Below are 144179 nucleotides of genomic sequence, written 5' to 3'. Positions count from 1 at the left end.
CCAGTTTGGGATCTGCAGGTGGTTCTAGGGGGCCTATGTCGGGCTCCCTTTGAGCCGCTTGTAGGGATGCCTTTGAAACTTTTGAGTTTCAAGACGGCTCTTTTGCTGGCTTTGGCCACGGCTAAAAGAGTTGGTGACCTGCAAGCTCTCTCGGTGTCTGCGGAGTGCATGCAGTTTATGAACAATGATCTCAAGGTGTTGCTCAAGCCTCATCTTAAGTTTGTTCCTAAGAACATGGTGGTTCCTAAGGAGCCTGTTGTTCTTCTGGCTTTTCATCCTCCTCCGTTTGTCTCGGTGGAGGATGAACGGCTGAATTGCCTTTGTCCTGTCAGGGCATTGAAGGCCTACTGTGACAGGACTGCTGGTTCTAGAGCTTCTTCTCAGCTCTTCGTGGAAATGGGCAATGTTCTTGTCAGAAAGCCGGTGTCTAGACCCACTCTTTCGAGGTGGATTGTGGATGCTATTAGGCTGGCTTACTCTAGTGCGGGTGTGGAAGTGCCGGCGGCACTTAAAGCCCATAGCACTAGAGGTGTGGCTACTTCGTGGGCACTGGCAAAGGGAGTCTCCGTTCAGGAGATTTGTGTTTCGGCGAATTGGTCTTCGCCTTCTACCTTTGCAGCCTACTATCACCTGGATATCGAATCCTCTTCGCTAGCGCATTCGGTTCTGGGTGCAGTTGCCTCCTCTACGTCATAGAGGAGTCGGATCTTCCCCTCCCACAGGTGGGCATGTAGCCACCTGGGGTATTTTGGGGGGACCCTGTGTTTTCCTTATATAGTGTGTCTTACTTATAAGGCGGACTTGTCCTTTTCATTCAGTTGAATGAGGCGGACTTCGGTCTGTCAGGGTCTCTCCTTATTTTCTCATGCCTTCACACCCAGGTCCGGTGGGCCTGGGACCTTCTGGGTGATGGGTCACGCCCGTTTGGGCTGTGCTCACCCGTATGAGGGGTGTGTGGGGGTATGAGAGTAGGTTGTGGCTTAGAGGGGAGTTTAAGAATCCCAAGTGGGAGGTCATCCTGGAATATTGACAGTAAACGGTAGGTTCCGTACGGAACCATTGTTTACTTAGATATGGAAGGATGACCTCCCACTTAATGCCCCTCTGTTTCACTGAATGTGGCAGAGAGTGGTATTAAGAGGATGTTACTTCCGCCTCCGGGGGCTTATATAGCCTGGAGGCGGGTCACTCCGGTTTGAGTGACAGGCCCTTCCTACCTACGTTAGTACGGGAGCTGAAGTAGTTTCTCTGAATGATCGCCAGGGGGCGTCATTACCCAAGTGGGAGGTCATCCTTCCATATCTAAGTAAACAATGGTTCCGTACGGAACCTACCGTTCCATGGACCCCCAGAAGCTAAATTTGAGTTACAAAATAAATGTTCGCTTTGAAAATACATATATATTCAAAGATTTGCACACATTTTCACGACTTTTTCAAAAATAGCAGATCTACAAGCGCATAGCGCGGCACTCGGTGCCGCGCTATGAGCTTGTATATCTGCTATTTTTCACACTGGTTAAATCATTCAATAATTCTAGGCCTAAATGGGTTAACAAACATTTTAAAATAGTGAAATAGCTGATCTACAATCTCTCAATGCATCGCGATGCAACGCATTGAGAGCTTGTAGATCAGCTATTTTCACTTCTTTTGTGCAACACTCTTATATGACGAGGTAGGGTATTAATTTACAGAAAAGCAAAGCGTTGAAATGTGGAGATACAAGGTTTCTGCCCATCAGCAACGATATAATGTGACATTTATGAGTGCGTGTGTTTCCTGCACCTCCCCTTTAATAAACTGGATAGTCTACATTTGACAATATACAGCATTTTCAAATGACTGCATATGTTTATTGTGCATACTACTGTATGAATATTAGATAATCTTAGACACGTCATACACTGTAGTGAACAGAGATACCGTACATACATTAGGCATACTACTTTCTCTCGTGCACGCGCGCACGTTGCACATTGCACACACACACACGCATGCACACACGCACACACGTACACACACACACACACACACACACACACACACACACACACACACACACACACACACACACATTGCAAGGAAAGTTCTATGGGTTCATGCACGGACACATGACACGCGTGTGTGTGTGTGAGATCTCTCCTCTGTGGGTTGTGGAAGTGTGTATTAGAAGAACCCCAGTGGAGAAGAACTGAAAGAGAGAAAGAGAGAGGGAGAGAGAGAGAGATAGAGAGAGGGTGGGAGGCCGATCGATGAGTGTGTTTTCTTTGTAGCCCACTGAGTTGGTGTGACTGTGAGCTACTGTATAGTGTGTGTGAGTGTGAGTGAGCGTGCGTGCGTGCGTGCGTGCGTGCGTGCGTGCGTGCGTGCGTGCGTGTGCATGCGTATTGTGCGTGTAGCCAGGGGCGGACTGGGACATAAATTCAGCCCTGGCATCTTGGCCCAGACCGGCCCACCACAACCGGCACGAACCAAACATAGAAGATCTACAAGCCCACAACGTGTCGTCACGGACACGTTGTGGGCTTGTATATCAGCTGTTATATGTTGGGACTCCTGGGCCCAGTATAGCCTGTGATTGGGCTACTAGGCTGGTATTTAGATGATAGACAAGCCAGTGGGCCAATCATGTGATGTCTCTTTGCTCTGTGGGCTTGTGCTACTGAAGGATTGGCCCTGTCCACTTAGCCCCAAAATAACCTTTTTTTCTTTTGGCCCACAGGCATATGCCCGGTATGCCAAATACCCAGTATACCTGTGTAGCCTACTGTTGTGTGTTTATGTCACGGCTGTGTCCGAATTGTATTGTGTATAACTGTATGTGTGTGTGTGTGTGTGTGTGTGTGTGTGTGTGTGTGTGTGTGTGTGTGTGTGTGTGTGTGTGTGTGTGTGTGTGTGTGTGTGTGTGTGTGTGTGTGTGTGTGTGTGTGTGTGTGCGTGCGTGCGTGCGTGCGTGCGTGCGTGCGTGCTTGCGTGTGTGTGTACTGTATGTATGTATGTATGTACTGTATGTGCATATACAGTATATGTACTGCACTGTGAAACTGTTACACACATGTATGCAGTGCACCTAGGGAGCTCTCCTATTGGTGTCCAACCCCGTCTCTATAACTCAGCCACAATTACAAGGCTCTCCTTTGCTGCAGCTAATGAAACCATAAGTCAGAGAGAGAGAGAGGCACACACACACACACACACACACACACACACACACACACACACACACACACACACACACACACACACACACACACACACACACACACACACACACACACACACTACTGCAGCAGAACCAACCAAGCGCTGGGAGAAGGAGGGATGGAAATATAAGCGAGAGAGCGTGATAAATAAGAGGTAGTGTTTGAAAGTAGGAGTGTGTGTGTGTGCTGTGTGTGTGTGTGTATGTGTGTGTGTGTGTGTGTGTGTGTGTGTGTGTGTGTGTGTGTGTGTGTGTGTGTGTGTGTGTGTGTGTGTGTGTGTGTGTGCGTGCGCGTGTGCGTGTGTTTTTACACTCTTGTTTTGTTGCCATTGCTGCTACAGTATGAAGCTTTCAGTTGAATATACTGTACATTGTTTTGTCAAGCAAAGCATAAATCTGGCTTAGGTCATATTCTTATTCATACAGCGGTCGTGAAGATTGTTGCAAGTGGGCCCCCAAATAATTGGCAAAGACAGAGTTGCTGAGGTATATACCGGGAGTGTCAATCACTGAACAATAACAGTATAGAAATAATTCAAAGAAGGTATTTAGGTTACTTCAGTTTATTGCAGTTAGCATCCAAACAGTAAAGCAGTAGCAGATAGTAGCAAATAGTCCAATCATCATACACGCACACGCTGACTGTCCTTGGTGAAATAGAGGCCCTATATAGTCAAAACCTACTCGTCCCCAAAGTTGCACAATGTCAAAGTGATATAATGTCCTCCTATGAATCTATCAATTCCTTGGACACCAACACATTCTTTCCAGGTTGTGATGACCTCTCGGGAGCCCCCATTAATCTGTTTTGGCTCCACCTTACCAGATTTCTCGGCAACATTGGGCACCAAACTCTGCTCTTTCGCAATGTCCCAGTTCATTAGTTCATCTTTCGTTCATGAACCCATATATACAGTACACGGTTTTGATACTTATAGCAATACTTATTCCTGCCACTACAACAAAATGCACACGGCCCACCCATCTGACCACTAACCCAGCAGCTGCCGAGTTAACATCCAATAATAGCCAAACACTATTAGACAGGCCAAGAGAGAACATTTTGTAATGTTGATGTGTTCATCTGTCAGCCTCCGGCTACACACCCATATGAATATCACATGGATTCCAAAATACTCCATCCAATCCTCCCTGTTCGTTTACAGTAGCTGAATAAAAAGTGGCCTGCCTGCCTGCCTGCCTGCCTGCCTGCGTGTGTGCTTGAGTGGCGTGCCTGCATGTGTCCGATGTGTGCATGTATGCATGTGTGCATGTGTGCGTGCATTCGTGCGTCTCCAATCTCTCCATGCACTCTGATGTGAGTGTGGCAGGGTGCTCCTCCAGGCCAATACATTGGTTGAAAATCTTCCATTTTAGCTCCCTGCCCTGTGCTCACAGCACTGGTTTGCTGAGAGAAAAGAAAGAAAGAGAAAGAAAGAAAGAAAGAAAGAAAGAAAGAAAGAAAGAAAGAAAGAAAGAGACTGATAAAGAGAGAAACAGAGAGAGAGGGAGAGAGCGGTAGGGAGAGAGAGAGAAAGGGATTGCTTGGGGCAAAGCAGCTTCACAGAGAACTGGATGCCCGCAGTTTCCTCTCTGCTCATCTTGAGTGTGTGTGTGTGCGTGTGCGTGCGTGCGTGCGTGCGTGCGTGCGTGCGTGCGTGCTGATGTGGCAACACTGGTCCCCGGGCCCATCTCAGAGGCCCACAAATGTAAGCAACACAGCTGCAGATAATCAAATTATCAATGGGCATGTTGGAACGTATCAACTATGGTTGCAGTGCACATTGGCACACCTAAATCTAACACACCCATCATCTAGACCAGTGGTTCCCAAACATTTTAGATCTGGACGCAAAAGACAAATCTGATGTTCTTTAACCTAGATCTTCTATTTACTGTAGTACTTATATGATGTTATGAATTGAATTTCTTCTTAATGAAAACAATTGCAGCAAACAAAACACACAAGAAATATTTGTTACTGTTGACCCATATAAAAAATGTGTCCACGAACCACAAATGGTTCCCGACCCATTGTTTGGGACAGTTTGCCCCCAAGCAGCAACAAAACAAAACAAACATTCAAACTTTAGGAATGTGACATTGGCCGCCTTGGAGCGGAGCAACTGGCCAGTCAGTCTGCCAGTCAGACGCTCAGAGGGCAAATGGATGGACAACTGATGGACAGACTGATAGGACAGGGAAAGAGGACAGAGGCGGACAAAAAGAGAAGAGATGAAGCGATAAGGGAATAGAGAGAGAGAGAGAGAGAGAGAGAGAGAGAGAGAGAGAGAGAGAGAGAGAGAGAGAGAGAGAGAGAGAGAGAGAGAGAAAACAGATAGTCTAATGGAGCAGAGATGCTCAACACAGATAGAGAGCAAGCAGGATGGGAGGAAGAGCACAGAGGGGAAAAGGAGGTTTACAGAAATCTAGGCTCACCATATAGGCTACTTCTATATATATCTGCTTTCTCTCACTCTTTTACTGTAACTGCAATGTCCTTGACCCCACAAGTGTTCCCAACCTGCATAAAATTAACCGTTTAGAGTCACACCGCGTGACGTTCATTTTTAGGAAGTATGTTTTTGCGACAGAGCGACACCTCTGGCGGCGACCCGGCCATTGCAGTGCTTGTCGGTACGGAACCTATACCACCTAATGAATGCTGCCATGGGTCCTATAGGGAAGGCTTATATGGTAACTGTAAAATACATAAATAAATACATTTCTGGCACTAGTGTTGGGGGCTGACACTCGGGGGAAAGAAATAATAATAATTGTAGCACAGATCACAGGTAACGGTACAGGTGACAACAGAATGGAAGTGTTCACATATTTTACATAAATAAAATTATCAATAATGCAATATAGAAATACTCTGTTACAAGTAAAAGTCCGGAATTTAAAATGTACTTATAGTAAAAAGTATGAAAGTGTTGACATCAAAATGTACTTAAAGTACCAAAATGAAAAGTATTTCTTTTTAAATAGCAGATCTACAAGCTCTCAAGGGGTCGCATCGCGACGCGTTGTGAGCTTGTAGATGGGCTATTTTCAAATAGCCACGGTACTAAAGTGGTTTATGTATGTTTTTTTATATAGTAACTAAAGTTATAGTAACTAAAGCCCCTCCAGCCACATACTGAGGTAGCGGAATAAGTCCTTCCTATTGTTAGCTCGCTCTTCAATCTCCATGTGGAGGGGGTGAGTGGGAGTGGTTGGCCCTGATGGCCTCCAGCTTCCTTGGTACCTTCACCACATCCTCCACTCCGTCCAGTGTAGCCTCCCCCCAGAGGACACTGGCCATCACAGTGTGATAGAACACGTCTGCAGCGTCCTACACACCCCAAAAGATCTGAACTTCCTCAGCAAGAACAGCCTGCTCTTGCCCTTACTGTAGAGGGTAGCCGAGTTATCAGTCCAGTCCAGTGCATTGTTCAGGTGCACCCATATACCGTAGGAACTTGTAACCAGTGGTGTGTTCTAGCATTTTTTTAAGGGCATATGCTCCGTGGCCATGGCATACGCCAGTGCATAATGCCTATCAGATACGTTACTTTGAAAGGTTCAGGAGGGCACACGCTTCTTCCATTTTTTACCCAAGTATCAGGTAGAACACAGCACTGCTTGTAACAGTCCACAAAGAGAGAATGGAGAGAGAATATCCATGTTATTTGTTTAGCTGTGTAGCATTTTTACATTTTCAGGTGTTCAATGCCACTGTGATGTAGAATGTATGTGCTATCCTATAATGCCTGCCCAATATGATGGCATTATATACTGGCATTAACCACGGTCAACCTTGTGTCACTTGTTTTGGACATGTCATTCTAGGTAAACCTTTTTTTAAAGGTTTCAATAGCAAAAAATAGCAGATCTACAAGCTTGTACACCGGCTGTCTTTGCTATTCATCGTCTATCCATCCATAGCTATAAATTCACGAAACCACTATCTGTCTGTGGGTCTGTCTGTATGTTCCGACTTGCATCGTTCCCAAGTAGGCCTATTTACCAAACGCTTATAATAGAATTCCTTGGTCTTCAATGTATTCAGGCCAAGGACCCCTTAGTTGAGAGAGAGATGATGCAGGGACTAGGGATGTCCCGATACCACTTTTTTGCTGACCGAGTACTTCATTTTGAGTACTCGCCGATACCGAGTACTGATACGAGTACAATTAATAATACAAAATGTCTTTAAATTACGTTTTTTTTTTTTTTTTACTTTTTTTTAATCAGATGTTCCTCACTTTCTGGCTGTATACAACACATTAAATTGCATTGCTTTCCCAGAACATGGCACAACTGCCACACATTTCACTTTTGTTTTTCAGGTTTAGCCCGTGGAAATTCCTGTACTGTACATGATCTTCTAGATCTGCTATGCTCAAACATTTTGTATTTTTACTTTTGATACTTTAAGAGAGAGAGAGAAAGGCGAAGTGGCGGAACACACAGGGTACTCGGGCGCTTTGTGAGCAGTATCTGACGAGTACCGATACCGGAAAATAGGCCGGTATCGGGGCGAGTACCGATACCACGAGTACCGATACCGCATCCCTAGCAGGGACCCCCACAATCTGTTCATAGATTTCATATAGTTTCATTGTTTGACAGCACAATCATCAGTGTATTTTTGATTCATGTCAATTTGTGTTTTCATATATATTTAACCACTTGAACCATAATACCGGTAATAAACTTTCTTTTTTTCCCCTCTACACCAAACCTCTTTGCCGAAAATAGCCGATCTACAAGCGCACAACGCCTCGCAGCGCGAGAGGAGAAAAATGTTTCTATCATACAAAGATTTGGAGGACCCCCTGTAGTAACTCTGAGGGGTCCCGGACCCCCTGTTGAAGACCCTTGATATAATTGATTGTAATATCTAACGTTATTAACACCCTGGTAACAAGTACAGCACTGTGTTCTCTAACAACAGGTACAGACAGTATTCTGACAGACAGGTACAACAGGTATATTGCATAACCTAGCGGGGGCATGCATTTTACCAACTTGCATCATTGCCCACTTGCGTTGTCCTCAAGTAGGCTAAGTATGGTATGATAAAGTCTCAAAATGTGTAGTTTTGGCCACATTTTAAACTTGCAGATCTGCTTTTATGTGGCGCTGTTGTATGATCAACTAGGGCGTAAATTAGGAAAAATCATTACTCAGTTATAGGATATTTTGTATGATTTGGTTCTCCTTTGCTTTCTGTTTTCATCTGTTTTGGTTGCATTTGTTTTCTGTTTTCATTTTATATTTTGGACCCAGAAATAGTATGATGTTGTATAATGTAAGTCACAACGTTTCTCTCTCCCTCTAAAAGTCTGTGTGAATATGGGGGTATGGGTTGGGTTGATGTGCAACCATAGGGCTACAACTATACATGTATACGTCAAATGTAATGATATGCAATGCACAGTATCCTACTCTGAAAATATATAAAAAAATTGGTCACAAAAAAAAGTTGTGCGTAAATTTACAGAAAACACAAAAAGTTAAAATATGGAGTTACCGTTAGAGGTTTCTGGCCGACAGCGACGATATAGAGCTTAAGTGGTTCATATAAATAAATAATCATCACTGTGTGTGTGTGTGTGTGTGTGTGTGTGTGTGTGTGTGTGTGTGTGTGTGTGTGTGTGTGTGTGTGTGTGTGTGTGTGTGTGTGTGTGTGTGTGTGTGTGTGTGTGTGAGCAGGTGCGGTGCGAGCCTCCAGTATCTTCCCCATCCTGAGTGTGATCCTGCTCTTCATGGGGGGGCTGTGCATCGCCGCCAGCGAGTTCTACAAGTCACGGCACAACATCATCCTCAGCTCCGGCATCCTCTTTGTCTCCGCAGGTACATCAGGGACTGAGGGCTAGAGGTGGGGGAGAGATGGAGGGAGGGAATGAGACAATGTGGGGGCAAATGAGGTGACAATTTATGGTTCTTTTTGACTACAAGAACTATGTGAACGTACCGTGAAGTGTATTTCACAGGTTCAGGATTCGTTTCCACACACTCACAGCTCTGTTTCACATACATGGACATGTTGAATGCCCTTTTTTGTTTAGGTGTTATATCACACTTTACTTTTACTTTATTTATTTATGTGCGGGACGGCCAATTAACATACCAATCAATTAACATTATATAATGTTATAGACCAGGGGTTTTCAAAGTGGGTGACGACGGGGCACCCTGGGGTGCCGCGACGGCAGTCCAGGAGTGCCGCGAGATCATTTGATAATATTTGGAATTTATTTGGACACTTGAAAAAATATTTAGTATCATTTTAAACTTGAAGTACAAAGTTATTTTCAGTCAGTTATTTTCAGAGTTATTTTCTAACCAAAATGGCTATTATCTCAACGTTTTCCTCGCAACATAATCACTAAAATATCGCCACTGTCAGGCAGAAACCTGGTATCTCCAAGTTTCAAATGTGTACGTCTTTTGGTAAAGCAAAGCCCATCTTCTTCATACAAGACTGTCACACAAAACTAGTGAAAACAGACGATCTACAAGCACACAACGCCTCGCGTTGTGTGCTTGTAGATCTGCTGTTTTCACTAGTGTAGTACATTGTATAGATGATAAATACAAAACGAAGGTGCTGGGAGTGAAAATGATAATGTAGGGGTGCCTCGGATTAAAAAAATATTTATGGGGTGCCCTGAGACAAAAAAGTTTGGGAACCCCTGTTATAGACAAAGCAGAGACTTTTAAAAGCAAAGACTTTTTTCAAAGCTTAAAAAGTTACTTTCCCAAAATTCTACAGTGATGGTATGAGTTTGTATACCATGATATATCACCTCATTTAAAAAAGGCATTCAACATGTGGTGATGCTCCAGCATATCTTTCTGCTGATCATGTCCTGCTCCTGAGATGCAACGGACCTGCCGTACGCGTGGAACTTCTTTTGTTCTCAGAACATACTGTAGTCTTGGCTCTGTACTCAGGACGGGAGGAATGACTAACGTATTCTTTTACATTTCAAAAAATAGCAAAGAAAAGAAGTCTGAAGACAAAAGTCTAAATAAAATAAAGACCTAATGAAAAAAACGAAACTATAATTAACTATAATCATTAACTATATATCATGAAATCAAACTCCTGGTGGGTTGGGCGTACTGTCAATACATTCGGGATTACAGTTTGGAAAATTATAGTTTGGGATTTGTATAAACAATGCAAAAAGAAAAGAAGAAACTTATCGTTTGAGTACTATATTGTTTTTCATCTTAAGGCTTCAGTGAGGATATACTGTATGCAGATCTCTAACAGGTGTAGCAAACCTGAGTTGATTTCATTTTAAGCTTGGCCAATGTGACCCTGGCCATACAAACAGACACAAATTGAGCAATGACAGTCCGGACAGACACGGGACAAAGCCAGATGTTTGCTACTGCAAATTCTCGTGTTCATGTATCCGTTTGTAACTCAGAGAATGTTTCTTTAACTCTCCAGATAGGGCTGTCACAATTATTACATAATCGTCTAATCGTGATTATTTGACATAATCGCGATTATTTTTCATAATCGTCACAATCGTTTCCATGTTGAAATATGTTCACATATCTTTTTAAGTAAAAAATAGTGGAAATAGCCGATCTACAAGCTCACAACGCGTTGTACTATCAATGTGCTTTTTTCAGTATAAAGTTGACAAATATGTCAGTAATTTCTTTGTATATGTGTCATATCTACATAATCTACCATGTGCAACTTCAAACCCTAAAAGCCAAGTATAAATGTAATTGTCAATTTGTTAACGACAAAAACACAATTAAATTGTTAATCACAATTATTTGAGTGCCAATTAATCGTCATGTAAAATGTCATAATCGTGACAGCCCTATCTCCAGAGTTACAGTAACATTTTCCTCTGTACTTCTAGTGCAGTGGCAGTATTCTGTGTACTGTATGTGTGTACGAAGAAGACCTCCGCATTCTCTGGTTCTAGGCCATGTAGCATAAGCATATAACTAGTTTACCCTCCAACTCAGTACTGAGGGACACAATTCTCTCTCACTCTCTCTTTCTCTCACGCTATACCTCACTCTCCCTTTCTTGCTCTCCGTCGCTTGCCCTGTTGCTAGGCTGTGAGGAGGCCACTGGGATTAAACTCTATAAATAAGGTGTCCCTGATACTCTTCCGGTCTCATCTATCCCAATCATGTCTTCACACTCCTCACACCGCTGGCTTTTACTTGTCTTGTCTCTCTATAGACCAGACCAGTGGTGGAAAAAGTACTCAAGTGTGTTTTACTTAAGTAAAAGTGTCAATACTGCAATGTAGAAATACTCTCTAAGGGTGCCCTCACACCAAAATATGGTCAGCAGTGGATAAACTCTTCTGGTGCGCGGCTGGCTAAAAACACAGAGAGCATATTCCGTCCCAAAGCCAGTGACGCGCCTGTCACTCTCTTCCCGCACCGCCCTCCCTCCCTGTAGCCTGTAGACTAGCGTAGCGATCCTTTGTCTGCAGAGGTACGTTAGCCAGGTTAAGTACCATACCTTTTATTATCATCATCTTGACGTGTCAACTCTATAATGGACAGGGTAGCCTACTCGCCGTTGCTTTATTGGAAGGGGAGATGCTAAAAAGAGAAGAGTTTGGGTGCATGAGACTCTTCAAAACAAAACATCTCCCAGTCCCTTCCTGATTCTCGGAATGTTACGCCTTCGACTCACCCGATTGGACAGAGGGGGGAAACCAGAATCTGCGTGGAGATTTTTTTTGCTCCAGCATAAATGCAAGGTCTGCGCGGAGCTTCATGTGTGGTCATCGAGGGAAGAGAAGTGTTACAGTAGTGTTATGGGTTTAGGTGGAGTCTGAAGAGGTGAGTATTCAGTCCACGGCGGAAGCTATGGAGTGAGTCCGTTGGTCTAAGTGTGACAGGGAGTTAATTCCACAGTTTGGGGGCCAGGAGGCCAAATTGTCTAGGACGAGTGGATTTTTGTCCTGGGGTTTTTAGCGAGGGTTCTGTCAGCATCCCTGTGTTTGCTGATCTAAGTGAGCGGGTGGGGTTTTAGGGGTTGATCAGGTTTTGGAGGTATGGAGGAGCCGTATCTTTGGCTGCCTTAAGGTCAGCATCAGTGTTGTGCACAGACAGACAGACATACACACTCGGTCAAATGTTGGAGTGGTAAAAAGAAAAATCTGAAAACTGTCGCTTCTGGGGGGGTCCCTGATACATAATATTTCGAGATGGGGATTGACATGAAAAGGTTTGAGAACCACTGACATATAAACATGTTTTTTTTTTTTTCAAAAACCTTAGAAGTATTTAGAAGACATTTATAGAATCGAGTCAAAAATATTCAAAGATTTTCACGATTTTTCCAAAATAGCAGATCTACAAGCTTGTAGCACGGCACTATGTGCCGCCAAGTGAGGCGCAGCTAGAGCTGCCCCCCTTATCCCTTTCTTTAGTTGCTGTATCTATTACAGTTAAATTCAAATGTATTCAAATTGGATACTGTCAAAAGGATATAAGCTAATGAAGGTCAAATAGTATAGATAGGGTCACAATAGTGAGCATGCCCCCAAACATGTGTGCGGCTTTGGTAGCGACGCATTTGCCGCCGGGCTGGTCCATAGTATATCTCAGTGCATTCCTATCTATCTTCCTGTCTTTGGCTGTCTCTTGGCCTGACTGTCCACCTATCTAAAGATCGCATAGCCTTTTATACTTCACTGTCTCCCGTGACTGTCTGAATATTTGTCAGACAGCATATCTGACACACTCTCTCTCTCTCTCTTTCTCGCTCTGAGCACATAAGTAATAACCTGTCAAAGCAGATAAAAACAGAGGGAGAGTGTGAGTGGGAAGGAGATAGTCAGGTGAGAAAGTGACAAACAGAGGGGGTAACGACAATATGAATTTAAACGGGGAAGGGGGGGTCAACAGAGGGTACAGGCAGAAGGAGAGCGGAAATAATTAGTTTGAAGATATAAAACAAAAGCAATATGGTGAATATTTCATGTCTCAACTATTTCCCAGAGTGTGCGTTGCCATTGACAACATGTCACATCCAACCACAACCACTGCACATACATAACAGTACGACACCCTAAGGTCGTGCACATGTTGACCCGTATATGGGCATTGCCAAATATGGGTCAACAATGTGATGTCACAACAGGTAAACGACTATAGATAGGAATGTATACATTGAGGTCTTACTGACCCTCGGACAAGATGTGCCGGTTTTCATAGTTAACTGCGACCTACGGTCGCAATAATACATGTCATATATAGACAGATGATATAGCCCCATATATGGAGATCCCTGACATATTAGTACTCCATATGTGGAGCTACCCGACACATCCTATTGACTTAGCTGGGTCTGACCTCATGGACTCCATATTTGGACCAGAACGATCTTTCTTTAGTGCCATATGGGCCTGGCAAAGACATCTAGAGCTGGCATCAATCTAATAGAACTCCATATACGACATAGCTGACATATCGTGACATCGGTGTGATGTCACGAGCACACAGCCAAGCACATAGAGGGTGGCATTTACTCCTGAGGGATTTTAGCACAATAGCGCTCCAGTGGTTAAAACACACATTTTCAGGACCTCGTCTGTGGTACAGTGATGCCACCACCTCGTCCATGGAAGAGTTCCAAGAGCGTACCTCTCTGGAAGGTCTGCATCCTGTTGCTTGGTGGTTGCTGGTTATATCAATGACCTGGGTGCTTGGTGGTTGCTGGTTATATCAATGACCTGGGTGCTTGGTGGTTGCTGGTTATATCAATGACCTGGGTGCTTGGTGGTTGCTGGTTATATCAATGACCTGGGTGCTTGGTGGTTGCTGGTTATATCAATGACCTGGGTGCTTGGTGGTTGCTGGTTATATCAATGACCTGGGTGCTTGGTGGTTGCTGGTTATATCAATGACCTGGGTGCTTGGTGGTTGCTGGTTATATCAATGACCTGGTTGCTGACTAGGCTGCTGGCTAGGCTGCTGGTGAAGTTACTGGAGCCGGTGCTGAATATTGTGCTAACTTTATTCATAGACTTCATAGTTTGTAGCCTCTCCTAGCAGGGGGTGCAAGACAAGCTGGGTTCCTCATGCACGCATGCATGCAAAAAGCATCAGCAGCATGTCAATTAACAGTAACAGTGTCAAAGCATTTAGCAAAAACAAATAATTGAGTAGGCTACATGACAAATGTATCTGCCTTTTTATTATACAATGAATTGCAGCCTCCTGCGGATTCTTTCAGCTCGTGACAGGGATGGTGAGGTACAACGTGCGGACGTGTTTCAATGTACCAAATGAATCAGAATTATGCAATCCCTTCTCAAAAAAAATGTAATCGCCGGCCGCCAGAGGGTGCAATTGCATCCTTTGCCTCACCCTAAAGGGCGAGGTTGTGGGCGAGCACTGGCACTTTGGCAGGGGATCAACTTTGACCATAAAAAACAGACATGGTTGATTGTTTAAGTCGGCCAAAATGTGGCCAAAATGTGGCCATATTTTCCCCAAATCCCTGACGACATCAGGGATCTCCATAAATGGGCATAAAAGTGATAAGGATGGAATTAATTTGCAAGTGTGACGAGCCGGCGAGAACATCTATTGCTGACATCAGTCCGATGGTCTCTGAAGTCACAAGCACACAGCCAAGCACTGTAGTATACAAAGGGTGGCCATTACCCCTTGAGCTCAGAGGCAAGCAGAATATATTGATGACATCAGGGATCTCCATATATGGGGCTATATCTCCAAATATTCTCTTGCTGAGCTAGGATAAGCTGTTGTCAGAACAGGTCAGCTATATTGTGATGTCAGAAGAGTGACAAAGAAGAGTGACAAAGACAAATTGAGAGGCTCACAAGTGAGTGACAAGCTCACAACGCGCCGCGATGCGACGCGTTGTGAGCTTGTTGATCGGCTATTTTCAAATAGCCTAGGTATAAAATAGGGCTAAAGTGGATTAATGTATGTTTTATAATATAATCATTTATATCTGAAAAAGTAACTAGTAACTAAAGTCTTCAGATATATTTGGATTCGAGATGTAGTGGAGTAGAAGTAAAAGTACAAATACCTCAAAATTTTACTTGAGTACAGTACTCAAGTGCATCTACTTGTAGTTACTTTACACCATTGGTTACGCGTGGGGATTATAGGCTAATTGTAACGACATTTAACACGTTATCCTCATCTTGCGTCACCAGGTCTGAGCAACATCATCGGGATCATCGTGTACATATCAGCCAACGCTGGGGACCCGTCCAAGAGCGACTCCAAGAAGAACAGCTACTCCTACGGCTGGTCCTTCTACTTCGGCGCCCTGTCCTTCATCATGGCTGAGATGGTGGGCGTGCTGGCCGTGCACATGTTCATCGACCGGCACCGAGAGCTGCGCGTGGGCGCGCGCGCCGCCGACTACCTCCAGGGCGCCGCCATCACGCGCATCCCCAGCTACCGGTACCGCTACCGGCGCCGCTCGCGCTCCTCGTCCCGCTCCACGGACCCCTCGCACTCCCGCGAGGCCTCGCCCGTGGGGGGCCTCAAGGCCTTCGGGGCGCTGCCCTCCACCGAGCTCTCCATGTACACGCTGCCCAAGGGCCAGACGGGCACCCCCACGGCCACCTATAACTCCACGGAGAGGGACCACAACTTCCTGCAGGTCCACAACTGCATCCAGAAGGACCTGAAAGACGGCAACGCCGCCAACCGACGCACAACGCCCGTATGAAGGCTAAGAGCCACGCAGCACGCCATCCCAGGCCTGGGGGGGGGGGGGGGGGGGGGCAGGACATAAGGGGTGAGGGAGGAAGGTACACACAGAGGGGGACAGGCAGAGAGAGAGAGGCCAGTGAGGGGCAGAGGACAGAGGGGACATTGGTGGGAGCTCTGAGCACAGCGCAGCGCTCACGATCACCGAGTTTCCATGTCGGACGAAATACACACACAAACACGCGAGAAAAAAAAGGACACAAAAAATGGCAAAAAAAAGAAAAATGCATGATTTTCCCATCTACCGTTGTTTAACGAGTTTTGAAACATGTTTGTAAAGATTTGAAGGAAAGGATGGGGACAGAGGAGTAGGGAGATAGAGGGGGGGATGGGTGGGTGGGGCTGTGGGAGAACATGAGTGGCGGGTAAGGCCAGACTGCCAGCTTAAAAGGTGAGCTTTATATTTTTAACTCTTCCTCAGTCTGATGAAACCAGGGGGCGCTGTTTCCCCCCCTGTATCCTGCCTATGACCCCGCCCTCAAACACTTCCATCCCACAGGCCCACCCCCTCTTAAAAGCCCCTCCCCCCTCACTCCTTTTCTTTAGTTGCTGTATCTATTTCAGTTCATTCTTTTTCTCAGCATTAATACTGTGAAACCAATTGCGGTGTTGGGATTTTTTTTTTTAGCAGGGAGGAATTCAGGCCGCAAAAAAATTACATATAAGTTAATATATGTATTGGTTATATATGAATACCGTATATAAATATATATGTTAATAATAAATCATTACTACACTTCCCTGGCGCAAAAAAAAAAAGAAGAAAAAAATCTAGAAAAAAAGAACAATGTTATATACAAGTGAAATAAATCAAGTCGTCATGGAAACAAAATCGAGAAGGATTCATAATAATTAGTCGGTTTGACATGAAGTGGACTTGGTGAACTGACAGTTAGTATTTGACTGACAGTTTTTAGTATTTGACACATTATCACATTCTTTTAAGAGAACCTTTTGGCCTTTCCGCTGAGGCCCTAGCAGCCATCTTTGTTTGGGGGTCAACTTGGAGGTAAAACGGCCGAAGCTCACTTCCTGCTCTGGAAGGAAGGGGGCGACTGGGCAGAGAACTCTGGGTAATGCGGTTCTCTCCGGACTCGTAGAAGACAGCGGACAAGAGAATGACACACGTCACGACTCCCAAAGAGACAGTGTTGTGGGGAAACGTGGCTATTATCTTCTGTAGGTAAAGCGAAGTGACTCCGAAGATTTAAAAAACTTTACGTGCATGCTATCAAAATCATCCAATCTGCTTTTGCGGAACCTATGTTTTGAAAAATACTATGTAAGGAGATGGGAGACAAGCAGAAGTTACGCCCGATTTATGCTCGCTTGTACGCCATGTCTCACCGAAAACGACACCTAAATGTTCACGATGCGTTGCATTGTGAGGTTTTAGATCTGCTATGTTCGGTGCGCGACAGCGGTGCGCAACTAAGTATAAATTAGGCTTAGATGTTGCCGTACTGTGTCTATTTCTGTTTTTGGGAGTGTGGGATTTGGGCAGGGCTTCATTATGCTATCAGAGTGAAACAAAGCAAACAAACAATGAAGAACGTACAAAGCCTTTTTCTTAAAGAAAAATAAAGGAAAACCCTATTTCTTTTTTCTTTTCTTTTTTTTTACATCAAAGGAACACGTCATGTTTTTCAATCACACAGCCTTAGACACTTTTCTTTTTTCATTTTGCTTTTGATTATTTTTGTTAGTTTGTTGTTTTACTTTGTGTTGTCAATGAGAATAATAATTTAAAAAAAAAAGAAGCATAATGTCTTTTTCAAGGTGCCAAAACTGAATGATCCTGAACTTGGATGCATCAAGTCCTGATGATGAATAAAATTGGAATCCCCATAGGGAAAAAATGGAAGAGGCTGTTGTGTCAATGTTTCACAGCATTTATTACTTTTAAATATTAGTTTAGAGCAGACTGGAACACTAAAAGCATCCGCCCAACGCAATATATCTTTGCATTAGCGTATCACAAACCAGAGTTTCTCAGCGGATACTTTATTGTCGTCTTCTCTTGCCATCACTCACTTTTGTAAGTAATCTAGCAGACAAATCATTCTGTCAGCTGTGCAATTTATGTGAAATTGTTTAATGTGGGACATTGGCTTCAATGTCCCACCGTATGAGACTTTCTCTTTCATTTTCTGTCTCTCTTCCTCTCTCTCTCTCCTTGCCTCCCACCCCTAGTGCAATGATCAAAGTGTTTGGCGTGTCTCTGCAGTACTGCTGTGATCACTGAAGTGAAGCGAGAGAGAGAGAGTCAGAGAGAGAGTCAGAGAGAGAGAGAGAGAGAGAGAGAGAGAGAGAGAGAGAGAGAGATGTAAGACTGAACAGAGTGGTTGGCAGCCAGCTTCAAACAGAGCACCCTGCTGCCCCCCCCTGGAGTGGAGGTACATGACAGCTTCTCCAAAAATTAACCCAGCACATTCTGTCCCACTCTGTGACCTCGCTTACAGTACAGCTAGCTAATGCACAGGGTACATCTTACAGTACAGCTAGCTAATGCACAGGGTACATCTTACAGTACAGCTAGCTAATGCACAGGGTACATCTCCAAGTTACAAATGTGTGCATAACATTTATAAAACTAAAGCCTGCTAATGAAGAGCCATACTTTATCAAGTTTATCAAACTTAAACGTAATTTCAACTACCCATATGTATATGCATGGATATCCAGTTGTCCAGAACCACTGATCAAACGATATGCCCATATATGAGCATGCCAATATATACTGATGACATCGATCTCCATATAGGGAAGGGGTAGGCAACCTGCTGCTCTAGAGCCGCATGTAGCTCTTAGGCCCTCTTTGTATGAATTTATCATAATTTATTATCGTTGTAGGCATAAAGTTATTCTTAAATCTCCTCAAGCCTACACACCAGATAAAAATAATAACAAATTATTGAAGGAAAATAAATAATATATTAATGCTTTATTAACGCAAACGCGCTGCTGGCTTAATGGTATACTTGATCTGCTTTGAGAGATTAGCAAACAAATAAAAGGTAATATTGATTATTGGTAATAAAGAAAGACCAGAAAAGCATGAATAAATCAATGAAGCAAACATAATTTGTGGCTCCAGGCAGATTTTGAATAATCTTTGGGCCAAAAATGGCTCTTGATTATTAAGGTTAGCTACCCCTGATATAGGGGTAAGAGACACAGGCAGACAGACAGATACAGTACATTGATCTCCATATATGGGCACAAAAGGGAAACAGGCAATGGGTACTTTGACAAAAACCCTGACACTATGACATAAAATTAGCTTATTTTCCAAGATTGCCAAAGGTATAGTTTATATTGTACACTATCATTCTAAAAGCATCTATATGCATTTTGCTATTTCTTCCCTATCCAGGGGCCTCTAAACAGCACATTTCAAAATGCTGCATACTGTATGTTTTATAAGCGCTATCACCATTCGGTTAATGTTACATTTTTCGTACCATCAATGATTTTGTAAAAGCAGGTCTCACTTTTTCTTGACATCTCATTTAGGAAGTAAACTCTTGGTTTTTAACCTCTTAACCCCAGCATGCCTATTCTACGCGATGCGTTGTGAGCTTGTAGATCGGCCCTTTGTAGCGAAGAGATTTGGTGTTGACAGGAAAAAGTACAGTTGCATTTCAGATCCACAACGGCGTGATTATGAATTCCACCAACGCTATGGTCACCAGCCTTACCTGTGTGTGATTGGCTCCCTGGCAGGCATAGTATTACTGAGGTTAGGGTTAGAGTTAGGGTTAGGGTTTAGGCATAGTTTTACTGAGGTTAGGGTTACGGTTAGGTTTAGGAATAGTTTTACTGAGGGTTAGGTATAGGCATTGTTGCAAAAAACGAGAACTGTCAATCATAGCGGGTTTTACCTCGAATTGCGGTGGGATCCATAATAACGCGTCTTGTAAATCGTCTATTTTTGACAACGAGATTTGGTGTCTAAAAGAAGAAAGTATAGAGGCAACTCATGTCCACTTGACCAGAGGGTTGAAGTGGTTAATGGGTGCATTTTGGGTGAGGTGGTGTGGCTGAGTTTGTTGTGCTATGGCCCCAATAGGAGGAGAGGCAGAGCAGGGAACAGCTGCTATGTCCTCCCTCACCTGCAATTAGCAAAGCTTTTTAGGTCATGGACAGTTAGGGGCGATGGAACGAACCGTGCTTAGGCATAGGAAGAAGGGAGGGAGAGAGAGAGAGAGAGAGAGAGAGAGAGAGAGAGTGGGAACAAGGTGGACACTAATTCACTTTCAGGCCATTCAACTAAAAGTGTTATAGTGAGCCATTGAAAAAAGATGAGTGGGCAGAGGTTATACAGTATTGTATAAATTAAGGATGCCCCTGAGGGGCCGGGAGGATATCGTAAATATCCCCCCGAAACACTACGATTTTATTGATAATATAATATTGATATAAATGAATGTAAAAAGAATGTGACAGCATTTCTTTCTTTAAAACCTTGAAAAATGAGTCTACCCGGCTGCTGTGCTAAAGGACAACTTTCGTTTTTTTACAACAAGGGTTCATATTTTAGATTGTAATTAAAGAATATAAAATATGAGTTTTAAAATGATTTCATTTACTTCTTTCTATTGTTTTAGAGATTCTTATTTCAGTGGTTGGGGGCATGCGTACAAGTGGCTAAATATGTCATTTTACACAGAATAAGCCCATTCCCAAGATACAACGCAACCTTTCATGGTTGGATGTGACTTATATATTATGGGGACTAGAAGTGTTACTGTAAATAGCAATAAAGAAACTGCTGGCTTATTGTGTCAAAAAATACATATTTAGCCACTTGTACGCATGCCCCCATGCGTATGCATGCCCCACATTTTAGCACGGTAAACGTGATAAAACAATAGAATGAAGCAAATGAAAACATTTGAACCCTCACTTTTTCTTTTCTCTTATTACAATCTAAAATATGAAGCCTTGTTCAAAGTTGTCCTTTAAGTGGTCAGATATGGTGTCCCGCGAACGCTTTTCAAGGTTTTCAAGTGGGCCCTGATCCAGAAAAGGTGGAGAAACGTATAAATGATAATCTTCTGACTGCACATTTGTCATGTCCTAGTATGAGCGAATAGGGGATGGGGATAAACGTCATGTGATTCCCTTGTTTGGCCCGGAAAAACTCGGATGTGTGTCTCAAAGAATCGCGGTATTATATTTATATATAATATTTGGCGGTCCTGTTTTCACAAGATCGGTGGTTGTTGTTGCAATTAGCTCCACAACGGTAGGTTCCGTACGGAACCATTGTTTACTTAGATATGGAAGGATGACCTCCCACTTGGGTAATGACGCCCCCTGGCGATCATTCAGAGAAACTACTTCAGCTCCCGTACTAACGTAGGTAGGAAGGGCCTGTCACTCAAACCGGAGTGACCCGCCTCCAGGCTATATAAGCCCCCGGAGGCGGAAGTAACATCCTCTTAATACCACTCTCTGCCACATTCAGTGAAACAGAGGGGCATTACGTGGGAGGTCATCCTTCCATATCTAAGTAAACAATGGTTCCGTACGGAACCTACCGTTTACTGTCAATATTCCAGGATGACCTCCCACTTGGGATTCTTAAACTCCCCTCTAAGCCACAACCTACTCTCATACCCCCACACACCCCTCATACGGGTGAGCACAGCCCAAACGGGCGTGACCCATCACCCAGAAGGTCCCAGGCCCACCGGACCTGGGTGTGAAGGCATGAGAAAATAAGGAGAGACCCTGATAGACCGAAGTCCGCCTCATTCAACTAAATGAAAAGGACAAGTCCGCCTTATAAGTAAGACACACTATATAAGGAAAACACAGGGTCCCCCCCAAAATACCCCAGGTGGCTACATGCCCACCTGTGGGAGGGGAAGATCCGACTCCTCTATGACGTAGAGGAGGCAACTGCACCCAGAACCGAATGCGCTAGCGAAGAGGATTCGATATCCAGGTGATAGTAGGCTGCAAAGGTAGAAGGCGAAGACCAATTCGCCGAAACACAAATCTCCTGAACGGAGACTCCCTTTGCCAGTGCCCACGAAGTAGCCACACCTCTAGTGCTATGGGCTTTAAGTGCCGCCGGCACTTCCACACCCGCACTAGAGTAAGCCAGCCTAATAGCATCCACAATCCACCTCGAAAGAGTGGGTCTAGACACCGGCTTTCTGACAAGAACATTGCCCATTTCCACGAAGAGCTGAGAAGAAGCTCTAGAACCAGCAGTCCTGTCACAGTAGGCCTTCAATGCCCTGACAGGACAAAGGCAATTCAGCCGTTCATCCTCCACCGAGACAAACGGAGGAGGATGAAAAGCCAGAAGAACAACAGGCTCCCTAGGAACCACCATGTTCTTAGGAACAAACTTAAGATGAGGCTTGAGCAACACCTTGAGATCATTGTTCATAAACTGCATGCACTCCGCAGACACCGAGAGAGCTTGCAGGTCACCAACTCTTTTAGCCGTGGCCAAAGCCAGCAAAAGAGCCGTCTTGAAACTCAAAAGTTTCAAAGGCATCCCTACAAGCGGCTCAAAGGGAGCCCGACATAGGCCCCCTAGAACCACCTGCAGATCCCAAACTGGGAACAAAGACCTAGTCACCGGCCTCAAACGTTCAACTCCTTGCATGAACTTGATGACCTCCGGGACTTTAGAAGGTGCCTTGCCCGCCACCCCCAGGTGACAGGCATTAATAGCCGCCAAATACCCCCTAAGGGTAGAAAATGCAAGACCACTTCTCAAGCGGTCCTGCATAAATTCCAGAATTTCCTGGGCTGACGCCACATGGGCCACCACCGGTGGAACACGCGACTCACACCAGTCCTCAAAGGCATTCCACCTTCCATCATAAGACGCCCTCGTAGAAGGCGCCTTAGCACTCTGAATGGTAGCAACCACTTCAGAAGAAAAACCAGCTGCCAGCAGGTTTAACCTTTCACGTGCCAAACCCACAGGTCTAGGACCTGCAGGTCTTGGTGGAAGATCTCCCCCCTGGCCTGACTCAACAGATCCCTGCACTGAGGCAGCTGCCAACCCGGTTCGCAAAGGAGAGGGGCGATCGCCGATCTCCACGTGCCCTTGTAGGGAGCCACCAGGAGCATCTCCAGACCGAACCTCCTGACTCTCTCCAGAGTGGGTCGGATTAAGTCGAAGGGGGGAAACGCGTACAGTAGACCTCTCGGCCACGTGTGCGCTAAGGCGTCCAACCCCAAAGGGAGGACTGCCCTTCACCGCGAAGAACAACGGACACTTCGTATTCTCCGCTGACGCAAACAGGTCCGCCACTGGCTGACCGAACTTGCGAAAATCTGGCTCGCCACCCTGGGGTGGAGAGACCAATCCTCGTAGCGAGAACCTCCCCTGGACAGGAGATCTGCTCCGCTGTTGAGGAGACCTGGGACGTGTAAGGCCCTGATCGACTTGAGGCGCGACAAGCACCAAACCGTCAATTCTCGAGCCAGACGGTCCAGTGGCAACGACGACAGGCCCCCCTGTTTGTTGACATAAAACATGGCCGTCGTATTGTCTGTCCTGACCAGGACGTGACAATGCAAAATCCAAGGCTCGAAATGCTTAAGCGCCAGGAGTATAGCCATCAACTCCAAATAGCTGATGTGACGACCCCTCATCTCCAGAGGCCAAAGCCCCTGCGCTGTGCGCCCCTCGAAAGTGGCTCCCCATCCACTGAGACTGGCGTCTGTCGTGATCGACTTGTGGGAAACCACCTCGCCAATCGAGACTCCGCTGGTGAGGAACCCCTCCACCAGCCAAGGAGACAGGGCGATCGCGCAGGAAGGGGAAACCGTAACCTTCTTGTACTCCAAGGAGGGCGGGATCCCGAGGGATAACATCCATCGTTGAAAAGGTCTCATATGAAACCTGCCCAAACGCAACAGATATACTGCGGAAGCCATCATTCCCGTCAGTACCATGCAACTCCTGTAAGTGACCACCTGGCCCACTTGAAAGGAGTCGAGACATTCCCGAAACCTGTCCACCCTCTCCTCTGAGAGACGGGCCGACATGTCGGACGAGTCCAGAAGGACCCCAATGAATGTAAGACGACGTGCTGGAGTCAGCATGCTCTTGCCGTGGTTGACTATGAAACCTAAGGCCTTCAGGTGAGCCAAAACCACTTGTGTGTGACGCGCCACTTCGTGGGCGGAGCTCGCTGAAATCATCCAAACGTCGATGTACGTCGCCAACCTGACGCCCTGCTGTCTCAGCGGGGCGATGGCTGCTTCGGTCACTTTCACGAAAACCCTCGGGCTCAGTGACAGACCGAAAGGGAGTACTGTGTACTCGTACAGGCGACCCTCGAAGGCGAACCGTAGGAATTTCCTGTGTGGGGGATAAATCTGGACGTGCTGATACGCATCCTTCAGATCCACTGAACAGTGGAAATCCCCTTGCCTGACCGACCGTAACATGGTGGGTACAGTTAGCATCCTGAAAACGTATTTCTTCAGGTACACGTTTAGTGCCTTTAGGTCCAGGATGGGACGTAGCCCCCCCCCCCTTTTTGGGCACCAGGAAATAACGGCTCCAAAATCCCATGCGGGATTGGGTCCTATCCAGCTCCACTATAGCACCCTTGCTTAGCAAGGAGCTGATCTCTTCTCTCAAAAGATTTGCTTTTAAACCACGCGCCCTGGTATGAATAACCCTGCTCGAAAGCGGGGGTATGTCTGCGAACTGTAACCTGTAACCCCTGGTTATCGTTCGAAATACCCAATGGCTCGGGTTGCATAACTTCCACTGGCGCGCGCAGCGTGCTAGCGTGTTTTGAGCGAGAGAAACCCCACCACTGTGCTTCCGTGACGGCGGAGCTTTTTGGCGGCCGGACCGGAAGTGGGGAACCTGCGTATCCGTATCCGGAACACCCGGATGCGGAGCGCAGGGGTTCAATAGGCCGCAAGGCGGGAACACCTTCTGATTGTACCGCTTGACTAGCGGAGCTTTTTGCGGCCGGACCGGAAGCGGGGAGCTAGCGAATCCGTATCCGGTGAAACCGGAAGCGTTCGGTTTTCGCTCGATAGAGCAACAGGAGGAGCAAAGCGATTCGACTGATAAACAGACTCGCCCACAACTAAAGCATTCTCCCCTGACAGGAGAGGAACTTTTACGCATAACCTCCACTGGCACGCGCAGCGTGCTAGCGTGCTTTGAGAGAGAGAAACCCCACCACTGTGCTTCCATGACGGCGGAGCTATTTGGCGACTGGACCGGAAGCGGGAGACCTGCGTATCCGTATCCGGAACGACCGGATGCGGAGCGCAAGGGTTCAATAGGCCGCATGGCGGAAACACCTTCTGGTTGTACCGCTTGACTAGCGGAGCTATTTTGCGGCGGGACCGGAAGCGGGGAGCGAGCGAATCCGTATCCGGTGTCACCGGAAGCGTTCGCACTTCGCTCGATAGAGAGACAGGAAGAACCAAGCGATTAGACTGATAAACAGACTCGCCCACAACTAAAGCATTCTCCCCTGACAGGAGAGGAACTTTTACGTTTAATACCTGCTCTAAGGCCTTTATGCTTGTCCCTTGACCCGGGCTCATAGTAGGCCGACAGAATTTCTGACTCAAAGTTAAATTCATAGCATCGCTCACGCGAGGGAAAGCCCACTCGCGCGCATGAGGAACCACATAATTGTTTGACGTTAACATTACTGGTTTCTGATAAAACCTGTGATTGATTAAGGAGTCCTGACGGGACTCCATCATTCTTACAGGAGGCATGCATAAAGGAGTCATATTGTCGACGCGAGGGATATTCCACTCGCGCGCATGAGGAACCACATAATTGTTTGACATTAACATTACTGGTTGCTGATAAAACTTGTGATTGATTAACGAGTCCTGACAGGACTTCATCAATACTACAGGAGGCATGCATTTATCTTAGCCCCTGTCCTAAGGCCTTTATGTTTGACCCTTGACGAGGGCTCATTAGTAGGCCAGCAGAATTTTGTGACTCATTGTTAATTCATTGCATTAACCACGCGAGGGATATTCTCCTCGCGTGTAAGGGGAACCATCTAAATGTTTGACATAACATTACTGGTTGCTGACAAAAACCTGTGATTGACAAAGGAGTCCTGACAGGACTACATCAATTTTACAGGAGGCATGCAAGATGGAGTCGTCTGCGCAATAGAGTTGGACAGAAACAGACTTTGTTCTTTCAACAGATTTATCTGGGACACAAGAGGCATATTCATTGACATTCACATTTTTATTTCCCCGACGCGGGGAAAATAAACGTCCTCGTTTGGGGGGAGGGGAACCGGGTGACACCACGGACCCCTGCCCCAACACAAACCCCTCTACAATGTCCGCAACTAAAGCATTCTCCCCTGACGGGGGAGGAACTTTTATGTTTAATACCTGCGCTATGGCCTTCATGCTTGTCCCGTGACGAGGGCTCATAGTAGGCCGACAGAATTAGTGACTCATCGTTAAATTCATTGCATTGTTCACGCGAGGGAAATTCCCCTCGCGTGTAAGAGGAACCATATAATGTTTGACATTAACAATACTGGTTGCTGATAAAAACCTGTGATTGATTAAAAAATCCTGACAGGACTTTCAACACTTTTACAGGAGTCATGCAAGATGGAGTCATCTGTGCTAGTGCAATAGAGTTGGACAGAAACAGACTTTGTTCTTTCAACAGATCTATCTGGGACACAGGAGGCATATACATCGACATTCTCATTTTCATTTCCCCGACGCGGGGTACAGAAAATAAACGTCGTGCCCACCACTCTATACTGGGGTCTGACAGAACCCAGAAAAGATTGTGCTTGTGTAACTTCCATGAGGATTGTAGCGCTTTAGTGAATCCAACATCTCCGTTGCAGAAAACCAACGTCCTCTGCCATCGCTCCACCCGCTCCACCCGCCTGACTGGCGGGTGGAGGGGCAGTTGAAGTGCTGGCGCCGCAGGGGCCTTACCTTTCACTGTAAAGACAGGGCGTGAGCCATCCTCCTCCGCCATGTCCTCCTCCTTCTCGTCCTCAGAGTATCCTGAGTACGAACCCTAGCTCTGACTGGAGCTCAGGTCCGATTCGCGCCTGAAGGATCGGACTGCTTTGTTAAAGTTCACGTCGAAGGGGACGTCCCCGACGGTCACATCACAAAGCTACTCTTTAGGCACCGCGCCCGTAGGAGAAATGGTCACCGGAGGGATATTGTTAGACTTCTTAGTCACCTTCCTCGCGGTAACTCCGCCAGACCCGCCAGCTCCAGTGACAGTGGAGCTAGCTGCGGTCGGCTGCACGGCAGGCGGTGTCTCACGTCGCTTGGCGCCATCTTGACCAAGGCGCGCTGCTGAACAAGCGGTGCCCCGGACGGCAGCGCCGCACCTTGACTATCGGTGCGGGCCGCCTGGGGCGGACAGCCTGGGCTGTAGGATCCAGAGCGTTGAGCCCTCCTGGTGGAGCGCAGGCTCCGAGGCCTGCCCTAGCCAGGTGGAACCGATGTACCATAGCGAAGCAGTGTAGTTAACGTTAACAAGGAAGCTGTCGAGCAACGAGCTAACGGCTAATGCTAGGCCAAACTTGGTTCAGGCAGAACATACATTCCCTCGGCAGAAAGGCAAGAGGGACCATAGCGAAACATGTAGCTAACGTTAACAAGGAAGCTGTCGAGCAACGAGCTAACGGCTAATGCTAGGCCACGCTTGGTTCAGGCAGAGGCCTTAACAAGCTAACAGCAGAACAAACATACATTCCCTCGGCAGAAAACAAGAGGGTTCATAGCGAAGCATTGTAGCTAACGTTAACAAAGGAAGCTGACGAGCTAACAAGCTAACGGCTAAAGCTAGGCCACGCTTGGTTCGGGCAGGGCCTGAACAAGCGGAAAGCAGTGTAGCTAACGTTAACAATAGCAGACGAGCTAACAAGCTAACGGCTAATGCTATGCCACGCTTGCTTCGGCGAAGGCCTGAACAAGCAGTAATAATCCTTTGTTATAAAAGGAAATAACCGTCGATTTAGGACGGAACAAGAATAAGTATTCTTAAGTACGGGTTAATTCAACACTCGCCAGTGGGCGACTCCAATGCCACCGCTTTAGGCTAATGCGCGAAGAATAATAATACAAAGGCTGAGTTTCAACTTATCTGAATGTGATATCGCAGAGAGTGAAAAGAGGATGTTACTTCCGCCTCCGGGGGCTTATATAGCCTGGAGGCGGGTCACTCCGGTTTGAGTGACAGGCCCTTCCTACCTACGTTAGTACGGGAGCTGAAGTAGTTTCTCTGAATGATCGCCAGGGGGCGTCATTACCCAAGTGGGAGGTCATCCTGGAATATTGACAGTAAACAATACTTCACTATCTGTTATCTGTAAATAAACCCATAGAATGTAACAACGTGTACGTTCCGTAATGCAATTCCAATGGAGAAAGCTGTGTGTGTACACCCAGAGAAGCAATGGCGGATTCGGCAAAGCCCCGAAATACTCGTATGTGTGTCTCAAAGAATAAGCCCTTTCTTCTCATGCTCTTTTTTTTTTTTTGTTATACCATGACACAAAGTACCAAAGAGGTCGGCTACAAGTCAGACTATACTACTGTAGGAGACAAAAGACAGAGGACAAAACAAGCGAGAAACGGTCAGACAGAAAGCAACAAAGTGAAGGAGAAAAGCAACGGAGGAGGGGAGATAAAGAATGGGACAGCGAGTTCAGGTGTACAACATGAGCAGGACCTTTGCAGCTCTGAGCTCAGGCCGTCGTCCCATGAATACAAAGCATCTGATGTTCCAGCACTGCAGCGAGACGTCCCTTAAAGCAATGCAGCAACACAGGCTCCAGCCTGGCTCATGAAGCCTGATACAAGCCTGACCTGGCTATACGTAGGCCTACGGCGGTGTCACATGGAGAACACAGACCAGAGGTCTTCAACGTTTTCAGGCCAAGGACCCCTTAGTTGAGAGAGAGATGAAGCAGGGACCCCCACGACCTTATAATAGATTCCATATGGTTTCATTGTTTGACAGCACGATCGTCGGTGTATTTTGGATTCATGTTAATGTGGGTTTTCAGAAATGTAACCACTTGAACCGGCCGGCAATACTTAATAAACTTGACCTTTCACTCTGTACCCTCTACAGTCTACACCAAACCTCTTTGCTGAAAATAGCCGATCTACAAGCCCCTTGTAGATCTGCTATTTTTGGCTAAAGTTCTCCGAATATGGACGCTAGTGGTTAATACAAAAAAGAAGAAAAAAAAGTATCTATGACATAAAGATTTGGAGGACCCCCTGTAGTAACTCTGAGGACCCCCTAGGGGTCCCGGACCCCTTGTTGAAGACTCCTGCCATAGACCAAAGAGTTCCAAAGGTTTACCCCCTTTACTGAGAAGGCAGACTGTCCAAATGAGTTACTGCACGTGGGAACAGTACAGTCACCATTTGTTGAGGCTCTAGTTGCGCTACCAGAGCTCTGGCGTCTCGTCTTAACTGTGAGGTGTCCTTGAGTGCTTTGAAAGGTGCCCATTAATATTTTCATCATAGGCATTATACTATTTTCATCATCATTATCATTATGACATCAAAACACGTTTCCCCATTGTCTGTGTATCTAGCACTTGGCCACATCTCGATTCATTGTGTCCATACATGACATAAGCAAATGTCCGGCCAGAGTCCCAATAACCCCAAGCGTTCTTTGGTGGCGATCAAAGCGTGACCAGGCAAGCTGCTGAAGCTCTGCTTGTCACCACACTGCAACATGGCCAACGCTGTAAACCCATTATCGTCGTGGTGTGAAAACAGAATGAGAAGCGGAGAGGATGCAGCTTTGGCTTAGATGCACCAACCATAAGGGACATAACATTTCCACACATACTTTCATTCAAACTTTCTCGTTTTTACATTTTAAACAGAGGCTGGCAGAATGTTATTGCCCGAATATGTTAAGCTTGGCCTACAATATCAGTGTTGAGTAAGCCGTCCAAACAGGGACACTGTTAGAAGTGCCATCCAATCAGATTCCCTGTTGGTATGTGTCCAATCATGTATTGTATCACCATTAATTACAAAGCTTCCCTATAAGAATCACTGTTAACTAGAAAAGTGTGCACGTTTCCAAGTCCAAGTTTGGTGGGCAGCCATAGCCAATTGGACAAATGTGACTCAAATACATCTTGAATAGAAAATAATCCGGGGCGATTCCCGTTCGATTCCCGATCTAGACGACCTTTGCCGCGTGTCACTCCCCATCTCTCCCCCATTTCCTATCAATAAAGGTATAAAAGCCCAAAAAACGAATCTTTATAAAAAGAATAGAAAAAAATCTATTCTATAGGGGCACTGTGGAATAGCTAAAGTTTTCGGTGAAATATTTTCTTTTCTGGACAAAAAGTCTATTTTAGATGTGAGGTGGGGGGCTCTGAGTTTTACCACTAAGAAAAGTAGGCTTTCAACTCCCAAAAGCCGTCTTTGTTTTGTTGAGTAGCGAAAGTGTATTTTTATACACCTGATAATTACTGACATAGCGTTAAGGAGAACTCCTGGTAATGCTATGGACCAGAGCTAATCATAGTCATACACATCAGCACCCATGGTTAAAGATGCAGTGAAATGAAAATATGTTTTTAACACTATTAGAGCATATCTGATGCCAAAAAAAGTGAAGAATTCCTGTGTTTTTGTGTATTATAATTACATTTTGTTTATTTATTTTCTGTATTATATTACAATTACAGCCCCTAAACAAAAATGTCATGCGTGATGTTTACTCTACTTAATAATTCATGAGGTCAGAATGATTGACAGGTGCCTGTGTCAATCAACTTCAACTACTTCAACTACTTCAACTTCAACTACTCCCCGCCAGCCACTGTTCACTGCGCTGGTTCGCGTGAACAGCCTCCCTGTTCGTCCTCGCCACACAGCGGAGCCAGTGTGTGTGTGGCGCTGGCCTACCTCCGGTTCAGCCAATCACAAGCCGCGGCCGGCGTGTCATCTCCTATGAATCACAAATTGTTTCCGTAACCGCTGTCTTGTTGCAGTCTATGGGAGCGCTGCTACCGAAAAGCTGTGACACTCAGCGTCGATCGCCAGCCTGCCTACTTTGCATATTAATATCTTCAGGGAGTTATGGCCCGCCTACTTTTTGACCATCAAATCACATTCCTCCCAGCGCTATGTCCCGCCTTCCTGGCCCGTTTCACTGGGAAATGCATCACTATGGAGCAAGTGGAGCACTTCCGTTGCAGTGCGACTTTATCTGTCCAAAAGAGCAGACATTCCTCAAACATAACCATAAACAGAGCAAACGCCCAACAAGTGGGTCCATCACTATCATCTCCATTAACTGAGTGATAGAAGCGGGTCTCCACTTTCACACGAGAGCGTTAAGATCTGTCCGGTAGCCTAAGCCTTTAACAGATCTTCAAGCACATACAAATGTGTCCTTGGCAAAGACTTGGTCTTGTCCGAGGCAAATATTAGATTTTCTTTTTAACAAACCATTATAATGTTCTTATTTAAAAAAAATATATGGTTTTTGTCTGAATATGTGTCACTTTTTACTACGGCACATTATGAGTCCATATAATGTAAATGTTTTATAATGACCCCTTAACTCAGAGTGTACAAATGGAACCACATTTTGTACACTCTCAGAATTACAGACCTGTTATGGTCATTCAGGGCTAGCTCTTTTATGTGTTTCCGGGAATAGTATTTTCCTCCCACTTTGTATGTCCGTAGCAAAAATGAGACATATCTACTTGCACCAAGAACTATAATTCAGTTTTTTAAAACTGATTTTCTGGAGCAAATAAAGCAGGAGAATATCATGGGGATAAGATAAAGGTCAACGACAGAAGAAACCTACTGCAGCTAATAGCGCCTTCTCTGGCCAAGAGGAGTACAGCCGGTATTGTCGCTGTGCTGGTGGCTGGCATTGAAGTACAAGACGGGTTGTGAATACTAATGTGTGTGAGTAGCATGGCAACCTACTGTAGCACACTGCCTCTGCAGTGTTCCAGCGGCTTCATGCAGCCACCCAGAAAAGCCCCTGCCTACATACTACTTCTATTACCCTGAACAATTGAGGTCAAGATTTGTGAACCCAAATGCAGGGGTGTCACACCAAATTCTGGTCCCTGGGGGTACAAGGATTCACTGCGGCCCCCCCATGAATGTTCTTCATAGGGGGAGGGGGTTTAACCCATTCAGACTGGGAACGCATTATTATTATTTTGTGCTTTAACTATTGAAAAATAGCAGATATACAAGCTCACAGCGCGGCACTTTTGGATTTTTTTAAAAATTCTTTCAATATTTCAAATCATTCTAATTTTCGTTACTTTTCAAAAATAGCCGATCTACAAGCTTGCAACGCAGCACTCGGTGCTTGTATATATGCTATTTTTTCAATAGCTAAATAATTAAGGCCCCTCCACCTAGGGCCCTCAGTCCCACTTTGTGACGCTTCTGCCCAAATGTAATAAATTGGAGCCAACGCAGCTCTTTGAAGCTGCATCTGTTTAAAGTGAACAGGATACACTCTTGTGATTCTACAGTAACCATTGTGGCTGTATAAGAGGTACTCTTGGTGGTTGAAAGTAACAAAGTACATTTACTCATAAGTACTGTACTTATTCTTTAGTTTTTCAATACTTTATACTTCTACTCCACAACATCAGAGAGGCACATATTGAAGTTTATAGTTACTTTACACCACTGCCTGAGGGACTCCGGTGAACGTGGTCGAGTGAAACACTAGTCCCACCCCTGCCTTCTCGTGTGCTCTTGCAGGAGCTTGAAACCAGTTCAAGAGGTGGACATGGTCTTCTAGGCCAGTCACAGTGACGTGGTTGTTCTCAAACTTCTCTTGTGTCAGGGCAGCCCTGGAAATAACTTTGAGTCATCCACGGCACCCCTTGAATTTTACATTGTTACTTTAAAGCACCTTACAGTTATGTCATATTACGGTACATATACTGTATATGCAAAATCTTCCACCTAAGATACAGTACGCGTCACGAGGGTAACAGAATCTATAAGCTCACAAAAGCTTGCAGCAAGAGATTCAGTGTAGATGGAAAAGAACGCACCAAGTACAGTGAAAATCAGATCCATTTTACAAAGTGCACTCAATATGAGTACTAAGTGGTTAAAGCGCTATGTAATTATCTTTTATGGATGCATTTAATTGTATCCAATCTGCATGGTAGAGTATGTTAATATAACATATACAGTTTTATTTTGTCTCCCTGCTTTCTACTGAGACATTTAGATTGTATCAAAGCCAAAGGTCATGTCTCACCTAGACACAGGATCCAACGTGACCTGATGGTCAAGATTAAATGTATCCCCTGAGCAAGCAGGCAGGCTCTATTAGCTCAATGGTAAATAATTAAAAAAAAAAAGAAGATACGAAGCACTTGCGCAGGAAACAGGTTTCAAATCCGGCTGGGGTAAAAGAGGAAAGCGGAAGGAAACTTACTCCATAAAGTGATATTGATAAATTGCAAAAATTGTTAATGTATAGGCTAGGCGATAGGCATGCCTATATTCTACATACTGAGAATACAGGCTATTTGGATCATTAGATTAGTGTTGCAACAGTCAATTAAACTGATCAATTTAATACATTATAAAAATGATCTATAATTTAATAAAATAATCGATTAATAATCAAATAGGTGAAAAGCGTCATAAAGTCTCACAACCGTGAGCTCGGAGTTTGGCTATTTTTGAACGACACTACTAAGTATAAAATATCACTTAAGGAGAATGCCGGCCTGGAAGTTTTTCTTACCTTTAGTTGATGTTATTCTGTCCCCAAAAGAGTGATCCAGATGTTTTTTTGTCCATTCGCCCGACCACCCCGACCCCACCACAGCTCCAGACTGGAGCAGTTGATTACAATGCGAATCCACTTATTTCTATCGGTACATACCGGGTATTTGTCGGATATAATGACTCGATCCACAGTCTCATTTCCCACAGGGAGCCGCTATTACTGTTTACAAGAGCAGATCTTTGAACTCACGTTTGAAATCTCGTCTCGCCAGACATCTGAATCATAAGAGTCAATGTGCACCCATATCTGTGCAGCTGCTCTTGTAAACAGTAATGATGGCAACCTGTGGGAAATGAGACTTTGAATTTAATTGAATTTCGAGCGACAGAAATAAGCGGATTCGCTTTGTAATAAACATTACATTTTTACAAGTGGATCACAATTTGGGGGACAGAATAACACCAACTAAAGGTAAGAAAGTTTCCTAGGCCGATATTCTCCTTTAAGTGGTTGATCGATTAGTTGATAATAAATAAAGAATGACGAAATATTCAAACAAATATGCGCTTCTCGATGATTCGATTCATCTAAAAAGTAATCACTGGAATAATGGCTAAAGAAAATAGTTTCTAGTTGCAGCCCTACAGGACCTAAGGAAATGACACACGTAACAGAGAAGTACAGACGTAGAAGAGAGAAAGAGAGAGACGTGGAAGGAATTACTGTCATTATGATCACCCACTCCAGAAGTACAAAAACATTACACTGGAGCACTGACAATTACAAGCCGTTTAATACAGTTGCATTAAAATTAAGTAACTTCAAAAAACACAAATGGATGCGACTTCCAAATGGGCTATAATTATACAGAGAAAGAAAGTATATCACACACCAAAATCAGTGACCTACTTTGTAATGTATTTTCCCCTCCCCTGTAGAGAATATAAAATATTATAATTCATCTCCGTTCTGGGGCACGGTCAATTTGAACATTAGCAAATTGAGATGAGAAGACACAATTGTGTGTGTGGTGTAGCATTATCCGGCGTGGCCTATTTGAAAGGGGAGAGACGGAGAATACAAGGACGCCGTTTTGACCCCGTTTTGAATGGGAGGCAGCTAATTAGAACGGTGATTACTGGTTGTTATAGCGCCGCATCTGGGAAATGGCTGAAATGATGTGAGGGGGCTGCAGCTGGGGAGGTGAGAGAGAGTGGGAGAGAGACGGAGAGAGAGAGATGAGAGAAAGACGAAGAGAAAGAGATGGAGATAGAGAGGGAGGGAGAGTGGGAAAAGAGCAGGGAAGCCAAGAAACAAACAGAGAGAGATGCAGAGTCCTAGATGCTTGGTGTAACCGTGTGAACCCCATCCTGCAGTGTGTGTGTGGTGGGGAGAGAGAAAGAGAGAGAGAGAGAGAGAGAGAGAGAGAGTGAGAGAGAGAGAGAGAGAGAGAGAGTGAGAGAGATTATACTGGGTGACTGGAAACCCAGTATAACCTCAGAAAATAAAAGGAGGCAAGGAGGAGTAGAGTGAGACAGTACAGTATACAGTATATCGTCGTTGTCGGGTGGAAACCTTGTATGTCCAAAACCGTCTGTTTTGTATTCATCATTTCAAAAATGATTTAAACTAGTGAAAACAGCAGATCTACAAGCACACAACGCCTCGCACCGCGAGGCGTTGTGTGCTTGTAGATCTGCTGTTTTCACTACTTTTGTGCGATGGCCTTGTGTGATGAAGCAGGGCTTTACTTTGCGAAAAGATGTACATATCTGAAAACTTGGGAGATACGAGGTTTCTGCCCGACAGTGACGGTATAGTATATACTCTACTCCTTCCTCTGCAGTTGGAGTGTCTTTGTTCCGCAACAAGACGCAGTGATGATGATGACACAACAATTACCCCCGCACGCACAGAATGGGAAGCGGCAGATAAGGGACGCAGTAAGCCGGTGATTACCGCAGGGAAGGAAGAACCAGAATGTGGAGTATAAAAATAAATAAAACACACGTATGACCTGTATTTGAGCGTGTCCAAACTATTCCTCAGTTCCCCCAAATGGCCAGCCAGCTGTCCAGCCTCTGGGTCGTTGTTATTTCGGGCGCTTCGTGTACTTTTTCAGCTAACAGAAGAAAAAAAAAACTGATGACTGGAGGTCATTTGGAATGTGTTGTGCGCTCGTTCAGAATGCTAACGTGTCGCCTTGCTTTTCAGACTGGGTTCCTTAACCGCTTTCGCCACACATAGCAAAAATACCAGATCTACAAGCTCACAATGCATCGGACGACAACACGTTGTTGGCTATCTGCACTGTCCGTCGTGTGACAAAGTATGTTGTCTCTGTCGGGTGTGGAAAAAAATGTGCACGTCCAAAGATCTTTACATACAGTAGGGCTTAACCATTTAGACCTGGAATTATTTTATACATTAGCTATTGAAAAATAGCAGATCTACAGGCTCATAGCGCGGCACCGAGTGCTGCGCTATGAGCTTGTAGATCTGCATTTTGTTTTTAAATGTGTGCAAATCTTTGAATATATCATTTTCAAAGCAAACATTTGTAACTCAAATCTTTGCTACTGGGGGTCCCTGGAACAACATGTTTTAGGATGGGGGGTCCACGGCTAAATAAATACCTATAATTTTGGGGGTCCTTGTCATGAAAAAGTTTGAGAACCACTGATGCTAGAAACATGAGTTTTTATAGAATCGGGTAGAAAAATATTCAAAGACTTGCACAAAGTTTCGGTGCCGCGCTGTGAGCTTGTAAATCTGCTATTTTTGAATAGTTAAAGCATAAAATAACGTGTAGTAATGCGTTCCAGGTCTTAGGTTAAGTCAGGGGTCTTCAACAGGGGGTCCGGGACCCCTAGGGGGTCCTTAGAGTTACTACAGGGGGGCCACCAAATCCTTGTGTGATAATTATTTTAAATGAACAACTTGAACCCTCGCATGCCTATTCCGAGGGGAACTTTAGCCAGAAATAGCAGATCTACAAGCTGCAGCTTGTAGATCAGCTATTTTCGGCAAATAGGTTTGGTGTAGAGGTAAAAAGGAGCAGACCAAGTATATAGTGAAAGGTCAAGTTTACAAAATATAGACGATTTAAGTCTATGAATCTATGAAATCGATGAAAATCTCCATCGCACACATATGTAGTCGGGGGTCCCTGCTTCAGCTCTCTCTCAACCAAGGGGTCCTTGGCCTGAAAACGTTGAAGACCCCTGGGTTAAGTGGTTGAAGTGCCCTGGATCCTCTTTGGAGTCAACTTTTCAGAGAGCGACATGGAGATTCTGCATGGTCTCTGTGTGTTCCTGGTCTAGACAGTGAGATTCTGCATGGTCTCTCTTCGTTCCTGGTACAGACAGTGGAAGGCCCGGGCTACGGTGAGGAATGGGGCTTCACAGCTCTCCATCTCCTTCTGCAAACGAGCACAAACACACAGGAGATGGAGCATGGTCAGGGGCGTCACAAGGGGGGGAAAGTTAGGGGGGAGTTACTAGGACCCAAAGGTGGAGGGGCCTTAATAATTGTATACTTTAGCTATTGAAAAATAGCAGATATAGAAGCTCACAGCGCGCTGTGAGCTTGTATGTTTGAAAAGTCGTGAAAATATGTGCAAATCTTTGAATATATTTATTTTTTAAGCGAACATTTGTAACTCAAATTTTGCTTCTGGGGGGGGGGGGGGGGGGGGGGGGGGGTACCTGGAACTAAATATTTTGAGATGGGGGTCCATAGCCAAATACATATCATTTTGGGGGTCCTTCACATGAAAAAGTGTGAGCACCACTGACATAGAAACAAAGGTTTTTCAAAAAATATAGACTATTGAAATGTAAAAAAATAGCAAATCTACAAGCTCGCAGTGAGCTTGTTTATCTTCTATTTTTCAATAGTTAAAGCACAAATACAGTTTTGGTCATCCACCCGACAGAAACGATTCATGTAATACTGTCATTTTACTCGAAACCAAGGAGTACGGTATTTCATAAATTAATAACCTACCTTTTGGTTAAGCATTAATCTGTGGGTTTTATAAATAAAATACTGAACCAATGAAAAAAATATTAACAAGAGCTTGTATAAATAAATAATTGGATCCCAATGGATTCATTGGAACACATTTTTTTCTTTCTTTTTTTTTCTTTCTTGAAAAGTAACGGTTTTGGACGTACAATACAGTACAAGGGGGTTACTTTCAGTTTCCACCCGACTGCGACAATATGTAATACTGTCCTTTCACAAACCAAGGAAAACAATGTGCTATCATATGAATGATGGAAGTGCACTCACAGCTATTGTCTCATGGTACTCCAGTCCCTGGCTTTGAGCCCACTCCTCTGCTACTGATGTCTGCACCTCTCTCCTCGCAGACAGGTCCGACTTGTTTCCCACCAGGACACCTGATCCACACACACACACACACACACACACACACACACACACACACACACAAACACACACACACACACACACACACACACACGTGAATGCACGCACGGACAGTTGGCACTCTGTCGAGGTGCCAACTTGGAATACAGGAAAGGTCGACCTAAAACAAAGTCGACCCAAACTCGTTTCCCCAAACGGGTCTGTGGCCTTAAGCTAGATGCAGAATAGACCTAAATCTAATCTTTGCTTCTGAGGGTCCCTGGAACAAAACTATGACATTAATAACCTTAGAGGAGTTCTGTGTTGCCTAGAACTGGAAGATTGATTTTGGGGTTTGAATTGTAAAGTACAACAGTGTGATGTCATCACATTGTGATTTGCAATACAAACCCCAAAATCAATCCTCCAGTTCTAGGCAACAAAGAAGAGGGGGAACTTTTTTTGAAATATTGAAAATGGGTTGGCCACAGACCCGTTGGGAAACGAGTTTGGGTCGACTTTGTTTTAGGTCGACCTTTCCTGCTACAGCCAGCTTGTTGCGACCGTCAGGGAGCAGTTTACTATGAAAACCTCCACCGGCCGTCCGTCGGTCACACGTGCGGTCGACCGCACGTCACACGTGCGGTCGACGTGTGAGTCTGACATCACTCCGCATCAGTCTGACATCACTCTGACATCACAGAGTCCACAGCTGATGATGTGGCGTGATGTCATACAATACACAAACAAGCCCTATATAAAGGGGCAATTCTCACCAGGGAAGAGAGCATTCCTCGACTCAGACCTTATCGCCAGGATCAACTAAGCTTATAGCTTATCATCACATCCAACCATCTTAAGATACTCAGCTAGTGGGGAATGCTCTCTTCCCTGGTGAGAATTGCCCCTTTATATAGGGCTTGTTTGTGTATTGTATGACATCACGCCACATCATCAGCTGTGGACTCTGTGATGTCATCGTATCTCCATATATGGCCATCTCCGTATATGGAGATATAAGTTGTCCATGCCCAAGTATGGGCTGGTGAGGTCAGACTTGTCTGTCGTACATTTCGGTCAATTCCAGTGGGGATGCCATTGAAAAGTTAATCTAGTTGTACAAAGTAATCAAAGAATGGGTTGACTGGTAGGCTGGTTGACTGCTTTATCTGTGGAGAGTGTATGTCACTGAGAGTCCTTTTATAGCGATTGAAATCATGATGAGGTCACGATGAGTCATCTATGCCCAAATATAGATTTCTAGGTCAGATGGCCCATGGAGTTTGTGATGTCAAACCTAGCAACCCAATATAAACAAACCTGATGTCAGACCTGAAGTATCCTTTTATACCCATATATGGAGATACAGAGATCTCCATATATGGGCATATTAGAAAGCCCATATATGGGCATATACGGATGACATCAGGGATATCCATATATGGGCATAAAAGGGACAAGGGCTTACAGTTAAGAGATCTCCATATATGGGCATATCAGAAAGCCCATATATGTTCATATACTGATGACATCAGGAATATCCATATATGGGCATAAAAGGGACAAGGACTTACAGTTAAGAGATCTCCATATATGGGCATAAAGGGACAAGGACTGTTACAGTAGATATAGAGATGTCCATATATGGGCATAAATGAACAAGGACTGACAAACACTGAGATCTCCATATAACCTATGGGAATATAAGGGATGAGGACAATGCGTAGCATTGTGAGCTTGTAGACCTATTTTCTAAATATTGTTGTACATTAAAAACTTGAAATGGGTCGTTCTGCATAGTACTTGGGATTTGTTGATGTAAATGTTCACATAGAGTGTAATAATTGGTAAAACAAACTTTTGGCCTATTTGTGGAGATAAGCGACCAACGGTCGCTTCTACCACTTTTTCGAGTCACGTGTTCAAATACTGGATTCTGATTGGCTAAATTCCGGAGGTTATGAGAGGACAACTGCCGCAAAGTTGTGTGAGGAGATCAATGCGCCTCAGTGTACATCCGGGGACTTCAGGAGGTAGTCGGAACACCTTTCCCCCAACCAACAAATGAAGGTCGCAGCGGTCCTATGTTTACTAACGTGCGTACTATCGTCGCCGATTTATTTGGATCCAATGCAATCCGCCAACTTTAAAGCCCCTTTTCTCTGAACCTATGCCTTTCTGGAAGCGAACAGCCTCTATTTACGGCCGGAACGGTGCTTTTAACTGACGTTAGCTTAGCTGTAAGCTAGACGCATGGATTAGTATGGAGTTGGCGCCATCTGTTGGTGAGTAGAAGATGTTGTTGGTGGAACTATCTGCTGTCTCGCGGAAGTTTTATAGGCAATAATGATTGTAACTTAAGATCCTTGCAAGTTACAACTATGTGTTTTCTTTCATGTATAAGGGAAAAAGTGGTAGAAAAGCTATTTACCACTCGGGGTCGGACATTATGCTCTGATAATGTCCTGTGTTAGGGTGTTATCGGACTCGGCTTCGCCTCGTCCGATAACACCCTAACACAGGACATTATCAGAGCATAATGTCCTCTCACTCGGGGTAAATTGCTTACTTATCTCCCGATTAGGGAGTCTTACTGGTACCTTGTTATTGCGACCGTAAGGTCGCAGTTTAGTATGAAAACCTCCACCGGCCGTCCGTCGGTCACACGTGCGGTCGACCGCACGTCACACGTGCGGTCGACGTGTGATGAGGTCACGATGAGTCATCTATGCCCAAATATAGATTTCTAGGTCAGATGGCCCATAGAGTTTGTGATGTCAAACCTAGCAACCCAATATAAACAAACCTGATGTCAGACCTGAAGTATCCTTTTATACCCATATATGGAGATACAGAGATCTCCATATATGGGCATATTAGAAAGCCCATATATGGGCATATACGGATGACATCAGGGATATCCATATATGGGCATAAAAGGGACAAGGGCTTACAGTTAAGAGATCTCCATATATGGGCATATCAGAAAGCCCATATATGTTCATATACTGATGACATCAGGAATATCCATATATGGGCATAAAAGGGACAAGGACTTACAGTTAAGAGATCTCCATATATGGGCATAAAGGGACAAGGACTGTTACAGTAGATATAGAGATGTCCATATATGGGCATAAATGAACAAGGACTGACAAACACTGAGATCTCCATATAACCTATGGGAATATAAGGGACGAGGACTGTCAGCTTGTAGACCTATTTTCTAAATATTGTTGTACATTAAAAACTTGAAATGGGTCGTTCTGCATAGTACTTGGGATTTGTTGATGTAAATGTTCACATAGAGTGTAATAATTGGTAAAACAAACTTTTGGCCTATTTGTGGAGATAAGCGACCAACGGTCGCTTATCTCCCGATTAGGGAGTCTTACTGGTTTATATCAGGTCCACTTGTTGGTGGTGACGTCACCAAGAACGGTGCTCCCTCACTGGCTAAAGGCCCTGCCTTTGCACTGTCGGGGCCAAGCCAGATATCTGACGACTGCAGCGACGTAGCTTTGTTTCCTGCAACGGCGCTCCCCCCCCCCCCCCCCCCTTTTCTTTTCTTCTTTTTTTATCCTTCACACGTGTGAGTGTCAACAAATTGACATTCTTCCTGTATTTAGGTCTGTCCCATTGGTTTGTGAGTGTCTCTACCGGGTGAGAGTACAGCAGTGCTGAACCATGAACCTGTGAGCTCGTGACCCCACAGAGCCTGTGGGCTCTTCCATCACAGAGCTAAGACCTCTTCCGGGTTATTATTTTAACATGGGAGTGGATGGGGGATGGGGGTCGATGCGTCCGTCGAGAGATGTGTGGCTTCGCCCTCGACCAGAAACAGACGGCACCGGAAGCAGTTACTTGCGCGCTACGCTGGCGCAAGTAACTAGAAAGGTGCAATTCTGTGAAATTGCAAGTGTGGTTGCAATTTCACAGATTTATATTGTGATGTCATGTTTGACATGACAACAGTGACAACAGTGTTTGAAGCATGACCAAAACACAACATTTCTGTTGTGCAAAGGTTAACAAAAAGCAGGTTCACTTTGCTGGCAAAAAAATCCCAGACCGAGAACAATAATGTGTTGCCTATAGCAATGTCACAGTCCCCTCATAACAAGCAACCACACAAATAATAATGAAAAACCAAAGTCATGGATTCTTTTTATTTTCTTCAAAACCTTAGTTTTCATTTGTGATATATTGTTAAATATGAAATTGGAACGTTAGTGCCATTGATCCAAGCCGGAACACAATCCATTGAGTGATTATTAAAATAAACTGGGGGGTGGACCCTGATCTAGAAACGGTATGGAACCACTGAAATAAAGGAAGGGATTGGGTGGGCTTCTGGGCTGTGGATACACACCTGGTACGTGGAGGCCTCGGCAGTGGCTGCGGACTCTCTCCATCCAGCTGCTGCAGTTGCTGAAGGACTGCTGGCTGCTCAGGTCAAAGACCAAGCACAGCACGGAGGGCTGGCCCCACTGACATCACCACGGTGACCACACACAGGTGAGGAGGCATGATGGATGAGGGAGAGACACAGGGAGGGATTCAGAGAGAGAGAGAGAGAGAGAGAGAGAGAGAGAGAGACGAGATGTGTGTGTGTGTGTGTGTGTGTGTGTGTGTGTGTGTGTGTGTGTGTGTGTGTGTGTGTGTGTGTGTGTGTGTGTGTGTGCAAATATAGTATAGTAGAAGTTGCTAAGCAGACATTGTGAGGGTTCTTCACAAAAGAAATGGTTGTTTTATGGTGTAAAAAAAAAAGTTAAAAGAAAAGAAAAGAAAAGAAAAACGAAACGAAAAAAGAAAGAAATATATAGTTTGGCTTGGTGAAAATATTCAGGTTGGGGTTAGAGTTCAAAATTGCAAAAAGAATCTGTCCTAAAATTGTAACGTCCTCACAAGTATAGTAATACAAACGTAGGTGCAGTGGTGGATAAAGTACTCACATTTTCTACTTAAGAAATAGTATCAATACTGCATTGTAGAAGTACTCTGTTACAAGTAGAAGTCCAGAATTCAAAATTTACTTGAATAAAAGTACAAAAGTACTGGCAAAAAAAATTACTAAAAGTAAAAGTACAACATATTTGAAAATAGCGGATCTACAAGCTCACAACGCGTCGCATCGCAACGTGTTGTTAGCCAAGGTATAAAATAGGGCTAAAGTGGTTTATGTATGTTTTAACACATTATAATTTATAATAGCAAAGTAACTAGTAACTAAACTTTTCAAATAAATGTAGTAGAGTAAAAGTACAACATTTGGATCCCAGATCCAAATGGAGTAGAAGTAAAAGTATTGGAATTTGGAAATACTCAAGTAAAGTACAAATACCTCAAAACTGTATTTAAGTACAGTACTTAAGTAAAAATACTTAGTTACTTTACACCACTGTGTGTAAGTGTGTGCGTGAGTGCGAGCGAGCGAGCGCGCGCGCGCGTGTGTGTGTAAATAAGTTGTGTTAAAGGGAGTGTAAGTGATAATCTTTTGTTAAAGTAAGAGTTAAATAGCTCCATAATATGATGGTAATCACTGCTATGGAGTGTTTGCTCGGTTCCAGCAGTCTCTCGTCTCTGCAGCTCTTTGGTAAACAGAAAATACATTTTCAGGTCGTGATGCCAATTAGATACAATCAGGAGAGAGAGAACGCATGCAGGATACAGGATTAAATTGGAAGTGATGTAACCAAAGAATTAGCAGAGGAGATTGGAACTGGAACACCATAAAATTGAAACCGATCAAATAATCTCTGTGCAGTTTGCACTCCTGATTGCATGAAATTGCTATCCTGACCCTTCATACTAAAGAACTGGAGAGATGGAGAGACCCCCTTTATTATGATTACTAACTGAACACAGAGCTTAAATATTTTAAGAATATCGTCACTGTCGGGCAGAAACCTTGTATCTCCAAGTTTCAAATGTGTATGTTTTTTCGCAAAGTACAGCCCTGCTTCATCAGACAAGGCTGTCGCACAAAAGTAGTGAAAACAGCCGATCTACAAGCACACAACGCCTCGCGGTGTGAGGCGTTGTGTGCTTGTAGATCAGCTGTTTTCACAAGTTTAGTAAAAAAAAACTTTAAATTATAAAAACGAACGGTTTTGGACATACAAGGTTTCTACCCAACAACGATATGTTATAATTTTTATAGCATTTTTCTCAAGTACTCAAAGCGCTTTACAATGGTTCATTCAGTCATACATTGGGAGGTGAAGCGGCGAACAGTCGGCGCCAGCTTCCTCACTTCCCACATTCACACACCAATGGTGGCCAGCTAACACCGACCGACTCATTGGAGGCAATGTGGGGTTCAGTGTCTTGCCCAAGGGCACTTCGACATGTGGACAGGATTCAATCCGCCGACCCACGGATCACTGGACGACCTGCTCTACCTCCCCATTATATACTTTTATAAAACACTTTTACACTACCTTTAACTCTGAGAGCATACAAGTGTAACCTTAAGTTACCTTTGTACGCTCTCCGAGTTTCAAACGGATGAACGAACAGCCAAAGTTAGTTGAAGGTTGTTCACTCGCAGTACATCATCATGTGGGCTGAATCCTTACCATTCTCTCACAGGATTCTACAAATGTCTCCCTGCCAGCAGAGTCTATTATGTAAAGCTCCTAGAGAGAGAGAGAGAGAGAGAGAGAGAGGGAGAGAGAGAGAGAGAGAGAGAGAGAGAGCAGTGGCGTCAGTTCAGAAACAGCTAAGGTATGGCAACATGACGTGCCTTCGCGCGCGGTGCAAGACACCAGTCATGTTGCCATACCATACAGGCATGATACAGTACATTTATTTTAAGAAGTACATTTTATTTTCCCCCCGTTTCTACGGTTTCTTGGGCTGGATATGGCAGCCTGGAATGGTTGTTCAAGTGCAGCTAAACTTGGCATGTTAGTAAACGTGCCACAATTAACAATAATGCATTGCACCTGTGCAGCTGACCTGCGGAATATACCCATTTTGTCAAGTGACCATTTTGCATTTGTAGTTATTTTACTGTAATTTAACAACACAATAACCAGAACAGATAGACAAAGAGACATTCATGGATTTATATTTAAAAGTAACTTTTTCCCCCCTGGACCCAGGGTATGGCAGCTGCATAGCCCTGCCATACCCAATTGACGCCCCTGAGAGAGAGAGAGAGAGAGAGAGAGAGAGAGAGAGAGAGAGAGAGAGAGAGAGAGAGAGAGATGGGGAGACAAAACGAGAATGACAAAACGCAGCGAAATTACAGCTGTGATTTTGCTGCAGTGGTATATAGGGGATAATTCCTGGGTTTCACATCCATTCTTGTTTGGGTTCTAGTAATGGATTTAGTACAGCGGTGATGAAATATCATATCTTACATGCACAGAGGGGACATTAGGCTAAATCACACTGCTATTTTCATTTCCAATTTCCGCCACCACCAGCGGTTGGCAATTTTCTCGCTGTGATGCCACAAACCTGATAAATGAATACTGAGGAAAGTGTGACAATGGGCAATCTCACACACACACACACACACACACACACACACACACACACACACACACACACACACACACACACACACACACACACACACACACACACACACACACACACACACACACACACACACACACACACACACAGTGATGATGGCTTGGCTCATGACATTTTTGTTGACGATTAATTGTCGTACAAAGAATTGTGATTAACGACTTAATTGTGTTTTTGACCTTGAACGTTGGAACATACTGTAAGGTAAACATCAGGTACATTACATTGGAACATACTGTAGGTAAATACATTGGAACATACTGTAAGGTAAATATCAGGTATATTACATTGGAACATACTGTAAGCTAAACATCAGGTACATTACATTGGAACATACTGTAGGTAAATACATTGGAACATACTGTAAGGTAAATATCAGGTACATTACATTGGAACATACTGTAAGGTAAACATCAGGTACATTAAATTGGAACATACTGTAGGTAAATACATTGGAACATACTGTAAGGTAAATATCAGGTACATTACATTGGAACATACTGTAGGTAAATACATTGGAACATACTGTAAGGTAAACATCAGGTACATTACATTGGAACATACTGTAGGTAAATACATTGGAACATACTGTAAGGTAAATATCAGGTACATTACATTGGAACATACTGTAAGGTAAACATCAGGTACATTACATTGGAACATACTGTAGGTAAATACATTGGAACATACTGTAAGGTAAATATCAGGTACATTACATTGGAACATACTGTAAGGTAAACATCAGGTACATTACATTGGAACATACTGTAGGTAAATACATTGGAACATACTGTAAGGTAAATATCAGGTACATTACATTGGAACATACTGTAGGTAAATACATTGGAACATACTGTAAGGTAAACATCAGGTACATTACATTGGAACATACTGTAGGTAAATACATTGGAACATACTGTAAGGTAAATATCAGGTACATTACATTGGAACATACTGTAAGGTAAACATCAGGTACATTACATTGGAACATACTGTAGGTAAATACATTGGAACATACTGTAAGGTAAATATCAGGTACATTACATTGGAACATACTGTAGGTAAATACCAGTAAGGCTCCCTAATCGGGAGATAAGCGACCGTAGGTCACTTATCTCCACAAATAGGGCAAAAATGTGTTTTGCCAAAATCTTCCTGATCCATGTTGATGACATGAGTGTAGACATACTGTGTAGTGATTTTCGTGATTTTAGGGCAAAATCTGTAGGAGCAGTGTCCAAAAATGTGTTTTTAAAAATCGGCCTGGAGGTGGCGCTATATGGGACAGATTCATGTTGATGGGATGAGTGTAGACATACTGTGTACCGATTTGCGTGATTTTAGGGCGAAAATTGTAGGAGCAGTGTCCAAAAATGTGTTTTGCAAGAATCGGCCTCATGGTGGCGCTAGAAGAGGGCCATGTGAGAAATGAGGGGTGGGGTCTCCGCGCCGGCAAGGCGGACGAATAGGTACCGGCCCCGGCTGTCCCGGTCGCTCCTAGCCGGAGTTACGGCATTTTATGTGAGCTGCAGTGTAGGGGGTCCTCCACTGGGGGCGCCACCACTTTTGCATCCGTTCTGGAGCACCAGGAGTCGGTGGTCCCCGGGAATTCCCCGTGAGCAGCCCCGTTGGGGTGGTCATTTGGTCATGTTTGCGCATTTGGTCATTTTTTACATCTGGGGGTCCCCCAGGGACCTGGGGGTCCCTGGAGCTCCGGGGGTCCTTGGAGGTTGTAGTTTGGCAGCCAAGGAACGTGTGTGCAAAATTTGGCATGGATCGGGGCAACGGTTGCGGAGATATAAGCAGGGAAAAAGTGTGACGTGTGAGGTGTGACAGACAGACTGACTGACGGACTCACTCACACTTTTTGCAGGTTTTGATAGTAAATGCGACCTACGGTCGCAATCAGGTACATTACATTGGAACATACTGTAAGGTAAATATCAGGTACATTACATTGGAACATACTGTAAGGTAAATATCAGGTACATTACATTGGAACATACTGTAAGGTAAATATCAGGTACATTACATTGGAACATACTGTAAGGTAAATATCAGGTACATTACATTGGAACATACTGTAGGTAAATATCAGGTACATTACATTGGAACATACTGTAAGGTAATATCAGGTACATTACATTGGAACATACTGTAAGGTAATATCAGGTACATTACATTGGAACATACTGTAGGTAAATATCAGGTACATTACATTGGAACATACTGTAGGTAAATATCAGGTACATTACATTGGAACATACTGTAAGGTAAATATCAGGTACATTACATTGCCTTTTAGGCTTGGTAAGCAAAACTTGCATAAGGCAGAAATTGATCATTGACAATTAACTTAAAGCAGGGGTCTTCAACGTTTTCAGGCCAAGGACACCTTAGTTGAGAGAGAGATGAAGCAACAACCTTTTCAGAGATTCCATATAGTTGAACAATTTGTGTTTTCAGATATTTAACCCTTTCCAAGCCACGGGGAGCCCCTTAATATTAAAACCGGAATATACCGGACATTTCCTTCTTCATACTTCCTTGGCTGCCGTCCGTTTACTGTTTGGAGGATAACATTAGCATAGCTGGAGTGCTAAGGGCTAAGCTAGCCAAAATGGTCACATCGACTGTTCAGTCATTCTTGGATTATATGCTTGGATTATTATGCGCACGGATCGCGCACGCGAAACGCACAGGGAGATCGATGCTCGGCCAAAACTACCACTCTATCCCAACGGAGATCCAGCTAATGACCTGGGGGGGGGGGGGGGGGGAAAGAAAAAACAACGGTGCGGTCCAAGAAGGAGTGGTGGCGGGCTCATGTTTATAAACATAATATTATGTCTCAGATCACAATACAATAATAGAAATGTCACGGCTAATCTACCAACAACCATTCTATTTCGGTTGGCAAACTGTTAACCACTTGAACCGTCAATACTTAATAAACTTGACCTTTCATTATGTACTTAGTCTGCTCTTTTTCTTTGCCGAAATTAGCCGAACTACAAGCTTGTAGATCTGCTATTTTTGGGCAAAGGTAGTGGAGACAAGTGGTGTAAAGTAACTAAGTACATTTACTCAAGTTTTAGGCACTTTTACTTTACTGGAGTATCTCCAATTTTATTGGCAATGTTTTAAAGGCAAATGTTGTACTTTTACTCCCCTACAATTATCTGAAAACATTAGTTACTAGTTACTTTGAAGATTTTGATTATTATTACAAAACATGCATTAACCACTTTCAGCTCTATACATTTCGGCCTTTTGAAAATAGTCGATCTATAAGATCGGCTATTTTGTTTGTAGATCTGCAATTTTCTAAAGATTTTTAATATACATTTGAAAACTTGAAACCAGACATTCTGCATAATGAGTACGTTTTGACGCCAATACTTATATTTCTACAATGCTGGATAGTCACCTAGGTCTGTCCAAATTATTACATAATTGCAATCATCATTTCCAATAGTCATTTCCATGTTGAAAAATGTTCATATAGCCTATTTTCAAATATTTTCAAAAATAGCGGAAACAGCAGATCTGCAAGCTTAAAAGCTCATATCTGATGTGAGTGTTTTTTTACGTATAAAGTTACAAAATAAGTCATTTACCATATCTGCCCAATGCTATGCACCTTTTGTTTCCGAAGCCCAAGAGAAATGAAATGTTTATTCATAATGTTCTGATGTTCAGCGACAGAAACACAATAATCTAATGGCAATTATTTGAGGGTCGTTAATCCATTTAGGCCTAGAATTATTTAATGCTTTAACTATTCTACAAGCTCACGCTGTGAGCTTGTAGATCTGCTATTTTTTAACAGTTAAAGCATAAAATATTAATACGCAACAAGGCGTAGCCGGTCTAAATGGTCAAGTAAAATGTCATAATGGTGACAGTCCTACTCACCACACTGTCGCTGGTCTCTGGGATGTTCACACACTTCATCAGCAGCTCCACCCCAGTTGTCTGTCAAAACCACAACACCATCACAATGCCGTTACACACTTAACCCATTCAGAACGGGTACACATTTTGTGTATCATTATTTTATGCTTTAACTATTGAAAAATAGCAGATATACGCGGCACTGAGTGCCGCGCTGTGAGCTTGTAGATCTGCTATTTTGGAAAAAATTTGAAAATTAGAATTTTGACCCGATTCTATAAGTGTCTTTTGAATCCTTCTAAGGTTTTTTGAAAACCCTATGTTTCTATGTCAGCAATCTGGCCAGCCATCGTCAAAGAAAAGGTCCTTTTCACTTAAATGGAGCTCAGTTAGTCTGTTCTTAAGAGACTACTATGTCAGTGGTTCTCAAACCTTTTCATGTGAAGGACCCCCAAAATTATATTTATTTGGCCACAGACCCCCATCTCAAAATATTTACTTTCAGGGACCACCCAGAAGCAAAATTTGAGTTACAAACGTTCGCTTTGAAAATACACATATTCAAAGATTTGCACACATTTTCACAACTTTTTCCAAAAATAGCAGATCTACAAGCTCGCAGCGCGGTACTCAGTGCCGCGCTGTGAGCTTGTAGATCTGCTATTTTTCAATAGTTAAAGCATTCAATAATCCCAGGCCTACACATTAAGACATGAAAAATACCTAAACATGTCTACTAAAGACTTTATCTGCGGTGCTCAAAGTTGTTATTGTCAAGGGCCCCTAGAATTATACTGTATGTACTTGACCACAGACCCCCATCTCAAATCACAATTTTCACTATTCAGTGTATGAAGAAGATACTGTATAGATACATCATCTTAAAGCTGCAATCAGTAACTTTCATTAAATACTCGATATTGGAACCTGTGTCCCCCATGGGAACACTGCATTTTCTATTGCTATAACACAGAGCTGGTTAGGGACATTTCACTTTGAATAACATGCAACACCTCTTTTCAACCAGTAGAGGTTCTACCCGACCACAAGATGTACAGAGCAGATACTGTAAATCAACTACAACCACTACAGTTGTGTTAGTTTTTATTACCATACTGTACCATGATGGATGGGTTAGAATAATGTGTTATTCACTATACTAAAGAGTTTAGAGGTAAAATATTACTTTTTCAATAAGTCTAATAATCAAAATTATAGATTTTTCAAAATTAAGGATCGATTATTAATCAATTATCTATTACTTAAAAACATATTATCAATTAAATCCATTCGTTTGAATAACTACCCCTAGAGCCCACCAACTGGTGAGGCAGTGGCTCATGAATAGACGGTTCCCAGTTAGATCCCGGGCTTCCCCAGAGTTAATGTTGATGTGTCCTTGAGCAATTTGCACCTCATTCTAAACCCCTAATTGCTCCCGATGTGCATGTTGGTGTCTCTTGCATGGGGAGAGTATTTTTTGCAGGTCTTTAAGTCTGAGTAAAAAAAAAAAGAGTAAAAAAAAGGCAACTGGGTTAAGCACTGTTGGTCTGACCAGTTTAACATTCACCAGGTTAGCATTCACCAGCATCGGCAGGTTAGCATTTCACCAGGTTAGCATTCACCAGCGTCGGTAGGTTAGTATTCACCAGGTTAGCATTCACCAGAGTTAGTTTTATTGAGGTTAGGGTTAAGGTTAAGGTTAGGTTTAGGTGTATCTACGTCCCCCTGACTTTCGTCACCTCAGCGCAGCCAATCACATGCCGCCGCTGCCTTAATAGGGCTGCGAATCTTTGGGTATCCCACGATTCGATTCAGAATCGATTCTTGGGGTCACAATTCACGATTCTTTTCGATTCTTTCAAATCCAAACGATTCAAGTTCAGAAACGATTAATTTTCGATTTAAAAACGATTCTCGATTCAAAACGATTCTATATTCAATTAATAGGATATCAGGATCTACTCCTGTCTGCTGGCATGAAAGCAGAGTACATTTACGTGGCTTTTATAATTGTAAAGGTTTTATCAACTTATTGCAATAATGTAAACACACTACACTAAGGTAAATCCAAGAAAACATGTCTGATTTATTCATGCTTGCACACATTCTTTTAACTTGTACAAACAAAACATAATATCTAATAAAAGTAATATAATAATCGATTTTTGGAAAATGAGAATCGATTCTGAATCTTACCATGTTAGAAACCCAATTCGAATTCAAATCGATTTTTTCCTGCACCCCTATGCCTTAACCCAGTTGCTTTTTTGATACACTCGGACTGAACGACCTGCGAAAAACACTCTCCCGTCTTGCATGGTTTTTCTCTACCATCGGTGTATGAATGTGTGAGTGAATGGATGAATGTAATGCACAATCTACAGTATGTAAAGCGCTTTGGGTAAAAACACTATATAAATGCACCATTACCCATCAACACATTCCTTCGATTCTAGAATGACGGAGACAACATGCCCTCCAGTACAGACTGCATTAGAGACTGCTGGATCCTTTACAGTCCAGGAGCAGATTGCTGTCGGGCAGAAACCTATTTTTTCCATGTTCGAACTTATTGTGTTTTTTTTCGTAAATGAATGCTCTACTTGATGATCATACTACACAGCATTAAAAAAAAAAGCGGTACAAAAGTATTAAAAGTAGCAAATTCACAAGCTTGAAACGTGGCACAAAGCGAGGTGTTTTGAGCTTGTAGATTGGCCACTTTTGAATTTGAATCCTGAACAGTATACAGTTTACATCAGTGGTTCCCAAACTTTTCAGGTCGAAATCCAAAGAAAGATTTGACGTTTACCTGGGACCTAAACTAGTGCATTTAAACGCCCCAAATCACTTCTAGGCTCATTGTCCTACTCATATTGATCCCATGACTGTCCAATGTATCCATGGGGTCTATTAGGCAGAAATGCCACTGTTGTCCAGTCCAGTTTCTCCAGCAGAAACCAGCAGCTGTCATAGCATAGAGTGGAGCCTATACGCCTATCACTTTTACACTATTTGTTGAGGTCAAAAGTGATATTCGTGATAAGTGATATCTGCAACCCCCAAAACTAAACCCAGGGGTAGTCAACCTTTATAATCAAAAAGAGCAATTTTTGGCCCAAAGAATTATTTAAAAAGAATCAGTCTGGAGCCACAAAATATTACTTTATTTATTTATCTGTGCCTTTTCTGGTCTTTCAATATAACTTTTTTTTTATTGTTTGCTAATTTCTCAAAGCAGATCAGTAAGTATACCAGTAAGTATACCAGTAAACCAGCAGCATTGGCGGTGAAAGCAAACAATAGCCTTAATAATTGTATTTTCCTTCAATGATTTCTTTCTTATTTTTATCTGGTGTGAGACACTTTTTTGGAATGTACGACTAACTTAATGCCTACTACAATAATACATTATGAATAAAATGTAAAAACTAAAAAGAAAATAAAACCTCTTAATTATTCCTTTACACTTCTTTGCCCAAGCAACTGGGAGCCACATGAGAGGGCCTAGCAGGTTGCCTACCCCTGACCTAACCTCTAAATGCCTAAACCTATCCTGAACCCTAACCAGAATATTTTTTAAAATGTAAGTATGACTTTTATGTGTCACCTTTAACCATAAAGCAACCACATTTTGCCTGGGAAAAATGGTCATCACAAATTCTATTTATCAAATTCTGCTATACTTGGGACTCACAAGTACACGCACGCACACAGACTGACATTTACCTGAACTAATGCACCGTCCATAACACTTTCCACACAGCTCTCAAGCTCTCTCACACACACACACACACACACACACACACACACACACACACAGTGACACACACAGTGACACACACACACACACACACACACACACACACACACACACACACACACACACACACACACACACACACACACACACACACACACACACACACACACACACACACACACACACACACACACACACACACACACACACACACGTGCTTGCACACACAAAGCCCTACCTTACGTGTCACTTGGAAATAACCCATTTTCAAGCTGAAAGTAAGCTTGAAAAAAAATCAGTTAATTTCTATTCTGTATCTGGCGTGTAAATTAGGTGTAACACTGCGGCCTCACTCTGGAGCCAGCTAATGAGCTGACGTGATGCATTGGCAGGGTGACCTGCTGGAATGCCAATGAGAGCCTATTAGCAGCAAATAAGCAGGAATATTGCTAACGGCCCGTCTGACATTTCAAAGGAGGACGTGACCGGAATGGGGGACACCCACTCTCTCTACACCCTTCACAATTACACGTTTGAGAATGTGAGGTTCGGCTATGTGTTCGCCTGGGGAACCACTCTTCGTACAGCTGGACTGCATAAGCTCGTTCTGATAGGACAGTAAGGACACGCCATTGATTTTTTTTTTTCCTAACCCAAAGGTATCTGGCAAATTAACGTGTTTGTTGGTTGGTTGCAATTGGCACGCCAATACCCACAAGCTAAGGATTATTTCAAACAGCAACAGAACCGTGACCAGCACTTGTCATGAGCACTTACAGTACTGTATGTGCTGCTGGATGTCCATTAAAAAGAGCTGCAAGTGAGATGACTTTCGTAGACTACCTTTTCTCATTGACAAAAACTAAATAAAAGCTAAATATATTGACAGTTCATTTTACGCTTGGTTGCGCTGAGCTGTTGCGCTCTGAAAATAGCAATCTACATGCTCACAACGTAGATCTGCTATTTTCAGCATGCATCCGAGTATAAAATCTGCCGTTATGAGGCCCGCCAAAATACATTTTTGGTAAAAAAAACAACTGCAGATTTAGTCGACTAAAATCTTGACATTTTGTCGACTAAAACTAGAAATTAACACTGCAATGGGTATCGGTATAGTAGTGGTGGGGAAAAGGTAATACGTTTTTTTACGCAGGTAAATATCAATACTGCAATGTAGATATACTCTGCTACAAGTAAAAGCTCTGTGTTCAAAATGAATTACATATTATTAGTATTGGCATCAGAATATACTTAAAGTACCAAAAGTAAAAGTAGGCCTACTCATTATGCAAAATGTCCCGTTTCACAAGGTAATGGTATTATATAAAATGTATTAGAAATCATTTGAAAACAGATGATCTTCAAGCTCACAACGCATCCGACGCGTTGTGAGCTTGTCACATCTTCAGGTATTTTCTTTTAAATACCTGAAGTTTAAATAGGGCTGAAGTGGTTAATGTTTTGTAATAATGATTCAAATCTACAAAGTAACTAGTAACTAACATCTTTAAATAATTGGAGTGGAGTAAAAGTACAATATGTGTTGCTAGTTCTTGGGTAAATGCACTTAGTTACTTTCCACCACTACGGTATAGTCGAGAGTAATTTAAACTCCCTTCAGAGTCTTGTGTTTGGCAAAGGATAACGGGTAGTTTTCTCTTCTGAACAGAGAGGTTTGTGCGTCTATAAATGGATGTGTTTAGGCTTAGGGTAGGTGTACTGATGTTCAAGATTAGAGCTGCTTTTGTCAACAAACAGATATACTAGGCTTGTGAAGATGATCAATACTGAAATCGCTATGGTACTTTGTTCAAACTTTAGGCCAACACAAACAAACACACACATCACAAACGACTGGATTTAACCTATTGGGGTATACAGAAGTTTTACTTTTGTTGACACACAGTGTGTGTGTGTGTGTGTGTGTGTGAGTGTGAGTGTGAGTGTGAGTGTGAGTGTGAGTGTGAGTGTGAGTGTGTGTGTGTGTGTGTGTGTGTGTGTGTGTGAGAAACACCTGTGCTACCGGCTTTCCAGAAATCCTGCTGTATTAATTATCGACGTTCCCTTCACCTCAGAGCCCGCAATACTGCTGACACGCCAGGATTTGTACACACACACACACACACACACACACACACACACACACACACACACACACACACACACACACACACACACACACACACACACACACACACACACACACACACACACACACCCTTGGATCCAATTTAATTTGTACTCTTCAACCTGTCCTGTGCCCTTAGCAAAACTGCACAACTTAAAAGGGTTCCACTCTGCCTTGTCCAGATGTTTAAAGAAATTCTGTGTGTGTGTGTGTGTGTGTGTGTGTGTGTGTGTGTGTGTGTGTGTGTGTGTGTGTGTGTGTGTGTGTGTGTGTGTGTGTGTGTGTGTGTGTGTGCGCGCGCGCGCGCGCGTGCGTGTGTGTGGAGAGAGCGAGGAGAGAGAGAATGTACATAAATTATGCAGTGTTTGTACACATGCAATTAATGTGAACATGCATTTTACTGTACATGCATAGACATGAGCTACATTCAATCAATAGCAACATTGACAGAAACGATCATTGAGGAGCCATGACTCTGTATCATGTGTGAGTGTGTGCGTGCGTGTGTGCGACCGTGCGTGCGCGTCAGGTTAATGTCATGACTCTTGGATGCATAGTGAAGAAGATTTAACACTCTGCATCAGCAGATTGGTATCAGTATGCTCTGCTGTAGTAGAGATGTGTTCCCTTGAGAAATGGTCAGAGATCTACATGTATGTATATATAATTTCACACGTGAGATGTCTCTCTATTGTTATCAACCAAACTACAGTACTGACAGGTATTAGTGTAAGATAGCCAATGTGTGAAGTGTATTTATTCATGTATGGGTTCTTGGCAGGACAACACATAACAGAAAAGTTGTAACCTGGGCTGGAATTCATATACAGTATACACATATCTGAAGATTAAGGTGCACTCCAGACTAGGCGCGGTTGCCATCGGGGCTGCCGCTAGGATCAGCGGTGGACGCACCGCAGTGAGACACAAACACACTCGCTCAGTGAGTAAACGCAGCGCGGTATTTCACAAAGATGAACACAATCCATCTCTCACCACCCGCGTACGCATGCACAAACGAGCACGCTCGCGGGGGATTTCACGGGACCGCGCCCGTCTCCTCGCCGCCCCAAAACGTTGCTGCGCGGCTGAAAAAGCCGCCCGCCTCCCATTGAAAATGAATTGCTAGGAGGCGGTGACCGCGGCTAGTGTGGAACCCCCTTAATCCATCTGTTCCCAGACGTTTCTGGATCAGATAGGGCCAACCAAGATTACCACTTGGCAGCTGTGGTCAGATGGGTGGGCCATGTGCGTCTTCATTATTTTAATGATCGATTGTGTTGGATCAGTGAAATTAACATACTTTAAGTTCCTATTTATTTGACAGGGTTCACACATTCCCCCAAAAAACACAGTAATTTAATGAATAAATAAATGAAAAATCTAAGAAATTCCATAAATTAGAAAACAAATGTTTAAGTCAGACGTAGTGAAAATAGCCGATCTGCAAGCTCACAACGCAGCGCAAAGCGACATGTTGTAAGCTTGTAGATCTGCTATTTTCACTAGTTTGTGTCGAGCAAATGTCTGATTTATCTTTTGGGTCACAGGCTAAAAGGTTTGGGAACCACACTGACACTGGTCTAATGTATACATACAAGGTGAATCCAGATTACAGGGTTGCCTAGTGTTTACATTCTCACCATGCTGTAGTTCTTCTGGAAGTGTGCACCATCACTGCAGAACATCTGAGCCAGAGCACTTTTACCCACTGCAGCATCCCCTGCACACGCATGCATGCACACATGCACACGCGCACGCGCACACACACACACACACACACACACACACACACACACACACACACACACACACAGATTTCATGAAGTGCCATGTTTTCATTTTCTTGATAGTCATGGGCCATATAAATTAAATATTTCAAACTGATTATTTTGTCCATAGTAACAACCTTTAATATTGTTTTCTTCTACAATAGAAATATTTTCTCCCGCCATAGTCAGAGTTATAGGAGTTTGAATGGATGTACAATTATGCACAGGATGTAATTTGTATACAGATGTGAGGGGGACTTAATTTAACTGACTAAACCTTTTTTTGAATATTTAATTTTAAAACCTCTCTCTCACAGTGTGCCAGTGAGTGAGGAGAGGACCATCCCATATGACAATGTTGCCATCTGTGCTTAAGGTTGCCTATACCCTTACTAGCAGGATTTGTCTAATAATTGTTTGATGAACATACTATGTGATGATTAGTCTACATTTTTACATAAAAACCCAAGAGATTGACTACAAGCCCTTCCTTGTGGATTTTTGTGTTATCCTTTTAGCATCATTGTATAATCGTAGTTGATAGTGATAGCAACTGCATGTGAACACAAGAAAAACAACAACTGCATTCATTCGTGTGGGATGCAGCTATGAATCATAGCCTACCGACAAGCAGACACCTGGCTCTCAACTTCACCATGTCAGAGGAGTAGGTTATGTAAATCTGGAACAATCCTTGGTGTGGGAAAAAATGTCTTGTCGTTTGTTTATAAGTTGTTCACAGCTTTCTTCCGCACGCCTCGGCAACAATGGACACCGACGCGTTTCCTAGCAACCGGCCAAGGAGCTGCCCCACTGGTCCAATGAGCGGGCGCGTACAAAGAGTCACGTGGACTATGATTGGCGGGCTTCAACCAATAGCTGTGGCTGTAACGACGCAGAGAAGTGACGCATATATGAGGCAATGTCCAAAAGTCACCGCTGGAGGGCGCAGATAGTCGATAATATGCAAACTTGCACAGCCCTTCTCTGATTAATCTCTATGAAATGAGTTAGTTGCTCATGAAAGTCATGTTGCATTGCCTGAAATGTGCCCGACATAATTTGACCATCTTTTGTTTTTAGTTTATTGTTCTCCTTGAACATTTAACCATTCGTGATTGACTGTGGTGGCCGGGCGGCCCCCTCATTCATTACAGTAGTTGACAATTAGATTGGACCGCTTTAGATTAATTACGCATTAGGTAATTGTGCCTTGCATTCATTCGTCTTTTAGTCAGTCAGACTATTTGTTTCCTGTGTTATATATATATTTCCCCTATTTCCCTAATGCCCCTGGCAAAAGGAGCAGCGCGTGACTTGGAGGTCCTGTGTGCGTCCTGTGCGCAAAAGCGCGCAACCGTCCCTCGTGATGTTTTATGAGGGGGGTTAAGACTAGAGGCCGATTCACGAGAATAGCAGCAGACCTACAAGCTCACAAGGCGTTGCGGACGCGACGCCTCGTGAGCTTGTAGGTCTGCTATTCTCGGCTGCGACGGAGCATAAATAAACGAGGCTTATTTACGCGCACGGGCACAATTTCTACCGAGGGGAGACTGGACAGCGAAAGCGCGCTCATGCGATCACCACGCTCTGCCCCTCCTCTCTCTCCTTTTCTCTCTCTCTCTAGTGTTCTTCATCCTTCAGAGAGAGAGAGAGAGAGATAGTGGGGGAGAGAGGGAAGGGGAGAGTAGAGAGAGAGAGAGAGAGAGAGAGAGAGAGAGAGAGAGAGAGAGAGAGAGAGAGAGAGAGAGAGAGAGAAAACAGGGGACGTTTGCCATATACATTGATTTGAAATAACGTGGGAGAGAGAGAGAGGACGAGAGACATTTAAAGGTTTAAAAGGACAGCCAATAGCCTATCGGCAGTGCGAGAGAGGAGAGAGGCGCGCATAGCGGCAGCTTATCGGGGATTGTCCGCGTCTCGTGCCTCCCCCCCACACACACGCACGCACCCACGCAAGCACACACACACACACACACACACACACACACACACACACACACACACACACAAACACACACGCCGCGGTGTCGCCTTTGAAGCGGTGAGTGAGCTCTGGGGGACAGAACGGGGAGAGGAGGAGGAGAGAGAGAGAGAGAGAGAGAGAGAGAGAGAGAGAGAGAGAGAGACAGACAGACAGAGAGAGAGAGGAGCTAGTGCCGTAGAAGCATGGAGGGGATGCAGGCATACGGAGCTGGGAAGGCCGGAGGGGCGTTCGACCCCGTCACGTTTTTCCAGCAGCCCCACACCATTCTCCGCATAGTGTCTTGGGTGAGTAGTAGCTTTGATTTCATAACCAACCAGAGACCGAGCCCCCCACCCGCCGCCCCCAACGACGTGGACGAGCATCTGTCACGACGTTCGCCCCCCACCCCATGCGTCGCAGGCTGTATTCCTTGTTGTGGTGGTGTGTGGTGTGTTTGACATTGAGAGACAATTCCCTGTTGTCTACACACCTCCAAAGCTATAGCCTATATAGGCTATAGCCATATGTGTGTGTTGTTTATTATTAGGCTAAGTTGTTGTGGGCCTACCCCAAGCGTTTTGGGGTAGGCTATTGTTTTTCTTATTATTGTTCCCATAAGTGCCATGCTGCTGCTCCAACAGGCTATGTATGTTGGGAGAATTAAGATGTTATTATAGGCCCTTAAGGCACAAATACTAAGTGTTTGTGGTGTGGAGTTGGGCTCTCTGGGTTCATATTGTTCAAGACCCGCGATTCCACCTGTTTCTCATTTGTGTACATAGGCTATACAGTGTGTGTGTGTGTGTGTGTGTGTGTGTGTGTGTGTGTGTGTGTGTGTGTGTGTGTGTGTGTGTGTGTGTGTGTGTGTGTGTGTGTGTGTGTGTGCATTTTCAAGGATGGTCAAGACTCTTGACTCAAGAGACTATAGGCCTATATAGGCTGATGATTCAAGTGATGCAAGGATAGACTAGGAAAGGAGACAAGACTCAGGATGTGAGTGAATGAGAAGTGTGCATGGTCTAGGTAAGGAGATAAGAAACAACCTCTGAGTGAATGAGAAGTGTGCATGGTCTAGGAAAGCAATGGGTGACAAGACAGGAGTTCATTATTGATGGATTATCATATTGAGTATGACACCTGAAACACCTGAAACATTTTGATGCTTCATGTGATGCCTCCTTTGAGCTGCGTGGCTGAAGAATGCTTACTGTATATGTAAAAAAGGAAACTATACTTTCCATCTCTCCCCACTCACAAACACGTTGTGAAAAGTGGCTAAAAGCATTTACTCAGCTACTGTACTTAAGTAGTCTACAATTGTGAGGTATTTTTACTTTACTTGAAGTTCAATGTTTGATACTTTTGATACTTCTGCTAAATCACAGAGGCAAATATTGTACCTTTTAATCCACTGCAGTAGTTACTTAGTAGATTTAGTTTATCGTTTACAAAACATACATTAACAAATTAAGCCTTATTTTATATTTAAGTTATAAAAAATAGTCCATCTACAATATCTACAACATTGCTTGCTTGCTCAGAGGATACATTTAATCTTTGTCCTGTGTCTAGGTGAGACATGACCTTTGACACAATCTAATTCTCTCATTAAGAGAGCAGGGGGACAAAATACAACCACCCCAATTGTATAAGTTATATTGTACTAACATAGTCCTCCATACAGATTGGACACATTTAAATCTATTGATTAAGTAAAAGATCAGAGTAGGCTACTGCCACACACACACATACACACCCACAGGTAAACACAGAAAAAGGTACTGTCACGTCCTGTTGTGACGGCCAACAAACTGGCCACAGACTGTGAGAGATGTGATTCAAGGAATACATTGGAGGTGAGATCACAATCATGATCATATCGCTCTCTCTTATCTGTCTTTCTATTAAATTGAAAACAAGCGCCCGCTCATTTATAGAGTTGACATTACGTATCCGAATGTCGTGTCCAATCTATGCATTGTTGTGATGTACTACAGACAGTACTGAGGTGAAAGTGTCGGCTCCAATACAGGACCCCGACTGCACCTTCCCGCGACCCCACTTTGGGCTAGCCAATGAGCGGCGAGGCCTACCGTTGACCGTCTACCGTCTACTACCACCATGACTGTGGCTCGTTCTGCCTCTGCTGCTGTGGCATTTGGCCGTGGCATTTGGCCCTTTGTAAGAGAAGATGTGTGTGTTTTAACATTGCAAATTGGCTCTTAACCCATTAAAACCAGGAATGCATCTGTGTCATTTTAGATTTGAGCTATATGTATTTAGCAACAACAAATGTTTTTTTTTCTTTTTTCTTTTTTTCAGAAAACACGGATTTCGGATTTAGAACAGTGGTTTAGAAAAGTGGTCCAAATAGCAGATAGGCTTACTGTATACAAGCTCACTTGGTGCCACGCTGCAAGCTTGTACAAGCGACACCGTGGCGGTACAGCAGAGTATAACGGAGGCTTTAATGGCCACAGGGAGCCCGGCTGGTGTGTTTTGTGATGATGCATGCATGGCAGGGTGTGATAGAGAGGTGACAGACACATAGCACACACATTAACAGATCAGTTAGCTATAGCTAGATCAGTGGTTCCCAACCTTTTCAGGCCTTGACCCCCCAAAATAATCACATACAGTAACTGGTGACCCCCCATTTAGTTTGACTCGGTTCCATAGATAAATATTGTGAAAATAGCAGATCCACAATGCTTTGCCTCTTTCTTGTATTATTTGGCAACTTGGCCAGTATTTTATAGTATAGTTTGTTGGTTTTGATGCAGTAATAACTCTTTTTGAAGCGCTTCCAAGGAGTGGCTTTGTGTGTCCTGTGCGTTCAGGATTGAGGATTGGTCAAGCTTCACATGACAATTTGGCCCTCCAGATAAAATCATTCATTCATTCAGAATTCATAAAAACATAGAACTAAAGCACATAGAAAGTATAGATCTAGAACACAGAATGTATAGATCTAGAACACAGATTTCATAGCTCTAGAACACATAGAATAAAAATTCACCGCTTCACTTCGAACCGAGGTTTTATTTTTATTTTTATTTGAGGTATGAAAAAGGTCTTAACGGTCCTTTAATTGTCACCTGCCCCCTGTCTTCATGCCTGACCCACAGGTTGAGAACCACTGAGCTGGATAAACAGAGAGGAAGAGCGTTACATAGTAACAACTAGAAAGATCCAATTCTGGGAAATTGCGAGTGTGCATGTTTGCCTATATTGTCACTGTCGGACAGAAACCTCGTATCTCCAGGTTTCAAATGGGTAAATTTTTTCGCAAAGCAAAGCCCTGCTTCATCATACAACGCCGTCATACAAAAGTAGTGAAAACAGCAGATCTACAAGCACACAACGCCTCGCGGTGCGAGGCGTTGTGTGCTTGTAGATCGGCTGTTTTCACTAGTTTAACTCATTTTTAAAATGATAAATACAAAATGAACGGTTTTGGACATACAAGGTTTCCACCCGACAACGACGATATATTGTAGCCAAAGTGTCATGTGAAGCTCGACCAATCCTCGAGCTAGCACCACTCCCCCATTGAACTTAATGGACTTACTATTTATAGTCTGGATTGTTTATCCAGGAAAATAATAATAAAGCTACTCTAGAACTATAATGTGTTGCCCTCTAGGCAACCACACTAACTAGGAACCAGAGAAGCAGCAGTGGGGAAATAACGTTTCTACTACAGTACATGAGATTCAGCTTTTTGCAGTTGTGGCGCGGTGGACATGAAAGCTCTTTTGGAGGTGATGTGCTCTATCTCAACGAACATGCGATTCCAATTTGGGGTTAATTGGATTGGAGGTTTCGTCATGGCTGGTACAGTATATTGCAAAACAAAAACAAAAATAGCCCCCCTACCCACTACTTTTGGAAGCCAAAGTGTATGGAATTATGTAGAATCAAAAAACGTTTTGACTCTCATTGTCACACGACTCCCAAGATCATGTGTATCTAATTTGGTGAAGATTGGTCAAATAAATAAATAATAATGATAATATTTCTGGAACAAATATTAACATTTGTGTCATGTGTGGGGCTCGACAAGTTCAATTTAAATCAGGTTAATTTCTGATCTCATTTAGCTAAACTAGATTTTCAGGCTACTTTGTGGCCTAAAAATCTAGTTGAGCACTACTGTATGTCTCATGAAGCTTAGCCAATCAAATACGAATGTCAAGATTGTGACCTCCTCTTGGCCAGTCAAATCAAGATGACATGTTTGTGACGCCCACACATACGTGGCATCCGATTTGTCACAATCACATGGCAATTTTAATATAGGATAGGCTTTGACATCAGTGAACTATAGCTTATATGGAAAATCAAGAGTATGTAATATGTATGATACATATTCATCACTTGACTAGATAAATAATCTGAAGATAATGAAAAATTGCCATAAATCCATGGATAAAAATGAGCATGGCCTATATGGGAAACTGTGTCATGGTCTAATAAATCCAGGGTACATATACAGTATATATTTTTGTATGACCTACGGTTCAGGCTGGTACAGCACCACCCAAGAGGCAGATTTAAAAATATTGGGGTGGAGTGCCTGCCTTGGCCTGCTGAAAAATAGCAGATATACAAGCTCACAGCGCGGCACCGAGTGCCACGCTGCGAGCTTGTAGATCCGCTAAGTCGTGAAAATGTGTGCACATTTTTTAATATATGTATTTTTTAAAGCAATGCTGTAACTCAAACTTTGCTTCTGGGTAACCTGACTCCGCCAGATAGTGGCAGTAGTGCGTACCGCCCTACTTTACCATCTGAACCTGCTCAGGGAGAGTTGATATCACTCGTAAAGTCCCGGGCCGGACCAATCAGCGGCAGCTACGGACGGGCTCTGAGCGGCTCTGAGCAGTCATGCAGACAGGCCAATATGAGTGGTTGGAGTTGGCTCTCCCAGACTGTGATAGACAGACGACCCCATCCAATCACCTGCTAAAGAACTTGAAAAAATGGCCCGCCCCTTACATCGGGTCTGCCCGAGCAAGTCCAGATGGTAAAAGTAGTGCGGTATATGCAGTATAAGAGAGTCAGGTTAGCTTCTGGGGGGGGTCCCTGGAACTAAATATTTTGAGATGGGGGTCCGTGGCCAAATACATTTTGGAGGTCCTTCACATGAAAAGGTTTGAGCACCACTGACATAGAAACATAGGTTTTTCAAAAAAACTTTTTTTTTTTGAATATTCAAAAATAGCAGATCTACAAGCTCGCAGCGCGGCACTCAGTGCCACACTGTTAGCTTGTATATTTATTATTTTTCAATAGTTAAAGTACTCAGGGCCCAGAATTTGGTGCGACACCCCTGTCCCCGGATGCCAATTCAGAACCTCTGCCCCACATTTTTCACATGGGCCTGTTTTAGCGCCACCGATGTTTACAAAACTCATTTTTGGATAGTCATGTGATCTGTCCGATAATTCATAGTCCATCCTAATTGGCTAACATTGGCTTCCAAAGTTAGCAGGATTGGTCCATTTTTAACAAAATGCGTAAAATCATGAACGCAGCTTGTGATTTCCGACAAATTCTGCACTCACATTCCCACTTGACTAGGTCAAGGAACAAATGCCACGCTTTTCCCATTGACCTGTTATAGCGCCACCAGCAGGTCGACTTTTGTAAAACTCATTTTGGGAACAAAATGCCTCAAATCATGCATGCAGCGTAAGATCGCCGTGAAAGGCAGAAGAAGACATGGCACCCCTTCACATTGGCTTATTATAGCACCACCAGGAGGCCACAATAACCTACCTGACCTGGCTTCTAGTCTTTACTTGAATTTACTGTAGCCTAAGATACATTTTTGAGTTACTTGTACGGTACTGTACTTGAGTATGTCCAGTTTTTCAATACTTTATAATTCTATTAACATCTCAGAGGCAAATATTGTACTTTTTACTCCACCATTATTTGACAGCTTTAGTTAATAGTTACTTTGCCGCATTACACACACATACTGCACAGCATTCTTTCATCCTCTTGCCAAACAAATACTGACATGCATTCGCACACACACGCACGCACGCACGCACGCACGCACGCACGCACGCACGCACACACACACACACACACACACACACACACACACACACACACACACACACACACACACACACACACTTCACTTAGCACCCACTTGCCAGAATTCTGACACAGAGTTTGGTAATTATTTCAAGGTTGGCAGTAGGACTAGGATGGAGTCAGCATGGATGTGTTTGTTTGCTTGGATTTAGGCATGTTTCAAAAAACTACTATTTATGGACTCATTCATTACTATACTGTCACAGAATAGTAGATGAGACTATTACTCATACTCATCACACCTGTTAAAGAGGTGGTGCCATAGTTTTGTACTTTTTCTGTTTTTCATGTGTCTAGGAGGTTGAAAGTACTTCAGTAGACCCCCTGATGTGTTTTTTTTTTGAGAAATGATGTATTCTCTTAGTATTTGTTTGTTTTCTCTTGGAGGCTGCCCCTTGTGGTCAAAAGTGTCAGTTAAAAAACACAGATACTAAGTGTGTCACAGTATCAACTCCTCCCCAATTGCCATTCACCCAACACTGTGGGGTGTGGCTATATCAGCTGGGTCACCACCCACCATGCCATCCATGCATACTTAATGAACTGGGGGTGTGGCCACATAAAAACCCAATTTTAACTCTTTCTGTATACTTTTTTGGAAAAAATCTTCCTCCTAGTATAATCACCAGTAAGACTCCCTAATCGGGAGATAAGCGACCGTTGGTCGCTTATCTCCTGTCACACTGCTGACATCAGTATGACATCACACCGTACACAAATGACCCTTATATAAGACCGGCATTATCTACCGACAGATTAGTAACAAGATGTCAAAATCATTGAAGGTTTACCCTACTAACCAACTGTTTACCATAGCAACCATGTTTTTTACCTTAGCAACCAACTGTTTACCCTAGCAACCAACTTTTTACCACAGCAACCATGTTTTTTTTACCCTAGCAACCAACTGTTTACCCTAGCAACCAATTGTTTACCATAGCAACCATGTTTTCTTACCCTAGCAACCAACTGTTTACCCTAGCAACCAACTGTTTACCATATTAACCATGTTTTTTACAGGGCCTGGGATTGATGACATCAGAAATCTCCATATATGGGCATGAAAGGGATTTTGTTTCTGGAAATATGTCTGTGGGGTGCCACATTTGGAATAAAACACTTACATCACACATCTGGATATCCATACAGCCCATCTAGTTTGCCTGTGTCCATTTATGCCCATATATCTGATGACATTGGGACAATGATCTCCATATATGGGCATAAAACTTATGTTAATTAGTAAAGCCTGGGGATCTCCATATATGGGCATGAGGGGTACCCTAAAAGGGCATCATCTGGGAATAGCAAATATAGTTATCCTAGAAAGTGAAAATCTTACATCAAAGGCCATAACTACCTACCTACCACCATTCTGCATTCCTCATTAAACTACCTACCAGTAAGATGCCTAAGGGAGAAAAGCAAAGGGCGAGGTTGCACCATTTCTTGGTCTTCTGGCCAGTGATGTATATCGGACCATTTAACCATATATGGAGACATCTGGTACCCAAAGATATTCACAGATATGGGCTTAATATTGATGACATAAGGGATCTCCATATATGGGCGTAAAAGGGATTTGGTTCCCCTGGCATCACAGGGATCTCCATATATGGGCATAAAATGGATTTGGTTACCCTGGCAACACGGGGATCTCCATATCTCCATATATGGGCATAAAAGGGATTTGGTTCCCCTGGCATCACAGGGATCTCCATATATGGGCATAAAAGGGATTTGGTTCCCCTGACATTACAGTGATGTCAGTGGCTGGTTCTACAGAGGGGATCTCCATTTATGGGCATAAAAGGGAATGTATGTATGATGATGTCAGATATCATAGACGTCATAGGACTTTCACATAACGAATAACTGAGTAAGCATGTAAACCCGTAAAATCTATATTTGGGCATGGCTGATTTATGACCTCATCATGATGACACGAGCAAACACAGCTGAATTGTATAAATGATCAGTGCAGAAACCAACAGAAGTATTTGACCAAGACTCTTCGATTTAAACATCAACAAAGGTGTGACGTTTGTTGATGGTCACAAAACGTGACGGACGGACGGACGGACGGACGGACGGACGGACGGCCGGTGGAGGTTTTCATAGTAAACTGCTCCCTAACGGTCGCAATAATACCTGATAATCATGTTTTAGAGGGGGGGGGGGGGAATCATGGCACCACCTCTTTAAGTTTTTGTTATGATTTGCAACTTGGAAGTGCTGGGTGTTACAGTAAAGCGGCTCTAACCTTTTTTAATTAATAAAATATCTTTTCTTCCAAATTGTATGGTACAGTATGTTAATACAATTTAACTTATACAATTGGGGTGGTTGTATTTTGTCTCCCTACTCTTTCATTGAGACATTTAGATAGTGTCAAAGGTCCCGTCTCACCTAGACACAGGATCTGACAAAGTTTCAGCACTTGCGCTGGAGAAAGCCGGAGAAGAGGAAAGTTACATAGTGCATCTTTAACTGCAACAGTTACAGTACAGTACAGTACAGTACAGTACAGTACAGTACAGTACAGTTAATTCACCTCGTAGGGAGGGATATGGTGAGTTGGGAGCAGGGCCGTAGCGCGTCTAATCGGCGCTCTAGGCGAGCTCTCTCGAATGCGCCCCCCCACTCCCAAGCGCGCGATTTTTGCTGGTTTTGGGCTGGTTTGGGTCCACTCCCTCCATTTCGGCGCCCCCTCGGGCGCACACACACACACATCATGGAATTATATGAGCTACTGCTACCATGGTGACGGCAGCAATCAGATATCCCCACAGTCCAGACCATCACAACACACTGCTGCAGACAGTCAGTAAGTGCACGCACACGCGCGCACACGCGCGCGCGCGCACACACACACACACACACACACACACACACACACACACACACACACACACACACACACACACACACACACAGCACGCACACACACACACACACACACACACACACACGCTCACACGAAAAATGCACACGGCTGTATCTGGATTATTCTATAGTTCAGCCACCTTGTTGTGAATGAGTGTGCAGAAGCCCGAGACCAATTCCATTTAAATGAATGCAGCCATAGTGCTTAATAGTGTTACATACTATTACTGCACGGTCGTCCTTTCTTTCAGTTTGTTGAGGTGTAGAGTACATGCTGAGGACACTCAGTACAACATTGTCATACGGGGCGGCCGTGGCTCAGGAGGTTCGATTCCCGGCTTCTCCTGCATGGGTACGTGTCGAAGTGTCCTTGAGCAAGACACTGAACCCCTAACTGCTCCCAATGAGCAGGTTGGTGCATTGCATGGTTTCCTCCGCCATCGGTGTATATCAGGGTTCCCCAATAGGTGGCCCGCGGGGGGCTACTGTCTGGCCCACACCAACCCCAGTAATAATGGTGGTATAAGAGCAGCAACAACACTAGTATATCGTCGTTGTCGGGTGGAAATCTTGTATCTCCAAATGTGTACGTTCTTTCGCAAATCATACAAGGCCGTCGCACAAAAGTAGTGAAAACAGCAGATCTACAAGCACACAACGCCTCGCGGTGCGAGGCGTTGTGTGCTTGTAGATCGGCTGTTTTCACTAGTTTAAATCATTTTTAAAATGATAAATGCAAAACGAATGGTTTTGGACATACAAGATTTTCACCCGACAACGACGATATCTGAACTGTCGCTGTCGCTGGAGTAGCGGGAACGCCACCATCGCCCCTTGCAATATTGTGGCCTTCGGCTTGGTACCCTAGACATAATTCGGCCCTTGGGGAAAACTAATTGGGGAACCCTGGTGTATATGAATGGGTGAATGTGAAGTACATTGTAAAGCGCTTTGTAGAAGAGCGCTACTGTATGTAAATGCAGTACATTTACCATTTACCATACAGTATAGGGCCCAGTCTGAATACCTGGTCCAGCAGTCAGGTGACCTATAACTCGGTGGTTCTCAAAGTGGGGTCCGGGGACGGTCGGGGACTGTTCCAGGGTGTCCTTGGGACCTTGGCAAAGTGTGTTATTGTAGAATCAAATCAGTTTAAACACCTTAACCCTATTTACGTCGGCTGTTTTCAAATAGCCGATGTATTTAGGGTTAAAGTGGTTAAACTGATCAGTTAACCACTTTAACCCTATAGCTATTTGAAGTTTGAACATATAGCCGACCTGAAAGCTTTCACTGCATCGCGATAACCATTTCATCCATTGACCATGCACGAGCGCTTGACATGCAATGAATGATTATCGTATGCCTTCCAAAAAAATACAAAAGGAACCCATTAAGACCTGGAACGCATTATTACTCACTTGCGAACTTGTAGATCTGCTATTTTTGAAAAATCATGACAATTTGTAACCTGACTCCGCCAGATGGTGTCAGCAAGTGGAACTCAAGAGTCAGGTTAGTCAATTTGAGCAAGTCTTTGAATATATTTTGACCCCATTCTATAAATGTCTCCTAAATTCTAACAGGTTTATGAAAAACTCATGTTTCTATGTCATGGTGCTCAAACCTTTTCATGCCAAGGACCCCCAAAATGATATGTATTTGGCCACGGACCCCCATCTCAAAATATTGACTCCAGAAGCAAATACAGAAGCAAATTTGCTTTAACTAGTTCACAGCCAAATCGCCAAAAATCGCCATTTTGGGGGGGGGCTGAGGCAGCCAGATCGCCAAACGTCGCCTTGCTGATGATTTTCGGATTTCTTTGGTATTTTTTTGACATTTTTAGAGCAAAAACTGACCTTTCTAGCTTCATTTCAGTCTAAAGAATGATTTTGCGATGGAAATTACATCATCGATGACGTAACCCGGAAATCGTTTGCCCATAACATAGCATAGGCCTTTTTTAGCATGGAAAGCTAACGTTTCTTTATCAAACTTTACCTATTTTTGGCGGATTTTCATTCGGAAAAAAGTGGCTGGGCTGACAGAGTGGTCACCCAGGAGCAAAAACGATTGTGCACGGCGTGCGCACGACGTGCACGGCGTCCAGGATCGCTCCTGTTCGCCCGGACCGGCCCATAATGGCGGCGCCCATAGGCGGCCATTATGGTGCAGGCTGGTCCAGCCCATGGTCCAGCCTGGAAGACCTAATCGTTGGGCACTCTCTAGTGGTATAGTCAAGCCCCCAGAACCCTGGGGGCAGGGCTCCAGGGTGCGAGCTATTAAGTCGCATATGCGACTTAATTTCATAAAGTGCGAGTTAAATTTTAACCAGGTCGCGCACGTGCGACTAAAAAAAAAGAAAGAAAAAAAGACAATCCTCAATCGAGGATCGCCTGACGCCTCTTCTCTCTCTCTCTCTCGCTCCGTCTCTCTCTCTCCCTGACTGCCTGCCTGCTCCGCCCCTCCCCTTCACACACACACACACACTCACACAATACACACACTAGCGTCGGTCAGTCCGGTGGTCGAGTCACACACACAGACAGATTCTCTCTCTCTCTCGCTCACCTTGGAATGGATAGATATCACATAATACTAACCTTTCTTTGTATAACCATGCTTTTTCTGTTGTCATCTCGATAATAACCACAGGGCCGTGGGTTGTTTTTTTGCCATTAGATTAGCTATTGATTGATTAGAAATCGCTCGTGGATGTTTCCACCGTTGGTTACATTAACCTATACTACTGTTACGTGCGAAAACAGCTGTGGGTCGTTAAGTTCCTCAGTGCCCAAAATGTGCTTTTCACTTCATAGACAGACAATTAGCTCAAATTAACGGCACCTGTTAACTTTTCTGTCTTTGTTGTAGCGTGTGTTCTGTGTTAGTGTGTGTGTGTGTGTGTGTGTGTGTGTGTGTGTGTGTGTGTGTGTGTGTGTGTGTGTGTGTGTGTGTCCAAGTGAACGTTTTCTGTTGATCAAGCAGCTTACTTCCCAGTTCTCACTCCAAAACCATAAGGACAATTTTATTTTTCCATCCTGCATGAAAGCAGGCCTATTGCATTTAGTCTACGTTGTGCAAGTTTAAAGTCATAGTTCTATATTGCCTTTGTTAGCCTAGATATTCGTAAATCTTTCTTGAATTAATGTCTTTAGTTTGCAAATATTAACTTGAAGCAAAAATACATAAAAACTAGGCTACAGCTTTTTTTTACTGAGACATATTGTTATCAGGGTATTCAACAACATTATATCGACAACAACTGTCATCAGCATAATAAAGCTATGTATTAATACCACACTAATACGCTATACAAAGAAAAAGATGGTGCTACCTAATTTCTGGTGGTGCTACCTAATGAAAATGTAGGTGGCACCAGTGCTACCTGTGAAAAAGTTAGTCTGGAGCCCTGCCTGGGGGCGCCCTGAAACCAAATGGACATGGTGGCCGTTTTGAGGTACTGCAGTTGGGTCTACTCACATGAACGCGCGTCTAGGCTTCTTTGTATTGACGCGCGTTCATACCGGAAGAGCTCGTTCATGAAGCGCGTCCATGATCACAAATTATGACGCAAAACGCGTCACAGTGGCCCCACTACGTCACGGTTTTACTAGCCGGAAGGAGGGGTGAAAACGCCTCATGCGCTGGGTGAGCAACTCAATGCAAGTGGACGGGCGGGGATATCTGGTGTCCTCTCTATTCTTATTATAACTCTATGGGTATAGTACGTGTACTACAGTCTGCAATCATAATTATGCCTGCTGGGTTTCTGTACTCATAACTTGGAAATTAATAATATTCCTGGCAGTATAGGCGCACAAGCATATTGTAAATGGCTGTGTTAAAGATTTACACAAATTGTCACGACTTTTCAAAGATAGCAGATCTACAAGTGCCGCTAGCTTGTAGATCTGTTATTTTTCAATAGCTAAAATATAAAATAATTCCAGGTCTTAATGGGTTCAAATCCATGGCTGCATATTATGAGTGTGTGTGTGTGTGTGTGTGTGTGTGTGTGTGTGTGTGTGTGTGTGTGTGTGTGTGTGTGTGTGTGTGTGTGTGTGTGTGTGTGTGTGTGTGTGTGTGTGTGAGAATGCCAGTGTTCCATGTGGCCACAGTCAGTTGTCTGCTCTTTCTATTGGAGCCGAAATGCTTTTCAATCAATACAGCAGCTGTTTTAAATCACTCACTATCATACCCTGATATATGGAAAACCTGTTGAGTGGCAGTTGTGTGCAGTGTGCTACTGTACATGCATCTCTGTGCAGAGTCAACTTTACATTCTGTCTGCGCACACAGCCTGCTGCCATATTCTTATGTTTATTTGATTGGGAGATATTGGATGTACTGTAGCATGCATGCACATACATTTGCACAGGCATGCGCAATTGCGCATGCATGCACATGAACACAGCAGCACAGACAGACAGTGGTGGAAACTAATTTACAGGGTTCCCACGGTCATTCAATTCCTGGAAATATTTTGAAATTTGAAAGATATTTTTCCAGTACTGATCAAGGGCCCTGGAAGGTCCTGGAAAAAATGGCTATGCATGCATTGTTTTTGGTTATTGTTAATTCATTTACTGCCACCATAAATCGACTTTTGAGGGATCCCTGCCACGGTTTTCGTAATTTTGACGTGGGCGAGTGCGTGTCCATCATGCACGATCCGCATGCATGCCGCGGTCCGTTCGCTGCGTGCACGCTTTATTTTTGCTACACTGCCTGTCTTTGGGCATTGCACATAGGAGTAAGAGACTCGTTATTGCGCTGAATGATTGCTACCGTATATAGTCCTGGAAATTGGGTTAAATTGTCTGGAAAGGTTTTGGAAATGAATTGGTAAAAATGTTTGGGAACCCTCAATTTACTCAAGTACTGTACTTAAGTAAAATTTTGAGGTTTTCATTTTATACTTATACTCCATCTCAGAGGCATATATGTGTGTGTGTGTGTGTGTGTGTGTGTGTGTGTGTGTGTGTGTGTGTGTGTGTGTGTGTGTGTGTGTGTGTGTGTGTTTTTAGATCTTTTTGGGGCTTTTTCTGCCTTTATTGATAGGTGTACAGTAGGATGACAGGAAACGGGGAGAGAGATGGGGTTACACACAGCAAAGGTCGTCAGGAAAGGTCTTTAGTTTTTCTTTTAGAAATAAGACACAAAAACACACACACACACACATACACACACACACTTTTGGCTCTACCGTCCGGCGGCCTCTAATTTGCCGTGCGTAAGTGACCTTCTGATGATCACAAGACCAAGCAGGACCCCACGTGGTGTCCTCTACAATGCCTGCTTTCTTCAGCAGCAGGAACCTTGTGATCTAGCGGTCTAAGGGCTCAGAGAGGCTGAGACACACACCCCCGCATGCAGGCACACGCACGCACGCACCAGGGACGTGCTGGGCCCCTGATTCAGCCCGGGAAAAAGAGTTGGAGAGGCCCTCATTTTTTTTTATATATATATATTTCGTCGTTGTCGGGTGGAAACCTTGTATGTCCAAAACCGTTTGTTTTGTATTTATCATTTTAAAAATGATTTAAACTAGTGAAAACAGCCGATCTACAAGCACACAACGCCTCACGGTGCGAGGCGTTGTGTGCTTGTAGATCGGCTGTAGATCGGCTGTGCAACGGCCTTGAATGATGAAGCAGGGCTTTGCTTTGCGAAGAAATGTATACATTTGAAACTTGGAGATACAAGGTTTCTGCCCGACAGCGACGATTTACTTGGAACGAAGGCCGACATTTTATCTTAATTTTTTTCCCAATGGCCAGCACGTCCCTGGCACGCACGCACACAGACACACACACACACACACACACACACACACGCTCCAGGCAGAAGAAAGGGGGATGGTGTGGAGGGGATTCACATAAGTCTCCGCATTAGTGTCACATGGCTCATCTCCTTACTGTGTCTCTACGGGCGAGGGAAGCAGGTGGTGCAGAGAACTGAGCAGCCGGTGATTCCACCAGCAACCTGGCAGAGACCAGTCAGGAAGGGGACTCCTTTTATCCCACCCTGAGAGCCTGATAAACTGAAAGAAATGTGTTTTTACATGTTGTAATAGTGCTGCAACTAGCGATTATTTTCTTTATAGTGATTATTTTATCGATTACCGATTCATTGAATAATCGAGACGGTGCCTAGCAATTATGTATAATAATAGTTGACTTTATAAGTCGACTATTATAAGTCCATATAACTACAAGTATACAGTGTTATAAGCATAATGATCATAATATGTTTATACCAGTAATGCATTATACATGGGATACAGTAGATGTCTGTGAATTGATTAACCAAGTACAGAACGCTCTATTTTCTCCTGTGCTGCGCACCGGTGTCGCGCAGAAATAGTGAAAATATATAGCAGATCTACACTTTTTCAGAAAGCTAGTTAATTTAGTTTTATTAACTGTTGCACCCCTGTTTTGTAATTGCATTGCATGCCAACTTCAGAAAACCACATACTTGTATTTGTCTGCTGTCTCCTCTGTTTCATCTACACTGTACCATTTTAGACCTGGCATCCTTACTTCGGGCACGTTTGGGCATCCCTACATTGGGCATGAAAAGGAGGGGTATTATCCTATTATAAAATGAAGGAACCTCTGTCTGTCTGATCTGCATTTTTTCCCCTCAATGGGTTGAGCAATTAATCTGAACTTGCACATGGACATTGATCATCATATGCAGACAGTGGAAGCTTCCCCCAAATTTAAGCTGTTTATAGTAAACAACGGACATTCAGAGTCCACGGTATATGGCCTCTGTTGTTATGGTTACGGTTCCCGCATGCGCAGCCTATGGGATCAGTAGCCTTTTGGTGGACTTAGCTTCGGGGCTAACGGTGTCATACACACACACAACTCCACATAGAGAACGGCATGAGCGGTACAGTTTGATCCAGCGCCTGTGTCCTCAGACATCCTTTTATGGGATTTGGATATCATGTCCATAGCTGCACGCACATTGACATGCTTTGACGCCATGTTGTAAATTATAGTGTTGTCAGTCACACCACACAGGATGACATGAGCAGCTTCCTCTCCAAAAGTGTAACTATGCGAGCACATAACCCAAAAGCCTGCATATAGTTTGGGTGTGCACAATCAGGTACCGGGTATGGACTACTAATAGACAGTCACATGGAGGCGGTAGTCACTACAGTGTAGTCAGTGTATTATCAGCATTCTATTCAGCAAGAGCACTGCGGTCACTGTACTGTAATACTGCTGACCCACTTGATACTGGGGTTCAAGTGGTTAAATACCAAGCATGAAGTTATTTTCAATCTGTCCTAATGGACACGGATATTCAATCAGGGTTTCCTTGTGACATATTATTTCTTAGGGGTAAAGATTTACAAATGTACGTACCATAATATGACAAAAATGTTAGGTGCTATAATAAAGTAACAGTGTAAATGAGTAATTCAGGGGTGCTGTGGATGAAAACGTTATTTACAGGGGTTCCCTGAACCACTGGGCTTAACAGGTTCTTTGTATGGCTGTGTTGCTATAGCCTATACCACTTAATAGCTGAGACAAGTTGGAATTTCCGTATTGATATTTGAAAAAGAAATAAAGATGGCTATTATTGTGCTTGGGAAGATTATGTTCCATTGTGGTCCAAAAGGTGACTGAACAACAGGTCGCCATGTCATAAACATTAGTCCTTGGGCCTGGGCTACAGTATTAACTGTGTGTATATTGAAGGGTTAGTGCTGTTGGAGAGAGTGAGTACTCCCATTTTTTACTTAAAGGGGCACTCCACCACTTTTCAACCTATGTTCATATAATTGGTCCTCACTCAAAAATAGCTTTTTTCTTTTTTTTTTTTTTTTTGGGCCAGGAGGGCTGTGGGCAGGTCAGAAACCCATCGTCTTGTGACATCATCGATTGCCAATCCAGCTTATAGAAACTGCAGGCTTTCTATTCCTGAAAAGTTGCAATTTTAAAGTTGAAGCCATTGTTCTCGCGATAATAAAAATCCAAATATTTTTTTCAAAAATATTGATTACATTTTATTTTTTTGGAAAATGATGATGTCACAAGACGATGGATTCTGAACTTCCCACAGCTCTCCTAGGAGACTTGGACTGAGTAGAAAAAAATTGTGATATTTTATCATGAACATTAGTGAGGACCTATTATATGAAGACAGGTTGAAAAGTGGTGAACTACTCCTTTAAGTAAATTTACCAATTCCACAACGTAGAAATACTCTGTTACAGGTAAAAGTCCTGTATTCATATGTAATTATACCTGTGTAAAAGTACAAAAGTATTGGCATCAAAATGTACTTAAAGTACCAAAAGTACTCATTATGCAGATTACAGAATGTCCCTTTTCACACGTTCAATCATAATAATTGTTGTACAAGTACAATATTTGCCTTTTAAGATGTAGCGGAGTACTGTAGAAGTATAAAGTATTGAAAATTGTAAATGCTGAAGAACGTAAAAGTACCTGTACACGTACTCAGTTACTTTACACCAGGGGTTCCCAAACAATTTTGTCTCAGGGCACCCCATAAATATTATTTTAAACTGAGGCATATTTATAGCATCATCGTTGTCGGGTGGAAACCTTGTATGTCCAAAACCGTTCGTTTTGTATTTATCGTCTATAAAATGTACTAAACTAGTGAAAACAGCCGATCTACAAGCACACAAGCGTTGTGTGCTTGTAGATCGTCTGTTTTCACTAGTTTTGTGCGACAGAGGTTTCTGCCTGACAGTAATGATATTTTAGTTATTATGTTGCGAGGAAAACGTTGAGATAATAGCCATTTTGGTTAGAACTGACTGAAAATAACTTTGTACTTCAAGTTTAAAATGATACTAAATATTTTTTCAAGTGTCCAAATAAATCCCAAATATTATCAAATTATCTCGCGGCACCCCTGGACTGCCGTCACGGCACCCCAGGGTGCCCCGTCACCCACTTTGAAAACCCCTGCTTTACACCACTGAGCGTTGGTTCTGTGAACACAGGGACACTGAGCTGTGCTGCTGAAGGGCGACACAGCGAGGCAGCAAGTCAGCCAAGGCAACCAGAGAAACAGCCCAGTCATTCACAACCAGGCCCTCTGGACTGCCATGTGACAGCGAATGTAACTGTGATCATGTAGAGGGCGTCGTCACGAAAACCCTATCAATTTAGCAATGCGGGACATAATTCCTTATCTCATATGTGTTTCTGTGCATCTCACTGTCTGTTTTCTGTGATTGTGCATGAGCGAGAGGGAGCGGGGAAGAGAGAGAGGCAGAAAATGAGAATGGGAGAGACAGGGAGAGCCCCGGGATGAGGTTATTTTATTTCCCTCCAGGCCATCAGGGGCGTCACAAGGGGGGGAAAAGTGGGACTGAGTTACTAGAGCCCAAGGTGGAGGGGCCTTAATTTATACTTTAGCTATTGAAAAATAGCATACAAGCTCACAAGAACTGCTATTTTTGAAATGTCGTGAAAATGTGTGCAAATCTTTGAATATCCTGTATTTTTTAAGCGAACATTTGTAACTCATATTTTTGCTTCTGGGGGGTCCCTGGACCTAAATATTTTGAGATGGGGTACCGTGGCCGAATACATATCATTTTGGGGGTCCTTCACATGAAAAGGTTTGAGCACCACTGACATAGAAACATAGGTTTTTCAACCTTGAAAGGATATGAAATATTCAAAGACTTGCGCTGTGAGCTTGTATATCTGCTATTTTTCAATAGTTAAAGCACAGAATAATGCGTAATAAGGCGTTCCCAGTCTAAATGGTTTATACCCCCTCCCCCTATGAAGAACATTCATGGGGGGCCCACAGTGAATCTTGTACCCAGGGCCCAGAATTTGGTGCAACACCCCTGCAGGCCATCACAGGGGATTATGGAATCTATTTGCGCTTCACCATAATAACCTGCAGGACTACAGGTGTCATTGTCAAACACATTCACATGATCTCTTCTGCAGCCAAATCAAAACGTGAAGCAGCATGGCTTTTTTTTCTCTCCAGCGATCATGCTAGGGTCACGTAAATATTGTATTACATCTATTTTCAGGACTCTTGATCCTTGCACTTTTGGATTATGGTTGATTTTGATCCTACTTTCCTACTATAAAATTCTGAAAACTCTTGTTTTGGTCCATCTGTCTGTCCTCAGTCAATGTGTTTGTTTCAAAATTGGTCTGAAATTGTACATGGGCATTAAAGGGATATTCCACTTAAAAACAAAAAAAGGTTGGTCATTTTATCGTCTACTCGGACAATGTGTTTTGTATGGGAATGGGCCCTGGATGGGGAGTGTCTAATAAAAAGAATATCAAATATCTAAATATTGAATCAAGCAAATTAAAATCTGTCCAGGGTGTTCACAAAAGCCTGAGTAGACGATAAAATGACCAAAAGTTTTTTTGAAAGTGGAATATCCCTTTAACCACCTGCAATATGCAGGGAGAGACAGGGATTTTCGCCAATATGTGATCGCCAATATGTGATCACGGTCAGCAGTTATGTTTTCATACTTTGTATAGATGAGTAATCGATGAACTCCATTCTGTCACGATGAACAACAAACCTCAGACTTGTGTTACCAACTGTGTTATGTATATTCTTGAAATATACATGTCTGTATTCTTGATTGTCAGTGTCTTTAAAAACCAACATGAGACATCTCTCTCTCTCTCTTTCTCTCTCTCCCTCCACATCATTTCAGTGGAGCGTGTTTGTTTGTGTGTCTCAGTGTGTGTGTGTGTGTGTGTGTGTGTGTGTGTGTGTGTGTGTGTGTGTGTGTGTGTGTGTGTGTGTGTGTGTGCGTGCGTGCGTGCGTGCGTGCGTGCGTGCGTGCGTGCGTGCGTGCGTGCGTGCGTGCGTGCGTGCGTGTGTTCTCTCCAGAGCCCCCCGTGGGCAGAAGCATATAACCAATAATGAGCACAGAGAGGGAAGCGGGAGAAGACGCGGTGGCAGTTATGATGCAGCCTGTCTAAAAATAGCGCCCCCTCTGGCCCCATCACTCTCCTCCTCTCTTCCCCTGCATCCTGCCATCTGTCCATCTCACCATCCCTCCTCCTCTCTTCTTAATGACATGAGTTGTGGATGGATAGGTGGTGTGAGCAGGGGTGTCGCACCAAACTCTAGGCCCTGGGTACAGGATTCACATATATTTAAAGATTTGCACACATTTTCACGACGTAAAAAAAAAAGTAGATCTACAAGCTCGTAGCGCGGCACTCGGTGCCGTGCTCTGAGCTTGTATATCTGCTATTTTTTGAGCGGTGGTAAGCCGCTCCTAAGAGTGGCTGTGCGTGTGTCTGTAGCCACTTTTCCTCAGCGTTTTGCCATACCAATGTGTTTTCCTCAGCGTTGTGCCATAGCAATATGTGTGTGTGCGTAGCCATATTACATCACATTACATCACCAATATCTGTAGCCATTATCTGTAGCCACCTTTCCTCAGCGTTTTGCCATAGCAATGTGTTTTCCTCAGCGTTTTGCCATAGCAATATGTGTGTGTGTGTGTGTGTGTGTGTGTGTGTGTGTGTGTGTGTGTGTGTGTGTGTGTGTGTGTGTGTGTGTGTGTGTGTGTGTGTGTGTGTTTGTGTAGCCTTATTACATCACATTACATCACCAATTATCTGTAGCCACTATCTGTAGCCACTTTTCCTCAGTGTTTTGCCATAGCAATGTGTTTTCCTCAGTGTTTTGCCATAGCAATATATGTGTGTGTAGCCATATTACATCACCAATTACATCCTAGACCTATATCCTAGTCTTTTTCCTCCGCGTTTTGCCATAACAATGTGTGTGTGTGTAGCCTGTATTACATCACAAATTACCAATTGAAGACGTTATGCAAGCACGACCACGGCTCACTTCACATTGGGTGTGATTTTGATGATGATTAAATGATCAAATAATTAAGGCCCCTCCACCTTGGTCCCTAGTAACTCAGTCTCACTTCCCCCACTTGTGACACCCCTGGGTGTGAGGCATCACAATCCCCATCCATCCATCTACCTAAGTGTAACTACCGGGATTCAAACCCTATCCAAAGGGATATCCTTACGGACCGAGGGAGATACCAGACTTTTGAGGCCATAAGGCTGAGGCAGTGAGTCACTCTGCTACACTTACATGCCACTTAACCCATTAAAACCAGGAAAGCATCTCCGTCATTTTAGATTATTGTGTTGACTTATCAAAAAACATCACATGTGCGTCACTTAGTGCCGCGCTGCGAGCTTGTACGTCTGCTATTTTTGACACAGGCCCACTCAGTATGTTTTGGGGGGGCTGGAGCAGTTGGATCTCCCTCACAACATCAGGTGGAACCTGGAAGCCACAAGCATCAGAAACATGATACTTTAGCTGCTGTTAGCAATGGTCAGGGGCCAGGCACTTTGAAAAGGAAAAGGAAGGAGGAACAAGAGAAAGTTGGAAAAGTACAGAAGACGAATGATGAGAAATACAACAGGTTCATGAAAAATGTAAGTCTTTTCGTATCTCTAATTCAGTGGTTCTCAACCTTTTCAGGCTGTGACCCCCCAAATAATCATATTTTAACAGGGGACCCCCCCTGCACTAAGAGTAGAGTCATTACATTTTGTATAACACGGTTCTGTTGCGCAACGCGAGGCGTTGTGAGCATGCAGATCAGCTATAGACCATATTCACACCCCGGCCATCTTGGATCACATGACTTCCTGGGATAGCAGCCTGCATTAGCGATGGTCCCAAAATATGAGTTCTATTGAACCAATTTCTTTTTACCAAATTGACAAATGGGCAGATGACAACATCAACATCCCCAAAAGGATTAAATAGAAAGGTACATCCACAATATTCATGGTAGTTTGGTTGCAACCTTACTGTGTACAATCTGGAGACACTCCCAAATAATTTCACAGGTTGAGAACCGCTGCTAATTCATGCCCGTCTGTCTGTGGAGGGAACTGCTATTCTTCCAGCCTTGGCTTGCACACAAATGAGTACCGGTATATCCTCACTGTCCCCCATGGCTTCAGGGCAACTGTTTATAGTTACATCCCCATCTAAATATTCATATGATGCTGCATGGGCATCATTTTACAAAGTGAATAGCTGGACAGGAGAAGAGCTAATAATGTCTTTTTTGTCTTCTCAGGGAAACAAAACAACCACGTCGTCAAACTCAAAATAGGCTACAGCATGCTGCTCGGAAGTGACAGACAGACAGTGGTGAAAAAGTACTGAAATGTGTAATTAAGTAAAAGTATCAACTACTAGTAAGACACCTGAGGGTGGAATGCGACCTCAGGGTGACATGCAACCTCGCCCTAAAGGGCGAGGTCGCGCCAATTCTTGACCATCTGGCCAACCACAGCGTTTCTCTGACGATTCTAGTTGTTGTCATTCTGGGGGGAGTTTGTTCATGTTTTTGTGAGGGTATCAACCCTAGGAGACACAGGGAGAACATGCAAACTCCACACAGAAAGGCCCTATCGCTCACACCCTAGGTTGGGTTGGCGATAGGGCCTTTCTGTGTGGAGTTTGCCTAAACATGGAGATGTGGTACAGAAGGACTCATATATGGGCATAAAAAGTATGTCATGTGACATCACTTCCTGTACAGACAGTCAGACAGACAGCCATTGACTCCGACCTAACAATGGCTACTGTCTATGACTGTAGTTCCATAATGACATATTGGACTAGACTATCTCCATATTGTTATCCACATCTCCATGTTAGGACTCTTATATGGGCATAAAAAGTATGTCATGTGACATCACTTCCTGTACAGACAGTCAGCCATTGACTCCGGATTAACAATGGCTACTGTCTATGACGGTAGTCCCATAAGACATATTGGACTAGACTATCTCCATATATAGTGTTATCCACATCTCCATGTTTAGACAGCCATTGACTCCGGCCTAACAATGGCTACTTTCTTTGACGGTTGTCCCATATGACATGATGGACTGGACTATCTCCATATATAGTGTTATCCACATTTCGTGTAGCCGCCCTGTACAGGAAGTGGTGTCACAACTCGATGACATCACACTGACATCACAGAGGATACGGAAGGAAGGTCACGAGGATACGGAAGGAAGGTCACTCAAGCGACACGGTTCTTCAGAGTATATGCGACCTTCGGTCGCAATCAATACTGCAATTTAATCAAAATAATCAAAATGTACTTGAGTAAAAGTACAAAAGTGTGGGTACTGAAAGTACAAAAAGACTTGTGCTGAGAGCCATGAGTCGGCCCCCGACAGACATTCCTCCTCCAAAAACAACGGCAACTATGGGATGGTCTGGTTGGGAACGTTATCTGTTATCAGTAACGCCAAGACTGTACAGTTCAATTCATTTACCATCAAAATAAATAAAAGCACATATCATGTTTACTTGCTGCGTAGTAATGAATGTATACTTCATCGTAAGGTTCCGTCCACATAGAAAATAGCCGATTTACAAGCTCACAATGTGTCGCGTTTTGTTTTGGGAGTGTGTGGGTGTGTAATGTATGTGTCTGTGTGGGAGAGAGAGAGGGCGAGCGTGGGTGGGTGTGTCTGGGACTCTGGGTGTGTGTGCTTGTGTGGGGGAGAAGTTAGATTCTGAGTCTGACGGGAGTGAGAAAATGACACCGGCCGTCTACTCCCAGCGCTCCACTCCCGGTCAGGCACGTGCATGCATAGACTTGACATCAAAGGGGGCTTGAGCCCCTGCCCTTGTACAGTATCCTTCTGTAAAAAAAGGTGCCCTCTCCAGACCATGAATGAAGTTTTTACTATGGTGAAAGAAATGCAAATGTTCCATGCCATAGCTGAAGGCAGCATTCAAGAGAATGGCCTTGTCCAAACTCTCCTGAACTTGAATGCAACATCTTGTGTTGAAAGAATTGTCCTCTCTGCGTAGAAACCAAACATCAAAAATAGCCGACCTCCAAGCTCACAACGCGTCACAGCACGACGCGTTGTGAGCTTGGAGGTCGATATTTTCACCAAAAGGGCCCTTTTAGAAATGTTTCTCTAACATTCTCTGTACGTCCCTGCTCCCAGTATTTCGAGGGGATGCCCGGGGAAAGTGGTCATAGCACGGCAGGAAAATAATTAGACGCTGGATGCTAATAAATGACGGCTTGTGTGTAAAGGACCTTTTTGCGGTAAATATGCCACGAAGTTGCGAAATCTTTATGATTTTTACACCTATCTTTTTCTTACTTCTCTGTAACTTTGTAAATAACCTTATACTGCTGTGCTGCCTCTGGGCAACTAATTCTACCCCTTGGGATGATAAAGGTATCTATCTATCTATCTATCTATCTATCTATCTATCAGTAGTCACACATGCACATGCGTACATGCAAGCACACACATGCACGCATGCAACTATACAGCTGGGCAAACCAAACCATCCGCCCCAGGCGTATTATTCTCTTTACCTGCTGACACACACTCACACACACACACACACACACACACACACACACACACACACACACGCGCGCGCACACACATGCACAGTTATTTGCAAACAATCACTCAACAACACTAAACTAATATCACTATTTGACGAGAGTAAATGTTGGGTGCATTGTTCACACACGCACGCACAAGCACACACACACACTCGCACATGCTCACTCTGTGAATGTGTGTGTGTGTGTGTGTGTGTGTGTGTGTGTGTGTGTGTGTGTGTGTGTGTGTGTGTGTCTGTGTGTGTGTGTGTGTGTGTGTGTGTGTCTGTGTCTGTGTGTGTGTGTGTGTGTGTGTGTGTGTGTGTGTGTGTGTGTGTGTGTGTGTGTGTGCTGTGTGGTATCGCATATTAAAAATCTAAATTCGTCCCACGGAGAGGAGAGGAGAGGAGAGGAGAGGAGAGGAATCCATTGGTTGCATAGTAACTGCTCCATCGATTGACTCCATTTTGTTGACTTGTTCTTTCATGAATATCCATGGACAGAAACACATACGTATCTGATATGTATTACTCACTGTAATAATATGTTGTATTCAACATTGCAATTGCATCACCAATGATTATTGTTTTGTAAGCAACATTGGAGTTAACTAGTTTCTATGTTCAATAATATTAGAGTGCTCCTCCTCATTATTGGTAAACAGTAAAATCCTCAATGTTCATTTATTTTATATGTAACCAAATGGACCAATAAGGGTCTATTTGATTACATTTGAACACTCTCAAATTGTAGTGTGTACAGATGTGATTTAAAGGGATATTTGACTTGCAAAAAATATTTTGGTTATTTTATCATCCACTCAGGCTATTGTGAACACCCCAGACAGTTTTTAAGTTGCTTTATTCAGTATTTAAATATTTGATATGAATGTGATCAGACACGCCCCCTTCCTATACAGACCCATTGTAACTTCAAATTATATTTTAACATAAAAAAAACATCAGGTCGACGGGTGTTTCGGGTCTACCAACATCATACACCCTGCCCAGGTGACCCAGCCGGGGTGATCAAGTCCCGACTTACCGGTATGTCCTAGTAGCTATCCATGATCAGTCCTATTAGGGGATGATAGGGTCACTCAATCCGCTGCACCGGAACTACTCTGCCCGGGACTGGGGGATGAACCACTCTGGCGCGTGGAAGAACCAGGCTCTATGGCACAGAGTTTCTCAACCTTTTTTCTGCATGGGCACACTTTTTATGTCCCAAGAATCCATGGGCACACCAACATAATACGGGGGTGTAAATATCGTCACTGTCGGGAAGAAACCTTGTATCTCCAAGTTTCAAATTTGTACGTTTCTTCGCAAAGAAAAGCCCTGCTTCATCATACAAGACTGTCGCACAACAGTAGTGAAAACAGCAGATCTACAAGCACACAACGCCTCGCGGTGTGCTTGTAGATCGGCTGTTTTCACTAGTTTAAATCATTTTTTAAATGATAAATACAATACTGGCTTTCAAGCAGTTTCAAGGGGCACACTTGACCCTTCTCAGGGGCACACCAAAGGTCCCCAGGCACAGTGGTTGAGAAACACTGCTCTATGGGTTGACTCCTGGCCGGGCTCCTCCTACGTCTCACCAGGTCCTCTCCTGCTCTCACCAGGTCCAGAACCTGCGTGTTGCACCAGACTCCCGATCCAAACATTCCAATTCAGCTGCTGCAGGTGGTTGGGCCTGCAAGGGTTGGCCCGTGGTAGAACTGCAAGCTCCACTTGGGGAAAGGTGGTGCTGCAGGCTCCGCTTGCAGCTTGAAAGGCCCTCCTAAAGGCCCCACCGTGGATTTGTTGGGCTCCTTCCTCACGGAAGACACAGGCTGGGGCGCTAACCCATAATGCTCCCTGGTGATGATAGATACATCGAAAACACCCGTCCTTTCTGGTGACTCATACTGCCCCAACAGGGACGTGCTGGGCCCCTGATTCAGCCCGGGAAAAAGAGTTGGAGAGGCCCTCATTGCGTGCTATAGAGAGAGATCTCTCTCTATAGCGCTGCTGCTACTCAAAGATTTGCCATTTCAGATCATGACAAGTGACAGGCCAGTGGGCCAATTACTGTACATGAGTTATATTTCGTCGTTGTCGGGTGGCAACCTTGTATGTCCAAAACCGTTTGTTTTGTATTTATCATTTTAAAAATGATTTAAACTAGTGAAAACAGCAGATCTACAAGCACACAACGCCTCGCACTGCTGTTTGTACAATGGCCTTGTACAATGAAGCAGGGCTTTGCTTTGTGAAAAAACGTACAAATTTGAAACTTGGAGATACAAGGTTTCTGCCCGACAGTGAAGATTTACTTTGTTGGCCGCCCAGCCCCCAAAATGGAATGAAGGCCGACATTTTATTTTATTTTTTTTCCCAATGGCCAGCACGTCCCTGAGCCCCAATACCAGAACCAAGGATGGGTGTTTTCAATTAATAACATGGTTAAAATGGAGTTTGTAGTTACAATGGGTTTGTATAGGAAGGGGGCGTGTCTGATAAAATGAATATCAAATATCCAAATACTGAACCAAGGAAATTAAAAACTGTCCCGGATGTTCTCAAAAGCCTGAGTCAGCAATAAAATGACCTAAAGTTTGTTTTAAAGTGAAATATCCCTTTAAGATGTTGAGTAACATTGCCCACTGTTTATCACGGGGAGTGTGTCTGTCTATGTTCCCTCAGCCCTATGTTAAGCCCAACACTTACATATACTGTAGGGCAGAGGTCTTCAACAGGGGGTCCGGGATCCGGGATCCTTATGTCCTCCAAATCTTTGTGTGATAGAAGCTTTTTCTCTTTTTTTATATTAACCACTTGAACCCTATCCACCTGTTTCCACGAGAATTTACTGTAGCATTATCTGTGGGACACTTCCGGTTAACAGCAGACATACAAGCTTACGTCGCGTCGCAGATGCAACCGGTGTGATCATTCTCGGCTGCGACGCCGGAAACTGCCGCACACCTTCTGCGCAATGCATGACGGGACGTGGGAAAGTTGTGGATAGTGTAAAAATTCTGAGAACTTTAGCTAAAGATAGCAGATCTACAAGCTCACAATGTTGTGAGCTTGTAGATCTGCTATTTTCGGCAAAGAGGTTTGGTGTAGAGGGGGAAAAGAGCAGACTAAGTACGGAGTGAAAGGTCAAGTTTATTAAGTATTGCCGGTTCAAGTGTTTAAATATCTGAAAACACAAATTGACATGAATCCAAAATACACTGATGATTGTGCTGTCAAACAATGAAACTATATGGAATGTGTGAAAAGGTTGTAGGGGTCCCTGCTTCATTTCTCTCTCAACTAAGGGATCCTTGGACTGAAAACGTTGTAGACCCCTGCTGTAGGGCCCTGGGAGCATAGGATCCTGAGAACATCTTGTGTTCTCCATAGGCCATTGGTGACTGAACCTTTTCAGTAGTAGCCCCCAAATGATGGAATGAGCTCCCCTCCCAATGTATCAAACTGGTCCCTGACTCCCCACCATTGAGACTTTTAAATCTCGCCTTAAATTCCACCTTCATACCTTGGCTTTTGATCCCGTTTGAAAGCATGTGTTGTTGTTTCACACTGTCTGCTGACCGCTGCTGCTGTCTTGTATTCTATATGCGTCCCCTTTTGTTGTTGTTTAGTTTTGTTTCTTGTGCTATATAAATGAAGTGGATTGGACTGGAAAACAAAGGCCTTCAGAACTTAGGAGCCTGTGTGACTCATAGGACCCTGTAAACACAGAACCATGTAAACATAGTAGCCTACACCAGTGGTTCTCAACCTGTGGGTTGAGAATTATTTCTTTTAACTAATTATTTTGGGGGGTCCCCAGATTATAAACTTAATGTGCAACATTGTTTTCTCACTCAACAGTAAGCAAACCAACATAAAGCTTAAGTGTATAGAGGGTACATGCACATTTATAAAGTGACCATTTAAATACTTTTTAATACCTCTAAAATGACAAATTAAACATTTGGCCAAATTGTCAAATAGTAGAGGCAGAAATTGTGAAAATAGCAGATCTATATTCTCACAACGCCTCGCAACCAATAGAACCGTATTGTAATTGTAATGCTTCAACTCTAGTGCTCGTCAGGGTGGGAGCCCAGTTAAAATATGATTATTTTGGGCCTGAAAAGGTTGAGAACCACTGGTGGGCAATATGGAAAAATACAATATCACAATATTTTCCCAAGCTGTATCACGATACACGATTTGACCATGATTCTTTGTCACATTGGTTTTTATGGTTATTTTTCAAGTTACTTGACAAAAACTAGACTCTCTGGGTTCCTTTTGGGAGGTCTAATTTGAACTTTACAAGTATGTAACTCTGACAGTATACAAATGAACCTTACGGGTCCATTTGGTTCCATTTGTATACTGTCAGAGTTAGTGGAGATCTTGACATTAGTTGAGAACTACTGATTCAGACCAAAATGCAGGTTTAAATTGAATTCTGCAACAAATCTCTGTATTAACGATTAAACAGGATTTCTTACAAGGCTCCCTCAATTGTATCACGATATATACGATACCTCTGAAAAGGCATATCGTGGAGACATTGTATCGTCTCAACGATAATTATCACCATATCGCCCACCCCTACTGGCCTACCCTGTAAACATATGGGAACAGAACAGTGATGGTGCCTCCTCCTTCCTCTCTCCGTAGCTCTTCTCCATTGTGATCTTCGGCTGCATCGCCAACGAGGGCTACACCAACCGGCCCGACGAGGTGGAGGAGTTCTGCATCTTCAACCGCAACCAGAATGCCTGTAACTACGGCGTCTTCATGGGCGTCATGGCCTTCCTGTGCTGCATGGCCTTCCTGGCCCTGGACGTCTACTTCCCCCAGATCAGCAGCGTCAAGGACCGCAAGAAAGCCGTGCTGGCCGACGTCGGCGCATCAGGTATACCAGTAAGACTCCCTAATCGGGAGATAAGCGACTGTCAGGTCACAGCGTGATTTTAGGGCAAAATGTGTAGGAGCAGTGTCCAAAAATGTGTTTGAAAAAATCGGCCTGCTGGTGGCGCTATATGGGACAGAACCATGTTGATGAGATGAGTGTAGACATACTGTGTACCGATTTGCATGATTTTAGGGGAAAATCTGTAGCAGTAGTGTCCAAAAATGTGTTTTAAAAAAACAGCCTGAAGGTGGCGCTAAATGGGACAGATAGATGTTGATGACATGAGTGTAGAGCAAGTGTGTACCAATTTGCGTGATTTTAGGGCAAAATTTGTAGGAGCAGTGTCCAAAAATGTGTTTTGCAAGAATCGGCCTCATGGTGGCGCTAGAAGAGGGCCATGTGAGAATTGATGGGTGGAGGTTGTGCTTTGGCATGGATCGGGGCAACGGTTGCGGAGATATGAGCAGGGCAAAAGTGTGACGTGTGACAGACAGATTGACTGACGGACTGACTGACGGACAGCTGGTCGAGGTTTTGATAGTAACTGCGACCTGACGGTTGCAATAACTACTTTGTTGGAGACAGGTTTCAGTTTTTTGTTTTGTTTCACTTCGTTGTAATCTTTCGTTTCTATAATATCAAACTTTGTCATGTCAATGTTGTTAGCCCCTTTGCAGTTCCTTGTTTAGAATTTTTCCCTTTCAGGCTAAAAGCTTCCTTGCCATACTAATCATGAACAGTTTTGCCTACAAGACTGTGTGTGTGTGTGTGTGTGTGTGTGTGTGTGTGTGTGTGTGTGTGTGTGTGTGTGTGTGTGTGTGTGTGTGTGTGTGTGTGTGTGTGTGTGTGTGTGTGTGTGTGTGTGTGTGTGTGTGTGTGTGTGTGTGGGTGCAAGCATCAGAGACTATGTGGTATGCGCCTGGACCGCTAGGCCAACCGGCACCCCTTATTAGTAAAATTGTCCAGAGTTGTGTGAGAAGGGTTTAGTGAGTGACTTGTATTGCAAACCCAACTGTAATCCATTAAGATAAGGAGACATTGATGCCTGAAATACACCCCTCTACATATAAATGCTGTAATGCATTGGAGAATTAAGAGATATTGGCCACACACGAAAGAATGATCAGTAAATTAGTGATGGGTGGATAAACAGAACAGAAAAAGCATGTCCATTTAGTACCGGAATCAGTGCAACTGATCTCGATAAGCTACTATATCCTATCAATTGTGTATGAAAATCCCCTACAATTTGTCTCCATTTGGAGATTATATTACTTCAGCGCGGTCACACTGAACCCATTGCCAAAACAATCAGGGCCTCCTTGGTGGGAGGCTGAAACATGATGACCTACAGTGTATAGCCTGAGATAGACAGACACACAGAGAGAGGGAGAGAGAGATGGAGGGAGAGAAAGATGAGTCATATTTGAAGAGTCTTCAATAAAGGGGCACAAAATATTGTCTAACTTCTTTTCTTAGTTATGTGCTGAGTGAGTGAGTCATCCCTGAAGCTCCAACAATCTCTGAGACATGGTACTTCATTGTGGCATCAGCATACTTTACTATCTAGTGAACTCACTGAGACAGTGACAAGATAAGATAGCAGCATTGAGTCGCTTAATGATGAGTTTCTTTCTTGTCTTCTGTATCTGATGCTTAATTTACTCTGTCGTATGATGATGTCGTGTGCCACAAATAGCAGATCTCAAAGTTCACAAATCACAATGCATCGCTTATACAGCTTATATAAATTGGGCTTGTCTCTCTCTTTCCATCTCTCTCTCTCTCTCTCTCTCTCTCTCTCTCTCTCTCTCCCCACTACAGTATGTAACATGAGGTGATCTGTGCTGTGGTCGATCAAAGGAACAGTTAGTATCAGTTTCAGAGGAATGTTGAATACAGTGCTTAACCTTATCAACAAGTTTGGAAACAATACTTTTGAAATTTCACTCTTTTACATTTTCTATGCAATTAAATAAATGTGTTACTTTTTACTTCAGGAGAACGTCAGTACAAATGATGATACAGTTAGCGCATACTCAGTCTCATGTAGCAAGATGATCAGAGATCTCTGCCAGTGCCAACTAAAGTGTCTGCTGACGTCAAAATTCAATGTAGGGGTTAAAACTGGGTTAAAACTATTTGTTCAGTGAAAATAATTATATTTAGAGACTTTAGGATACAGTTAACCGACCATCTAGCTATGCAAGACTATGTATGTATGATGGATGTTTTTAATACCAAAATAAATTGTATAGAGAATGTATATAGGGTGTGCCAAATGTAGTTCTAAGAGCGGCCATTTCTTGGGTCAACACAGCCTTACACAGGTGTTCTGATTGGAGTAAAGCATTAGTTCTATGCAATCAAACAATTGAAACACCTGTGTTTTTACCCAAAAGATGGCCGCTAAGGACTACAATTGTGTCACCGTTGGCACACACTATACAATTAATCTGTTAAAATGATCAAACTCAGAAAATCTTGAGAGTGTATTTACAATAATGAATACACTCATACAATTTCACACTCATACAATTTCAACGTACCAAAGAGTAGAATATGTTTTAAACATTCTTGAGAGCAATGTTTAGTTGTAAATGACACTGTGTCTGTTTACATTCTGTCATGATGAATACGGCATAACATTCACACAGTGCACCTTGGTACTCTGAGCATAGCAGTCTGTTATCAAGAAATAACACACCGCTGATTTCAGAGATTGACCAATCACAATCAAGCAATCAACCGAGCCGTGTAAAGGGCTGTCCACACTGTCTCCGACCGCCGAACCTTTCGTCGGAGAGTTGAGACTTTCTGACGTGAAGCTTTCCGAACTCAAATTTGGGTTAATGCTTTTCAGAAGATGCGAGTGACGTCATTTTGTAGTTGAACCGGACCTTTCCGACGAAAGGTTTGGTGGTCGGAGAGACTATGGACAGCCCTTAATAAATGTTAATAACTGTTACTGTTAGTCAACCCTGTGGTATCTATAGTATCTACTTCCTTTGTTGTACACTCTGTTATGGCAGTGGTTCTCAACCTTTTCAGGCCGCGACCCCCAAAAGAATCATATTTTAACTGGGGACGCCCCCACCCTGACGAGCACTAAGAGTTGAGGCATTACATTTTGTATGACACGGTTCTATTGTGAAAATAGCAGATCTACATGCTCACAACGCCTCGCAACGCGAGGCGTTGTGAGCATGTAGATCGGCTATTTTCACATTCTGCCTCTAATAGGCCTATTTGACAATTTGGACACTGTTACATGTTACAAAGGTATTAAAAGTCCTTTAATTGTCACTTTATAAATGTGCAGATATCTATACAGTCATACTGCATGTTCTTTTTTTTTTTTTTTTACTGTTGAGTGAAAAAACAGTGTTTCAAATTAATCAAATCATCTGAGGACCCCCCAAAATAATTTGGGGACCCACAGGTTGAGAACCACTGTGTTATGGAACAGATGCAGGGACGTGCAGAGAATGTTAGAGAGACAGGGGCTGAAATTCCAAGCTCGCACGTTGTGAGCTTGGAGATCGTCTATTTTTGGTACTTGATACCACACTGAACTAAGCATCATCAAGTCAATACTGGAGATATGGCATACTACAGCATGGATTTCTACACAGAGAGGGCAATAGTAAAAACAGCATTCATGGTCTGAAGAGGGCACTTTTTACAGGCGGATAAAATGTCAGGGGATCAAGCCCCATTTGATGTCTATGTGTGCACGTGCCTGGTATCTATCTACTTCCTTTGTTGTACACTCTGTTATGGAACAGATGTGAAACAATGAGGGAATCAAATGACGCATGTAGCCCTTTTTAAATGCCGTGCTCTCCACCTTTCTTTCCCTCCCACTCTCTCTCTCTCTCTGTCCCTCTCCACCTCTCTGTGCCGTCTCTCTCTCTCTCTCTCTCGCTCTCTCTCTCTCTCTCTCTCTCTCTCTCTCTCTCTCTCTCTCTCTCTCTCTCCCCCTCTAGCGTTCTGGTCCTTCATGTGGTTTGTGGGGTTCTGCTTCCTGGCCAATCAGTGGCAGGTGTCCAAGCCTGAGGACAACCCCCTGAGAGAGGGAGGGGACGCTGCCAGGGCCGCTATCACGTTCTCCTTCTTCTCCATCTTTACCTGGGTAAGAGCTCTGTGTCTGCAGTGGTGTAAAACACTGGTCCTCAACCTTTTCAGGCCGCAACCCCCAAAAGTCCTTAAATTGACACTTTAGAAATGTGCAGACCCCCTATACTTTATGTTGGTTTGTTTACTGTTGAGTGAGAAAACAATGTTTTACATTAAGTTAATCATCTGGGGACCCCCCATCAAAATTATAATAAGAGTATTTCTACATTGCAGAATTTATACTTTTACTTAAGTGACATATGTGAGTACTTTTTCCACCACTGTGTGTGTGTGTGTGTGTGTGTGTGTGTGTGTGTGTGTGTGTGTGTGTGTGTGTGTGTGTGTGTGTGTGCGCGCGACTCTTATTAATTGTATTTAATTCGATTCAGTTAACAAAAATGTTTTCCCCCCTCACATCTAGTTTTCATTATTTGATTATAGTTAACTGTAGTAACTATGCTGCATGCTTGTGTGTGTTTATGTGTGCGTGGCAGTAGTAGTAGGAGGTCGTATCCTATACTGCCTGTGTCACATACCTACAGTATGTGAGTGTCTGACTGCTCGCAGTGTTGATTTCGTCGACTAAGACTATAACAAAAAATGTTTGTCGACTGCGTTTTTTTCACTGACGAAAACTAAATAAAAACAAAATAAAAACTAAGCTGTGATGACTAAAACTAAGACTAAATATATTGACAATTTCGTCAACAAAATAAAAACTAGAGTAAAACGCTAGGGAGGGACTAGTGGAGGAGAACGTATTTTTATGTTTCGTTGCTCTCAGGTCTTGCGTGCTGAAAATAGCAGATGTGAGCTTGTAGATCGGCTATTTTCAGTACGCAACCAAGTGTAAAATCAGTCATTACGATGCCATCAAGGGCTGCCAAAATACATTTTTAGTTGACTAAATCAACTGTAGATTTAGTCAACTAAACATCTTATGATATTTAGTCGACTAAAATTAGACTAAAGCTAAAACTTTTCAGTTGACTAAATTATTACTAAAACTAAATTACATTTTATTCAAAAGACTATGACTAAAACTAAATAAAAATTTGCTGTCAAAAACAACACTGACTGCTCGTGGACGTGTGCATCTGCATTCATACTGTTTGTGTGTGTATGTGTATATTCCACCCGCAGGGAGCACAGACCCTCTACTCGCTGGATAAGTTAAAGACTGTATCATTTGAAGAGGAGTACAACAAACTGTTCCCCTCCCAGCCTCATCTTCCTCTAGTGTGATGACTGTGCTGTCATAACGCTGTCTTCCTCTGCTGCTGTAGCTCTCTTTACCTACACACACACACACACACGCACGCACGCACGCACGCACGCACGCGCACACACACACACACACACACACACACACAGCCCTGTGACTGACAATAGTATCAGCAAGGCAGGGCTCTCATTACCCCGTTACACTATTTTACAGAGCCTGGAGGAAATATTTGATGTTATGTGCTGTCTCCTCATGATTGGGGAGCTCTTAATCTTGTATTTTATTTGACCTTCATAATGACTTTTACAGATTTTGTCTTGATTTTTGGTAAATAAAAAGTGCCTATATACAGTAGCAACCTTGTAAAAAAGTTTTTCTTTTTAACCACAGAAGCTAACTTGTAAAAAATGTTTTTCTTTTTAACCACATTAACCCTAGTCTCCCTATTTTGGGCATGCCATTATAGGCCGGTGTCACGTGGAGGCAATAGCAGTTCTACAAGCTCATAATGCATTGTTGTGATGCACTGTGCGACACTGTCATATGACAAAGTATAAATCTGGTTAATGATTAGGACAACAAAGGCCGAAGGTATAGCCGGCCAGCCATGTTGAGTTCAATCTCCTGTCTGTCAACCCTGTTGCTTATCCAGGTCTGTAGGTCACTGCTTCTCAAAGTGGGCTCCAGTGTTAGCCCCTATCATAGTAGGCACCGCGGTGATAAGCTATCCACCGCGGTGTAGTCTTTTCTTTTTAAGTCATAAAACTACAACATTGCGTCATTACTCGCGGTGAAGAGCTATCCACCGCGAACCCTGACACAACTCTGTTTTTACTTTCAGACCGATCGACCCATCACCCCGTTCACTGATTGGTCGATCTAGACCAGTCAGTCACAGTGATAGGACTTCACCGTGACTGACTATGATGGCCTCCACTTATTTTCTCACTTTAGGTGGATAGCTTTACACCTAAAATTTGCGGTGATAGGCTCTTCACCCTGGACTCTGATAGAGGCTTTAGGGTTCCGTGAGGGGGTTACAAATAGACCTGTACAGGTCTGTGACTCTGAGAGGCATGTGGGTCCTTGAAATTAAAAGGCTCCCCTCTGTGATTAGAGAATCATGGCCCCTCTGTCCTCCATTTTATGATATTGCTAAATTGTTGATGTGGTGGTTTTTTGTTTTGTCAGTTGTGCTATTAGTGCTATTAGGTTGAGAGTGTAGGTCCGTCATTCTCAAGCATTGCAACTCTTTGTGAGCTTGTAGATCAGTTTTTTTTTAAATGCAATCAACGTGCCCAAAATAGCACCAGTGGTTCTCAACCTGTGGGTCAGGGCCCGCTGGTGGGCAATGGGACCATCAGGTGGGCCATCAGATGGGCCCTGTTCCAGAAAAGGTTGAAAAGCACTGCTTTAGACACAGCAGTACTTCTGAAGAGCAGTGGAGCAGCATCCTGGTACTAATGGACACTTTGGCCTTAAATCAACAGGATTGTTGTCTGAAAACCTCTCTCTGTCTCTCCGTCTGTCTCTGTCTCTCTCTCTCTCTCTCTCTCTCTCTCTCTCTCTCTTTTATGTTGAAAGACGTCTAATTATCTCTACACAGTGAGATGTGTGGTGTTTAATTGCAGCTTAATTGCACTGTCCCTTTATCCGGTGTTCAAAGTGGTGCTTCTTAATATAGAGCCGCAAAGAACAGATAAATATGTGTTTTTTTATACTGTCCCCTGAGAACTAACATGCATCTTAATGACTGGAGCTATCTAATAAGCTTTGCCAACTTTCTTGCCAACTAATCAACTTCTGCTTCTCTCTCTTTGTTCTCTCTCGCTCTCTCTCTCTCTCTCTCTCTTTCCACTTTTATCGTTAAACTCCCAACATCTCTGCCATAATACCTTATCAAACCTGCTCACACACCCTGTTTCCAATCTATCCTTTTATCCATATCTGTTCCACCCATCCATCCATCCATCCATCCTCTTGCACTTTGCTTCTGTCTTCATATCTGCTTCCGGTACCTTATCTTCATCCCTCCATCCACCCCTCCATCCATCCCTCCATCTATCCCTCCACCCATGCCTCCATCCGTCCCCCAAGGCTGTCCAGTCCTTCCTGGGCTTTCAGAGGTACAAGCTGGGGGCCGACTCGGCCCTGTTCTCAGGGGAGTACACGGACCCCAGCCAGGACCCCGCAGCAGCAGCAGCAGGAGGAGGAGGAGGAGCCCCCTACGACATGGAGAGCCCAGGAGGAGTGCAGGCCAACAGCGAAGGGGCCTTTGATGGCAACGCTGGCTACCAGAGCCAGGACTACTGAGGGGGGGCCTTAGAGGGTGGGTTGGGGTGCGGGAGGTAGGGTTATAAGAGAGGGGAAGGAGCTTACGGGTGAAGTAGCCCATAGACACTGAGTTAGGATTTCGTCGTTGTCGGGTGGAAACCTTGTAAAATAATTTACTAAATTGTGAAAACAGCCGATCTACAAGCACACAACGCCTCGCAGTGCGAAGCGTTGTGTGCTTGTGGATTTGATGTTTTCACTACTTTTGTGCGACGGCCTTGTCTGATGAAGCAGGGCTTTACTTTGCGAAAAAACATACAAATTTGAAACTAGGTTTCTGCCCGACAGTGAGGATTTGCTCATTTGTTAGCAATTTTTCCACTGGTTGCTATAGTAGAGTGGTTCTCAAGCTATTTAATTTCAAGGACCCCCATAACTCTGGGAATACGGGTCCTTTTGGTTCCATCTGTACACTCTCAGAGTTATATAGACCTGTAAGGGTCCATTTGGATCCCCCTCAAGGAACCCTGAGGGTCCCTGGGCCCTGCTTTGAGAACCACTGCTATAGTACTAAAACAATGGATCCCTAGTCAGTGGGCGACTTCACCCCGTAATATATAAAGGTTTGAAGGTTCTCTTCAGGAGTCAGTCAGTCGGTAGCCATAAGAAGTTGATTTTCATCTGTACTGGAGATAGAATACAGGGATGTCAAATCCATGCTTAGGATTCGGGTTCGAGTTAAGTGCCAGTGAGAGTTCTGTTGGGGAGGGGTTGGTGTAATGCCCAATTTATCCTCTGTCGTACGGTGGTGTGTGGCACACTGAATATAGCCGATCTATAAGCTCACAACGTGTTGCATCCGTGACGTGTTATGAGCCTATAGATTGGCTATTTTCGGCGCTCCACAGCGTCGTACAACAAGGTATACAGTAAATGGGGGTTGGGAAGACGGGTCACCGTGTTGCAAATCGTTGCTTGTGACCACATTGCCTTCATCCTATGAGGTCAACTCTATTGCCATGCTATCTGACCAGGATCAGCATTGAAATACAGACAAACACAAACGTATAAGCCAGAACGCACTCATGCTAGGGCTGTCACGATTATGACATTTTCACTCAAATAATTGCGATTAATGATTTAATTGTGTTTTTGTCATTGACAATTACATTTCTGTTTGGCTTTTAGGCTTTGAAGTTGCACATGTTAGATATGACACATAACCTACAAAGAAATTACTGACATATTTGACAACTTTATACTTAAAAAAGAACATTGATAGTGGAAATAGCCGATCTACAAGCTCACAACGCGTCGCGACGCGTTGTGAGCTTGTAGATCTGCTATTTCCACTATTTTTGACTTTAAATATATGAACATTTTTCAACATGGAAACGATTATGACGATTATGAAAAATAATCACGATTATGTCAAATAATCACGATTAGACGATTATGTAATAATTGTGACAGCCCTAACTCATGCGTTTAGAAACACAGGCACACATGAAAGCAAACACACACAGCACACTAGTTTCAGACAGTTGACAGAATTCCTATAGTGAATGGTGCATTATAGTTCATCTGCCCAGGCAAGGCAACTGCTGTCGCTTATCAGGCGATAATCCCCAGACATTTTGGCTATAGTAGCTTTGTTTTGAAATATTTGAACCTATAAACACATGTAAGGACAATTAAACCTGATTTACACTTCTTTATGGTGGAGTATAAATCCGCCCTTCAATGTCTAACCTTTTCTTTCTTTGGGTGTGAGAGAGTATGGGCAGCTGTGAGACTAATGTGTTTCTTGTTTGTCAGACGAACACACTTTTCTTTCCTTGACTGTTGCCTTAGTGTTGACTGCCAAGCAAAATTTTACTAACACAGGGCAACACATATTGTACCCAACGCATAGTATCACAGTTACTTTCTCTAGCCTTACAGCAGAAATATATAGCGAAATTATTTCATCTTCTTTTTGTGTTCAAGCACGTAAAAAAACACGAACAAAACTTGTGCGTTTGTCGAAGGTAATATCTTAATGCTGTCGTGCGGTGGGTTATTCCCCACTGAAACCCAAGTACTATCTCATATATTTCAGGCCAGTAGGCCTATGAAAGAATATCAATAAGCTGCAGGTATTTTATCTATTCATTTATGTTTGATTTTTGTTTGTTTTTTGTGTGACAAATCTATAGAGGAATTCATGCAGGATGGACCTAGGCTGACACCACTGAATATTATGATCAAATATCCAGACATTGCATCACTCTAATTTCTGAAATCTCTCTCTCTATAAATACTGTATATGTAAATCTGTAATTCAATATATAGGGGTGTGTGGAAAAGGAGAACATGGCTTTATTTTAGGGCATTATGCTAGTTATGTAAAAGAAAAAAGAAGAAAAAAGAGAAGTATATGGCCTATTGTATTAATTTAGTGTTATTGTGAACAGATAAATGGTAAGGTCGTAAGGCCTTGCCTCATGTCCATGTTGCTTTCAGAGTACCGAGATGTTTTTATTTTGGAATAATAATAATTATGAAATGAAAAAAACACTGAAACAAAAATTTGACCAAACTATCAAAGAACATAGTATATATAAATATATCCATGTAGACGTAGGATTGTGTGATGTTTCTCTGTGAGTTCCAGTAAAAAGCAAAATGTAAAAAAATAAATAATAACAATAATAATAACAAAAATAAATAGATAAAAGGAAGAAAAAAAGATGGTGTACAAATGTATGTTTTTGATGTGTTGAATTTTAACCAATAAAACTAAAAGAAATACTGACAAAAAGTATCCTGGTCCTTGTTTGGATGTACACATTTGTTTTATTTCTTTTTTTACTATAAAGGGCAAAGGTGGCAACTATGTGTTTTGATTGACGTGCGGGAGAACCAATGACATTAATAAGTCAGGGGATATCTTCAGAAATAGTGTCAAATCCTGGAATCAATTCCTTACCAAAACATTTCTTCACCAATGTGTTTGTAAAGGTGTCTAGTAATACATCTCACAAAGACTGAAATTCAGTTTCCCTAGGAGAATCCGTTAAAGCTGATGAAAGTTGGAGTCCCATTAAATTAACTATACAGGATAAAACACACCAAAATAAATATGCTTATATTTAATAGTAGCATGTGAGGGGTCAAACTAGGGTTTTTTAATGATTCTGAATCCATTGCAAGCATTTGTTTTGTACAAAAACCTTCCTTGGGCTAAAATAACATGGTACTTAAACATATTTATTTTGGTGTGTTTTATCCTGTACAGTTAATCCAACTTTCATCAGCTGTAACGGATTCTCCTCGGGAAACTGAATTTCAGTCTTTGTGAGATCTCTTACTAGACACCTTTACAAACACATTGGTGAAGAAATGTTTGGGTAATTTATTCCAGGACTTTTTAAGATATGCTCAGAGTGCATTCCAATGAATATAAGTCACATCTGCTCTACCGGTAGATCATGTTGGGCCTTTAAAGTGGATCAAGGGATCATTTGATAAACCCAGTCAAAGACATCCATATCCATTCATGTCTTAAGACTTTCCTCTGCAACTAATCAGGCTTTATAATTGATGTTATTATTCTGATTAGTAAAAGACTAAAGACTTAGTTATTTTCACTGTCTACTTGGCTGGTGATGGCAGTATACATATCTCACCAGCCTTGGAAAATTCAAAGTCGGTTGAAGACCACATACCCGAAAGGACTACCCACCCCTGGGGATAGTGCAAGAACATTTTCAAAAATCCTTTAGTAGGCCTATAATAACTGTATCAAGTTGAATTAACCTGAACCCCAAATAGCTCCCATAACTTTGGTAATCTAACATTCGTTATGGAACCATGCAGGGGTCTTCAGTGCTTTTCCAGGCCAAGGACCCCTTAGCTATAAGAGAAAGGGACAAAGCAAGGACCGCCATACATCTATTTTGCTTATTAACACTTTTCTTTATTTTTTGTGAAAGCCTTCCATGCAAGCCAAAAAATAAATAAAGCTTGCACACCATAATTAGCTGATTGTCTCATCAATGTCTGTTGACCGAGATTTGAGACTGGCTCGGAAGTGTTCCACAAACAGGTGGGCCTATTTTCTTAAGTGACTGTGGGTCTCCAGCTAAGTGATCCTGCAGCTTTGATGACATCCTGGATTTGTTTGACAGCACTATCATTAAAGTTGTCTAAATTATTGATTGGTTGATTGATTGATTGATTGGTTGATTGATTGTTTAGTTAATTGATTGAACACCTTATTAGCAGTTTGGAGGGGGGGGGGGGGGGGGGGGGGACAGGAAAGTACAGTTCAATACAAGGTCTGCTAAGAGGATTTTAAACCCAAGAAAGCCTATATAGGGCTTGTTTCCATTGGGGACAAACATTTAGCTGGTTTGTTTGTTTGTTGTGATAAAGAATAAATCTTATATCACACAGATTTGGTGGCCGCTCTCTAGCCTAACACTGAGTCTGAGGACCACCAGCTAGGGGTCCCGAATCCTGTTGAAGACCCATCAAATTATTAGTGTTACAATGTTTCCCTCTACTGGCTGGGTTTCACCCTGCAGTTGCTGAGGAATTTCTATTACAGTATAGTAGGCTATGGATGTTTGGGCACATGTCATAATTAACATCAACATTTCCATCAAAGTACTGTAATGGTATTGTGAGCACTTGATGACACTGATTTCTGTGCATGTAGACATCAATTAAGTAACACAATACGTGCAATTCTATTCATTACTCATTTTGAGTCAAGTTCAAATCTATTTAAAGAACATTCATCTGATCTGATTAATATCCACAACGCTCAGATCTTCAACAAGCCTGAATTAAATAAATGCTAAACACAGGCCAGGGAATTTTAACAATAGACTATAGAAGCTATTGTGGTATACATTCTATACCTTTAGATGTGACAGTTTACGTTACATTTTAGTGTAAATGTTATATTGCTTTGTTATTTTCCTTTGTGTGGTTGGAGAGAGCGTACATGTGTCACGATTTAGGCATTTGGCAGCCACTAGAAATGTTCTACAGATATGTAAGGTCAATCATCAAAGTTGGGTACCTGGAGGGCCTGGGCAAACAACTGGTAAATTTCAAATTGGACAATATGAACGTGCAGCGTTGTAGGATGTCTGGGTTATCGGGGGTGCTGAATCCATTCCAAGTTTCCAACCATTAGTTTTTAGTAGAACATTGCTCCAGGCCAAAAAGTTCGGCCTCACCGATACTTTTCATAGGGCCGCCTATCCATTATTGTGGTGGCCGTAAAATTGACAATTATTTATCTTTGTTCAGTAGTAGAACTATATTTTGATTCTTGGTGTTCTTAGAAAGTCAAATAAAATAGGTACCAATGATAGAAGACAAATTAATGGATTATCACAATAAAGGTCACAGAAAAGCCATTGCAGCTGGATTTTAAAGGGATATTCCACTTTCAGAAAAACTCTGCCTTGCATGGGCCTGCCTCCCCAGGCTCAGGGCCTCTCCACATACACACCCTTTGTAACTTCAAACTCCATTTTAACCATGATAGATTCATTAAAAACACCCATTACACTCATACTACCCTCCTAATACGTGAGCAGGCCGTGTTTTTTTATAACATTTTTCATTTATTTTTAATAATTTTGTTTTGTATTTAATTTTTCTCATTTTCCCAAAGAATTATTAAAAATAAATGAAAAAGGTTATTGGGAAAACACAAGCCTGCTCATGTATTAGGAGGGTAGTATGAGTCACCACATAATGGGTGTTTTTAATGAATCTATCATGGTTAAAATCAAGTTTAAAGTTACAATGGGTGTGTACGTGGAGAGGCCCTGAGCCTGGCTGGGGGGGCAGATAACATTTACATCAAATATCTAAATATTGAATGAAGTAAATTAAAAACTGTTCAGGGTGTTCATAAAAGCCTGATTAGATGATAAAGTGACCAAAAGTTTTTTTGAAAGTGGATATATCCCTTTAAGACAAGCAAAAAGGCAAGACAAGAGTCATTTGGTTTGCCAGAACTAATGATGGCACTACACGGAATCAACAAGCACATGACTTGAGAGTGATTACGCAACACACAATCATCCTCACTCACTGCACTGGCACTGCCCTTATGGGACGGAGTGGCATGACACGAAATTAGGCTTCTCACCAGTAAGACGCCTAAGCAGGGGTGTCGCACCAAATTCTGGGCCCTGGGTACAAGGGCCCCCCATGAATGTTAGTGGGAGGGGGTTTAACCCATAGCAGATATCTGCTATTTTTCAATAGCTAAAGTATAAAATAATTAAGGCCCCTCCACCTTGGGCCCTATATAGTAACTCAGTCCCACATTTCCCCCCCTTGTGACGCCCCTGCGCCTAAGGGGGCGAAAAATGCCATCTGACTCTTGGCCATAATGGATTCTGTTAGTGTGGTTCTCCTAACAGGGCATCATCTGGGATACAATCCATTCCATGCCCATATATGGAGATCCCTAACAGACTGCCTTTTATGCCCATATATGGAGATCCAGCTCTGAGTATCTGACTGATTCCCTTGTATGCCCATATATGGAGAATGGAGATCCCTAACAGAATCCCTTTTATGCCCATATATGGAAGATCCCATATTATGGAGATCCCTGCTCTGAGTATCTGACTGAATCCCTTTTATGCCCATATATGGAGATCCCTAGCAGAATCCTTTTATGCCCATATGCAGATCCCTGCTCTGAGTATCTGACATCACTGTGATGTCACCTGTTTATGCCTATATATGGAAATCCCTGCTCTGAGTATCTGACATCACTGCGATGTCACCTGTGATGTCACAGTGACACATCACCACAGTATCTATATATATACATAGGCCTATATACTGTAGCCGCTGTGCCGGTTCTGACAGTAAACTGAAAAACATTTTTTTCTTAATTTTCTTAAAACCAGTAAGACTCCCTAATCGGGAGATAAGCGACCGTTGGTCGCTTATCTCCACAAATAGGCCAAAAAATTTGTTTTACCAATTATCAAGACATACGGGCAGTTGACAGTTTGCCATGGTTACTCATTGAAGTTGAATCTCCATATATGGAGATAACCTACGCATCACACTAAGTCTGACCTCACCAGCCCATATTTGGGCATGAGCAACTTATGTCTCCATATATGGAGATATGATGACATCACACAGTCCTCAGCCGATGATGTGGCGTGATGTCATACAATACACAAACGAGCCCTACAGTATAAAGGGGCAATTCTTGCCAGGAAAGAAGCATTTCTTCGACTCAGACCTTATCGCCAGGGTTGGCTTATAGCAGCTGTCGGTAGGACCATATATGGATTCTGTTAGTGTGGATCTCCTAACAAGGCATCATCTGGGATACAATCCCTTTTATGCCCATATATGGAGATCCCTAACAGAATCCCTTTCATGCCCATATATGGAGATCCCTAACAGAATCCCTTTTATGCCCATATATGGAGATCCCTAACAGCATCCCTTTTATGCCCATATATGGAGATCACTAACAGCTAACAGAATCCCTTTTATGCCCATATATGGAGATCCCTAACAGAATCCCTTTTATGCCCATATATGGAGATCCCTAACAGAATCCCTTTTATGCCCATATATGGAGATCCCTAACAGAATCCCTTTTATGCCCATATATGGAGACCCCTAACAGAATCCCTTGTATGCCCATATATGGAGATCCCTAACAGAATCCCTTTTATGCCCATATATGGAGATCCCTAACAGAATCCCTTTTATGCCCATATATTATGGAGAAATCCCTGCTCTGAGTATCTGACATCAGTGTGATGTCACCTGTTTATGCCCATATATGGAGATCCCTGCTCTGCGTATCTGGTTGCGACCGTCAGGGAGCAGTTTACTATGAAAACCTCCACCGGCCGTCCGTCGGTCACACGTCACACCTTTGCCCTGCTCACCACATGTGTACACAAACCTTTGTGTACGTTGCTGTGGCAACAGTCTGTTTGTTGTTACTTCTGTTGGTTTCTGCACTGATCATTTATACAATTCAGCTGTGTTTGCTCGTGTCATCATGATGAGGTCATAAATCAGCCATGCCCAAATATAGATTTTACGGGTTTACATGCTTACTCAGTTATTCGTTATGTGAAAGTCCTATGACGTCTATGATATCTGACATCATCATACATACATTCCCTTTTATGCCCATAAATGGAGATCCCCTCTGTAGAACCAGCCACTGACATCACTGTAATGTCAGGGGAACCAAATCCCTTTTATGACCATATATGGAGATCCCTGTGACCTGTGATGCCAGGGGAACCAAATCCCTTTTATGCCCATATATGGAGATATGGAGATCCCCGTGTTGCCATGGTAACCAAATCCATTTTATGCCCATATATGGAGATCCCTGTTAAAGGGCCTACACCATGCTTTTAAAACTATATTTTTTGTATAAATATATGCTCAAAATTGAGTCTTAGACAGGTTTAACCCTCAACAAACACTCTGACCATTCTTTTTGTTTGTTCTAGCTCTACTATAATGAGGCTCTCCAGCTGCAATACCAAAACGGCCTCTGTTTGCTCAGGGGCGCATCTAGTGGGGTTTTTCCACCCCTCCCCCCTCCCCTCCTCTTCACTCCTCCCCGGACCCCACGTTGACAACAAATAATGTTAATATTGGGCCAATACAAAAATAGGATAATGTTGCAGCTCTGATTATAGCCTACTGTAGGCCTATGTTAAATGACACAGGGCGACCGTTGCTAGACCAGACATTACTGAAAGTTAATCTACATTAGACAATCAACCCCACCTGCATTGTATTTATGTATAAAAAAAGAGTAAAAAAAAAAAAGAAAAGTTTTTTAAAAAAGAAAAGTTTTTTGAAAAAGAAAAGTTTTTTGAAAAAAAAAAGTTTTTTGAAAAAAAAAAAGTTTTTGAAAAAAAAAATATTTTGAAAAAAAAGTTTTTGAAAAAAAAAAGTTTTTTGAAAAAAAAAAGTTTTTGAAAAAAAAAGTTTTTTGAAAAAAAGTTTTATAAAAGGGATTCTGTTAGGGATCTCCATATATGGGCATAAAAGGGATTCTGTTAGGGATCTCCATATATGGGCATAAAAGGGATTCTGTTAGGGATCTCCATATATGGGCATAAAAGGGATTCTGTTAGCTGTTAGTGATCTCCATATATGGGCATAAAAGGGATGCTGTTAGGGATCTCCATATATGGGCATAAAAGGGATTCTGTTAGGGATCTCCATATATGGGCATGAAAGGGATTCTGTTAGGGATCTCCATATATGGGCATAAAAGGGATTGTATCCCAGATGATGCCCTGTTAGGAGATCCACACTAACAGAATCCATATATGGTCCTACCGACAGCTGCTATAAGCCAACCCTGGCGATAAGGTCTGAGTCGAAGAAATGCTTCTTTCCTGGCAAGAATTGCCCCTTTATACTGTAGGGCTCGTTTGTGTATTGTATGACATCACGCCACATCATCGGCTGAGGACTGTGTGATGTCATCATATCTCCATATATGGAGACATAAGTTGCTCATGCCCAAATATGGGCTGGTGAGGTCAGACTTAGTGTGATGCGTAGGTTATCTCCATATATGGAGATTCAACTTCAATGAGTAACCATGGCAAACTGTCAACTGCCCGTATGTCTTGATAATTGGTAAAACAAATTTTTTGGCCTATTTGTGGAGATAAGCGACCGTTGGTCGCTTATCTCCCGATTAGGGAGTCTTACTGGTTGCTATGGTAAACAGTTGGTTGCTAGGGTAAAAAAACATGGTTGCTATGGTAAACAGTTGGTTGCTAGGGTAAACAGTTGGTTGCTAGGGTAAAACCATGGTTGCTAAGGTGGTTGCTAACGTACACTAACAAACCAGCAACAACAGACTGTTGCCACAGCAACGTACACAAAGGTTTGTGTACACATGTGGTGTGATGTCATACTGATGCGGAGATATGAGCAGGGCAAAGGTGTGACGTGTGACCGACCGACCGACCGACGGACGGCCGGTGGAGGTTTTCATAGTAAACTGCTCCCTGACGGTCGCAATAAAAATATATATAGACTTAAGTCTATATATATTTTTATTTTAAGAAAATTAGTAATTACTGTATTACTTTTTTTTTTTTCTCCAACATTTTCGGGGACCCCCTGCAGTATCCCCGCGGACGCCCTAGGGGTCGCGGCCGGACCCCCCCTGTTGAAGACCCCTGAGGGTATCTGCACATTTCTAAAGTCACAATTTGAGGACTTTTCATAGGCCTACCTCTAAAATGACAAATTGGCCAAATTGTCAAATACCAGTAAGACTCCCTAATCGGGAGATAAGCGACCGTTGGTCGCTTATCTCCACAAATAGGCCAAAAGTTTGTTTTACCAATTATCAAGACATACGGGCAGTTGACAGTTTGCCATGGTTACTCATTGAAGTTGAATCTCCATATATGGAGATAACCTACGCATCACACTAAGTCTGACCTCACCAGCCCATATTTGGGCATGAGCAACTTATGTCTCCATATATGGAGATATGATGACATCACACAGTCCTCAGCCGATGATGTGGCATGATGTCATACAATACACAAACGAGCCCTACAGTATAAAGGGGCAATTCTTGCCAGGAAAGAAGCATTTCTTCGACTCAGACCTTATCGCCAGGGTTGGCTTATAGCAGCTGTCGGTAGGACCATATGGATTCTGTTAGTGTGGATCTCCTAACAGGGCATCATCTGGGATACAATCCCTTTTATGCCCATATATGGAGATCCCTAACAGAATCCCTTTCATGCCCATATATGGAGATCCCTAACAGAATCCCTTTTATGCCCATATGGAGATCCCTAACAGCATCCATTTTATGCCCATATATGGAGATCACTAACAGCTAACAGAATCCCTTTTATGCCCATATATGGAGATCCCTAACAGAATCCCTTTTATGCCCATATATGGAGATCCCTAACAGAATCCCTTTTATGCCCATATATGGAGATCCCTAACAGAATCCCTTTTATGCCCATATATGGAGATCCCTTCAGTAAGAAGGGGCAGCCTGAAATGCACATTCATGTCTCTGAAATAGACAGACTCTAGTTGTCTATTTTAGAGACATGAATATGCATTATTTTTATAGGCTATATTATATATAAAAAAAATCCTAATAATGACTGTAGGAGTGTAGGCTATCCTATCCAGTTGCTATAGCCTAATATTTACACGGTATCAATTTTACTGCAAATGGACCATCCATCCCTCGAGGAAATAAAAAATGACCCACATAAATTCACGTCTCCACCTCACCTAGCTTGCCTCAAGGACATAGGATAGCTCCAGGCTCCTCCAGTCAGGATGGGAAGTAGGTCTGTTCTGCTGCACAACCTGATAGTAAAGCCTAAATGACGGACTATAGCTAGCTAGTTGCTAGCTACTTGCTATCATAGAGTTATAATAAGTTGCTATTGATCTTTTTAGCACAGTTTGTTTAGATTACATCGGCACCTGTTCCTGTTCGGCAAGCGGCACTGCGCAATGTGCGCATGCTGCGCCGCAGTTGCACCGTCTCAGCCAATCAGAAGCCGAGTTCTTTCGGCCAATCCAGAGCCGTCTACCACAAGTAGACTTCTTTGTTTTTGTTTATAATGTGGAGTAGGCGGAGCCAACGCGTCGTCGCTCTGTCCGGCCGCCGCAGTTCGTTACCATGGCAACGCCGACCAGCGCGCTCTCGCAGTCAGCGCGTTGGCTGCGCGAGACATTTTAAACAAACACCAAAACGGTTTGTTGACGTGAAACCCTGTGCTGTGATTGGCCAGCGCAGAAGCTATAAAGCGGCGGGCGTCAAGTTCAACACGTCAGTTGCACTTTGACTTTGTCCAGGACAGTTCAAAGGGAGACACTGACAGAGAAAGGAACAGCGACATCTTTAGTCAGAGGAGCTCACTAACAACAGGTAGCTTTGAAACATCAGTGCAAGATGCTTGTTTCTCCAATGCAACGTCTTCCTCTTCATCCCACAGCAGTGGTGAAGGAGACAGAGACAGCTGAGCAACAACCACATCAGACATATCATGTCCTTGCAACAGGACCATCCATCTTTTCACCTGCATCTCCTACCTATTCCACCCTGGATGAGATGCAGGTGTGGGATGTTGCACCCTGCCAGTATAACGACCTGCAGTCCAGCAGTGACATGACCCTGCAGGCTGGCACGGGAGATGATTTAGACCTGTCTTTCTCTGCCATTTACAACATGCTGCTTCAGCCCGACTCAACTCAGGGAACAACGATGGACGCCACCACCGCCACGCCGCCCCTTCCTCACACGTCCACCGCACACAGCCATGGCCCAGCCGTTCCCCAGATGACCACCAGTAGCTGTGACACCACAACGCTGCCATCAACTTACACAGGAGGAGAGTTAGGGCTAGGGTTAATGGCTGCAGTGAAGGCATTGCTTTTCCCCGGCTCAAGCCCTTCTCAGGACACGCAGATGGTGGACCTGGACACCACCACTACTGCGCACCGTCAGATGGCCACCATCACCACCACCACACAAAGCCCTGGCTCCTCAGGCTTTCCTCAGGGGACTAAAATGGCCACTACCACCACCACCACCACCACGACCAGCCCTTGCTTCTCAAGCCTCCCTCCGATGGCCACTGCCAACAGTCCTAGCTTCACTTTCCCACAGGGTATGGTGATGGTCACCATGCCCAGCAGCCCTAGCAGATCAGGACTTCTTCAGCAGGTGACAATGGCGCCGCACACAAGCGCCCAGCTTCCTCAGGTAGCGCCGTACACTAGCGCCCGTCTTCCTCAGGTAGCGCCGTACACTAGCACCCGTCTTCCTCAGGTAGCTCCATACACTAGCACCCAGCTTACTAAGGTAGCTCCATACACTAGCACCCAGCTTACTAAGGTAGCTCCATACACTAGCGCCCAGCTTCCTAATGTAGCGCCGTACACTAGCGCCCAGCTTCCTCAGATGGTCACCTTGTACGACCCCGTCTCGGGTCTCCCTCAGGGGACAGTGATGATCGACCCCGTCACGGGTCTCCCTCATGGACAAGTGACGATGATGGACACGGTGCAAAGCCTTCCCCGCAGCAGCATAGGTGTCCCTCAGGGAACAATGACGATGACGACGACCACGGTGCAAAGCCCTCCCCGCAGCAAGAGGGGGCGCCCGCGGCGGGGCCAGCAGATCGTCGTGGATGCCGAGCTCCAGAGAGAGCTGCGTCTACAGAAAATCAAGGAATGTGCCAAGAGAAACAGACAGAGGAAAGAGGCCTATGTGGCCTCTCTGGAGAGCGGTGTCAAGGCGTTGATGGCGGACAACAAGCTGCTGTGCGAGAGGGTGCAATACTTGGAGATTTTCTGCCACATGCGCGGCATTTCTCCTCAGCAATGATTTACGATTCAATTCAATTCAGTGCAATGAATTATAGACTACTTCAGTTACATATTGTATATATATATTGTAAAGATTTTACATTCATATTGTTTTGTAATATTGTTTATTATTGCATAATGTTCTTTGCTTCTGGTCAATAAAATAACCCCAAAGAAAACAAATTATCTGCATTTTCACTTTTCAACCACAGCAGTTATCTCAAACCTATATGTCACTGTTCTGGGCGTGTAACAGGTGAGCGTTGACGTTGAGGGAAAATAACAGATCTACAAGCTCACAGAGCATTACCACACGGTTTGAGCTTGTAGATTCGCCATTTTCAATCAATGGGGGTAATTTTAGGGTCAAGGGTCAAGTAAATTGACTCCCATTGATTCTGACCCACACCATGCATTTGGGTCCCCATTCTGAATCAAAGGGGGTAAATTTACTATAATCATTTTTTTGTCTATAGGGATTATTTGTCGCCATTGTGGAACTCAAGTCTCCATGGCGTGACTTATCAATAGAAAAAAGTTCATTTTGGGGGTGAACTACGCCTTTAAGGCTTGCTCATCATGGACTCAGGCACAGGGTCAGCCATGGGTGCTCTCTTCAAGGTGGCAAACGGAATAGGAAACACCAGTGGAAGAAAAAGCACTCAGATTTCAGAAAAGCAGCAATACCAAAGTGTAACAATACATTACAAGTAAAAAAGTCCTGCATTAAAACTTAAGTCAAATATGTATTGCCAATTAGTTTTGCCAATTATTCCAATTATGTGGAATGTCCTACCGACTACCTTAAAAGAGTGTAAATTGCTACGCTCTTTTATATTAAAGGCTTCAATCAAATCAATCAAAACACCTCTTGGTGTAAAGTATTCACATCATCACTATAAGACATGGAACCCAGCTCACCAACGGGTTCTTCTCCACATGAGGCACCTTTGAGCTCCAACCCTCCCCAGGGCCAGCCATATTGTCAGTGGGTTGCTGGAGTCAGGGTTCAGCCTGGAGCTCCAGGGTCCATTTTTTCTCATGTTCAATGACAAGCACATAGAGTTTTAGTTCATTTCAGGATGGGTGTTTCACTGTCTCCATCTTGGCCAAAGGGTTAGACCAAAAGTAACACTGGCGCAGATCTAGTTCAGTGGTTCTCAACCTGCTGTGTCCCCAAATTATTTTGAGGGGGTCCCCAGATGATTAACTTAATGTGCATCATTGTTTTCTCTCTCAACAAACATAACGTTTAAGTACTTTGACGTTATAACCACAAGAGGGCAGCATTGCATTTATTTCCAATATCCTTGGCTAATAAGAGCCTCAGGTGATACAGGGCCCTCAGTGTTAGAAACATGATGACAGAATGTGCGCAAACACTGCGCACAGTTGATCCCCTCGAAACGTTAGTAGTGTTGTTCCATCCAAGATGGCTGCCCAGCGAAGGAGCCTAATGCAGAGCGTAAGAGAAACATAAACCATTCATTAATTTCCCTTCGCCGCATCATTATCGTATTTGATTATTGGTGGTGAATGTCTTCACTACACCCGTTGACCCGTTTCGTACACGAGCAACACCGCGGTACGGCTGTTGACCCGGTTTGTTTTGTAGAGTACGCTGATGCTACCCAAGCTAATGCTAACGTGGTTTAGTTTAATCAGCTGTCACTTTCTACAAGTGTCAGTGATCATCTGTCTCTTAAGCCTGTTTCAATGTAAATATAACTATGTAACCAAGATCAACACTGACTCTATGCAACCAACAGGGAAATTACATTATTGTGTTTTTTTTAGATAGACAGTGACATTAACTAACTGGATATCAAACCAGGAACTAATGTAGCTACTGGTGATCTTTAAGTTACCGTGTGATTTTGTAAACAAATGCATATATTGGTAACTGGCTAAATCTAATTATAGAAAGTGTTATAATCCAAAACATTACTACTACGGGCTTTTTGAATGACTAGATTGATGCAGTCTCTTACAATAGGAAACCACTTTGATCTTCAGTAAGACTTTTCACCAGCAGTGTTTGTATATGCTATAAATGGCTAAGCTACTTGTTTATTTACACTTCCCTGTATCTTGTGAGTAGCTTCAGTACTTTCAGAATGATGTAGATTTCTTTCACCATGTTCACCTTGCCAAACGCAAAGCTACATCACTACACTGTCAGGGGCACATAAACATTACATTAGTTTTAGTACAGTTAATTGACCATTACATAAAATAAATACAAAATTGAAAGACAAATGTTTTGTTTTTTTTAAAGAAGAAAAAAAAAGTTTGTTGCCTTTGCCACTTAATTGTTGTCAGTTTTAGAAAAAAATATTAAAATAGTTTCAGGATAATTTAATTTACTTAATTTTCCTTCACTGCATCATTATTATATTTGATTATTGGTGGTGAATGTCTTTACTATATCCGAGTCAACAGACACATATTGATTCTTAATGTGTCTGTGATTGGCAAATTATATATATCCCATGATTTTGTTACCCATTTTCCACCCCGTGCCAATTGCTAAGTGTAATCCTGGGCGCTACAGTCCCTCTGCCAACCTGGGGAGACAACAGACTGAGTTCATGCTTTCTTCTATGCATGAGGAGTCCAAGGAGTCTGCTTCTTTTCACCTGACAGGGGAGAGATTCCCTGGCTGTACGTAGCGTGTGGAAGGAACACGTTATTCCAACCAGTTCCTTTACCCTCCATCAGGCGCCCCGTGCCCCCTTATATTACACATCTTAATTGTGTACTCCCTGTGGGTTTAAACAGACCAAATCATAATTTGCAAATAGTCAAGTATGATTGTCAACACAGTGTCATAATGGCACTGTCGATGTACTGTTGTCAACCTGTTAATAGCCTGTAGTCTTGCCAGTCGCTAACAGTTGGACAAAAAGATGCATATACCAAACACAAATTTCAAAAGCAAAACTACTCCGCATCAAGGAGTTTATTAGGTAGGCCCTAAAAGTATGTCCTTGAGCGCAGGGGAATTATTTTGGGTTAAAACTGAATCCGGTTTGATAGTTCCGGTAAATTGTAGTCCTTTGAGTACTACAACATGACGTGAAGTGGTTTCCTCTCCCGACCGGATCAAACCTCGAAAAGTGAACTGATCCCAGGCTAACCTGTTAATAAAGTATTCTGTCAGTCAATCAACTGATAATCACACTTCACAAGTAAAACAGCAGCGCCTTAATCATATCGAACTATTCTTTCTTGCAAGAGAAACAAGCCTTGTTTGTGTTGTGGTTGCAGCATCAGAGCTGGACAGATGACCTCCCACTGTGTCAGATGTGTGGAGTCGGCACAGCACCCAACTGTGTGTACGCGTCAGATGGAAAAGGCAGCCAGAGCCACCCCAATGAAGATGGCCACTTCAGGTTTAGGTGAGATACTTCAGCCTAGGGATGTCAAAAATGGACCTTTATCAAAATCGATTATTCTATAGCAATATTCGAATATTATTCGAAAATCGATAATTAATTATTATTATTATTTTTTTATAAAAAAAAAAAAAAACGTTTTTTTTTTTTCTTCTGTTTTTCTTTTTTTTTTTTTTTTTCTTTTTACTGGATTTCAATGCACATTTACATAATGTACAACATGGCTCTTCAGGTAATTGGTAGCCTAACTACTACTCTTCATCTTTCTTTTTAGTGTGCCAGTGTACTGTTCACCTAATCTCTCAAGAACAGATTCTGTGATGCTTTACAATACAGAGGACGCTGTTTTCCCTTTTCTTTGATGATGGTCACCAAGTACCAAACAATCAAGCCTGAATCAATCACACCTGTGTCTGAGACAGGGGGGGAGGGGAGTGTGTAGCAGGCAGCCACTCTGCTGTGCTCCTTCACTCTACACAGTTTACAGTTGGTGCTGGTGTGAATAATAAATCAATGGCCATTTACTATTATCATTAATACTATTGTTAGCCTATATTCTATATTTTGGTTGAAACTAACTAACTAAGCCAAAAAATAGTATAAAAAAAAAAAAAAAAAAACTTTTTTTTCGATTTTCGATTATGAAATATTAAAATCGAATATTGATTAATCTAACGAATATTCGAAAATCGATTATTCGGTGACATCCCTACTTCAGCCTGTACCAACACCTACGGCAGGGTTCCCCAATTAGTTTTCCCCAAGGTCCGAATTATGTCCAGGGTACCAAGCCGAGGGCCACAACATTGCAGGGGACGACAGTGGCGTTTCCACTACTCCAGCGACAGTTCAGATATCGTCGTTGTCGGGTGAAAATCTTTTATGTCCCAAACAGTTCGTTTTGCATTTATCATTTTAAAAATTATTTTAACTAGTGAAAACAGCCGATCTACAAGCACACAACGCCTCGCACCGCGAGGCGTTGTGTGCTTGTAGATCTGCTGTTTTCACTACTTTTGTGCGACGGCCTTGTAGGATTTGCGAAGAACGTACACATTTGGAGATACGAGATTTCCACCCGACTACGACGATATATTAGTGTTGTTGCTGCGCTTATACCACCATTATTACTGGGGTTGGTGTGGGCCAGACAGTAGCCCCCCGCGGGCCGCCTATTGGGGAACCCTGACCTACGGCATGGACCATGTCACAGTGCTATTATGTTATGATACAGAAACACTGCAAAAGTTGTTTACACTACAGTAGCATTTGAATAAAAATAATAACAAAATAGTAAAATAATTGAGACCATGTGTAAAACAATTTAAGAAATGTCACAGGTTTCGTTGTCCAGCACCCATCTTTTGAGATGTGCTTAAAGATGATAAGATGATAAACAAAGAAAGTGAGTTCTGCTGTTTGGTTGATTTTTGACTCCTCCTGTAAGGATAATTATTGTTCCAATATATATATCATATGCAACAAAATTGTAAAAGTCATATGTAAAATACAATATGTAATAAAACATTACATAATATAATATAACATACACTCAGTGATGCTACTAGCCCTGCATCCTGCGTCCCTGATGCATACTTTTAAATAAAGGACGCATTAAACTAAGCATCACTGCATCCCCAGGATGCATACAACCCTATCCTTCCTACTATCAGTCATTTCACTGCACCAGCTGAGCTGCATGTGGTGGAGTCTCCACAGCTGTGCGTTCTGGCATTATTGATGAGATGATTGAGATTGTCTTGTAAATCCATGCTTCTGTCCTTTATTAACTACATACAAGTAGCTATTTGCCACTATTTGTTAAAATTAAAGTCCTTTTTGATGTTTCCACCGTTGATACATAATGCGTGTGTCGTCGTGGGACCCATACAATAATTTGTTACCATGGTGGCGACACTGTTTAGTATCAGTGATGTCAGCATGCAGACAGACGGTCAGACAGCGGACGGACATTCAGACATTCGGTAGATTAATAGTTATAGTGTGGTTGCCCGAATGGGAAACTTTATTCTGGATAAACTTCTCCGCTGCCATTGGAAATGAATGGAAAGTGATGTCACTGATTCTGATTGTAGTTCAATAGTTCAACAGGGGAGTGGTGCTAGTGAGGATTGGTTGAGCTTCACATGACGTCTCCGGCTATCTAGGCAATAAATAGGCCACCACACTTGCAATTTCCAATTGCATCTCTCTAATTATTATTAATATTATTACTTTCTAGAACTAGAAACATATTACTCTTGTTGAGTAACTTGCCCAATGCTGATATAGAATTTGCAGTACTGCTGAGTTGTTAGTATTTATTTTGTCCATGTTGTGTCCTCTCCACCAATCAGAGGCGAGGATGGCTGCTTCCTGTACGGGGTGTTTAATGGTTACGATGGCAGCAGAGTGGCCAACTTTGTTTCCCAGTGTCTGACGGCTGAGCTCCTACTGGGGCAGCTCAACTCCACTCACACAGACAACGATGTCCGCCGCATTCTTACACAGGTAGGTAGCTCTGTGTGTGTGTGTGTGTGTGTGTGTGTGCAAAGAATATGTATGCACATCTACACGAGTTGCAAGTTACCACTATGGTACTGTACAGTGTGGAATATAAACTGTCGTAATGTAGACAAGGTATTAGAACCAATCTCTTATTTGCTACCCACAAACGGAGCCAGGATTGCTATATAATGTACAAAAATCTATCTTGGTAACCTGTTTAGAATCATAATCGTGATACTGGCGTTGACATAGCACTGAAAGGATTTGTATGACATCTTTATTATACACATCGTACTCTTTGATATTCTCAGTTCGTTTAAGGTTGTGTGCCAATTAGAATTTGTCAAATTCATTGAGATTTTCGGGCCAGGGTTTTGAGACGTACGCACAAAAGGTCACATATACGACTATACGTTGCAACTGTTTCCTTTTTGCAGGCCTTTGACGTGGTGGAGAAGAGCTACTTTGAGACAATAGATGACGCTCTGGCTGAGAAAGCAGACCTGCTATCTAACTACCTCCTGCCACACAATGAGGTACACACACACACGCACGCGCGCGCGCACACGCACGCACGCACACGCAGACAAAGCTAGAGCCGACTGATGCCAGATTTTGTGGATCTTGTCATGATTTTGGAGAGCCCTAGACCACAGATTACATACTGTATGTTTTAAGTGCAAAATCTTACAAATTCTATTCGATAAACTTTTTCATTAAAGTTTCTATTTGAAAACATCATACTTGTTATAGGGGAAACAAATGAGTAAAAAATAAACACAAGTAAGCGTCAATGTTCAAAACCTTTAAAAAATAGAGCACTCTACCAGCTCACAACAACGTGTCATGACTCATGTTGCAAGTTTGTGGATAAGCAATTTTTCAAATGTATTGAAATGTTGTTTGCCCATGATCATCATGTTCAAAATAGGGACCCCAGGTCGAACGTGGTTAATAATCAGAACACATTGTCTGCATGTCAACAAAAAATAAAAGAATGGCTGATACACTGTATACGGGCCAAACCCATATATCGGTCGGGCTTTTGTAGACAAAGCATATTTGCACATTGACCTGATAAATGGGAACGGTCTGGGTTCTTTTCAATTTTGGTGCAAACTAATGCCCAGCCGTTGGACATGGGATTTCATTACGTGCTAATTGGGTCTCATCAGTTGTTTCATTAGATAAGCCAGCAGCTACATTCTCTCCTCTTGTCTGGAATCTCTTCTTGTCTGCTCTGTGCCGCGTCTCTCTCTCTCTCTCTCTCTCTCTCTCTCTCTCTCTCTCTCTCTCTCTCTTACATCCTTTCTTTCCTCTTCGTTGGCTTTTCTATCCCTGTCTTTTTCCACATACATACTTTTTTCTCTCTCACTCATTCCCTCCCTTTGTCTCACACACACACACACACACACTCTAAGTTTGTCCTTCAACCCACGTCGTAACCCTAAAGGCCCATTCCCACTGGGCCAGATAACAGATAAAAAAAATCTCTTTCTCCAGATATTTTTCCATTGAAGTGGATGATTTGATTGATTTGAAATTTTTATTGGAGGATTAAACACTTGAGATGCAGCATCTCGTCTTCCAGAGTGTCCTAAAAATATATATCTGTGACAGATATTTTTTTGTATCTGTATCTACCATCCACTTCAATGGAAAAATATCTGGAGAAAGAGATTTTTGTATCTGTTATGTGGCCCAGTGGGAATGGGCCTTAAAACATAAATAATCGTCATAATCGTTTCCATTTTGAAAAATACGAAAAATAGCAGAAATAGCTGATCTACAATCTTACGACGCGTCATGTAAGCTTGTAGATCTGCTATTTCCGCTATTCTCAAAGAAAATGTTAAGAATGAAATAATTAAATATGTAATCTGCCCTGTGCAGTTTGTGATTATGAAGCCTAAATGGCAAACAGAAATTAAGTTTGTATTCATATGTTCCGTCTCGCCTCGCCTCTCCTGCTGAACCTCCTTCCCCCTCTCCCCCATTTCCTTAAATATTTTCTTCATCCTGTTGTCTCTCCGTCTCTTGCAGAACGTGCCGTTCCACCAGCTTCCCCCTCAGAGTCAGAAGGTGCAGGAGCGTCTGAAGGACCTGGAGCAGGAGGTGTCTGGAGGGGCCACGGCCGTGGTGGCGCTCATCCTCAACCACAAGCTCTACGTTGCCAACGTGGGTACGGATGAAGCCAGAGGCACACACACACACACACACACACACACACACACACACACACACACACTCAAACACTCAAATACTCACATATTGTCACTGTCGGGCAGAAACCAAGATCTCCAAGTTTTAAATGTGTACATTTTTTAAAAGTAAAGCACTGCTTCATCACACAAGGCCGTCGCACAAAAGTAGTGAAAACAGCTGATCTACAAGCACACAACGCCTCGCGCCGCGAGGCGTTGTGTGCTTGTAGATTGGCTGTTTTAAAAATGATAAATACAAAACAAATGGTTTTGGACATGTTTTGTTAACATTTTTACATATATTTTTTTAAGATACAAAAGACAAAAACAAAACAATGACATGACAGAATACAAAACCACAAAAAGAAAAACAACAACAACAGCACTACCCCCATTCTGACATCAAGTGCCCCAAGTTAGTCTTTGATGTATTGAATAAAACGTCCCCAAATCTCCTGAAACATCTCTTGTTTGTCCTTCAAAATATTTTCCAGAGGTAAAAACAGATAGACAATTCTCTAAACCATTGAGAAATACTTGGTTTGCCCAGACTTTTCCAAGATAATGCGATTATTCTTTTAGCTTGTAGAAGGCAGATATCAATAAACTTAATTTCACTCATTTTCAGTTTGTGTGCATCTGCATCAAGCAGAAAGAATTTTTTTCCCCACATGGAAACGATTATGACAATTATGCAAAATCATTGCGATTAGACGATTATGTAATAATTGTGACAGGCCTATGACTTGTGTCCAATTCTATACAGATGTAGTCTTCTAAATACACGAGCGCACAAACTGAGACATTATACTTGCACAACACAAATCAGGTCTTTGTACTGTATGAAGAAACACACACGCACAAGCTGTTAGAGCTACACATATTTACACTCACAAAGCCTATTTATGATATGTGATCACTCCCTTTCTTATTTGATTTCACGCAGTGTTCGGACTCCAGACTGTTCCATTATCCCTAATAATAGAAATCTACTCTGCCTATTTTCGGCAGCTATGTAAGATAATTCTGAAACCCAGCTATTGAAAGGTTGATTGCGGTAGGTCAGTGTCAGCCATGGGAGCATGCCTCTTCGTACATGGTGGGTGTTTTACCATGAATGCAACAGTGAAATAAGCTTAAGCTCTTGGTTTGGTGACATTAATAAGGAGGCAAAAGTGAAGAGAGACAACATATGTGACATATTATGTGTCTTCTGAAGTCTTCCTGTGTTCTCTGTGACATAGCTTCTCAAAGTGGGGTCCAGGGACCCTCCGGGTTCCTTGAGGGGGTCCCAAATGGACCCTTAACATAACTATGATGTGGAACCAAATGTTACAGGTCCATTTCGTCGTCGTCGGTTGGAAACCTTGTATGTCCAAAACCGTTCGTTTTGTATTTATCATTTTAAAAACGATCTAAACTAGTAGAAATAGCCGAACTACAAGCACACAACTCCTTGCGGTACGAGGCGTTGCGTGCTTGTAGATCTGCTATTTTCACTTGTCTTGTATGATGAAGCAGGGCTTTACTTCACGAAAAACAAAAAACTTGGAGAAATTTAAAACTTGGAGATACGAGGTTTCTGCCCGACAGTGACGATTTGTTTCCATGTGTACACTCTCAGAGTTATCAGGTTCCTTAAAAATGTTAACATTTGGGACACACACGTTGGTTGCACACCTGACCACTGGCACGTACATAGAGCTCTAACGTTGCATTCTAACCAAGCAGTGGTTCGGGCTCAACCGACTTGGAGAAACCAGAGAGTATTTTCCCTTGCTGATATAGCCAGTCTGTCAGGCCTTCAGACAGATTGGGGAATGAAATTGGCTCTTTTTATCCAAAACATCTGTCCAGAAAGACACCCACTGTTATTTCAGCCTCCGAAGGGCTCCCTCACACGGCAGCTGTGGGGCAGTAGCTTGACAGCTTGTGTGTGTGTGTGTGTGTGTGTGTGTGTGTGTGTGTGTGTGTGTGTGTGTGTGTGTGTGTGTGTGTGTGTAACCCTGTTCCACCCTGACGCGTCTACCGTCCCTAAGGGACAGAAAATCTTAATTCCATAACGCGTCACTACAGTATACCACACGTACCCCAAACCATTTGGGGTCTTTAAGTCCAAAGAATTGAATTGAAGGGCAGACAAAGAGAAGAATAGATTGAAACATAGCCCCACACACACGCACGCACGCACGCACGCACACACACACACACACACACACACACACACACACACACACACACACACACACACACACACACACACACACACACACACACACACACCCCAACCCCAGGGGAGTTCCTTGCAGTTCGATGAAAACCAAAAAAAAAAAAAAAAAAAAACAGACGCCAGCTTGATTTCATCTATATTGCCTGACCACTGCGGCTGCATGCGACCAGTTGCGAGCGCAAAACAGCACTGTGGCTGGCTTGGTATGCTCGACAGACTAAAAGGAACTGAAGATTTTGCCTTGGCTTCAACGTCTCAAATGTAATGTTTCAAGGGTAAAGCTGTCGCTGCCTTTGTCTCTTGAGTTTGAGGCTAATTAAAGGAAATAACTTGGACCCCTCCCCTCTTTATTTCCCCCTCCCCCACCTCTTTGTCTCCTCAAGGACAGGCAGGGAGCAGAAAATGGGGATCATTAATTAGTAGAATAGGGCAGAGGGGGACATTAGCTCCGCCTACCCGCTGTGTGTGCGTGCGTGCGTGCGTGCGTGCGTGCGTGCGTGCGTGCGTGCGTGCGTGTGTGTGCGCGCGTGTGTGTGTGTGATGGGGTCAGACCTGACAGTACATGAATCCCAGGGAGGTTGCAGCGTGCATGGGGGGGCTGAGTAAAGCACTTCCAGCTGTGGCTTGACGTGAAATATATTTGACAGTTAAGGTCGCTTGACCCATAATTCGATATGTTGAGGGGGCGGCCAGTCAAGGGTACGCCGTGAACTTCTAATGGGCTCGGAGGAGGGCTTGTACTGCATGCATGTTCGTCTGCCATTAAAAAGTGACGCCGCCCGGACTCCACACAGTGTCCTCGTGGTCAGAGAGTCCATCCCGTAAATGGGAGAGGTCACAGGTGTGAACCCGACAGCGGTTAATTTGTTTCTAGCAGCACACGTCGGTCACGCGTCCCGGCAGTCTGAAGAGGCGAACATTGTGAAAATAGCAGATCTACATGCTCACAACGCCTCGCAAGCATGTAGATCTGCTATTTTCACAATATATCAGTGGAACCAAGTCACATTAAATGTAATGCCTACAATTCCGAGTGTTTGTCAGGATTGGGGTCCCCAGTTCATATGTTTATTTTGGGGGTCACGGCCTAAAAAGGTTTGAGAACCCTTGATTCTATGGTGTAGTGCTACTACATCTTCAATCATCAGATCTTCTGTGTGTGTGTGTGTGTGTGCATGTATGGTACCAGGCACCAACAGGGCTCTGCTGTGCAAGTCGAGCAGCGACGGACAGAACCAGGTGCTCCAGATCGGTCGTCCCCACTCCACCGACAACGAGGATGAGCTGCAGAGACTGGCTGCCCTGGGTAAGACAGACACACAGCGGCGTCACAAGGGGGGGACACGTGGGACTGAGTTACAAGGGCCCAAGGTGGAGGGGGCCTTAATTACTTAACTATTGAAAAATAGCAGATATACAAGCTCACAGCGCGGCACCGAGTGCCGCGCTGCGAGCTTGTAGATCTGCTATTTTTGAAAAGTCGTGAAAATGTGTGCAAATCTTTGAATATATGTATTTAAGCGATTATTTCTAAGTCAAATTCTGCTTCTGGGGGGTCCCCTGGAACTAAATATTTTGAGATGGGGTCTGTGGGCCAAATACATATAATTTTGGGGGGGTCCTTCACATGAAAAGTTTTGAGCACCACTGACATAGAAACATGGGTTTTTCAAAAAACCTTAGAAGGATTTGAAATATTCAAAGATTTTCACGATTTTTCAAAAATGACAGATCTACAAGCTCACAGCACGTCACTTGGTGCCGCGCTGTGATCTTGTAGATCTGCTATTTTTCAATAGTTAAAGCACAAAACAATGCGTTCCCAGTCTACATGGGTTAAACCCCCTCCCCCTATGAAGAACATTCATGGGGGGGGGGGGGGGGGCGCAGTGAATCCTTCTACCCAGGGCCCAGAATTTGGTGCGACACCCCTGGAGATGGACAGACCTTCAAAGAACCCACTGACAAAAGGCTATTCACTCAAAGACTAGAAGACAAGACAGCAGACAGGCACACAGAGACACAACTGTTCAGACTGGCCGGCTGGCAGGCATTGAGATGGCGTTCTCAGACAAGGCCAGCAGTGAGATAAAAGCAGACTAGACCGTCTCGTCTGCCCCTCTAGTGGGGTAGTGTAGTGTTTGGAATCGGAAACAGTCGAGTCATCATTACGTGATCTGCGGATCGATTAGCGGGCAGAACAACACGGATAATAAACATGACAGGGAATCTATTCTTACATCACATAATCATTAACCGCTTTAAGCGCGGCATCCGTATTTTTGGCCTCTTGTAATTGAACATTTTAAAAGAATTTAAAAAGATGTTTTGAAAATATCAGATCTATATTACCAGCGTGTCACAATGTGACTTTTTTTTATTTATTTATGGGCCATACGTGGTTAAATAAGGTAGAGGTTCTCAAAGTGGGCCCACTGATTCTAAACTGACCCTTACGTCTCTAACTCTGAGAGTGACCAAATGGATCCTCACAGGTGCATTTGGTTCCATTTGAACGGTCAGAGTTATGGGGGTCCTTGAAATTAAGAGGTTTGAGAACCACTGAAATAAGGGAAGAAAGAGTGACCTCTCCCTCCCTGCCTCCCCGTCTCCCCCTTAATGTTTAGTTAGACAATGGTTCCTGTAGGTGAGGCCGTTCTTGGAATGATTTAAGATGTAACAGTGAGACAACCCAGGAGTTCGGCAGACTGAAGGTGACCTTTCTCCCTCAGTCTTGAGCCTGATTTACTGTATACTTCGTCATATGGTGCTGGCACGGACCAAATATAGCCGATCTATAAGCTCACAACGTGCCATGATGTTGCACGTTGTGAACTTATGGAGCTAATGTTTTCGGTCTACGATGCTGTGGTACGACGTAACTTAAATTAGGCATTATATTATACCTCATACCTCTCTTCTCTCGCTCTTCCCATGTCTCTGGGTAAAGTATGAACTGTCCTCTCGCTCCATATGTTTCCCTCCACATCCCATCCTCTCCATCTCTCATCGCCTTATGTCGGACGTCACGCTTTCCTCCTGTCCTCTTTTCTGTATTAGTTTTTTTCATCAAGGCCACGTGACTCCGCTCCTACCCCTCCCATTCCACCACCCTGCACATCTCCTCACCACCATCTCTTCAGCCTAATTCAGACCACAGATTTCTGACCAGAACCCTTTTTCTTTGTTTCTCTTGATTGCCTCGCCAAAAAAAAGCAGTTCTACACACTCACAACATGAGCTATGAGTAGATCCGCTGTTTCCCTCACGAGACACCGACGTGCGATGGCACAGAAATTAAGCATTATAAATCTTTTGCAAAAGATCACCGCCATCTGAATCACCCTCTTCATCCCTCTCTCTGCTGTGAGAGGCAGTGGTTCTCAAGCACGACTACGGGGACCTCCAGGGTCACAATGCGTTATGAGCTTGTAGATTGCCTAGCCTCGCGTAGCCAGGCTTACTCATCTGCGAGGAGAAAAGCCTGGTTACGACCATAGGCTGATACGGCATAGAACGGTGCTACTTCCGCCGGGAGAATTTCACGAGAAGTTGTCTTTTTTTCCCCCGACCAATCACAGTGCGGTGTTGCTGAAAATCTATTCCCCGCAGAAACATTTTCTGTTCTCCCTCACGCCTTCATTTGTTCTGCTCAGAGTGCTCACACAGTCAAGCAGCAAACATGGATTCTACAATTTGTTACACGTTTCTACTACCGGTAATCGTTTTCGTTTCTACTAAATAGCGAGTTAACTTACGAGCTGGTCAACGGAGCTATGTTTTGTTTCACCGGGGAAGATAAACAGACTGCAATGCATGACGTAACTTCCGTTAACCGCAGCACTTCCGCCACTTCCGGTGTCTACACAGGTTCATGCCATTCAAAGCGCATATTGTGGCCAGGGTGTAGATTGCCTATTTAAAAAATATATATGTTACAGTCAGTTTGGGGTAAGAGCGCCCGTTTTGTCGTTCACCACCACGTTTGTGACACCTCTTTCGTTGTTTATCTACTAGCCTAGCTCGGCTGTGTTTAGCCATTAGCTTACTATGCCTAACCCTAACCCTAACCTTAACCTCTGTAAAACTATGCCTAACCCTAACCCCCGTGGGGTGAGGCGCTATCATTCCTGCCGACGCTACGTTGTCGTTGTCGTTGCTGTGGATCAAAGCGTCCGATTGTTTCCGCCCCGCGCCGCACGACGAGCGTTCCTGTTCTCAATTTCACTGAAACTAAAAAAAAAACAGTGACATATACACATACTGTATATATTTTTAAACATTTTAACAACACAAATCTTGTAATGGGGTTCCACTCCTCTCTCGTCTAACCTCGTATCTTTGCATTGCTGCCCGTCCGTCCAGGTGTGGATGCGGCTCGCGTGCGGCAGGCCGGTCAGATAGCAGGTCAGAGCAGCACCAGGAGGATCGGAGACTACAGGGTCAAGTTCAACTACACGGACATCGACCTGCTCAGGTGAGGAGAGGACAGAGTTGGCAGACACACATGCTCACACTCAAGCGCACACGCCTGCAGCATTCGCTCACACACACACACACACACACACACACACACACACACACACACACACACACAATGTGTAGTACCTTGTTTGTCTGTGTTAATGCCTGCAAAGTGGAACAACTTTCTCAGTCGCTTTCTCTCTCTCTTTCTTCTGGCCTGTCCGTATTATAGCGCTCTGTGTTTTTTGAGTGGGGTCCAACTCCTCTATTACCGTCGCTGAGTCCCTTGAAATTCTATTATCCGGCCACACCCCCTCCAGTCTCATTTCCTGTTCCTGTGTATAGCCCAAGACAAGCACACGAGGCCCAAATCTTGAACCATCGTGATCCTCAATAAAATGCACTTAATAGAATTTCCCCCCCAGCGCCTTGAAAGCAAAGCACAGGAAATTGGAGGTTGGAAATAGGCGGTGAGATGGTTTTCGATCCGTCAGATGAAATAAAGGTTTGTCATGTTTGGGTTGTTGGCACTTATCTTGTATTTCTCTCTCTCTCTCTCTCTCTCTCTCTCTCTCTCTCTCTCTCTCTCTCTCTCTCTCTCTCTCTCTCCCTCCCTCCCTCTTCTGGTCGGTCTAATCATGTCCTCTCTTTGTGTCACACTCCCATACTGTATCTGTCACTCATCTTCTCTCATGTCTCTTTATTTGGAGTTGTTGTTAATGTTGGGACAGATTTGTGACCAAACAGCTTTTCTTTTCTTTTTTAAGTGGAGGACCAGCATTAGATTGACCAAACCATTTTGGGAATAGTACAGCCTATTGAAAATTGTGAAAGTTGTGTTTAACTCATTGATTGCCCTTTTCAAGATGGTCGCCAAGTACCAGGATGCCACTTTCCTAAATTTCTAGTGCACGGATCAATTTTTAGTGCACGGATCGTGCATGCCCATGCCTAGATAATGCACCTTATGTGTAGCTTTCAAACAAAAAAAATCTGCTTGGAAATCCGTTCAGGCATTCATGAGATAGAAGCCTGACAAAGAAGTCAGACCAAACAAACATTTTGCCATTTTGAAAGATGTGTTTGTTATGGGGCTAAACATGCAATTTCGCGATTGCGATCATGCCTAATACATTTTAGGCATTTTTGGATTTATTTTTTTATAAAAATATTTTTTTTCAAAATGGCTGCCAACTCGGGAAACTCGGGCTGTGGCAGCCTGGGACTACTGTAATAACTCGGGAAACTCGGGCCTTGGCAATCAATGAGTTAATTGATATGAGTAAATATCTTTCATTCATATAATAACTAACCCATTTAGACCTGGAACCCCTATATATTCGTAACTACCGGTATACCTTTCAATCTGGGAACCTCTTTTTAGGTTGTTGCTTGCTTGGTAATCTTTGAATAAATAAGAAAAAAATGGTCAGGATTTCTTTTTTTTTTTTTCATTCATCCTGTGAACTCTCCATTATGTGGTGTTGGTTTTAACGTTGTATTTTACGTCAACACATGAACAACAACCATCCTTCAGTGTTCCTTAATTAGCCTAAAATGTTAAACCATGAACAGCTGCTCTCGCTGCTATTTTAGTACAAGAATGATCATCAGAAATGTAACAACATGCTTTATTCTACAAGCTTTTTTCTGTGAAGATATTTAGTTTAGTGGGGAAAAAGGAGACGATATAGAGCTCTGAGGGACTCCGGCCAACTAAGTATTTAGGTTTTAAGTGGTCAGGTTTTTTTTGTCTACATGCTTTTGAAAAAATGCCCGGAAATGGAACATAATTCTCTCAAAACAACTCCCACGAGTCCTTACTTAACACCTAACAACCTAACATCTAACAATACAGAACACACAAATGCACATGTCCTTGTATGACCAGGTGAAATGCTTGTTGGAGGAACACACATCATTTCCTATTTGCAAGATAATGCTCCATTAAAGCTATTAAGACCAGCAGCAATCACAGAGAAGATTTGCAACTTTAACAAACATCTTTATAGGCAGGCAGACTGCGTCAGGCAAAACAGCAGAGACAAGGTGGGGATGCGTGGGAAATGTTGGAAGTTATTTGAGTCAAGCAGTCATGGAGGAAAATTAGGAATTGCGTTTATTAAATTACAAACAGGCAGCAGGGAGGAATGCGACTGGCAAAAGTCACTTTTGGAGGGAGAACAAAAAGACATGGCTATTAGGAAACGTCTGGACCTCAAAAAGGTCTCCGCCGGCAATGTTCAGTTCATTAACAGGCTAGAAAGTCTGCGTTCGTTAGAAAACAGAAGTCTGCTTTTCTCAGAGCATGACAATGAAAACACCGACCGTTTCAGAGCTATCAGCTTATCTAAACTATGCTGTCGTTAACCAAATTAAAGCTGAATTTCCGTGACTTACTTTGACCACTTAAGCCCTGTATAAATGTATTCTAGTGTTTTAGGTAATATTTGGTCCTTGAATCAAGTATGATATTAATTTCACTGAATGTGTACTAAAACAAAATGCCCCGCAAACCGTATGCACTAAGTAGGTCGGAGTGGCTTATTGTCGGTATCAGCCGGTAACACGCGGGAGTCTGTCCCCGTTACAATGCGCTAGACCCCTGGGAGATGGACTGCTGAAGTGGAGCGCCACACCTACCATCAGCTCTCAGTACTTGCCGCACGACTTGCCAAGCCATGCTACTCATACGCTGAGTTGGCGGTGCCCGGAATCGAACCCATGACCTTGCGGTTCAAAGGCGAGAGCTCTACCGACTGAGCTACCATTTATTATTTAAGCAAAATTGAATGTGTACTAAAAGGACCATGCATTTTTGCATATTCAGTTCATTGTCAACAGGGGGTCCGGGACCCCTGGTCTTCAGAGTTACTACAGGGGGTCCTCCAAATCTTTTTGTGATAGAAGCTTTTTTCCCCTCCTTTTTTATATTAACCACTTGAACCCTAGCGTCCATATTCTGAGAACTTTAGACAAAAATAGCAGATTTACAAGCTCACAACGCCTCACGCTGCAAGGCGTTGCGAGCTTGTAGATCGGCTATTTTCGGCAAAGAGGTTTGGTGTCGAGGAGAAAAAGAACAGACTAAGTACAGAGTGAAAGGTCAAGTTTATTAAGTATTGACAGTTCAAGTGATAAAATATCTGAAAACACAAATTGACACGAATCCAAAGTACACTGATGATTCTTGTGCCGTCAAACGATGAAACTATTATGGTATCTATGGGTTGTGGTTGTGGGGGTCCCTGCTTCATCTCTCTCTCAACTAAGGGGTCCTTGGCCTGAAAACGTTGAAGACCCCTGGTCTAGAAGTCATAGATACTGTATACCTGATAGGGCTGTCACAATTATTACATAATCGTCTAATCGTGATTATTTTTCATAATCGTTTCCATGTTGAAAAATGTTCATATATTTTTAAGAAAGTCAAAAATAGTGGAAATAGCAGATCTACAAGCTCACAACGCGTCGCATCGCGACGCGTTGTGAGCTTGTAGATCGGCTATTTCCACTATCAATGTTCTTTTTTAAGTGTAAAGTTGTCAAATTTCATTTTATATTTAAGGTTATGTGTCATATCTGCCATGTGCAACTTCAAAGCCTACAAGCCAAACAGAAATGTAATTGTCAACGACAAAAACACAATTAAATTGTTAATCGCAATTATTTGAGAGAAAATTAATCTTCATGTAAAATGTCATAATCGTGACAGCCCTAATACCTGATATTACTGCAGAGAATATTCCATTGTCTGGACCTTCCCAAAAGAAACCACTCATTTCCATTCATTTTCAGTATGGTATGCAAATCAATTTGCAGAGACTTGAAAATAGACTTGAGATGGATCAAAAGCAACACAGTGAACTTTGCGTGGCCTTTGTTTTAATGAAATTCAGATATCCATGACTTAATCATGGTGACATGAATATTAGCTGTGGAAGCAGATTATTTTAACGTAGGCTTATCATCTGGAAGTTTTAGTTACAATATTAAACTTTGTATTACTTTAGAAAGGTTTCAGTAATGTAAAGTATGCATGGCTTGTAGTCAGTGGGCTAAAAATATCAATTAACATTCATTTTGGTTAAGACTTAAGGCATATATTGGATATCGGAAGTCCTTGAAGATTCTAAATCCACAATGGCCGCTGTTTCTTTTGCTAGATCACATATTTCCTATCATCCTCTGACTCCCACTGACCTAGCTGTGTGACACTGAAATCACCTTGTAATTCAGGGGTTCCCAAACTTTTTTGTCTCGGGGCACCCCATAAATATTTTTTTTTTATCCGAGGCACCCCTACATTATAATTTTCACTCCCAGCACCTTAGCATAGAATATCGTCGTTGTCGGGTGGAAACCTTGTATGTCCAAAACCTTTCGTTTTGTATTTATCATCTATAAAATGTATTAAACTAGTGAAAACAGCGATCAAGCACACAACGCCTCGCACCCGCGAGGCGTTGTGTGCTTGTAGATCGGCTGTTTTCACTAGTGCCGTCGGCACCCCAGGGTGCTCTGTCACCCACTTTGAAAACCCCTGTTGTAATTGATCTCCTATTTACTGGTATATCTGTTTTTTCTGTTATCATCTCCCCTCCAATCTTTCTGTCTTCATTTCCGACCCGGGCTCATACGTGGTCATCCTCCTATCCTGCCATTGGTCCACTGTCTGTCATGCACGTGGGGCATCATCAGCATGGCCAAAGGTAAACCAATCGTGGCAGAGCCAGAGATCCACGGCAGCCAATCACTGGAGGGTGTGACAGGCTTCCTGTTGCTGATGTCAGAAGGTCTCACCACCGCCCTGGAAGCCGCCCACGGCCCAGAACAAGCCAATCAGGTAAAGCTGCCTCACACAGTAATAGCAAGCCCCCAGAACCGAGGGCTAGATTTGAAGCAACCCCGATGGTGGCCAAAGTTGGAACTGCAGCCTAAACGCGCATTTTGGCCCCGCCCCCTCCACTCCAGACAATCCTTCCTCTGAGCGGAGAGCAGCGTGACGTCATTTTGGAACCAGAGCTGGTTCCAATTTCCCCCAGAATGCACCTGGATTAGCTACATGCTAGCACGTAGCCGTTGCTTCAAAACGCCACTGAGCACTTGCATTGAAATGATAGTGGGGGCGGGGCTCGTCCGCTCTCTATTTTATATATACTCTATGAGTAATAGGGATGGGACGATACGTGATATTATTGTTTATCGTGATAAAAACCACTCAGGATAATCGGATCGTGGACATTTAATTTATCGTGATATCGTCCTCCGTCATGCACTGGTGTCAATTCACCTTTTATTTGCCGAGCTGCATATCCGGTACCACTCTTTTTTTTCACTCTCTATCAGATGTCTTTGCCAAAAGAAATAGCCGATCTACAAGCTCCCGAGTTGGCCATTTTCCTGCTTCCGGTTTCGGCATGATTGCGATCGTGAAATCCATGTTTGACTGACTCCCAGAACAGCCCTATCTTTCAAACATGGCAGCCATGTTTGATGAAAACACTATAGTCTCTATCTTTTGAATGCCTGAACGGATTTCCAAGCTGATTTTTTTTGTTTGAAAGCTGTGAATGGCATGCACACGTGTTGTGCATGATCTGTGCATTAAGGTAAAATGGTGGCAATTGAAGACATTAGTCGATTTTAATCAACAAGTAGCCGGGGACCCACAAGCCCAAAAGCTCAAGGAATAGGGTAGGACCTGTGTAGTCACAGTGTAGTGGAGTCAATGGGACACTGATTATACAAATGGCCATAACTTTTTTTCGCGATGTTTCTGGCAGAGCAGGCCTCTCATTCTGTGGACCTTAAAGCTATACTGTGTAAGTTGCTCAACTAGTGGTCGTTTTTCGCCGCGGACCGGGCCTCACACCCCCGCGTCACCCCCGCGTCTGCCTCTACCTCGCCGAGATCTATCTTTAGAGGGGTCCCTGGTTCCTGTGCGTCCAGGCATTCCGGAGAAACGGAGTGTTTCACCCGAGTATAGATAGAGACACACAGGCGCCTACAAATATGGCCGCCCTATTGTGATAGCTAGCGACCCCACTTCAAGATGCGCTGTGATTGGCCGGCAGTGTATAACCCTCGCTGTGATTGGCCGGTAGTGTATGATGACGTAATTTTTGCGCGAAAACCGGACCCCGGTCAGGATCATAGAAAACATATAAAGAGAAGGCTTCAGAAGCTAAAAATAACGGAGTGGGTGTTCTAAAACTTTAGCGATTTAAGAGTTAGGACAATTTTAAGATTTGTTTTATAAAAAAAGTTACATGGTACAACTTTAATGACCAAACGAATGGATAAAACTGAAATAAAAAGTACGGCAGAAAATCACAGGTCATCTCACATCCTGTAGGGGTGGGTCCCTGACTAAAGGCAGCAAGTGTGTTAAATATGTCTTGTTTGGCCACACCTTTTCACACCCTCTGTCCCTCCTGTCCCTCCTCTCAGGAGCTGGTAGCCATGGTGGCAGCAGAGCTGGCCCAGCAGAGCAGCCTGGAGGCGGTGGCCCAGTCCGTGGTGGAGCGCGTCAAGCGGCTGCACCATGACGTGTACTCGTCTGGCCGCCAGAGGGCGCCCTACTGCTCCCGCCACGAGGACATGACCCTGCTCATCCGCACGCTCAACTACACGCTGGCCGACGGCGCGCTCACACCCACACAGGGTAGGACAGGGCGGTGGTCCTCAACCTGTTCAGACCGCGACCCCCAAAATAATCATGTTTTAACTGGGGACCCCCCAGCCCACCCTGACGAGCACTAAGAGTTGAGGCATATGATTACATTTTGTATAACACGGTTCTATTGTGAAAATAGCAGAGCATGTAGATCTGCTATTTTCACAATTTCTGCCTTTAATATTTGACAATATGGCCACTGTTTATAGTTTTATTTTAGAGGTATTAAAAGGGTCTTAAATGTCCTTAAATTGTTAAATTGTTTACTGTTGAGTGAGAAAACAATGTTTCTCATTAAGCTAATTAAATCTGGGCGTCTGTCAAGAAACCATATATCTCCATATTTCAACTTTTGGATTTTCTTTCGTAAATGAATACCCTACTTTGTTAGAGAGTGTCGTGGACAGGTTCCAAAGGTAGCCTACACACTTGCTGTTAAGCTTGCTGTTTTTGAACATTTTGAAATTTCCCACTGTAGGTTTTATTAATATTTAAGCAATGAAAATAATTAATTTGTTTGTGACTAAGGAATGCTAATGACTAACTAATAACCACATTGGACCCATTAGAGCACAGGCTATACCTGAAAAATGGTTTTGGAGGTTGTAATAAAAGTATTTGATGTTACTATAAGTAAGTTAAACAGATCAGGACTGCAATGCCAGGATTCCAACTTCATACTTTATTGTAGATATCATCACAGAAGAGAGAGACTTACGTCTCCCTCCATTGCTTCGCGCATCCGCCCCAAACACCCATGTCCCACACACATTTATACATAGCAAGGAGATGTACAGAAAGGTAACGACAGATGGTCACTCCTTACATGGTCTCTATTCTATAGTTACACACACACACACACACACACACACACACACACACACACACACACACAGTCGGCATATTTGAATTAGGATGTGTGTGAGTTGGCTGTTTGTAAGGCGTTTGTCAGGGAGGAACAGGTGATGATGTCAACCCTGCAGAGGGTTAAGTTGCATCTACTAATACATTTAATAAATCAACACCACAATGATTGTTATATGAATTTTGCCACCACAAGGTTTCCACCTGACAGCGACGACTTGAGAGTTCACTATCAAACTAAACTGAGCATTTTACTGTGTAGATTGGTGTCCGAGAGATGAATAAAAGTTCTCAAATGGGGGTTTGGTGAACTAATGGTTTAGACTGGGGGGTGGCGGCCTTGTAATGATAAGGTATTGAGGAACACTGCTCTATGTCGTGCAGGTGGTCGCATCTACCCGGTGTCCGTCCCCTACTCCAACAGCCAGAGCACCAGTAAGACCAGTGTCACCCTCTCTCTAGTCATGCCCTCCCAGGGGACCCTCACCAACGGAACCAACACCGCCTCCACCCTGGAGGAGGGAACCCCCACACCCGGGTAAGCTTGTTCTATTCACACCTCTGTTCTTCCAGGACATTATTTTATAGCAGTTGTGCCCTCGAGGGCTTATGGATAAGAACTATTTTGGCTTTATGGTCAGTGTCAGTACTGTAACAAAGGTGTACTGCATGTAAATTATGCTCTCAAACCTGGAATTATGTTATACTTTAGCTCTTGAAAAATAGCAGATGTACAAGCTCACTGCTAGCTTGTAGATCTGCTAAATGTGTGAACATATCATTTTCAAAGCAAACCTTTGTAACTCAAATCTTTGCTACTTGGGGTCCCTGGAACAAGATATTTTGAGATGGGGGGTCCGCAGCCAAATACCTAAAATTTTGGGGGTCCTTGAAATGAAAATGTTTGAGAACCACTGATTTAGAAGAAGGATTAGAAGACATTCATAGAATCGGGTCAATCAATATATTCAAAGACTTTCACAAATGTTGAAAGTCCTTACAGATCTATTATTTTTATATAGTTAAAGCAGTACTGTGTGGGATTATCACTGTCAATTAGAATACTAATTCCATATTTATTGAGAATTCTCAGCATGGTTGGATTGTCTATGTATGTGCTCTTCCACTGAGGAAGAGCTTTAAATGAACCTTTGGTTGTAATATAATACATTAACTATGGGAGCATGATCCAGTTTGCAGACTCTATTTTTCTGTTTTAACATGTTCTTCTGCACAGCACCTGTGATTTAATCATTTCGGTGTGCAGGGCTTTTTGTACAACATTTAAGCTAGCGGCCACATTGATCTGTTGTAAAGGGCAAAAGATTCGCCTGTCTCCACCAGATTTATATCCGTTTGGAGTCTTGACAAACAAAATCTCAGAGAGGCTCAACCTTTTGGAATTGGATATGTTTCAGAGTTGCTGTGTTCCGAATAGGCCACGCATGAACAGATTTAGAGGGACAGCAATACTCTGTCAAATTTATGTCCGTTGAGTGATGGACCGTTGATGTCGCAGCCCAACACAGAACCAAGAGTCCTGTGCAGCTAGAACATTTGACTCAAGCCAACCATCTGGTGTCCACCAATGTTTGTCCTGAATCAATGTTTGGTTTTGAAGCATGCGCATACTTCTTTGACCTAGGGCTGTCACAATTATTACATAATCATCTAATCGCGATTATGTCAAATAATATTTTTCATAATTGTCATAATCGTTTCCATGTTGAAATTGATATTTTTTTATGTAAAAAATAGTGGAAATAGCAGATCTACAAGCTCACAATGCGTCGCATCGCGACGCGTTGTGAGCTTGTAGATCGGCTATTTCCACTATCAATGTTCTTTTTTAAGTATAAAGTTGTCAAATATGTCAGTGATTTCTTTGTATATTTAGGTTATGTGTCATATCTACCATGTGCAACTTCAAAGCCTAAAAGCCATACATAAATGTCATTGTCAACGACAAAGACACAATTAAATCGTTAATCGCAATTATTTGAGTGACAAATAATCGCCATGTAAAATGTCATAATCGTGACAGCCCTACTTTGACCTCTTTTGTCTTTTCTATAATCCATTATTATGCTCCGTCTCAACATGAAATGCTTGCTTATATTGTTGTTCCTTCTATGAGCCGGTCATTTTGCTTTTAGTGCTAAGCGATGTGGACAAAATCAAATATCAACAATGTTTTTGATGAAATACCTCTGCATCTATATTGTCACGATGTATCTTTCACAAAATATTTACACAAGATTTGTAACCATCCAGAAAAGACCATATCAAGATATTATGATTTTCTAAACCCCAGACAATATTGATATGATATAATGGCATATTGCCCAGCCCTACTTCATACTCCACCCCTTCGAGGACAAAGTAAGAGCAAAATGGCCACGGTGTGAATGTGACATATTCAAGAATGTCTTGCACGTTTGCTCTCTGCATTCATCCCTGCCTCTGGTTTGGACCTTCCATGTTTTCCACACGGTGCCCCGCTGCTCACCCCTCCTTCCCTCTCCTCCTCCGCTCCTCAGCTCGCTGCGCGCCTCCGCCCGCCTCTCTCCCGTCGACGTCCTGCAGCCCATAATTGAATTGTCCCCCTCTCCCTCCCCGCTCCCCCCTCTCCCCTCATCCACCTCTCTCTGCTCTCTCTCCACCGCGCCTCGTCCGCCGCTCCCTCTCTCCACCTCCCTCGTGTGTTTCTCCACCCCCGACCTTGACCTGGAACCTCCTCTGACCCTCGCGTTCCCCCTCCCCGCTCTCGACCCTCTCTGCTCCTCCTCCTCCTCCATGGCCCCCACCCTACCCCTCCTCCCCTCCTCCTCCTCCACCCTCCTCCCCTGCAGCCAGAGTCCTACGGCCACCCTCCAGTCCACCAACACCCAGACGCAGAGCTCCAGCTCCAGCTCGGGCGACGGCAGCCTGTTCCGGCAGCGGGGCAGCCAGGCGGCTCAGCCGGACGAGACGGGCAGGGTGCCGCCCTACGTGGACTTCAGCCAGTTCTACAGGCTGTGGGGCACGGACCACAGCGACGGCCAGAGCACCCAGGGGGGCCTGGGGCCCCAGTGAGTGAAGAGGTGCCCGCTGGTGCTTGGTGTGACTGGGTGAGGTATGGGGTTGGGGGGGGGATGTCGAATGGAGCATGGCGAAAGGCTTGAAGTCTGAGACGTGCTTTGAGTTTCGAGGAGGAGTGACTGATGGACGCTGCTCTTAACCAGGGAACGAGAAAGGGAAAGGTGATCTTCAACATGCCAGGGAAGCAGAGGCCAGGACAGAGGCCTAAACTACGTCCTGGCTCTGTCGCGCGGACAGAAAAGAGCATTGGACGAGATTTCCATGGCAGCAAACTCCATTCATAACCCACCCAACTGGAAAAGGGCAAATGGCCATTATATGTTTAAGTTTCAGAATGATGGGTGGGTGGAGAGGGCAAGGACCAGAAAGGATTACAGGTCGAGTGACTGAAACGAGTTAATGGCAGCATCAGTCATTCAAACAGAACCATCACTCCTTGATGTGTTTTGCCCTCATTGTGCTCTCACAGCTGCTCACGTTAATGGCCAAGCACAATAAATGTACAGAGATGTAATCTTAGTGACTCCTGGCCTAAAAGTTCCCTCCCTATTATTTGATTATTATGCCAGGGTGAACTGTCATGTTGTCTGTGTGTCGGGGCTGGACAGATGCAAATATCCCAAAGACTGAAATAAATAAAATGAGAGAAGAACAAAGAACAAATCAATATTATCCCGGTTAATGTCATGCCAGTCCAAGACCGTTCAGGATTCCATCAAGGAACACGTTACGTTACAGAGTAAAAAAATAAATTATGAAGTGTTAATTAACTATCGAGGACCATGCAAATCGGATTATTATTTTTAATATAAATCTGGAACAAGTTGGGAATACCCATGAATAGCCCCCACCTAGTTATGCAATACCCATTGTACCCCATGCGATACCCTTTATCACTGTTATAAACGGGCACCGGCCTAAGTGGATACTTTCAAACAGTGATCTCCCGTTAGAAAATAATGAGGGGTTTGTGTCCAAAGTTATGGATATCCTTCTGAAAGGGTCAGAAAATGCCTGAAAATCGACATTCCTGGTGAATAACTGCATGTACCTCATGAGACCAGTCCATAGCCATAACATTACAGGGAGTTGTATTCAGTAGGGGCATTGTTCTAGATACATGCAGTACATTGCTCATTTAGAGGGATAAACATTTCCTCCTACCTACTTGTAACAGGTTGGTCTCTTTTCCTGAAGAGTAGATTCCATCAAATAAACCTTATTATATTTGTCCCCATAGAGAACTGAGAGGTGGAGTCAGGAATGCTAAGGGCAATGAGTGACTTGCAGTACTCTCTCTCTCTCTCTCTCTCTCTCTCTCTCTCTCTCTCTCTCTCTCTCTCTCTCTCTCTCTCTCTCTCTCTCTCTCTCTCTCTGGTACAATGAATAGGCACAAATGGAAGTTTCTAATATCTCCACTGTCATGGAAAATACAGCATGTGTCTATTCTGTATGTTTTATCATATATTATGTATGTTTTCTTGTTTTTTTAGTTATGTATGCTGGGAGATATAGTGCCTTGCTGAAGTAAACTATTATCTAACGTACGGTGTAGTGTCTTGTTTTGTTTTGGTTGGTGGTCTAATGCAGTGTTTCTCAACCACTGTGCCTGGGGACCTTTGGTGTGCCCCTGAGAAGGGTCAAGTGTGCCCCTTGAAACTGCTTGAAAGCCAGTATTGTATTTATCATTTTAAAAATGATTTAAACGGGTACACATTTTGTGTATCATTATTTTATGCTTTAACTATTGAAAAACAGCCGATCTACAAGCACACAACGCCTCGCACCGCGAGGCGTTGTGTGCTTGTAGATCGGCTGTTTTCACTACTGTTGTGCGACAGCCTTGTATGATGAAGCAGGGCTTTACTTTGCGAAGAAACGTACAAATTTGAAACTTGGAAATACAAGGTTTCTTCCCGACAGTGATGATATTTACACCCCCGTATTCTGTTTGTGTGCCCATGTATTCTTGGGACATGAAAAGTGTGCACATGCAGAAAAAAGGTTGAGAAACACTGGTCTAATGCATTGATTCCCAAACACTCTGTAAAATTTTGGTTTCCTACATGTTTTTAATTATTTCAAAACTTTTTCAAGTAATTTCATGTATAAATGAAATAAAACCTAAGAAATTACATGATTAGAAAGCAAATGTTTAAGAAGTAGTGAAAATAGCCAATCTACAAGCTCACAACATGGTGTGAAGATCTGTTATTTTCACTAGTTTGGGTTCCAGGCAAACGTCTAATCTCTCTTTTGGGTCTTGAGCTAAAAGGTTTGGGAACCACTGGTCTAATGGCATGAATTAAAGGGCCACTTCACCTCTGGGACAACCCTATCTTATTTTATTGTTGTTTGGGACACGATCAACACAATCCTGAGTTATTTTTTGTGTTCAATCTGTGTTTTTAGATATTTTAGTATTTCAGCATGACTAGTGATGCATTTTGCATCATCAGTGATGCGTTTTGCATCATATGATGCAAAACGCATCACTAGTACATGCTGAAATACTAAAATATCAAAAAAAAAACTGTGTTGATCGTGTCCCAAACAACAATAAAATAAGATCGGGTTGTCCCAGAGGTGAAGTGGCCCTTTAAGTTGAGGGGGGTGGGTGGGGGTTGGGCCCTGACAGAAACAACCCAGACATAAGGAATTGCTGAGGAAAAATGCTTTTCTCTTGCCTCATGGGGGGAAATTAAGACGCGATGAGACCAAATTGATTTTTAACGGTGTACTTTACTGAAGAAATAATTATAATTTAATTTCAAGCTCTTGTTGGTTGTATTAGGCAGTTCATTGTACCATAGCTGTCAGCAGAATCTGAATTATATTTATTCAATTTTTTTTCCAGTCACACATCGTCAGGAAACTATCATGACCGCATATCTCCTTAAATCAAATCTTTGGCTGTTACTGTTGATGCTATATGCTCCACTTTTGAAATATACAAGTCCAATGTGAAAAACTATGTGTTTGCACATCAATCTAATGATTAGATTTTAATCTCTTTTCACCATCACCGTTATTTCTTTCTCTTACTTTTATTTGGTTCAACTTCAAATGGAACGAACCATTTAGCTGTGTATGTGTCAGTGTCTGGCTGTCATCAGCCCCTTTATACCGTCCAGATACTTAGCAGTTGTTCTGTTCCGAACGGGTACACATTTTGTGTATCATTATTTTATGCTTTAACTATTGAAAAATAGCAGATATACAAGCTCACAGCGCGGCACCGAGTGCCGCGCTGCGAGCTCGTAGATCTGCTATTTTTGAAAAGTCGTGAACATTAGAATTTTGACCCGATTCTATAAGTGTCTTTTGAATCCTTCTAATTCTAGGCCTAAATGGGTGCTTTACTTTTCCGAGCAGCCACTGGAGGGCAGTAGGGAGCTTGGTTTGCTGTTCTTTCCATCATCCAGGTCCCTGCTGCTTGGGAATGCACCGTCTATTTTAGGCACAGGCTCTGTAGCCTAATATTAAATACTCAGTCGTTCCACACGGCTGTATGATGAAGTATAAATAATGCAGGAGCAAGTGTCATTGGTTGGAGAGTAGCTTGTCTACCCAGGGGGGTCTCAGGTTCAATGCCAAGAAGAGACTGATACGGCAGTGCAATTCACTGCTGCATCTAGCACAAGGGTCCTCAACAGGGGGTCCGGGACCCCTAGGGGGTCCTCAGAGTTACTACAGGGGGTCCTCCAAATCTTTGTGTGATAGAAACTTTTTTTTTCCTTTTTTATATTAACCACCTGAACCCTAGTGTCCATATTCTGAGAACTTTAGCAAAGAGGTTTGGTGTAGAGCTAGGGAAAAAAGAGCAGGCTAAGTACAGAGTGAAAGGTCAAGTTTTTTAAGCATTGACGATTCAAGTGGTTAAATATCTGAAAACACAAATTGACATGAATCCAAAATACACTGATGATTGTGCTGCCAAACAATGAAACTATATGGAATCTATGAAAAGGTTGGGGTCCCTGCTTCATCTCTCTCTCAACTAAGGGGTCCTTAGCCTGAAATGTTGAAGACCCCTGATCTAGCAGCTGAAAGAATGGCACAGCCAGTGCTCTGAGCACCCAGACGGAGGACGTAAACGTTTTCTCATGAGGTGGTTTTGACATGGCTGCGTCAGCCAGCTCAGTGGTTCCCCTGGTGGAGTCCCAGGGGTCCTTGAGGAAGGGGTCCCATGCAGGGGTTTCCAACAAACATCAGGAAACATTTGGAATCTTTTTGAAACATTTTAACACAAATCTTGTAATGTTGGGCCCCGGGCACAAGTTACAACATCTTTTCAGAGGGGGGTCCACAGACAAATATATCCACAACTTTCCAACATCCCATCGTGCATTGCGCAGAATGTGCAGGCAGCTTCCGGCGCCGCAGCTGAGAGTGATCTACAAGCTCAACGGTTGCAGCTGCGACGCGACGTGAGCTTGTATGTCTGCTGTAATGCTACAGTAAATTCTTTTTACGGTCTGGTTTGCCGCTCTGACATCACGCTATGGCTTCACTGTGATGTCACACTAACAGAAATCCCTTTTATGCCCATATATGGAGTTCCCTGATGTCATCAATATTAAGCCCAACAGGACTTCAAATGGGAATGCCCATATATTACAGAATCCATATATGGCCAAGACAGCCCATATTTGTGTGGCTCGTTCTACAGACAGGGATATCCATGTATGGGCATAAAAGGGTATGATGTCAGATGTCATAGACATCATAGGACTTTCACATAACCAATAACTGTGTTTGCGCTCTCACAGCATATCTCCATATACAGTAGCCTACATGGGTCTCCATATGGTAGGCTAACTTGTCCGATTTACATCACTGGCCAGATGGCCAAGACATTGTCGCCCTGAGGTGTCTTACTAGTTACTTCAGTCCATATTAGTAGTGTTTGATGACTAGTATTAAAATGTATTCTCTTTTTTATGTCCAACTTATTTGTAATAAAGTTCATAAGGTTAACATATTGTACGTAGGCCTATAACTAAATGCATTTGAGTATAGCAAAGAAATTGCAAAGAATGCTAGCCTACAAGCGGATTAGACTGGCTATTTTTTGCTACTTATTCGTGCCAGTAGAATGATGGATTGGGACATTAATTTACGAAATAAATTGCTTTCAAATATGGAGGAGGTTTCTGTCGACAGCAACAGTAGGCCTATGCAATGTGGCCCCCTGGAGTGAGTGTGGAAATACAGTGGCCTCTATCATCAAAGTTGCCCACCCCTGGCCTAGATGCTTTACTGCTCACCACCAGTGATGCCTCACCTATGAAATGAGTACAAAAGGAAATGTAAACAAGCCATTGTGCTTTCTTGGGTTTAATTTTAAATCCAATTTAGACCTTGTATCTGAACTGTACTGTGCTTTTACTAAGCGGACTGTTAATTAAGTATTCAATCACTCAAAAACTCTGGTTAAAGACATCTAGCAAACACCTGATTCCGCTTATCATTGGCTGGCTGTGCTCGTTTAATACAGTGCCAGGTTAAATGCAAGGCCGATGTGATCATAATGATGCTAGATACCATACCTGGAATTGAACTATTGTACTTTGTACATACTTATTCGTTTAATTCTAAACTTCATGTATGTGACCTGGAGAGAAAGAAACTGAAAGTGAAACTGAGATAAGTGTACGCAACAGCAGCGCAGTACTCTTTACACGACCTGAAGTTTAATTCTGCTAGTTCTTTTGTTTCTCCCCTGCCTCTCCAAGTCATACCATTTCAATATTTCTGTAATTTCGCCTCCAGTCAGTGTGCTCCCCATGGACGCCCCCCTCGCTGCTGGCGCGCCCCACTGATAAGCAGTATAACGGGGAGGAGCTGTAATCTCCTGCGGTCCCTCCTCTCTCTCTACTCGACCCCCTTCTCCTTCTGTTGCCCCACTAGACTGAGAGGTTAGCCTGGAAAGGGGCGAGAGCGGAGAGGGGGGGTCTTATTTTGATATGAGCGGAAAGTCGTCACATTGGTTGCAGAAAGGCTGTTGGAGGATACAGAGAATAGAGGCAGCCGCATCACACACACAGGGACGAGGAGGGGGGTGGCGACAGCGAGCTCATAAAAACGTCAAAAACGGTGTAGGAACGACAGTCAGCAACGCTTTTCCCCCGTTCACCTCTCATCACAGCGATCACATCTCAACCGACGCGACGGATCCAATCTAACCGATGATGACGGCTCGGCGCACCGGGCAGCACATCGTTTGTTTTCCCCCTCTCGCTCCAAGAATCCTGTGCTCGTTAGAATAAACAAGACCGAGGCTATTTGAACCTGAACGCGCTGCTGCTGCTGCTGCTGATACGAGTCTGCGACTAGAGAGAGATCCGCGGTGGACCTATTAGACCGTAGATCTTTATCCGCTCAACGGGAACCGAGTCTCTGCAAAACAAAACAAATAATCGTCTCATCTGGCGGATAAAACCGAGAGAGAGAGAGATACTGCCGCACCAGTACATCGCAGCGGTGCTGCTGTGGGATGACTGACCCCGGCCCGGTTATCAAACGTCAACGCACCGAGACTTGAGCATCGCCAGCCAGGAGGACTCGGAATGGCATCATAGCGATCATCTGCTGAAGTATCCGACCATCACAACGGCTCGAATCCAACATGAACCTCTAAAGGACGCCCAACACAGGCGATGGGTGAGAGATATGGGTTGTGTCTGTGACTGTGTGTTTTGGATGAGAAAAAGGAGGGCTTGTGCCCGTGCGGACCTCTGCCATTGCACTTGTATGACTGCAATGTATAGCTGTTAGCGCGTCTGTGAGAGAGAGAGAGAGAGAGAGAGATAGATGCTGTTTGCTTTAATTAAGTTGTTTATTATACTATGTCACAAACGTGTGGTGAAATGATGTGTGGTCTTTGGCCATAAATCCAAGCCTAATAACTATCGGGCTATTGTTGAGATGCAGCTGGGGTCCACTACTGTGATTTTGAGCCCTGTGTAACACTATCCCCATGGCTTCTATTCTGTTCTAATCTGCACATCTACTCTAGGCTTGTCAAGTCTAAATTATCTCTTTTGTATTGCCTATATAAAGTGGTATGCCAGATTAGCCAATTCCATTTGTCCATTGGTCTACCAGTTCCAGTAGATTTGTCAGGTCCCTCTGGGGCATATTAGCCTATATGCTGGTGAAATACTCTGATTGTAGCCTACAAAGAAAGGTAACCAACATATATGAATCTATCACTTTACAGTTTAGTTTACAGCCAATACCATGTCAGTCCTGGAATACTACATGGGACCACCAAGCTCCATATTATTCACTCACTCCTCCTTTTACCATGGCAAAAATCCAAACCAGTAATCAACATATACATGTCTATATAAGCTCTAGATGTTTCTGTTCATAAAGCTTATTTGAATGATGTATTCAGCCACCAAAGCCTCATTATTCTTACATGTCATCTCCTCCCACTCCCAGACAAATGTGAGCTGACGGCCCTGGGCTTCTTTGTGTTTTTCAGTGGCACATATATCAGCCCAGGGGATTGCCCAGTTACATGTCAACTCACCTACAGACTCCTACTGACTGAATCATTCCCATTCTGTGTGCAGTCAGTGCATGGCGGGCCCTGCCCTGACAAAGCCCATTTTCATCTAATCTCTATTCAAAAGCTATAGCCAAAAACCCAGAGTTTGTGCCGCAGCTCAGCTGAGCTCACTGAATCTTATTTGCGTTTTTCCCACAGGGGGTTACGCTCGCCCGGGCCCCTGGCTGCTGATCAGGGGTCAAGTATTGATCGGGGCCCCATATGGCTAAGGATGCTAATATCAGATTGGTAGTTAAGAGCCAACCTTGGTTGGGACAATAAATAATGTTGAGTAGCTTCTGGTAAGATGCATGTCGGGGGGAATTATTGGTAAGGGGAATTAGTCTGTTCTCAAGGGAGTGATGATAATGTTGCTTGGTCGCTCTGACTCCAGAACATTCTGATTGTTCTGTTACACCGTGGGAATAGTGAACAGTAAAATCCTTCATGTTCACTTATTGTGACCAAGGTTGCAGTTTACTATGAGAAACGGCACATCTTGTCTGTCTGTCTGGAAGTGTAGACGTGTACACTTTTTTTACGGTCTATGGGTTTGTCGCTCTGACATCATGCTCGATGTCACTGTGATGTCAGGTGAACCGCTCTTAACAGAATGGGTTTGCCGCTCTGACATCACACTCTGGCTTCACTGTGATGTTACACTAACAGAATCCCTTTTATGCCCATATATGGAGTTCCCTGATGTCATCAATATTAAGCCCATATCTAACAGGACTTCATATGGGAATGCCCATATATATGGAGGCCACATCGGCCACATACCACACTAACAGAATCCATATATGGCCAAGACAGATAGCCAAGACAGCGAGCCCATATCTGTGTGGCTGGTTCTACAGACAGGGATCTCCATGTATGGTCATCATAACAGGGTATGATGTCAGATGTCATAGACATCATAGGACTTTCACATAACAAATAACTGAGTAAGCATGTTTGGACTCTCACAGCATATCTTCATATACAATACATGGAGCTCCATATATGTGTACCAGGGGTCTCCATATATGGGTAACTGGTCCGATATACATCACAGGTCACCCTGAGGCGTCTTACTAGTCTATTTGTAGCTCTGTGCGTGTACAAATGTAACCTTTGTACACGCTCTGAGTTAAATGAACACTGAGGAGTTCATTACAGGACCCTTGTGCCTTCAGGCAACAATGATGCTCCGTAAGGGGTGGGGTAGGAAGAGAGACAGGGGAACCCCAAATGTGTGTGGTCAGGCTGGACCTTTGGGGCTTACTGCAGGTGATGTTAGACCACAGCTGAAACCACCAAGGCAGGATGTGACACATTTATAAGCAGTGCTGAGGGCAAGACGCCGAAGAGGCGTTTGTGAGGGTGCTGGTACTGTGCAATGCAATGGCACGCATGCAAACGCATTTGAATGTGAATCTTGAGAGGCAAAGTACTCTCTGCAAGGATGGGTGGATGGGAGAGACCCAGAGGGAAATCGAAGGAATGAGTAGGCTTTGGGAGCAACAAGGAGGAGAAAGGAGTGTGTTATCCAGTTGTTCCTTTTGAATGTGTGTGTGTGTGTGTGTGTGTGTGTGTGTGTGTGTGTGTGTGTGTGTGTGTGTGTGTGTGTG

The 144179-nt window shown here is 43.4% G+C and overlaps 4 protein-coding genes across 5 annotated transcripts in view; 3 read left to right on the top strand and 1 right to left on the bottom strand.

The window, feature by feature from the left end:
• Positions 1 to 15919, top strand: part of cacng2b (calcium channel, voltage-dependent, gamma subunit 2b) — a gene marked incomplete at its 3' end in the record, with an annotated part of 106066 nt that extends 90147 nt beyond the window's left edge. Inside the window, exons 3-4 of the mRNA XM_080721516.1 lie at positions 8908 to 9048; positions 15396 to 15919. Of these exons, the coding sequence (XP_080577642.1) occupies positions 8908 to 9048; positions 15396 to 15919 (665 nt within the window). The remainder of the gene's footprint in view (positions 1 to 8907; positions 9049 to 15395) is intronic.
• Positions 15920 to 37049: 21130 nt separating this feature from the next.
• On the bottom strand, positions 37050 to 57876 carry ift27 (intraflagellar transport 27 homolog (Chlamydomonas); the record flags this gene model as incomplete). Its single annotated transcript, XM_080722674.1, has 7 exons — positions 37050 to 37151; positions 38027 to 38136; positions 42477 to 42594; positions 44686 to 44745; positions 49571 to 49630; positions 57090 to 57169; positions 57843 to 57876. 7 exons carry the CDS (start codon positions 57874 to 57876, stop codon positions 37050 to 37052), a joined length of 564 nt encoding a protein of 187 aa, XP_080578800.1.
• A 1457-nt stretch (positions 57877 to 59333) lies between these two features.
• On the top strand, positions 59334 to 96206 carry syngr1b (synaptogyrin 1b; the record flags this gene model as incomplete). Of its 2 annotated transcripts, XR_013961818.1 has the most annotated exons (5): positions 59334 to 59489; positions 88312 to 88549; positions 92539 to 92684; positions 93812 to 94431; positions 94491 to 94590. XR_013961818.1 is itself a non-coding variant. In XM_080721281.1 (4 exons), exons 1-4 carry the CDS (start codon positions 59388 to 59390, stop codon positions 96204 to 96206), a joined length of 702 nt encoding a protein of 233 aa, XP_080577407.1. In that variant the 5' UTR covers positions 59334 to 59387. The 2 variants fall into 2 exon arrangements, 1 of the variants encoding a protein (XP_080577407.1); XM_080721281.1 differs by lacking the exons at positions 93812 to 94431; positions 94491 to 94590 and adding an exon at positions 95991 to 96206.
• A 14776-nt stretch (positions 96207 to 110982) lies between these two features.
• tab1 (TGF-beta activated kinase 1/MAP3K7 binding protein 1) lies at positions 110983 to 136660 on the top strand. The gene is made up of 11 exons (XM_080722099.1): positions 110983 to 111042; positions 112848 to 112978; positions 115333 to 115486; positions 115921 to 116019; positions 117527 to 117665; positions 121107 to 121223; positions 124283 to 124394; positions 129083 to 129227; positions 130835 to 131048; positions 132309 to 132462; positions 134777 to 136660. Exons 1-11 carry the CDS (start codon positions 111010 to 111012, stop codon positions 134997 to 134999), a joined length of 1521 nt encoding a protein of 506 aa, XP_080578225.1. The 5' UTR covers positions 110983 to 111009; the 3' UTR covers positions 135000 to 136660.
• Positions 136661 to 144179: the final 7519 nt, after the last annotated feature.

Source organism: Nannobrachium achirus (assembly GCF_963921795.1).
Source record: "Nannobrachium achirus genome assembly, chromosome: 3".
Classification (NCBI taxonomy): Eukaryota; Metazoa; Chordata; class Actinopteri; order Myctophiformes; family Myctophidae; genus Nannobrachium; species Nannobrachium achirus.
Note: the sequence above shows the minus strand (reverse complement) of the source record. Positions and strands in the feature narration are given on the sequence as shown.

Bases quoted from the DNA above. Each gene is read 5' to 3' on its own strand.
- tab1 (XM_080722099.1), top strand. From the start codon at position 111,010: ATGGCTGCCCAGCGAAGGAGCCTAATGCAGAGC. The intron at 111,043-112,847 runs GTAAGAGAAACA...TTGTGGTTGCAG, and splicing joins GAAGGAGCCTAATGCAGAGC to CATCAGAGCTGGACAGATGA. The intron at 117,666-121,106 runs GTACGGATGAAG...GTATGGTACCAG, and splicing joins GCTCTACGTTGCCAACGTGG to GCACCAACAGGGCTCTGCTG.